This window comes from Amborella trichopoda, chromosome 9 (genome assembly GCF_054954075.1).
Source record: "Amborella trichopoda isolate Santa Cruz 75 chromosome 9, AtrichopodaSantaCruz75HAP2 v2.0, whole genome shotgun sequence".
NCBI lineage: Eukaryota > Viridiplantae > Streptophyta > Magnoliopsida > Amborellales > Amborellaceae > Amborella > Amborella trichopoda.
In genome coordinates this window covers 22017503-22161681 of record NC_142344.1, presented here as the reverse complement: position 1 = coordinate 22161681, position 144179 = coordinate 22017503, and the positions used below count along the sequence as shown (strand labels likewise).

Here is a 144179-nt window from a genome sequence, read left to right as displayed (position 1 = left end):
TTTTAGCCCCCGTCTCTGCAGGCATACCATCACACACAAGGGTCACACAGTCCCTCGGCTCACTCATCCAAGCATGAGCTCCGACCTCATCAAAGGCTAATCCAAAACCCTTCTCGGTTTATTCTTTATGCCCAAGTACCTTGGGTTTTCCAACCGACTAGCCTAATCGTCAAGCACAGTCTGGTATCAGCAAACATCATTTCTTAGTATGGTCCTCGAGGGACCATACTCCCACTGAGTTTATGTTCCACTATAATAAATGTTTTTCATTATACACTCTTAAGGCCTTTAAAGGCCACATAAACCCAACACTTCTGGCATATATTCTCCCCCTAAGTCTGTATGTAAAATTTTGACCTTTTTGTTAAATTGAGTGACCACCATTGCATGAAATTCCTTGAAGATATGTAGGACTTCAGGCTTTCGATGCAAAAAGTATATTCAAGAGTATCTAGACCAATCATCAATGAAGGAGATAAAATAATATTTTTCAGTTAATGAACCAATGGGCGGTGCCCCATACATCACTATGAATTAAATCAAAAGAACAATTGGCCCTAGTCATATTAGGACTAAATGGTAAATTCGCAGCTTTGGCAAGAATACAACCCTACATGATTTATCTACTACAGACTTAGAATCAATTTTATTCAATAAGGCTCTTGGAGAAAACAATGAAGTCAAATTCAAAGTATGAGGATGACTTAAACGATAGTGCCAGAGCCTCCAAAGTTCATTTGCAGAATTTATTTTACAGATGGAAGGAGCAAAAAAACATTGAGGAGATGCTTAATGACTTCCAAAGTCCGAGATAAAGAGTTCTCCTTTCTTATGGTTTATCCCAATAACCTTTCGGTCCGTAAGTCCTGTATCAAACATCCAGAAGTAAAAAATGAGACACTATAATTTCGTTGGACAAGTTGACCAACAAAAATTAAATTTGTTGATAGACTAGGCACATAGAAAACATTAGAAAGAGATAACGGTGGAGAGTTAGAAGGTATAATGAGCAATGAACCAACTTTTGCTACATGGAGGGATTGGCCATTTGCAATTTGAATACTTTGAGTGCCTTTATATGGAGTAACTTGTTTTAGGAATGTCAAGTTACCCTTCATATGATTGGAAGCACCAAAATCTAACATCCAAGAAGTTCGAAGATCAGCCTTACCAAAATCGAAAACATGGAGTGCTTGTGTGACTTGTTGAAGAAATTCTGGTGCGAGCGGAGGCGACTAACTTTGAAAGGGAACTTATGTTGGTGTAGGTACAGTAGAAGGCAGAGTGAGAGTGTTTGAAACTGTTTCTGAAGTGGTTGTAATAGGCTCTAGGAGGTGTTTTGAGGTCATTTTCTGCACTCAGTAATTAGATGTTCAGTCTCCTTGCAGTAGTTGTAAATATTCTTCTTCTTGCAATTATTAGGTAAATGACCCATCTCCCAACAGTTTTAACACTGAACTTTGCTCATATCCCGACATTTTCCTTTACTTGTATTAGCTAAAATAGCATAATCTTTGGAAGGATCGCCATGGACTGAAAGCGACTTCAATATCATGATTGCCTTTTCGATTGAGAACTGCAGGTCGCAAACGCTCAAACTTAGATTGTAGGTTCATTAAAAATTATCGAGAGCGCGATCGTTGCCTAAATTTGTGTACTATATCCATAGCTCCTACAGGAATATCGATATTAATTATATCCATTTCATTCCAAATTAACATCATTGCAGAATATTTTTTGATCTTTGATTCAAATAGTATAATTCTTGCTCAAGTTGATACATCCTTGTATCGTTGGATTGTTAATATGCACGCTTAAGATATTCCCACATAGCCTTTGTTGTGGGCAGGGCTAAAATTGACAGCATTGGAGTTCTCAATAGACACCATGATCCATATCTTCACTTTTACATTATTTGCTGTTCATTTAGAATCAACAAGTACATCGGTCGGTCCAACAATAAAACCGTCAATGTAGCCCCATAATTCTCGACCTTCTAAAACTTTCTATAGATAAGAAGCTCACAAAAAATAATTTTACCCATTCAGTTTAATAGCCAGAACCCATGTGTGCCCTGAAAAACTTCCTTAAGAGAGAAAATGGACAAGTAAACCAGACTTATCAAAGAGAATAAAACCCACAACAAGCGGATAAGCATGACGAGAGAAAAAGCCAATCCACCAAAAAAGACCCCTAGCAAACTAAGGGACCTGTGGCAAGCAAAAGATATCCGCATAAGAAAAGAGCATCCATCTGTTTTTTAAATTAAAAAAAAAAAATCATAAAACGCACTATATTTCCTGATGCAATCAATTGCAATGGGTTTTTCAAAAGGTGCATGTATAGCCAATCAAAGAGCACCTTTTTCAAATACAAGAGACAAATTACTTGCCACTGAGCACAAATTCGTAAAGCAGGAAAGAGACAAATTACTTGCCACTAAGAGAGAGAGAGAGAGTCACAGGATAAAAAACAAAACTCCCGATTGCGTTACGTTGATAACTTACCACAACGGAAAACAGCTTAACCCACGAGAGAGGAGAGAGGCTAATCAGACCGACGAGGCAAAGAACCTTAATTTTGTCAAGTCCACCAGGCTCTCATACCATGTTATATCATAAATTAAATCATAAAAAATATATGTTATATTGTTCGTTTGGGAGGAAATCCTATATATTTATATAATAGTTGAAAAGCTTATGTACGCGTTATTGCCTACAACAACAGAGGGATTTAATACAATTACAACGAAGAGATTTGTTACCCTACACCAAATAGAGAATCTTATCTTAACCAGTTCGAATTATCTTATCATTTTCAATCTGCATAAGACTTTAGATATCTTATCATCATATTTTTTTAAATTTCCTCTTGAAACGATCGGTTCTATCAGAAAATTTAGGAATCCCTCTAAAAACCAGCCAATTTTCTTTCAAAAAAAAAAAAAAAAAAAAAAGCCAATTTTTTTCAAAGGAAAAATTTAAAATCTAAAAGTCAGGAAGTCATAATTACTTGTAACCATCTTATGTGAAATCTAAAAGTGTTGTCATAAAATTCGAAGAATATTCTTTCAAACTTGTAACCATCTTATGTGAAATCTAAAAGTGCTGTCATAAAGTTCGAAGAATATTCTTTCAAACGTTGAACTTAATCAACATTCATATTCAATTGTCAATATTAATTTGAACATCTTATATTGGTATACTTTCTTTTTTTATTAGAGACTTTGAAATTCTTGCCTTTTTTTTCTTTCTTTTTTTTTTTTTTTTTTTTTCAAATAAGGTTTGGATGGCACCCCAATTAATGATTGGAGGTCTGTATGATTGGAGGTCACAGACCCCGGATGTGCTTTGGGGCTGATGGGTTCACCTCATTATAGTGCCTTTTTTTGTGCACTTTCGAAGTGCGTATTTACATGCGGCTGGAAACTACGAGCTACATAAGAAACAACCAACCCTAAGCATGAATGTTAATTTTTATCATAATTTTCTTTTGACAATATCCAAAATTTTATTAATGAAAGAAGGTTACATAAGAGAAATTACATATTCCGATATAGCAATTGAAAATAAAGCCGCACCCCTCTTAGCAAGGGAGTCTACTATATCATCAGCCTCTCTACAGAGATGATGAAAAGAAACTGTCAAGGATCCCATGAAATCCAAAATTTGAAGTTAGATTGATCTCAAATGCCAAGGCACACATTGCTCCTTACCATTTGATTACATTCAAATAATCCCCCTCCACGTAACAAAGGTTCGCAAGTATATCTTAATCTTGATACTAGGCCAATCACCAATGGCTTTCTCTCTCGTATCTGCTTAGCCTAAACTACAAATCTTTAGTACCTTCTCTCTTTAGGAGTTGTATTTAAGGGAAAAGTTTATATAGCGCCGAGGTTCTAAACAATTAAATTTGAGCTTACTTAAAAACTTTCACTAGAAGAGGTTGTTTTGATGCCCAAATACCCTCAAATTGATCATCTTGACATCAAGATGCACAGGCATCAGAAGAAAAAAAAATGTTTTTTAAGTTTTGGAAGTAATGTGTTTTATAATACATTTTTGGACCGTCAATTTTCAAGATTTTCAATTTTTCATAGATCTATTGATCTCAGTGTTCGCAAAACTGGCCAGCTAGAACCGGAACCGGCCGGTTAGATCGATGGCTTGGCGATTACGGTTAGGGCCGGTTTTGCGGTACACATGGTAAGACGGAACACTCTAAAAAAAAAATCGGGACCAAAATCGGCCGGTTCAATGTCGAACCGGCGATTTTTCTTCAAAACCGGCCGGTTTTCCTAACCGGTCCGGTTTACTGTTGTTTTCGTGCGTTATAATGCATAAAATAACGGTCGTTATTTGACACAGGCCCGTTATTTTCATAGATCAAGATTTTGCAGCTTTTTTTTTCTTCCATTTTTGTAGTTTTTCTTGTTTTTTCAATCAAATATTGATGTTATACACCATAAATTTTCTATAGATTATATATTATTGAATCAAAAGTCGAAAAACAAAGAGTTTTTATATATTTTTATAAAAATGGAGGGCTTTGATTGATTGTTGAAGGATTCAATATTTACATAATTTCAAATTTTCCAAAACGATGAATATTTGAGGTTTTTTTGGGCCCAAAGTACTGCTGCTCGAAGAACTGTTTTTATCCAAACAAATTGATTTCCGATCGATCAATTTATCGATTTTTATCGAATTAATCTCTGAAGTTTGATCATAAAGTCCTCATCTATCAAATGAACTAGTTATTTTGATTTACAATTGATTAAATTTTTTTATATCGATTTTTTTTTGCTGCGTTTTTTCTAAAAATTTTCGTGAAGTAAAAAATTCGCAATTTTTTGAATAAAGATCTCAATAGTGAATAAGTTTTCATGAAATTTGGAGCATTGAATCTTAATTGAAGTATCTATCATATTCCCATATCAATTTGTTCAAAAAATGAAAGATTTGAGGTTGATTTCGACTATAAAGGTTTTATATTATTTGGCTCGATTTTAGGGTTCTTAAAACACTTGTTTTTATAAAAATATGAAATTTGCGATGAATATGAGAAAAAAAGAATTTATTCTTTTTTCTAAATTTATATATTTTTGGTGACCTTGTTAAATTGTTTTTAATGTTATATTTTTTTTTACAAAAATATGTTTATTTGTGATGAATATGAGGAAAAAATTTGTTTCTTTTTAATGTTATACATTTTTGGTGAGCCTGTTGGATTGTTTTTAATGTTTTATATATTTTTTTATAAAAATATTATTTTGTGATGAAAAAATTTATTTCTTTTTAAGGTTATTTTTGGTGTATGTTACTGATGTTAGTGCTATCAACTTCTTGTTTAGTTGTGACATTTTCTTCTAATTTGTTTTTTTATTTGTTACAAGCTATCTATCATTTGTTGCAACTTCATACTCCTTAAATATGTTTATTAGCCTCTATGAAGAAAAGAGGTAGAAAGTAAAAAGTGTTTTACCCATCTCTCATGTTTCCGCATATTGAAATGGATAAAAACTTTACCTGCTATTTTTTTTTTTTAAAAAAAATATGCATCTTAATTCTACATTTTAAAGTTGGCATCTTATATATATATATATATATATATATTTTCATGTTAAAACCTAACTCAAAAGGTTACTTAGTAAATGAGGTTTCGCCATTTCAAAATCGATTTGGTCATTTCAAAATCGATTTGGCTATTTGAAAATCGATTTGGCCATATTTTTTTTAAATATGTGATTTGGCTATTTGAAGCAGCACTTAACACCTTGACCCACACCCAGCACTTGATAACCATTTGATAACCAAGTTACTAAGTAAATGAGGTGCTCTCTCTTACTACCTTAACTCACAACCCTTCAAAAAGCTGGGAACCTCATACTACAAAAAAATACGCTCTCAAACCCAATTCTAAACCGTATTAAATGGGTTTTCAACATTAAAACAACATTTTTCAACATCAACATTAAAATAATATAGAAGCATATATTGTTGCATCATCCATTGTTAGTTGGACTTTGTAACTTCACCCATTGAATTTATGTGAAATTATAAATTGTCTTGCATATTTTCATAATATTTAAATATTAAATTATATAAAAAGTTGTATCAAAATTTTTTATAAGATATATGTATGTAATATGATGGAGTATACTTAATCTAAGTTTTTCTTTTTGTTTTTAATTTGTTTTGGGGATTTTGACCTTTTTTTAAAAAAAAAAATCTACTTGAACGGTTAATCGCTCCGATTAGTCCGGTTCCGGTTCGAACCGCTCCCAGCCTCATGACCAGTTAACCGTTCTGGTTTGATTTTGCGAACATTGATTGATCTACACTATTTTTAAAGCTTTAAACTTTATAAATAAAGATGAAAATATATTTTAAGGCTATCACAAAGATTTCCAGTATTTAAACCACATTTCTCAACACTAGACTCTAATTTGATCGTTTAGAGCCTCGGCTCTTTACAAAGAGCACCCATAAATAAATGGGTAAGCTTTCTATGCCTCCCCTACAACATAAAATTTATATACTTCTCCTTATCCAACAATCCATTTTGAATGGAGGGTTAAAATTGCCCCAATCATAATGTCACATCTTTATACTACTTTTTTTTTCATGGTTTTTATATAAACTATTTTGATACCAAATCTTTTACGTTCCAATGCTCTATTAAACTCGCACCAGTGAAAATTATAAAATAAATATTTTCAATAACATAAAATGACCAAAATACTCCTAAAAGTTTTAAGGAGTATTTTGATCATTATATTTTATCGAAAAATTATTTTGTATCAAATTTAATATTCATATAATTTGTATAAAAAAAATTAAAAATAAAATAATTTGAGACATCAAATCAAATATCAAACGGTGAGAAACTCTTCTATGCTTTCGGGGAAGTATAGAAACCTTTCCTTAAATAAATTGGCGGTGGAAAATGCGTTGATGGTCACTAATTTCTTCCGATAAAAGGTCCAGAAATTAAAAATTCTGGAATGCATGGAAAGGAGGTTTTCTAAGTCGAAAAGTAGTTGAAATTTGAGAGGTCACCGCCCTCTTTTTTGACCAAAACCACGTGAAATGGGCCAAATCCGAATTTCAAACCACTCGTGCACCGTTCACACGTGCGAGAAGATCGTCATGAGGTCAAGCGACAATCCTACTGGAGAAAGGGCCTGAAAGATCATGGAAATTACAAAAACAGCCCCCTTTAAGTCACTTAATTGGGATATCTTAACTCAAATCGGGATTCAGTATTCAAACTTTCGAATCTAGAATTTGGAGCTTTTAAATTAGTGCAAACCTCATGTTTTTAAAAGAATTGAAATGAACCATCCCAAAAAAAAAGGTTATAAATTAGATCCTTTTTAAGGCTCAAAATTTGAATTCTTTTTAGATTTATGATCGATGTGCTTGTGACACAAAACAAACGACTTTAAGACTCGAAATCAATTTCTTGTTGGATTCATAATCTTGGCGGTTGCCACTAAATAGTCCATTTTAAGGCTTAAAATCCATTTCTTTTTAGATTCATGATCATAATGGCCGCTAGCTAAGATGATATATTTGTAAAGTTTCAGTTACCATATCCATCTTCAAAATAGGGTTTCAGTTATCCCATCCATCTCAAGAAATCGTATTTTGAAGAGTGGACACATGCAATCGAGGGCGTACCTCAACCTATCGATTAGAGTAAGTCACCCAAAGATTTGCTCATTTATTTCTAATCGGATTGGGTTTCAAAAAGTTTTACGCGATTTTGAATCAGGTCAGTAATATCTTAAGCTGCGAATAACATCAGGAGAGGAGCACCTCAATTTCAAACAAGAAACAAAAGAGGGAGAGAGCTCAATGGCTTCCAATTCAACATGATTGCTTATGACTTACTAACATTCTAACAAATAGAAGAAATGACAGGACTCCTTCTCATTAGCCGATCATGCAAAGTAGATATGATATAATCCAAAATTCCAAAGATAAAAGTATACAAAATAGTCAAAAATGATTTCTCACATTTGAATCAGTAACCCACAGATCAAAATCCACGTCTTATTTACAGGGTTCCAAAAGAATCATATCATTGAGAGAGAGAGAGAGAGAGAGAGGTGGATTCAAAACAAGACCTAAAACTGACCCATTATGCCAGAAACCCTGTAAAGCCCCTTGCAAAATCAAAAGAAAGCCCATGAAAGAGCTTAACAAAACTCAGACAACATAGGCAATGCAAATACCTGCTAATTTTGTGCAGCTTCTTCACCAGTCCAATAGGTTTTCACAGCAAGAAGTATTTTCTCAGGGTTGAAAGGCCCACTCTCATGGTCCATGATCTGGCTCTTCCATCTCATTCCCTCTGTTATCCCCTGAATCTTCACAAGAACTTCCACTGTATCCCTAAATATAACGGTACCCTCTGGCCTAAGAATCCTATCCATCTCCAAAAGAATGTTTGAAATGTCACACCTGCATATTTGAGAGAGAAAAAATAAACACTCCAAAGAATACTTCCAGGTAAATATAGCATTTCTCTGGATAGAATCTTCTATGGCTTAATCAATGTCACTCTATGCCATGGTTTAGAACAAAAATCATGACCTCAACTAAGGACCAGTAATCTTATTGTAATATTGCAATCGTGATAATGAACAGTTTTAAAAATGAATAACATATGGTAATTAGAATGTTTTACAAGTGATTTCAACCAAGAACCACTACAGCACTAGCAGTGCAAATAATGTTGTTTTGAAGCACACTGTGCTACACTTCTGCAGCTTAAAATTTCCTGGTGTGATTTTAGCCAGAAACCATCGACCTTTCTGATGTGAATTCTGTTTTCTAAAATCTAACTTCCCAATGCGAACTTCGTTCTTAAAGTTTCCTTATTTCTCCATATTATTGGTGCCAAAATTTGGTAAACTCTCTGACCATGAAAACATCCAGTGCAATTGTGCTAAAAACAGTTGATTTTCCAAAATAAACTCCATTATACATTTTCCGTTGTCATTGGTTTTTTTACTCATTTGAACATTTTTTTTTTAATAAGAATCACCATATAAAGGTTGACCATAGTTTTTCAACCATTTAACCAATTTTCACTGTTTCCTAGAAGATATCACTAGTACAAATTTTCCCTTGGTATTTCATTCATTTGAACAATTTTCACTCTTTGTAACAAGGAATCACTATATCAAGTTTTCTCCTGCAATTATATGTGAAGCATAATAATGGCAGTGAAATTCATGAATATAAACGAAAACAAAGAGAGAGAGGAGAGAGAATTTACCTGTCCTGATAGATACTGAAAACCCCCACGGCATGGATCATATCATAAGTTCTTGGATAAGTAGAGAAGGCCTCACACCAGTCCTGATAAGTTCCAATGAATCCACGTTCATATATCATGCCAAGAGTGTCAAGTTCAGAATTCGCAGGCACCACATTCATAACCCAGACAGGGTCTTCAGCCATAGCAGCTGCAAAGCCACCTAAATTAGCATTCATGTCCATTATGTTTCTGTAACGCCCATGTGCTAGAGTCTCGATAATTCTCTTGTAATGGCGCACTCGCTTCTTCCATAGATCATTATCCACTTGAAATTTCTCAGCTGTGATTCCAGGGATTGAGCCACTAGTTATTCTTGGAGGAACTGCCATGGCTCTTTCAGGCCATTTGTCCAGGGATCCACCAGCCACCTCGCTGGAATCGCTGACTTCTGGGAGTGGGGTTATGCATGTCTCCATCTTCTTGTACCTTTGGATGGAGAGAGAGAGAGAGAGAGAGAGACAGAGAGAGAGAGAGAGAGAGAGAGAGAGAGAGATCAGTAAATTTTGAGTTTCAAAACATCATCGAAGAGATTCTACATGAAATAGATATCAGTCATCTGTTCATCTCAACAGTCAGTTGTTGACATCAGATGGTTGAAGAAGCATTTAGCATAATTTCATATGCTAGATAACATTTAATTGTTCCTGCCTTTCCTAAATACTGTTTTATTCTTGATTGTTTTTTGCTTCAATCCCTCTCATGCAAACAAACAAATTCTCGCCAACAAATTGAGAAAAAGTAAAACCTCTTTCAATTATGAAATACAAAGATAATAAGATGCAGTTTGCTCAGTTTACCAGGCGGTGTCTGGGTTATCTCCTTTGCAGATATGGGGAGTTTTGTATAGCTTTCGGTTGTTCTGACATTCAATATGATTGATGGGTTTTTGCCAAACAGCTAGATCATCTTTCTCTATAAGTTTTTTCCAACAAACGCGCCTCGCTACATCCTCAATAGCATCCTGCTCTTGGTTTAGGTCTTTTTGGGTCCTCTCCCAACCTTTCCAGTATTTCTTCCATCGAATAGGAGGGCCCGAGAGGATCCAGTAGCCACCTGGCCTTAGAACTCTGTCCACTTCAATGAGAAATAGACCATCTGGAGAGAGAGAGAGAGAGAGAGAGAGAGAGCGAGAGAGAGAGAGAGAGAGAGAGATTGACATTCAGGATCCCCGGAAATATCTCCATGGTTGAGCAGAAAATAGGCAGACATTAAAAGACTAAAAAAAATATTAACCCAATAAGAACTCTCTATTAAATACATAATATGATTCTGTTCATGCAACAGATTTAACGGAATTTCTCAGTTGATTTTAACCTAAGAATGCAATTAATCACTGCATACTGAACAGAAACACATTCAAGATACTGAATCTAAGCATGGTATGAGATCTCTATCAAATGGCAATAACATTAAATTTGACATAATACTGGATCTAATTTCCAATTTCAAGAAAGGAGAAGATATAGATCTTTAACAAAAGAGTGAACTCCCTATAAATCTCTATTTTCAGGTCAAATATGATGAACAAAAAGAAAATTTTCTGTAAATAACAGTTAAATCTAGAGATGCATAGGTGGGTCAGATGATTCTTCTGTTACAAAGAAACATAGATAATTAGAAGTATTGCACAATCGATAAAAGGTGAAAAATAATTATGGCTCAACTCACCAAAATCATACCAAGGGATCAAGCAGCGGGAACAATGAGCCATATCAAAAGACCGGGCAGGGTAAGGCATTCTCTCTGATGCCAAAACTCCAATCATGGCAGGGACTCCACGCTCCAAAGCAAATTGGACTTGTGCTTCATGTGTGTCTCTAGGAGCAAATGACATAGCCAATATATTCCTGCTAAGCAGATAAGCACCCCAACTAGCAACCTGCATCAACCAGATAATGAGCCCATAACCTCAGATGTCTAAAAACACCTCTCTCTCTCTCTCTCTCTCTCTCTCTCTCACACACACACACACACACACACACACACAACACACAGGTCTGTAAGCTGGGATAAAACACTAGTGAGACCAATTCTCTGTACTTCACTTCCGCTGCAGTTATCTTTAAATATAAGTGTAATCATTCTTTTAAGTTTCTAGTTGCAGTAGTTTCATAGTTCATAGATTTTATGCAATGCTGTGCATGAGAGCTCAGTTGCAAATAAAATCAGTAAGATCTTGAGTTAAAAACAAAAATCTGCAATAGCAGCAAAGAACAGTGAATTCAGTAAACTAACACCAAACAAGCTGATAGAGAGTGTTGTAGTCGTTTCCCTTTTTCTCTTTTTTGGGGATGTAAGCTGGGAGCAAGCACAGCCTTGTGTGTGTGTCTTTTAGTGAGAGAGGAGAGAGAGAGAGAGAGAGATAAGATACTTACCCCACATCCTGTATCAAGTGCAGTTCTGATTTTTCCACTTGTTAATGGAATGAGCTCGTTTATGTCATCGATATAAGCATCAGCACCTCTGGGGAACATGGTGCCACCACCAGGGAACCTGAACTTCTCTCCTTCTACCTGGATCCAGTTCTGGACTGCCTTTTCGATCGTGAGTTCTTTGTGAGGGACATTAGCATACCAAGCCCAATCCCTGCTTCGGGGCCATGGAAATGGATTCTTATAACCAGGAGGAGCAGGGATAAGGCATCTAAGAAGCTCATCCTTAGCAGGACAATGTCTCTCTCTGTATATAAGCATTTTCTTCTCAAATTTTCTTGCTCTTTTTGGGTCTTGGCATGGCGTATACTCACTGAATTTCATCTCACAAGCTGGAAATTTTTGAAACCCAGCTGAGGTGTCATTGGATGAGACTTGATGGTGGGACTCAAAATCAAGGGATGATGATGGAGATGATGATGAAGTTCGTAATGATGACGATTGATAGGTGGTTGAAGAGATGCCATCACATCCCTCTTTGTTAGAGATAGAGGAGCGATCGGAAGCGGAAGGGGTTGTGTTTTGCCATGCCCCCAGTATGTAGAATATGATACAGAGACCACTAACTCCCAAGACCCAAGTTAGGCGCTTCCTTCGATTCTCTAATTGATAGGGTTTTGGGGATCCACTGTACTCTTTCGCCATTAGGCCTGTGAGAGTTGCACAGACAGAAGTTAGAGAGAGGAAAAGAAGGTAAGAAACAGATGGTTTTTCTTCACTCACAAAAGAAAGAGAGGTAAATGTGCTCTCAGATTTCTGAGAACATCAGGCGCACCTCATGATCAACACAAACCAGAATTAAAGCTCATAGGACAGATGGAAACCAATATAAAAGTCCTACAAAGAAAGGAAAGAGATAAAATGAAAAGCAAAGTAAAAGAGGTTTTCAAGTTAGTAGTGAATACCAAGCATAGACTTTATCAATGGATTGTGAGTCGAAGTGCAGAAAACTGACAGGTAACAGCAATGAGGCAGTAAAAATTAGATCTTTGTTACATGAGAACAATACAGATGGGACTTCAATAACAGAGGGCCATCTACATAGAAAGAAGGGAACCTCATGCTTTAAAAACGGATTGTGTAGACCAAGAAGAGCTTCATTAATGGAGTTTAAAGAGCATCAGATAAAAATCTGACAAGAAAAAAACAAGAAAGAAAATAACAGTATGAGAAAACGGGTGCAAATCCACAGTAAAAGTCAGGCAGAAGAACACAATGAGCTTTAAGAAGCAGGCACAAGAAACGTATCTGACCAAAGGAAGCAAACAGAGCAACTAAAGGGATAAGTTCTGTCAAAATCAAGAGAAAAGCCAGCAGTCGCTATTACTGGCTCTAGATAGCGAACACATGAAAGAGAAAAACAATAAAGAAAACAAAGGGCAAAAGAAAAAGGGATCTCAATACCATGGATTCCATTAATGGTTGTTAACCATTAAGACATATCTTAAGAACGCAAAATCATTAAACACACCAGAGAGAGAGAGAGTTCTATTAAGAAAGTGGCCAAAACTCCATTAACAAATCTCAAGCTACGATCTACTTACTTCAAAGAATCCAACTTGAAGAATCTGCTCAAGCTCAAACAAAAGTCAATGGAACTTGAAGAATCTGATGAAGCTCACCAGCAAAGAGATCCGAAACACAAAATCACCAAACCCAAAACCAGAAAGAAGCCAACCCCCTGTACCAAAGCCATGCACTGGTCCCAAGTCCCTCATAACAGTCCAAAACCCATCATCACATTTCAAAACCAGTACACAAAATACCCCAAAACAATAAAGAAGGAAAAAAAATCAACACCCACAACCAGTAAAAACACAACCCAAAAACAATAACTGAAAGATTTTTTTAAAAAAACCCACAACCTGTAAAAACCAATACAGTCCAAACAAATGCAATAAAAAATTTAAAAAGCAGAGAAACAAGGCATACCTCAGCTTTATCTAGTGTAGGAACCAACTGCAATAAATATCTCTCTCTAAACTTGAGGAGTTTTTCTTTCTTTTCTTTTAAAAGGAAAATCTTTGTTAATGTTATCATGAGCAAACCCAAAAGCTCTGGCAATACACAGGGACCTCTGCATCCTAGACAAAAAAAGTCACCGCCATGACAAAAACCAAGCCAAAGATTTGTCTTTTCATTTGTAATTTCTCTCTCTAAAACACGGGTTCGGATCTTGATACAAGAACAGATGCTAAGAATAGGATGTCAAAGGAGAAACAGAAGGCATAAGTGTAGGTAATGAGAGGAGAGAGACCAAGCTTAAAAAACTCAATAAAAATTTAAAAATTGAATGAATGCTACTTTATATAAAAGGAAGGGGTTTCCACAAGGTTGCAACCTCAAACAATCCATTTGAGGCGCACTTTCAAATTTTATAGTACCATATAATTTTAATGTAAAATATTTTTACGATGATCTCAAAAATCTATTTTTAAATCTAATATAAAATTTTAAACTTCAAAAATAATTAAAATCATGTAGATCTATAAACATATAAAAATCTTAAAAATAAACGATTTAGATAATGTGTTATAAAATACACTATTTTTTAGGCTTCAAATTATTTTTTTCTTTCATAATCATATATATATATATATAGATGTCGAGATTATCAATTAGAATATTTTTCAACATTTAAACAACATTTATCAATAGATTTTGTAACTTCATATAAACTTCTCCATTTTAAAGTTGCAAATTTATATAAACTTTTCCTGTGTATAAAAATACCAATGGTATGAAAATACAAGGGAAAGAAATTTCTTTCCTTTTAAATAGTTTGTTTTATTTTGATAAGTTAATATTAGGAGAGGGAGAAAGTCCCCATGAAAGTGTTTCCAGCAAGAGAGAGAGATATTCAACTTTTTAGAGTGAGAAAGTGGGGAGAGAGAGAGATTTCACTTTTTACAGAGGAAGAGAAGAGAGAGATTTTACTTTTTTTAAGAGAAAAAGAGGAGAGAGATAGAAAGATTCCAATTTCAAGAGAGAAAGAGGAGAGAGAAAAAGAGAAGAGGAGAGAGAGATTCCCTGAAAACATGGAATAGGATATGGACATTGCAATGGGCAAGGTTGATATGATAATGAGGAATAAAATATGTTTCGAGTTCAGGGGACAGATCCGAATAACCCTTGCCTTGTTCAGAAATATGCAGATCGGATACCTGATGTAGCCATAAAAATACCCTATTACTTTTAGGAAATAGCATGTATACCCTTCGCGCATTAAAAACGGATACGGGGCATTTGAATCTATATATATGGGTTGCCATTTTCTCGCTTCAGTTGTCATTTTTGCGGCTGCGGCTTTATGATATGTCACTTGAAACTTTGTTGATTATGAGACTATCGCCATAGTTACAATGATGTCATAATCAATTTTAGCCATTGGTTGACAAATTGGATTGTTTGGGTGATCCAAAGTTCAAAAAAAATTTATTTAAAATTTTAAACTTTGAATCTAGTCAATAATATCCTTGAAACTACTTAAAGAGTGTGGTTTGTATAAGGTTGCAACCTTAAACAATCCAATTAACATGCACCTCTAAATATTATCATAAATGTAAAATTTTGATATAAACAATTCTTACGATGGCTTGAGAAGCTATTTTTATCTCTAATTATAAAATTTGAACTTCTGAAAACGGTTCTAATCAAGTAAATCTATAAACACAAGAAAATTTTGAAAATAGACAGTCTAGGTAATATGTTGCAAAATACACTATTTTACAGACTCAAAATCTTTTTTCTTTTCATATTCATACATCTCGCTCGAGATGATCAATTAGAGGTTTTCCAATCTCCAAACATTTTTTATAATGGATTTTTGAGGTTCATCTTTAATTCTACAATTTAAGAATGCAACCTTATTTAAACTTTTTCCGTAGTTAAATAGTCGCTCTGAATACTTTTTTCCAACCTGTTTTGAGTGCCAACGATCTTTGGGATCGCCGGTAAATTTATTTCTCCTATTTAAAAGTTGAAGCTCTATAAATAATGGAGATCTAGCATATCTATTTATATATGAAATAGACAGTCTAGCAAATATATTGCAAGTTAATACTTATCGACCCCGGAATTTATTTTTCAAAACCGTGGTTTTTGAAGTCGAGACAATTAATTTATATAGTTTTTAGTGATGTCACTACATTTTCCGAGTGAGCTGTGAGGCACGGCTTTTCTATTCCCTCTTAAACATGGCTAGAAATAACTTTGGGACCCGTTTGGGTACATGAAACTTAAAGCATGGATTTTTAATATCTTGCATATTGTCAAAATCGACCATTTAGATTGCTTAATGACTAGGATACTTAAAATGAGGAAAATCAAACTCATGGAATAAGATTTACTTTTCTATGATTTCATTTCCACACCAAAACTTTTATTTTTTGCATTTTCAAAACCCATGGATTTCACTCATCAGCTCCCTCGACCTGAAAATAGAGCATTTGGTAAGTATGAAGATTTTAGAGAGAAAAAAAACCTAATTTTTTTAAAAAGAAAAACAATCTCAACATTTTTAGAGAGCAAAGTTATCTCAAATTTTAACTTTTAGAGAGAGAGAGTATATTACAATTTTAGAAAGAGAAAGTATGTTAAAATTTGAGAGAGAGAAAGTGCCAAATTTTTTTTAGGGAGATGAACTATCTCAAAATCTTAGAGAGAGAAAATATCTCAAGTTTTATCTTTTAGATAGAGAAAGTACCTTAAAATTTTAGAGAGAAAAGTACCAAATTTTTTAGAGAGATAAACTATCTCAAAAATTTAGAGAGAGAAACTATCTCAAATTTTAAGTTTTAGATAAAAACTATCATATTTTAGAGATACATGTAAATATTTAGATAGAGAAACTATCTCAATTTTTTTACAGAGAGAAAACATTTCAAAATTTCTAGAGAGAAACAATCTCATATTTTAATTTTTAGAGAGAGGAACTATATCAAATTTTAGAGAGAATACTTAAAAAGTTTTAGAAATAGAAACTATCTAAAAAAAAATTAGAGAGATAAACTATATCAAATCTTAAGTTTTAGAGAGAGAAAGTATTCTTAAAATTCTAGAGAGGGAAAGTATTCTTAAACTTTTAGAGAGAAACTATTATAAATTTTACAAAGATAAACTGCCAAAAAAAATTAGAGAGAGAAATATTTCGTTTTTTAGAGAGCGAAACTATCTCGAATTTTGAGTTTTAGAGAGAAACTATCTCGAATTTTGAATTTTAGAAAGAGAAAATATATTAAAATTTTAGAAATAGAAATTATATCAATTTTTAGAGAGAGAAACTACCTAAAACTTTTTAGAGAGAGAAACTATCTCAAAATTTTTGGAGAGAGAAACAATCGCAAAATTTATGTTTTAGAGAGAAAAAGTACATTAAAATTTTCGAGAGATAAACTATATCAAATTTTCAATAGAGAAAATATATGAAATTTTTAGAGAGAGAAACTATCTCAAAATTTAAGTTTTAGAGAGAAAAAGTATCTCAAATTTTAAACTTTAGAGAGAGAAAATATATCAAAGTTTAGAGACACATTATATCAAATTTTAAAGAGAGAAACTATTTCAAAATTTTTGATAGAGAAACTATCTCAAACTTGAAGTGTTAGAGAGAGAAAACATCTTAAAATTTTAAAAAGTAACTATATCAAATTTTAGAAAGAGAAAGTACATAAATTTTTTTAGAAAAAGAAACTATTGCAAAATTTTTAGAGAAAAATTATCTCAAATTTTTGCTTTTAGAAAGAGAAATTATCTTAAAATTTGAGAGGAAAACTTATATCATATTTTAGAGAGAAACTACTTAAAAATGTTTAGAGAGAGAAACTATCTCAATATTATTGTAGAGGGGATCTATCTCAAGTTTTAAGTTTGAGAGAGAGAGAGAGTATGTTAAAATTTTAGAAAGAAACTATATTAAATCTTAGAGAATAAAGCACTTAAAATTTTTAGAGAGAGAAATTATCTAAAAAATTTAGATATACAATTTCAAATTTTAAATTTTGGATCGAAAGTATATTAAATTTTAGAGAGATAAACCGTATCAAATTTTAGAAAGAGAAACTCCGGCAAAATTTTATAGATACACTATCGCAAAATTTGAGTTTTAGAGAGAGAAATTATATCAAGTTTTGTTACCAATCAATGAACATAGAAGTGATTGCAAGGAATCATGAATTTTACATAGGTTATCCAAACAAGAGATTTGAGAAATCCATGACAAAAATCCTTGATATTGAAAATCATAAATTTTCTTAGATTTCTAATATCAAAGATCCCTAATTTCCTTTTATCCAAATAGGCCCTTAAAAAATTTACATCCATTATATGATGGTCTCAATAATTTATGTCATTGGTACGAGTAGCAAATCTCTAAGGTAATAAGGGTTTATGCAGAGCCTAAGCAAAGGGTTTGTCATAGAACAACATCGAGTTATACAGCTTGACTTCTACATTTTAGCATTGGAGGTCTCCCCTTAACCCATGAGACTTGACTAAAATTGAGGTTTAGCTAGCTCCATATTGTGTTCTCCAATCCCACTGACAACTTCAAACACCTAACCATTTAAAAAACTGACTTTCAGCTATCATATATGAATTCTAGCAACTTGGAGTGTGTCACAATTTTTTTAAAAAAATTATCTGAGGCTTTGAGTTGTGATTTCCCCAGTAATTGTGATCTCCTTAAATGAAAGATAAAATTAACTGAAGAAAAGTGTTGTATGCGTTGGGGGATGCTTTTGTGATTGTGATCTCCTTAAATGAAAGATAAAATTATCTGAAGAAAAGTGTTGTATGCGTTGGGGGATGCTTTTGTACATTTGCGTCCCCCTAGGCTAGATATTTTTTTCATGAAATTACTATTTTGAATTTCTAATTTTTTTTATTTTTACATATTCATGATCTCCATATTAGAGATTATATATTCTATAAAATCTAAGTGATAAATCCATCTCCAAAATGGATTCTTAAGAGGGGACTCATTTCTCCATATGCGTCTTAAGATTCATAGAAACCTTTATCTAAATCCAAGTTTTTGCTATGGGTTTCTCAACTAAAATTGTTACTTGAACTGAGATAAAGGAAATTTGTTCATGCTCTTGTGATTTATTGTTTGCAAACGCTAATCAATAATCCACTAAAAGTTTAAGAAGTTTTAATTTAAGATTTAGTCAAAATATTTCCCTTCAAAAATAAAAAAAATTCCCATGACCAATGAGAAGGTTCATGATTTATCAAATAATGGATTTCAAAATTGCCTAATTCTTTTTTCTTAAATTCTTGAAAAAGAAGTACCAAGGGGTTTAGTATATGGAAAAAGTTTATACAAGGATGCTATCTGATAACGTAGAACTACGGATGCCCCTAAAAAATTCATCGGAAAAGGTCGTTTTAATGTTGAAAAACCTTTAGATTGATCATCTCGACATCGAGATGTATGACTATGAAAAATAAAAAGATTTTAAGTCTCAGAAATAGTGCATTTTACAACATATTATCCACACCATCCATTTTCAAGATTTTCATATGTTTATAGATCTACGTGATTTTAACAATTTTTTAAATTAAATATTTGATAATTAGATCTAAAAATAGAGTTTGAGATAATCCTAAGAACATTTTACATCAGAATTATATACTATGATAAAATTTTAAGGTGCACCTTACTCTACACCTACGGATGCATTTATGCGAACTGCACCCTTAATATATATAAATTTAAAAAATTATGCATGGGTAAAATGGGAGCACAACTTAATAGGAATTTGTGAATTTGTAGCAGAGAAATGGTTGAAAATAGTAATCAAAGAAAATAATGATCCTCATGTTTCCAGTCTCGTCACTTTAGGCATATATATCCCTTAGAATACAAGGAAATGGCGAATCACAAAGTATCTTTTCTGGTTCAAATGCACAATAATAGCAAGGATCATATTATTGTTGCCTTCTCTTCAAAAAGAAAAAGAGTGAAAGAAAACTGACGTGAAAAATTCCATCTTAAATAATAAAAAAATAGTTTTTTTGTATTAAAATTGGGTTTATCTTCCCCACTGAATTATCAAAAAAAACAAAACAAAAAATTAATGCTCTTTGGGCTAATTGGAGTGTCATTGTTCGTTGGAACTGTTTACCAAAAATGGTTGCAAACAGGTCTGGTTCATTTTTTAACTTTCGAGTTCAAATATTGAATTATTGCATCCAATTTTCTCCATGCTACTTGCAGCAGTGATTAAAAATTTGGCCGAGTAGTTTCTATTAGGCCAAGTTTCTTGGCTCGGGCCCTTGTTGAGCTTGAGTTGTCCAACTCAGGGATATTAAAAAAATTCACAAAAATAACACAAATTTTAAAAAATGAGAAATTTACTTTGGATATGCTTTTATTTTTATTTTTATTTTTTATTATTTTGGCAAAGATTGAAAAGACTTGTGGCCATAAATATTTTTACTTTTACCCATCTTTTTAGATTATTCGAAAACACCCCTATCCACAAATTGATTTTTTAAAAATCTATTTTGTTACTACTTTTTTAACACAAATTTGAAGTGTTTTGCTTAATGTTACATTAAACATATATTTCATTATTTTTTGGATTTTTTATATTTGTATAATTTTTTAAGGTTGTTTTTGTACAGTACTCGACACTAATCAAATGAGTTACTCAAACTCGGTTCGAGTAATCGGCTCGAGCAGTTCGGTATAAAGCATCCATCTTAAAGATGGATGCAAATAGGTGGTCCATCTAAAAACAAGTGTAACTAATAGTCCAAATGCTTTCGTAATATAATTATTATTTCTAGTTTTCAGGCCCTTATATGCTGTGCTTGATATGGCGTCCTAGGCTCAATTCCAACCAAGGGTAGGGGCCTTCTCCCCACTGACTCACCTAAAAAAAAACTGACCAACTACAATATAAATTAGGGAAAATTGTTTCACGCGGGCTGGATTGCATTTCTATGTATGCGATCTAGAATGCGTAAAGCATCAATCCTAAAGATGGAGGCAAGTAGGTGTTCTATCCAATTGAAATTAACTATACAAATGTTTTTTTACTAGAATTGTTATTTCTAATTTTTAAAATTTATTTATTTTTCATATTCATGATCTACACGTTAGGAATTACATGCCTTTAAAAAGTAAATCCTAGAATCTATCTCAAAAATAAATTTATTACGAGGCTATATATGCAGTATTGGCCGCATGGAAACCGGGTCCTTAAATTAATGAAAGACATGGACTAAAAGCACCTATGCACAGATATGAGCATGCAAGGTGTATGGACGTGTTGCATGTTTCCAGTAGCCTTCTGTCGTATTTCTTCATGAACATTGAATCTCTTGTTCAGTTTATACCCCACCTTATCTTTCCCTATAGAAGAGGACAAAAACAAATTCTACAAAACTAAACCTCCACTCTCTATTTTCTACACAAAGATACTGACATTTAACGACCCCTTTCATTTTTAAACACTTACACAACATGCCAAAAGTATCCATCGTTTTTCCTCTATTGCTATTTGTTGCTTGGCCGGGAAGAGGGCACTTCGGTCTAATCCCTCTAGAGTTTTGGGGGGATGGAGCAGTTTTCGCAAAATTGAACTGGAAAGTTCAACTGGATATGGGCCTAGATGTGGTTTAACCGGTCTAATTGGTAAATCGGTCGATTCAATCGGTCTAACCATATAAGTCTCGAGCAGTAAAAAATTGTTGAAAAAAATAAAAAGGATACTAAAAAAAATCTACTAAAATATAAAAAACATATAAAAAATGACTAAAACAAAACACATTCAAATGAAGTTGAAAATTAATGCAAAAAAAAATAGATTTTAAAGAATCGGTTTGTGTCTAGGGTTCTTTTTAAAAAATTTTGAGAAAGATAGAAAAATATAAAAGTGATTATTAATGACCAAAATTTTTTTTAATATTCACCATAATGTAAAGAATATTAAAAAATACATTACAAACCAAATTCCTTATTTTTAGGATTTTATATACATTTTTTCGATTTTTTTTAAATACTGGCCGATCACCAAAACAGGTTTGAAACCGAAACCGGCTTGTCCAATATAATTGGGTGTTTACCAGTTAGATCACCCGGTTTTTCCAACATGAGATGGAGATATCCTGTGGCAAAAGCTAAAATCATTCCTATGTAGTAGGAAAGCAATTGCGATGTTTTTTCTCATAGAAAGCCCTTATGTTAACTAGTAAAAAATTTAAATGTTGAGAGCTATTTTTATTTGAATAGTTTTATCTATCTATCTAATTTTATATTAATAAGCCACTGGTAATGGATGGACACATGTTACAAGAATAAAAAAAAGTCCTAGAGACAACGTAGGATAAATGACTTAAAAATATCAAGAATTTAGAGCATGCAAGGTAGGATAATACCTCTCTTAGTATAGAACGTATGTGGATAGATAATATCCTTGAAGTTGAGCGATTTTAAAAGAGATGAGATAAGCTTATACAAAATGGGTAAGGTTTATATACTTCCCATATAGCATAGAAGATCTATGCTTCCCTTACCATCTAACCGTTTAATTTTGATCAAGAGAGTTACTCATCGTTTGATCTTAGATCCGACGTCTCAAGATATTTTATTTTTAATTTTTTTATATAAATTGTATGAATATTAAATTTGGTATGTGTCAACTTTTCATTGAGGCGCACCTATAAAAAAATATTTAAAATATTTTTTCGATAAAATATAATGATCAAAATGCCCTTTTAAGCTTTCAGGGGTATTTTGATCATTTTATTTTATTGAAAATATTTTTTTTATATTTTTCGCTAGTACGAGTTTAATAGAGGATTGGACGTCCAAAATTTGGTATCAAAATAGTTTATCGAAAAAAATTAAAAATAAAATAGTGTAGAGACGTGACATTGTGATTGGGACAATCTTAGCCCTCCATTCAAAATGGACGGTTGGATAAGGGGAAATATCTAAGTTTTATGCTGTAGGGGAAGTATAGAAAGCTTGCCCATAGAAAATTTGAATAGAAACTATCGAATATTAATGTACATATAAATACTAATATTTATGACATGATATAGCCTTGAAGTGAGTTGTTTTAATTTGGGACACAATTTCTATGAGTCATAGGACTCATATTTACATATATGCCCGAGATGGATTTTGGAAATATTGTGTTGTCTTTCAACCAGTGTTTTAAAAAACGCCGACTCGAACCGGACTCGCCTGGTTCGATTCGGGAATCGGCACAGTCCGTGCCGGTTATGGTATTTTACACGGAATCACTCGATTCCAGAGAGAACCGGGAGATTCACTGTACAGAATCGGTGAGTCTCGTGAAGAACACGGGCTGTACAGTGTTCTTCACGGGTTTCTTCAACAAAAAAAAATTTGATCATTTTTCTTCTTTTTTCGGCCATGTGATCGAATATTCAGGCTTTATGCAGTTTTTTTCAGCCTTTTCATGCATTAAATGGTGGAAAAATTTTAATTTTTTGGATCATGAAAGTTGCGGGTTTTAGGGTTTCTACTTTTCGTTTTGTTTCATACCAAATAGGGTATAAATATGTGAAAAGTTTGAGGCATATTGATCGTAAATGTGCTTATTAGATATTTTTGTTACGAATTTGTGATTATCTTTGAGAAAAACTGATTAATTTGGAGATTGAAGCCATGGGTTCACGAAACCAGGTAAGCACTCTGCGTTTGTTTTTTTCCTCAATTTGATCAATTTCAGTTCATATTTTGAAAATAATCAGTTAAATTTTTAAGGTTTTAAATCTTTATCGTGTCTTTTATCATTTACCATATTCAATTTTATTTAATTTACTCAATTACAGCCTGAGTTTTAAAAGAATACAGTGATGTCTGTCAAAAACAAAATTCTGCGGTTTTTTTTTTTTTTTTCCGCCTTTCGATCTATTGTTCACTATATATTACAAATAATGTGTTAGATTTCTAGGGTTTTGAATCGTTATAGTCTTGTTTATAATCAGATGTATTCAATTTGATCTGATTTATTCAATTTGAGCGTGATTTTTTAGATTCAATGACTGTTGTCTGTGAAGAACTGCGTTTTTTTTTTTTTGCTCAATTTAATCGATTTGATTTGATTTACTGATGCTAATGTATTCATAATTTAGGGTTTTGATTCCTTATAGTGTTGTTTATCAAAACATGTACTCAATTGGATGTAATTTATTTGTTTGGAGGTGGATTGTTGAAATGGCTGATGTAAGGTGGCTTTGTGAAGAACAACTTTTCTTTTTTTTTTTGGTAATCCATGATCGAATATTTTGAAAAATTTGTGATTTTTCGAAAAGATGTGAAAATCGTGACAAGGTTTTGATTATCATGAGGTATTAAACTATATTTTTAATTTTTATTGTTTGAGTTTGCTGTACTTTTTTTTTATTTATCCATCATCAAATTTTTTGAAAAATGATGATTTTCGTAAAAGATGTGAAAATCGTGACCAGGTTTTGATTATCATGAGGTATTAAACCATATTTTTAATTTTTATTGTTAAAGTTTTTGTTAAAAAAAGTGTATGTTGATGGGTTATTTATGCAAAAAAATGCATGTTATTATATTTTTAATGTAAAACTGTATTTTTTAAATTTGTTGTTAATGCATTTTTGAGTTGGAATGATTGATGTTAGGTAGCTCTGTGAAGAATTATTTTTATTTGTTTTTTTTAATACATGATCGATTTTTTTGAAAAATCGTGATTTTTCAAAAAGATGTGAAAATAGTGACCAGGTTTTGATTAACATGAGGTATTAAACCATATTTTTAATTTTTATTTTTAAAGTTTTTGTTGAAAAAATTTTATGTTGATAGATTATTTATGCAAAAAATGCATGTTATTATATTTTTAATGCAAAACTGTATTTTTAAAATTTGTTGTTAATGCATTTTTGAGTTGGAATGACTGATGTTAGGTGGCTTTGTGAAGAATTGTTTTTTTTTTTTAGCACATGATCGATTTTTTTTGAAAAATCGTGATTTTCCGAAAAGATGTGAAAATAGTGACCAGGTTTTGATTATCATGAGGTATTAAACCATATTTTTAATTTTTATTGTTAAAGTTTTTGTTGAAAAAATTGCATATTGATAGAATATTTATGTTTCGGGGATTTTGGATTGGGAACACAACATAACACTAACACTCAGGGATTTGGGTATAGTCAGACGCCTACTAATATCGATGATTCATTTTTAGATCGAATCAATGAATTGTCTAACGAATTCAATCAATGGCACTAGCATGACCAAGAAGAAGAACGACGTCGTCTATCATTTTATTTTTAGATCGTATGTTACTAATTGTATGCTTTATTGTAGTCCATGTATGTTGATATACTTATTCCATGATAATTCTATGTTTATCCTTTTGTGTGATGTAAATTAAATGGTAAATAGTAGTTCATGCAAGGATAGAACATATCAATATTCGCATATTCATACAAAGAAATGAAAATTCTTAATGGAGTACCCTCATTTCTTATTGAATTCCTAAAAAATAATATTTGTAATAAATTTTAATAATATTTTAGGATTTTTTTGAAGCTTTAATCTGACCGATTCAGTCGATTTTCGATCCGGATCGCCGATTCACCGATCCAAATCGGTTTTTGAGGTGCCCGATCTGGGTCACCGATCCGCTTTTTAAACCATTGTTTTAAACAAAGTTTTGAGATCAAGTGAGAGAATCCCAATAGAAGAGGAGAATCAAGAGGTGGTTCATATTTATGGTTAATATTCGGCACATGACCAAAAAGATTATGTAAACAATGAGGTGGATTTTCTTCTTCCTAAAAATTTCATGTGTTAAATTTTTTTGATAAGTCAATGGAGGAGCAGGCTCTACCCGAATTTTCATTAATAAATAAGGGATAACATGTTATTATACAGCCTTATAATAATGCAGTTGTGCCAAATCATGTAATAAAAGAAGAGAGAAAGTGAGGTCGACGACACGCGAAATTGTGGCTTCTGTATAAACCGATCCTCTTTTCATGTATGAATCATATCTTTGGTAAGATACAATTTTATTTATTTATTTTAATATCTATGTATTCATATGAACATTCCGTTCTATTTCATGTTAGTTTTAGTTGCAAGATCCTATTTTGGGACAAGTCCCATCATATAATAAGAGGTATGCCACTTTTCTTTTTTCCTTTTTTTTTTTTTTTTTTTTTGAAATTCATATATTTTCCTTAATATTAGGATTATAACTATTATTCTTGCTTCTTTTTTTTTTTTTGAAAAAAAACATTTAGGCTAAGTTGATAATCTAAATTATTATTTCTTTTAAATTCTTGCTTTCTGGATTAGGTTAGGTTTGAAAATGACAATGTGTATTTAAAAGCACGTGCTAATGTTTTAATATTTCATTGCTGACTTATTTCCTTATTATTTAAGAAATATTAAAAAATAGAAAATAATATTTTGAGCAAAACTCAAATATTTAAAAATATTCTGTCATCAATTTTCAAAATTTTCCTTTTCCTTTTCCTATTACTTAAATAAATCTAATATTTTCTATTATTTTTATGCTTTTAAAATTCTTTATATATAATTTTCAGAACTAAAAATATTAGAATTTTTTATTTTAAATTTTAAAAGTTTTAAATTATATTATATTCTCTTTAGCATTGAAATAATAAAGTTATGTTTCAAAGTAAATAATCCTTTTTTTTTTTTTTTTTTGTAAATAGCTACCATTGTTCTATCTTTTCATAACTAAAAAAAACATTAATGTGTTTACATGTTTCTTAATGTATTTTATTATATTTACTACATTTTATTAATAAAATATAAATATTTAATTCAAGTTTAGCTTTTTTATTTTAATTTGAAAGAAATTGTTGTGCTCTCTGAAGTACCTATGACTTAGTTGAATTTTTTTATTATGATATCTTATTTTTCAAATAATTTATAACTTAAAGTTATTTTACGCTTAAGTAACGATTTATGATATTTTTAGTTTTTCATTATAAAATTTGAAATATTTTAAAATTATGTGCTCTTTTTCTTATGAATAGTTTTATGTTTTCCTTTCTAATGACAATAATAGTAAATAAAACCAATTTTAAAAACTTTGTTATTTTAAAATATTAAATTTTTAATATTTGAAATTTATTCATCATTTTTAATTTTATTATTTTTCAAATTGCTTATGAGATTATAAAAATTAAAAGAAACTACTATCATGCTCTAAACTTGTTCATGATCGATTTTCAAAGTCCTTATAATGAATAAGCAATTTTCTGGACTATATTTATTAATTATACTACACGTCCCTTTTATTCATGCCTTTTTTTTCTAATTAATTGGGTTGGGTATATGATCTTCTTATTATATTTAAAGTTTCTTATTCTTATTTGGTATTTTTATATCTCTTATTGAACAATGCATATCAACGTGCATCACACGTAAATGCACTTGTTTATCATTGAGGCATCTTCCTAGCAATTTACCTGAACTGTGTAAAGTAAGATTTAAGTACTTACAGCTTGGGCATTGTTGATATTATTTGTAATAAAACTAAGAAATGAACAAAAAGGAGGGAGATAAGTATTTGTACAGGGAGCCATGACCAACATGCAACTGATGTCAAGAGGGAGGGCCAAAGAGGGTAGTAAACACATTCTCACCCTCCCTTTGCACATGTAGAGAGAGAGAGAGAGAGAGAGAGCCCTCTCCCATGTGAGGGAAAGAGAGAGACCACCTAACTTTTCTATTAAGAAGCCCACAAATAGAATCCCCCAAAAGAGAGAGAGAGTTGAAACCAAACAAAAGTCATGATTCAGCCGTTTAATAATATTTGGTTTTTTCTTTTTGGGTAATTCAATTGAGACTCCAGCCCAGCCCTGTTTTTAGAATGGTCATTGGTTTTTGAAGGTGTCGAATGGAAGCCATAACGTGCAACTGAGGCATGGGCTTGCTACAACAACGACCCCAAGCCCCTTTCCCACCCTAAAAACGAGAATTGAATGTTTATTGGGAAACTTAGATGGTAGATAAAGGCTTTCTACTCCCATGGGACTATCCCAATGGTTTAAAAAGCGGATCGGTGATCCGGATCGAGCATCTAAAAAATCGATTCGGATAGACGAATCGGCGATCCGGATCGGGAATCAGGTAAATCAGTCAGAATAAAGCTTTAAAAAATTTGAAAAAATTATTAAAATTCATTACAAATATTGTTTTTTAGGAATTCAATAAAAAATGAGGGTACTCCATTAAGAATTTTTCATTTCTTTACATGAATATGCGAAGATTGATATGTTCTTTTCCTGCATGAACTACTATTTATCATTTAATTTACATCACACAAAAGGATAAACATAGAATTATCATGGAATAAGTATATCAACATACGTGGACTACAATAAAGCGTACAATTAGTAACATACGATCTAAAAATAAAATGACAGACGACGTCGTTCTTCTTCTTGGTCACGCTGGTGCCATTGATTGAATTCGTTTGACAATTCATTGATTCGATTTAAAAACGAATCATCGATATTAGCGGCGTCCGACTATACCCAAATCCCTGAGTGTTAATGTTCTGTTGTGTTTCCAATCCAAAATCCCCGAAGCTTGTCCATCCTTCATGCTCACCTACACTGTCGTGCTCATCCCTACACTGTTGCTGTTGGGACTCGATATGTGAATAATATGGCTGGGATAGGGTGGCCACAGAATCATCATCTCTCTCATTTTCCCTTAGACCCCCTTCCCACTCAACCTCATTAGGTGCAATATCACTGACATCTCCGACGAATTGTGGATACGTTGGCTGGCTGCTTCCTCTTTCATGCTACTCATCACCTTCTTCAAGATCTTCCTCATCGATAGCCTCAAGGAACGCTCTCTTGTGCAATACTGGCTCCTCCTCTTTTACTACCCATTGGTCTGCTGTGTCTGTGACAAATATTTTGTCTAAGTCTATCGGCCCATAGTCTTCAAGCTTCCTTCTTATTTGTAGCTCTCGGAGGTTTAAGTTATAATGAACGTAGACTAGTTTATGAAGCTTCTCCTAAGTGAGTCGATTCCTCCTAGTAGTGTGCAACTATTGGAATGTACTCTAGTTGCGCTCACAGCCAGTAGCAGAACATGTCTAGGATAGCACCTTGATTGCTATCCTCTTTAGGTGAGGTGCATCAATACCATATATCTCCCACCATTCAGTTGGATTAAAATGCAAAAAGCATTGTAAGGGTAAGAACAATTCATAAGATTAAATATATGAATGAACAAAATATTAGCGAGGGGATAACCTGGATCCATCTTAGTTTGAGAATTAATGGCAAGTCTAGTTCCGAAGGATCCTATAGCATCCCTATACATAGCAACCTAAAACAAATATATTTCGTTTTAGTGCATTATTCCTCACAAATATAACAACTCAATGAAGTTCTTACCCAAACATTAAATAATACCTATTGTATTGCTGCAACTTGGTTTCGATGGCTTCTCTCCAACCTTGCAATAATGTATCTGACCCCTTCCATAATCTTGTAGGGATGTTCAGGTGTCAAATAGAAAAATTTTGGGTTGAAGTAGTAACTTAAAAAATATATAGATAGAAAAATGTCATTTACAATTTCATAAAAAAATGATTTAAAATGAAACATTCTAATGATAGAAATATATATTTACCAGCATAATGAATTGGACGTCCAAATTTGGTGTTCCACCTCCTTTTTATAATCTTGATCACTTTGCTAGCAAAACTACACTTCTCCCCAATAACTGATTTCGCCCTCTTGATACCTTCATAAAGGATGCCAATGGTAGCTTTCTTGTCAGTATTCACCATTCTTAACATCGTGACCAAAGGGGCAGTGGCCTCTACAACACTGGAACATTGAGACCAGAACCTCTTATTTGAGACTATGCCGTCCACTTTTATACCGGTACTGGACTTCGAGAGGCGGTCATTTAACCATTCTTCACAGGTAAAAAATATCTTTAATGCACCTTCAGATTCTCGAATGGAGTCCACAGCTAAGTAATCGGTCGCAAAGCGAGTTATGACAGGCCTGATTATCTCTTTTTTCTTAGAGTGTTCTCTAAACATAAATAAAATTTTAGAGTGGTTGTATATAAATCTCGACACCAACCTTGCTTCCTCTAGAGTCTCCTTCACAATTTTGATCTCACCGATCTCTTCTAACATAAGATCGATGCTGTGTGCAGCACACGGGGTCCATACTACATGCTTCCTCTTATCCATCAACTTGCTGCCCTAAGAAACACATGCACATGCATTGTCCGTAATAAACTGGACTACATGCTTATCTCCCACCTCCTCCACTATCTGATCATATAGTCGTACGTAGAAATTTGCATCCTTTTTCGTCCTTGATACGTCTTTGCTAGACAAAAAAGCAGTACCTTTTGGAGAATACGTCAAGAAGTTTAAAAACTCATTTTTGCTAACTTTATTCAACCAAGCATCACTCATGAGAGTAATGTCTGTTTTTGGGCAACTCTGTTTATATTCTTCAATCCACTTTGTAACTTCATCCTCCTCTTCATCTAATATTAGTCCATTGAGCTCATATGCTGTCGGGGGTTTTACCCCGGGCCCGGCTCTCTGGATTGCACTGACTATAGGTGGAAAATATGGGCTATTGACTGCATCAAAGGGAATCCCTTTATCGTAGAACCATTTACCAACATAACTCCCCAACATGTTTCATGTACCTTTAACCTTGCCTTTTAGGGTCATCTGTTGTGACTTAGGCTTTGAGAGAAATAGGTCTATACGACCATGACCTGCAATACTGGCACTCCTAGGTAACCTAAAAACCATTTCTTCAACGTCTGATTCTTCTTGATACATATTGCTACCAACCCCTCCATACAGATTGAGCTGGGCCCACCATACATGCTCGAGCTGGGCCCGCCATGCATGTCTGAGCTAGGCCCACCATGCATGTCTGAGCTAGGCCCACCATGCATGCCCATGTCATAACCACCAGGCATTCTAAACCCGCGTTCCCTCTGGTATGTTTCATGTAAACTCATTCTTGTGGCCATCTCCAAGTCATTATTATATTGCTCTTCTAGATCATTCTCACTTGATGGCGTATATAAACTAGCTATCTCCTCATCCATCCTCTGCCTTTCAATTTTTTTTCCTTTGGTAGCCTTGAGAAATGCCGCCATCTGCTTTCTTACATTATTATGGATACTATTGCACGCAGAAACTTCTCCCTTAACCCCTGCCAAGTGTTGCTTGAACCTATGTACCCCACTACTTATCATTTTTTTACAGTAATTACAAATAATTTTGTCTTTTTTGTTGGGATCAAGTCTGACCCCATGTTGCCATGTAGGGTCTTCTGCAGATCTTGCCATGGTTCAACTTTAAAATGTAAAATGTTAAAAATTAACCTGACAGTTGAACATGAAAAATAATCACCATGTGTAGTGATAATATGTAGGGGTAGTTCATGAAGTTATATTTGTTAGTTAATGCAAAATACTTCTATTGACAAAAATATTTTAATTCCTACTGGAAAAAATAATTTATTTATGCAACATTATAGATAAAAATAACCTATATCAGCCACTACATAAAGAACAATAAATTTACATTGATATCGTATCAATAAAAAATATATTTACAATGGTATAGTAATTCACAATGCCAATACATATGGACTTGTCACAAATCTTCATTTCGACAAATATGAATTAGTTCCTACTGAGCAAAAAAAAGTATTTATGCAAGCTAATATAATTATCATACATGATATTTTACAATGATATTTACTTTAATTCCTCATGATAATACAGTTTAACAACATGTATTTTTTGTATTAAAAATTTCAAAAATTAAAAATACTTTTTTAATGCAAAACTGCATTAAAAATATAATACAGTTTAACAATATGTATTTTTTAATGTATTTTTTTGCATTAACAACAAATTAAAAAATACAGTTTTGCATTAAAAATAAAACAACATGCCACGATTATTTTACAATGATATTCACTTTAATTTCTCATGATAATACAGTTTAACAACATGTATTTTTTGTATTAAAAATTTAAAAAATTTAAAATACTTTTCTAATGCAAAATTGCATTAAAAATATAATACAGTTTAACAGCATGCATTTGTTAATGTATTTTTTGGCATTAACAACAAATTAAAAAATACAGTTTTGCATTAAAAATATAATACAGTTTAACAACATGTAATTGTTAATGTATTTTTTTGCATTAACAACAAATTAAAAAATACAGTTTTGCATTAAAAATATAATAGCATGTAATTTTTTACATAAATAATCTATCTACATGCAATTTTTTGAACTAGAAATTTAACAATAAAAAATAAAAATATTGCTTAATTCCTCATAATAATGAAAAACAAATTTTCAAAAAATCACGATTTCTCAAAAAAATTGATCATGAATAATAAAAAACAAAAACCCAGTTCTTCACAGACCAACCTAATGTCAGTCATTCCAACTCAATAATCCACCTCAAATCGAATAAATTACATCAAATTTAATATATGTTTTGATAAACAATGCTATAAGGAATCAAAGCCCTATAATAGTAACACATTATTATCAAAATATTCAATAAAATCGATTGAACTGAGGAAAAAAAAAAAAAACGCAGTTCTTCACAGACATCAGTCTTTCTATTTCAAAAATCAATATCAAATTGAATAAATCGGATAAAATTGAATACATGAGATGATAAACAACACTACAAAAAATAAAAACGTTATAAATTTAATACATGATTTGTAAAATATTGACCGGATTTGATCGCATGGGAAAAAAAAAAAAAAAAACTGAGTTTTTAGCTGTTCTTCGTGCATTTGTGCCTTCAAACTCAAAATTGATATGTATTCCTCCAAGATAATCACAAATTATGAACAAAAAATTCTGACCAATACTCTTACAATCACTCAGCCTGAAATTTTACAAAAAATGAAGCTTTATTTGTATTGAAATCGTGAAAATGGCGGAAAAACAAAAAACAAAAAACAGTCCACTGTTTTGTTAACAGACATCACGCTTATTTTATATAAAATCCAACTCAAATTGAATAAATATAATCAAATTGAATATATCTAATGATAAACAACACTACAAAAAATCAAAACCCCTATAAATTTAATACATGATTTGTAAAATATTGACTGGATTTGATCGTATGGGGAAAAAAATAAAAAAACCTGAGTTTTTACCTGTTCTTTGTGCATCAGTGTCTTTAAACTCAAAATTGATATGTATTCCTCCAAGATAATCACAAATTATGAGCACAAAATTTTGACCAACACTCTTACAATCACTCAGCCTGAAATTTTACAAAAAATGAAGCTTTATTTCGATTGAAATCGTGAAAATGGCAGGAAAAAAAAACAAAAAACAATCCACTGTTTTGTTAACAGACATCACTCTTATTTTCTATAAAATCCAATTCAAATTGAATATATCTAATGATAAACAACACTACAAAGAATCAAAACCCTATAAATTTAATACATGATTTGTAAAATATTGACTGGATTTGATCGCATGAGAAAAAAAAAACACCCGAGTTTTTACCTGTTCTTCGTGTATTTGTGCCTTCAAACTCAAAATTGATATGTATTCCTCCAAGATAATCACAAGTTATGAACACAAAATTCTGATCAACACTCTTACAATCACTCAGCTTGAAATTTTACAAAAAATAAAGCTTTATTTCAATTGAAATCACTGAAATGGCGAAAACTCTAAAACTCACTCTACGAACCAAATTTGTTGAAAAAAAACGGTGGTTTTTAATTTCTTTCATTGAGTGAAAATAATTCGAAATTTGAATTAAAATCTGTAATATTCGTTCATAAGGTTGAAAACGTTGAAAAGCGATTAAAAAAAAATAAAAAAAATCGAAATCCCGTGAAGAACACTGTTCAGCCCGTGTTCTTTCGAGAGACTCGCGATTCTACTAGTGGGACTCAAACAGAACCGCGAGTCTACTATTGGGAATAGCCCGGTTCTTTCTGGACACGGGCAATTCCCATTTTTTGTGCCGATTCAGCGTGTTTTGTAGCGATTCCTGAATCGAACCAGGCGAGTCCGGTTCGACTTGGCGATTTTTTAAATACTGGACTATACTATTCATTTACTCCCTTGGGCAAATACATGCTAGGTATACTTTTTGGATCTCAAGTTTTGGGGATCTAATCTCTACAACCCATAGACTAATCTCAATTCAAAAAAAATTCCCGAATAAACTCTTTATGTACTAGAAAAAGCTAGTAACTCAAGATTGAATAGAGACCGTCAAATATTTGAAAAGCTAGAAGTAAGTATCATGACACTGAAAATTCGAACTTTTTCTTTTGAAAATAATCACCTAATGATTCTTACATAGTTCCCAAAATTTTAAATTAAAAACATTTCCTAAATAAATGTTTTGGGTGAGGGAGTAGATGCACAAAGTACTCCAGCGGGGGCATAGTATACTTGCTCCTAGATTGTAAGGAGCAAAGTAAAAGGTTTTGAAGCCCCCCATCTTATACAATCACAAAAATTACAACCATGAAAGCCACTTGACCAGAGTTCATGGGGTGGGGGGGGGGGGGGGGGGGGGGGGGCATGGATGTCAATGCATCATAAATTACAACCATGAAAGCCACCTGATCAAAGTTCATGGGGGAGTCGTATATTTTGAATGCTTGTGTGCATTATATAGAGAGAGATTTGTCAAAGAGAGAGAGACTGGTATTAGATAGTCAAAGTGTTTATAATGGGGCAAGCAATAAGAGATCTAACGTAGTCACAACATTCCTATTTTGATTGAATCAATCACTTTTTTTCGGAATACTATTATTAATAATTATAATGAGACTTCAAAGAGAAAAATTCCTATTTTGATTGAATCAATCACCTTCTTCCGAAATATTATTATTAATAATGGTAATGAGACTTGAAACAGAAAACTTGCATTGCTTGTAAAGAAAGAGGAGTTAGTAGTTTACAAATGGGACATCGAGATCCATCTAAATCACTGAATGAGGGCGACGCGAGAGGGATAACTTTCACTTCCATTTTCATCTCCACTGAAAAAAATCTGTTTAGTCGTTCTTTGGAACTTGCCTAGACATTTATTTCAGAAAATGCTACAAAAACTCATAAAATTAAAAAATAAATGGTTTGGAGTATTAGAAAAAGGATTGTATGCTATATCCACCTTTTAAAGGAGAGTGGATATAACAATATCCATTTTATGGCACGTTTAGTTCGCGTGAAAATGTTATTCTAGAAAATATTTTCACATGAAACTAATTTTTTATGCAGTCAAGTGTGAGAATACTTTCATACCAGTCGGTCTTAGTGTATTTTTTCTTACCAATTGGTAATTGATTCATGTAAAAATATATCCACACTTGACTACACTAGAGAAGTTTTTCATGTAAAAATATTTTCTAGAAACCTTTTTTACACGAACCGAATGTGCCTTTAGTGTAGCACACCCCCATTATCAAACGAGGAAGTGTTATAGTACTAGTCTGCTAGAAACGTGGTCTCCAAAAACTACATCTTCCAATAACCAAACACACCCTTGTTGTCTCTTGCTCTCTCTAAAACAATCACTATTCCCATCATTGTTGGCCCCTCATTGTTCAGGACTCGGAGAAACTTAGTCTTCCGAAAACCAAACACACCCTTATTCTCTATTGCTCTCTTCAAAACAATCATTCTCCGCATCATTGTTTCGGGACTTAGCATGAGTTACTTTTGAGTCTAGCTAAGTTACTCAAGCTCGTCCCATAGGTGAGGCAAGTTAGTCCGGAGTTCAGTGTATACATAGAGGTGTACACTACTGGTGTTGTCTATAAAAAAATTGATAAAAATTGATCGAATCTTTTATTACTAGGCCTATATCATTCCCTTTTTGATGCAATATAAAATTTACCAGCAAACATCACAAGCAAAAATAACCGTGTTTAAGAGAGAAAAATCAAAATCCAGAAGAGAATCACAAAAAGAAAGAACAAAACGTAGATACGAGTATTCTGATGCAGGCCATAAGCAAGAGAAGAAACAACATCCACAAAGAGCTTTCTCTTTACTATTTCAAAGATCAATTTTTTTTATTCATAAACTTGAATCCCTTTTTTACAATAACGTGCTTCCTTTTTATAAAAAGATTCCATACTACACCAAAGGCTTATCCTTCTTAAAAAAAGATCGAGGTTTATCTCTTGTAAAAGTAAAAACCGATAACCCATTTATCCCTCCTAAAAGGAAATGACCTCACGCCACTTTTATTTTCATCTTAACGTCAAGCCCAATATTTAGGAGGCGAATCTATCTAAAACCACCCTTTCCCAAAGAGAGAATTATTACCAAGCCCTCTTAATAGAAATGTATCTTAGATAACTAAAAATAAATAGAAATAACACTCACTTGTATCCACCTGAATCCGAATCCAAATCCAAGCTCCAACTTTTTGCACCAACATAACTTCAACACAAAACCTAATAACCCTTTCTCACATTATCAAAACCTAATTTATTCAACGGACTATGATAATTAAAAACAAGGACCAACTCTTGCGAAAAAAAAAAAGGGTCTCATAAAAATTAGATTTATCAAAACTAACTCAAAAAATCCTATTTTTAATAATTAATTTTAGTAAATAAAAATAAAAATTCTACCCAAACTCTAAAAAAAAAATTGATATAAATAAAAATAAAATTTGTAGCCAGCAGATTTTTATGTCGGTCAATTTTCTTCATCCAAGTCAATCTATCTTCAATTGATTTAGATCAAAACTTGTGGTTTAGGGATTTATTTATTGATTTTTTGGTTGAAAGTAACTGTATTTTGAACCAATCTGCCCAAACATGGATTTTCTTTCTCTCTTTTCATTCAATTCCATACAAACCTAATACGATTTGTTCTTGATTCAGCCCTCTAGGATATTCCTATACTTATTTGTTGGATGAAAGGCTAGATATCGAGAGATCTAGTTCCAAAAATATCAACACTAGCGAGAGAACCATTTTTCAGAGCCCCTAATCTACCTACCATTCCATCGATTTCTCCCCCATTTGTTGCCCAAATCTGTTAAACTTGGTTCCATTTGATCATGATTGATTTGTTTGACTAATAGATCGAAAATGAGATTTTTGGCTTGAAATTTCACTATTTTATGAGAGAAAAAGGGTATTTCCATATCTTATAATTTTTTGAGGCCATTAAACACACTTTACAAGAAAATTTTCTTATGTAGTATTAGTGTCGATTTGTTTGGTTTTTCATTTTTTACCCATTTTTTCAGGTTTTTGTCTAGCCTAGATTAGACTTGCCTGAGTAACTTCTTTTGGGCCAGTGGAGTACCTTGTCCGAGTAAAATTTCGAGACATTGCTCCAATCATTGCAAAACACATAAGAAATATACAATGTTTCTCCAAACAAATGTCGTCAAATTGCTTCGGAGCCTTCTTTAGTTTGTCCAGGAAAATGAATCCATTCAATGCTTCAGAGCAAGATTTCAGAATTTAAAAATTCTCAATAAAGTATATATTTATATATAAAATAATAAAAAATTTAAAAAAAAAAAAAAAAAAAAAAAAACAAATTCTCTTCATCCGAATAGGTCAAAGCAGGCCAAAACGAATGCACAGGAGCTTCACTTCACTTCGGTCTAAGCCGAAAATCCAAAGACTTTGGCCTTCACTTCGTTCTAAGCCGAAAATCCAAAGACTTTGGTCGTTCGAGTGAATGTGATACATTCTCCAAACCCCGCACTGCAAAACTTTGCCTCAATGCGCCGTTCCCTTCACCTTCACAAGATTCCCTTCTCCACTAGAGCAACAATGAGAGATCTTCTTTGAGAGAGTGTGATTTAGCCGGAGAATATAACTCCCCAATAAAATCCCTGCCCCAAAACAACAAGTCACCAACCAAGTGCAGTGGTACATAAAATTCCCCACCCCCAAACTGTGAGAATAGTAGGTTCCCATCGAAACACCCAAAAACATTGAGAATAGTAGGCTTCCATCCAAACCAGAGAGAAAAGGGAGTCAATTCATTTGCATCCTATGTAAATTTTGACAAAGGTGATTTATCATGGTGTATATGATTTTTAATTTTTTTCCCCACATATTAGAACCCTTACAATGGTCTAATTACAATAGATTCAATTCAAAAGAAGAAAATAAATAAATAAATTGGTTCTCACTTGCTGCGTCTATTTACAACTTCTTTTATTGAATAAAACAACACAATGCTTTATGGGAATAAGAATTAAAATACTAAACCAACACAATGTTTTGTGGGAAAAAGAATTAAAATACTAAGCAAGATATTTGAAAATTACCTCAACCGCATTTAGTACAACCCACACTGGGTCTCTGCTTCCAATGGGGAAACACTGGCTAAACCTCTTTACAAAAAAATGATAACAAGAACTATATGGCTAAACCCCGTCACGAAAATATGATAGCGAGAATTATTTGATTGAGCCAAGGCCTCAATGCCTTAGACTATTTTATGAGTGGGATGTGCCCACCTCTATAGTCTCTTATTGGGTGTGTCCCCTTATCTGTGTCTTTCGAGAGATGAGAGTCTCTTATGGGATGTGTTCTCCTATCTCTCTTTAGAGAGATGAGACCTCCAAGAGAGAGAGAAGAATGTTCCAGAAGGTAACATGCTATCCTAGAGAGTTGAGAGAGAGAGAGAGAGAGAGAGAGAGAGAGAGAGAGAGAGAGATTTTTGGTGTGTAGAGAATGAGAAGTGAGTAGGCCTCTATTTATAGACTTTTCAAGGGGATAGAGTTCTATAGAGATAGCCATTCTTGTAGAATAATCATAACCAATTGATCATAGGAGACATGTGGGGTGAGAGATCCGAGTCATTCATTCTTTATATCAGAGACATATGGGGTGAAAAATTTGAATCATTTATTTCTTAAATTAACTATCATGGTTCAAAGAATGATGCAGAATTTTATCTTTCAGTTTCCTGAACCTTTATCTCATAAAAAACAAGATAAGCAAAATATTAGATAGTATCTTTTTATGTAAATATTTGTTTTACATAATTCTAATCTTTTTAAAAGTTAACTCCTTAAAGCATATCTCTTTTAGAAATTATAACCTCTTATGACTCATAGAGCATATCAATTTTTAATTAACTTACTCAACAAGACATGATCCAAATCAATAGATTCTAAATAAGTGGATCTCAAAATTGTAGAGAATTCCCCACTTTAAGTAGGCATGCCAACTAGGACTCCCATAGTGGGTTCCACACGTCCCAATGGTGCTTGATGGGCCCCCATGGGCACTTATCTATTATATTACTTTTTAAAATAAAAAAATTGATTTTTAGTATTTGGAAAATAAGTTTTATTTTTTTTATTATTTACATACTAAAAATTGAATAAGAATATAAATTCATTTTGTAAAAATAAAATATCTAGATACTCACAAAAATTTAAATAATCATTATAAAAATCAATTAACATCAAAATAAATAAAATCAAATAAATTTGATGGGAATAGGGCCCTTCTAAGTTTGTGAATTAATAATTCTAAAGCATTATATCTTCTACTGTGGACTATAATCCACACTTGCTTTTTCAAACTGATACAACAGTTCTCATGACCCACATACTACTGTAGGGGTTCATGATCGGGCTACCAAAATTTGTTAATAGGAAATGAGATATGATCTCTGTCTATAGATTACAAGTTCTCCCCTAGATATGAATCCATGATCACCTAGACCGGATGCAACCACACCTCTATGGTGCATGACGATAATCTCTCCCACATGTGCACGCTACACTTTCAATGTTATCTTGCTTTATGCACATGTCATGTGATGGTTTATTGATGAGGCTTTGACCCTCATCTCTAGAGGCCAACCATTACGTATAAGAATCATATAGTCCATTGGCTCACTCACCTAGGCAACTACGATTTTATTAAGGGATAACCCATAAACCATCATCGGTTGTGTTCTATTCCCAGGTATTTCAGGGTTTTTTTGACTCGACTGACTTAGTTCGTCCGGCCAAGTTTGAGCATTGGCAAATAGAATTTGCCTATCTCGGCCCCTCTGGACCATAATCTCTTGGTCCCTATGACTACAATTTCTTGGTCCCTCTGGACCATACTCTCACTGGAGTTCCTTACAGAGCAATTTTTGAGCTTTTCAAAATAAATAGAATTAGTGGAGTTGTTTGGAACGACAATTGGTATCTTTTGTCCCTTCCAGGCGATCGGAAAATAAAGAAATGGTTGATATATTCAAGATAATTACATATGTACAAAATACCGTCTCAATTCATCATATTTCATCAGATCCGGAATGTGATATGGTTTCGAAGGATGAACTGGATATGGATAGTTCCACTAAGATTTCATTTTTTAACAAAAATCCATTTTGTGATTTATTCCACCTATTCCATGACAGAAACAAAGGTGGATAAACGTAACACCATGATTTTGAATTAGAAGAGAGATTTCAAGAAAGGGCAGATCTATTCACTCTATCAATAATTGAGCCTGATCTGATGTATCATAAGGGATTTGCCTTTTCTATTGATTCCTACGGATTGGATCAAACTATATTGGATATTGATTACATGCTCTCATAAGGTCTTTAATAGCCACAAAAACCCTACAAAACCCAAAAAAAAAGAAAGACAAATCATAAAAAATCCCAAATTTGAGAGAGATGACAATCTTTCGCATATGCCACTGAGAGAGAAAGAAGAGAGGAGGGGAGGATGGGATGATGTCAATCCTTTGCAATCTTGCTCCATGGAATTGAAGCCAATCATCAAAATGACCCATTTAGAGAGAGATAGATGGAGGAAGGTCAATTACTCCCCATTCAGAGAGAGAGAGAGAGAGAGAGAGAGAGAGAGGTACATTCCTATGCATGGACGGATGACTAAGATTGAAGATGAGGTCCAGGATGTTGTGTGGGCTCCTGCGCTATGCAAGAGCTAGTTTCTATAGAAGAGAGGGAAAAAGAAGGGGAATTCTTTCACAATACTAGGGTTAGTGTGGAGAGAGAAATAGAAGTAGCTCTTATGGAAAACTTTCTATACTTTCCCGCCATATGCATCTTATGTGCTTCCACATCTCTAAGACGTTTGATTTGAATGGACGACTGAGATGGCCCCAATCATAATATCATACCTTTATATTTTTCAAATTTTTCCACAAAATATGTTGACACCATAATTGGGATCTATTTCTCTCTTAAATTCACACCTGTTAAAAATATCAAATAATATTTTTGATAAAATAAAATGACCCAAATACCCCTAAAAGTTTTAAAGGTATTTTAGTTATTTTATTTTTTAAAAATATTGTTTGATAATTTAGTTAGGTGAATCTCATTAAGATGATGACATATACTAAATTTCATATTCCTGTGATTTGTGAAAAAAGTTAAAAATAAGTAACATCAACTGTTTATTTGAATTAGATGGCTGGATAGGAGTGAAAGTATATAAGTCAGACATAGTGGGGAAGTATGAAGAAGTTTCCCCGCTCTTATTAGGGTTAAAGACTAGAGAGATAAATAGCTAGATTTTTTAACCAAAAAATATTATAAAATTCATTTTTTAAGATTTTGGATATTCTAAATTTGATTTTGACCTTTTCCGGTCCACGTGGAGCTTTTCAGAAGAACAAATGACCAATTTGCCCCTCTCTGTAAAGGTAGTTCTCCTATTTTTATGCTTTTTCGTACATCTTACCATTAATCACTTCTTTGGTGCAAGCAATCTAGCCTAATGGAAGTGATTTGTCCCATGCAAGTAATTAGCAGCTCCCATGATTGTTGCCTTCTAGAGGTTATTTATACCACTACTAGAAGCTCCTATGGTTGTCAAAGAGTGCGGGGGCACAATAGCCGAAGGATTGACATCCATTGGTGTGTTGAAAGAAGAGGAATGGTCGTATGGTTGTCAAAGAGTGCGGGGGCACAATAGCCGAAGGATTGACATCCATTGGTGTGTTGAAAGAAGAGGAATGGTCCAAAGTTTTAGCCTTTACATGTTTCTTTGTTTGAGGGGCCACGAGAAAGAGAACCAATGGGGGAAAGACTATGTCTTAGATGAGATCTTCTCTTTCTGCATCAAGACTAATAAAGCCTTAACAAGAGTCTCTTTATTCAAAGACTTGATTCCTCCAAGTTTGCAACACTTTAAAATCAAAAGAGAGCTTTTTGTCTTTTTAGCAATTTGGGTCTTTTTGATTCTTTGAAAATATGAATATGAAGTCCTCATTGTCTCTGTAAACCTAAATTAGAGAAGCTGCCTTGTATGCAAAGAACCCAAACATTGCTGGGACCACCTGAAAGAGAAACATGGCAAGTCGTAGTTCATTAAATAATAGTTCGGTGCAATAAAGATAAAAAATGTATTCTACTTTTGAATCAAAGTAATATTACAACAAATATGAGAATATTTTTTCCTACGATATAACTGTCATTGGAAAGGCCAGCCATGTTATCACTCGTGGCAGAGCAAAACATGGAGGAGAAGAGAGAGAGGCATTTGGGGTTTTAGAGAGAGAAGATTCAAATTGTGTTGTTTCTTAGAAGGAGAAAAAGAAGAAAGAAATATGAGGTTTGAGAATGTCCAGAGACATTAGAGAGAGAAGAAGAATTAGGAGATTTTAGTTTGGGTCAAAAAGGAAAAGAGTTTTGGTCTTAAGTATGGGGGATTCCATGTGTTTAATAAAAGGTTGATGTGGTAGCTGCTCTTGGGTGGTTGTTATGGATAAAAGGCAAGTAAAAAGTCACCAATTGTTTGAGAGTTCTCCTATGAGAAAACTCATTTCCATCGAAGTTTGAGTGAATTTTCAACACCTATGGCGCATAGAGGAGCGGTGGAGGAGGAAGAACTTAAGGATTGAGTAAAGCGTCATTCGTATGCTCAAATTCTTCTCTCTTCTACTAGGTTTGATCATCGTGTTAATCCAGTGATTGTGGTAGGTGATAATGTTGTCAAAGATAAACTCCAACGTATCCAATCTAGTCTTGTTGTATCTTTTCTCTCTAAAGGTACATACATGGAGGTTTTTTAGAGATGTGTGGACAAATCCTGGATTTCGACCCCCAGCCTATGTAGAAGCATCCCATGAAATAAATCTATATGTTTTCTTGAATTGAGCAATGAAGCAACCAAAGCGATAAAACAAAAAATTTGGAGATTTCAAGGTGTAGAGTTGATAGCCGAAAAATGGGTCCCAGCCATGGAAAAATATCTCATTAAACCTAGATCTGCATATTTTTCAGTGAGCGGTATACTAGTTATAGCATAGTCGATAGAAGTTTTTAAAGATATTACTCTAATTAAGATTGATTGGACAAATACATCGTATCACTCGATGATATTTCAAGTAGAGAGAAAAGAAGTCAAGAGTCCTACCTCTTATATTATGAAAGTTGGTCTATTCGATTTTCTCGACCTTTAAGGAAATCCGCTCCACACAAGACGATATCAACAAAAACAATGATGCAAGTAGTTCTGCCTATTCGAATGTCCCTAAGTCCAATGAAGCACAAAGCAAGGGGATCTTTGTGAGAATTAATGGCCGACCTAGTATGACGACACGCATACCACAAGAATTGAATGCATCTTGGAGCAATTCTAGCCATTCATCGCAATCAAGAACTGCTTTCATTGGGAAGCGCATTGTTCAACAATGGATAGTAAAATATGATACCAACAAAACCTTGAATGTTGTATATCAAAATTCAAATGAAAAGTCAGCTCCCACCTTTATCCAAAATAGATTTGTTGTATTCAAAGATCTACATAGTTGTGTTGGGGATATGTGTGTGGAAGGGCACCACCCAGTATTGGAAACAACGGTGCATATAGTGAAATCTCGGGTCCGCCATCATGAAGCAGAGTCTCCCAATGGGCCTATCTCTAGTGTGTTTTCTAGTGCCCTCCTTTACCACATCCCTTTTATCGGCAAAAGGCAAAGAAAAAATCTATGTGGCGATAGCGCATGAGAAGAAAACTCTAATGAAAAGAGTGGCTTCAAAACCTTAGAAATCTCCAAAGAAAACTAATACCCCAGAGCATAGTTAGTACCCCTTGATTGATTACAACCTGGAAGAGGAAGAAAATGCTGAACCCCTGATGTTTAATAGAGTGAGAACTTTTGTTGGGATGGAAGTGTCTTTCAGCAACATTTGGAAGTACTAGAGCCTATAGAAATGACAGATGGAAACAATGAGGAACATGAACAACTGGTCATGGAAATCCCCTAACCTATCACTTACCAGAGCGCCCAAATGATGAAGAAGACGATAAGCCTGAAATGTTACCAGTAGTCCTACACTCATCAAAAGACGACAAGGTTGTTGATGCGCTGAATCTCCATTATGGAGACTATCTGAACTCTATCACCGAAATGTTGCACAAAGATCGTGCCAAGGGTGTTGATGCACAACCTGGAGGCTCAAAAATTCAAAAATCAAAGCACAAAGGGTGAATGCAAATGGAGCTTGACAATTTGGTATTCTCTATAAACTATGATAGGGCCTTCTTAATGGATGCACTCACATAGTTTCGAAACCATGTGGGATTGTGTCAGCTAGTCCATCTAATATCACTAAGCACAATATGGGTTATGTCTCAAAATGAAAATACTATGCTGGAACGTTTGGGGCCTCAATAGTAGTAGAAGGAAAAAAGATGTCTTGTTTTTGGTTAGGCAGAAAAAGCCTGACATTTTGATTATACAAGAATCATAGATGGAGGCCCCAAAATTTTAGTCTGCTAAGTTAGTTTGGGTTAGGAGACCAATGGTCTTTGTGGGTTTTGATTCTAATGGCTTATCAGGTGATTTGTGGGCCATATGGAACCCGAGTATGGTTCAAAAAGATAATTGTATTTTAAATGAAAGGCATATCTCCATTTTTTTTTTTCTAGCCTTGTAGATGGTTTTAAATGGTGTTTAACAAATGTATATCGTCCCAACCGTCCCGATGAAAGAGCACAATTTTTTGATGAATTGAATGCCTTAACCAATTTCGCCAATGTGCCATGGTGTATTGGAGGTGATTTCAATGTGATTCGATGACCTAGTGAATCCTCAGTTAATCTTAGGATCTTACCTTGTATGTACATGTTTAATTATTTTATTTAGAATAATGAGCTTCTAGACATTCATTCGATTGGGGCTGCCTACACCTGGTCAAACCATACTCTTTCCGACCCTACTTTTACCCACTTGGATAAGTTATTGGTGACCCACTCATTTCTTAATAAGTTTTCAAATTTTTATATTAAAGCCTTAGTGAAAATTACCTTCGATCATGTCCCTCTCATGTCGAATTCGGTGGGTATGAAGTTTGGCCCATCAACTTGTAGAATGGAGCTAAATTGGTTATCAGATAGAAGCTTTATTAAGTTGGTGGAAGAGTTTTGGTAAAATACCATGATAGAAGGTTGGGTGGGTCATCAATTAACTGCTAAATTGAAAATGCTGAAGAAGGAAATCTGTAAATGGAAAAAAGAATTTTGGGGTAACCTTGAGACAAAAATTGCAGTGACAAAAGAAAATATTGAAGAGATTGATGAGATCCAATTTATAGGAGGATCAGTGCCACCAGAAAAAATAAGGGAAAGAAACAACACTCTTGCTTCCTTGCATGACCTTTTGAAATTGGAAGAAGTATATTGGAAGCAAAGATCTAGAGTAAAATGGTTAAAGGAAAGAGATAGAAGCACTAAATTTTTGAATGCTAATGCTACAGAAAGGGGTAACTCCATTAGTAAAATTAAAATAGGACATGTGGAGCTTACTGAACTAGGTAGTATTGAAATAACTTTTATTAACCATTTCAAGAAAGCTTTATAGGAAAAGAAGAAATCATTTTAGTCTTGAGAATGTTATATTCGATGGATTGCCTTCAGAAATGGCTTTATGGCTAGAAGACATTTCGAAATGGATGAGATAAAAGGTGATGTCTTCTCCTTGGGGATGGATAAGGCACCAGGCCTGACGGTTTTCCTTTAGCCTTTTTTCAAATATTTTGGGAGCTTCTAAAGGAAGATCTCTTTTTACTCATGGATAAATTTTATCATAGAGGTAAAATCTTGACAACAGTAAATTCTACCTTTATTGCTTTAATTCTTAAAAAAATTGTTATAGAGAGTGTAAAAGACATAAGGCCTATTAGCCTACTGGGGAGTGTTTATAAAATTGTTGCAAAGATTTTGGGAAATAGATTGAGAGAAGTATTACATCTGGTTTTGAAAGGTCCTCAATTTGCTTTCTTCAAAGACAGACACATTATGGACAATATCTTAATGGCATAAGAATGCATATACTTAAGGCTGAAAGAGAAAAAACCAGGTCTTTTATGTAACATAGATTTGACATGTTCTACATGAAATCTTAGGGAAGATGGGTTTTAGATCACGTTGGAGAGTGTGGATCCAATGATGTTTGAAGTCAACTCATTTCTCCATCATTTTCAATGAAAAATCTTGTGGTTATTTTAAAGCATCAAAAGACATTCAACACGGAGATCCTCTGTCCCCACACTTATATACTATTATGGTAAAACGTTTTAGTACTATACTGAGCTCTGTGGTGAGTAGAGGCCTTATTGCTGGATTTAATGTTGATACACTAACAATCTCTCACTTACAATATGTAGATGATATATTATCTTTTGTAGCCCAGAAGAACAAGAAGTAAGGAATTTGTGGGTGTTCTTAAAGTGTATAGAAATAGCAACATGTCTAAAAGTGAATTTAGAAAAGACAAATTTGATTGGGATTGAAGTTTCAGAGAATGTGGTGGCATCTTTGGTAGAAATTCTTAGATGTGGGGTTGGCAAGTTTCCTTGCAAATATTTGGGTATTCCTTTATTTGGAGGAAACCAATGGACAATTATTTGGGATTCTATTATTGAAAGATTAATAAGAAACTGGATGTATGGAAATCTAAAGTGTTGTAGTTTAGAGGAAGATCTACTCTTATCAACTCTACATATCTATTTTATGTCTATTTTCAAAATTCCAAAGCAAGTGGTGAAGACTTTGGAAAACATTATGAGATCTTTTTTATGGGGCAATATAGGAATGAGAAAAAAGATGAAACTTGTAAATTGAGAAAATGTATGCACTTCCAAGAGAGAAGGGGGTCTAGGAGTTAAAAATCTCAAATTGATGAACACTAGCCTATTGACTAAGTAGTGGTGACGCTTCCAAAACTAGCAGGATAGCTTATGGGGAGAGGTATTAAAAGAAAATACAGAGTACATGTTTTGACTGGCCTTTAAATTTGGTTTTTCAAGTATTTGGAAGGAATTGATGCGTTCCGATCATTATATCTTAGTTATTGTCGCAAAGTGGTTGGAAAGGGAGATCACACCTTGTTCTGGTTTGATAAGTGGTTGGGGGACCTTGCTCTTCGAGATTATTTCATGTGGTCTTCTCCAAAGTCGACAATCCATTCACCTCAGTGAAAAATCTCAGAGGAGCTGATTTTATTAACTCTTATTGGAATATTGTTTGCAAGTACATGAGGGTCTCGGATTCTTTCTTTCATGAATTCCAATTGCTTATGAATCTGTTGTATAACATTTTCTATGTTCCCCATAAAGATGATCTATTGGTGTGGAACTCACAGCTTCAGGGGATTTTTTAGTTAAGTCTGTCTATCAACTGTTGCATGAGGAGAATGATAGAGCAATTGATCGTAGTTTAGCAAGAATTTGGAATTTACAGGTGCCGCTGAGGGTTCAGTTATTTTTGTGGGTAGCTCGTAAAAAAAAGCTGCTTACTATGGATAACCTTCGTAAGAGAGGTTTCATAATTGTCAATAGTTGTAGGTTATGTTTGAGGGATAACGAAAGTGTGGACCATATTTTTTTATATTGTCCTTTCACTCTAAGCATGTGGGATTGGTGTAGAAAGTTGTTGAATCTAAATATCCTGATCCCACAAAGCCTAGAGTTGGTCCTCTCTCAATGGATGAACCCTAGTTTGTCGAAAGTTGGAACTGTGCTATGGAGAGCTTCATGGATGATCACTATTTGCAATATTTGGAAAGAAAAAAATAGAAGAACATTTGAAGGGACAAAAAGTGAGATTGAAGTTTTGAAGTCCAACACGTTAGCAACAACAGCTGAATGGTTTTCAACAAACAATGATTGTAAGTTCATACCAAAATCACAGATTTTTGAGAACCCATATGAAGTTGCTAAGCTTAATAATATCAGACAGACAGAAAATGCTATTTGGATGCCTCCTCATGAAAATTGCTTAAAACTCAACTTTGATAGAAGCTCGACTAGAAACCAGGCCCAGCAGGTTATGATGGTACCATTAGATATCATATGGGTAATTACAAATTCACCTACTTAGGACCATGTAGTTACAATAGTGAATGAAGCTGAGGCAATAACTCTTTTAGAGGGTCTAAAGATAATAAGGAACCTCAAGGGCCAAAAGATGATTGAAGGTGATTGAAGCAATGTTATTGCTTAGGCAAAAGGATAAATGAAGCCACCTTGGAGATTATGCGGCATTTTCGATGAAATCTTTTTCATTTTAGGTAGTAGTTCTATTGAGTTGTCTCATTGTTTTAGGGAGGCTAATATAGAAGCTGATGCTTTAGTAAAAGGTAGTGTGCACCAACATTCATTGTGGTTACATCCTGTTCTTCTTGAACCTCATTGTAATTGTTCATGGGTGAACGAAATTCATAGTAACTGATTTAGAAAAGGGTAAAGTTTATGTAGAGCCGAGGCTTTAAACAATCAAATTCGAGTCTACCTCAAAAATTTCACTAGAAGAGTTTTTTTATGCCCAAATATGCTCAAATTTATAATCTCAACATACAGATGCATGGACATGAGAAAAAAATGGATTTCAAGTTTTGAGAACAGTATATTTGATAACGCACTTTTGGACCGTCAATTTTCAAGATTTTCAAGTTTTTATAGATCTCTTGATGTACACTTTAAACTTTATAAATAAAGACGAAAATATATTTTAAAGCTAACAAAAAGATTTCCAGTATTGAAACTACATTTCTCGACATTATTTGAAGGTAGGCTCTAATTTGATTGTTTAGAGCCTAGGCTCTATACAAACCGCACCCTTTCAAAAAAGAGAAGAAGCTCCCATGGCTGTCCATCTTCTCATGCAATTTTTTGGCCTGAACTGTAGGCAGAATTCCAAATCAACGTGATTCATAGTTGCTATATCAAGCTCAGATTCTTCAACAGGGAGCACTTCTCAAAGTTCATGCTCCCAAGCCCTAATGTCATGGTCCCAGACTTTAATTTAAGGTTCAGAAAACCTAATGTCAGGGTCCTAAGCTCTAGTTCATATTCAGAAATCCTAAATTTGATGACCTTAACATTGGGGTTTTGAATCCCCATCGCTCTCTTTTAACTTCTTAAGCAGACCACCTTCTCTCTCTCTCTCTCATGTACTTTTCATTTCTCCAGCTCTCTCTCTCTCTCTCTCTCTCTCGTGCAATCTTGTTTTCATCTCTCCAACTTTCCTTTCTAGAAACGTCTCTTTGTTCAGCTCTGCCCTCTCTTAAAACAAACCGCTTAACTTAAACAAAGAGGGAAAAACTATGGGTTTTGGAGCTTTGATTTCCAGCTCCTAAAAAAACCCTAATTTCAGGCTTATCACAATCCTTAGGCTTATCGAGAACCCTAATCACAGGTTCACAACCCCTTATTTAAAGCACCGCTGCCATCGATTTCCTCCCCAATCTCGACCTCTTTTATTGGTTTGACAGACTTGCAACTCAAACGACAAAACTGCAGCAATGGCGATGGAGGGGAAAAACACTAATTCTTTTGTCCATGGAAAGAGGGGTAAATAGGTCATTTTCCCCTTTGAAGAAAACCTACGTGAAGGTGAACGCCAAACTCAAAAAACAAAGAAAAATGCTTATATAGAGCCGACGCTCCAAACAATCAAATTAAAACCCACCTAAAAAATTTCACGAAAAGATGTTTTGATGCTCAAATATCCTCAAATTGATAATCCCGACATCAAGATGTATAGGCATGAAAAAAAATGGACTTCAAGTTTTAAAAATAGTGCATCTTGTAAAGCAATTTTGGACCATCAATTTTCAAGATTTTCATAGCTTTACTCTATGCTATTTTCGAATCTTTAAATTTTATAATTAAAAACGAAAATATATTTTAAAGCCATCACAAAGATTTCCAGTATTAAAACTACATTTCTCAATAATATTTGAAAATGCGCTCTACTTTGATTATTTAGAGCCTCGACTCTATACAAAGTACAAACCACACCCTTAAAACATATACGCTAATAATACTTATCTTTAATACAAGCTGGTCTCAATTACCATTACCCAGATGTGAAGCGCGTGAAATGTTCGGCTAGAGTTTCATCGTTGATAGGCGCAAATCAAAGAGATAGTTTCATCCTCCAAACAGTCAAATTTCATATCTAACGACCATAGATAATTGTGACATCAAATAATCTTTATAGCATAGAATCCCTAAAAGAGGCTGGCAATATTTTAGAGATATGTGGCTATAACAATCTAGGGCAAGGTTCATCATGGCAAATCTGGCAAACGATTCTTCTAATTCCAAGGTAACAATTATGACTGAAAGTTAATGGTTTAACCGAGAGAATCCTAAACAAAACGCACATAAAATGGAAAAAGGACGCTATAAATAATGTTTGAGAGAATTCCAACCCATGCTTAGAAATGGCATTTCATTTACAATGGTAGGAGCCTCCAAGGAAAATGGTGGTAAATGTAACATCTAAAGATCTGGGTTTAATAGATTCTAATGATCTCTTTCTCAGTTAGAAGAGTCGATTTTTTCATCAACCCTTCGAGGTGGAGGTCATTTATCTCAAGAAATCATTTGAACCACCAAAATACTCCCTCTTTCTCTCCTCTCTCTCTATCTCAGCGTTCCGTTTACAATGATAGGAATCTCACAATAAATACTCTCTCTCAAATCCATATTTAGATATGGCATTTTATTTACCTCACAATAAATACTCACTCTCTTCTATGATAAATGACCCTCCAATTTCTCAAACTTCCTAGCTATGTTATGGTGGTTGTTGCTCTTATAGAGTTCAATTAAAGATTTTATGGCATCAGATATCAAAGCCTTCCTCTGCTTATATAACTCATCCACAGAGGAAACAGATTCATCTCTCTCAAAATTGGTTGCAGTATCTTCTGAGGGAGGATCAGCCTGAGTTTGTTCTATTGAAGAGCATGTTGACTTGAGCCAGACTTCAAAAAATGAAGTTTTCTGAACAAAACAAAGCCTGTATCAGTTTGGCCTCACTACAATATCACCGCAGTGCAGATTAGGAGAAACTAGTGAAATGCCTGTAGTCCTGAAAGAGACCATCAGAACAACCAAGTTTTTGAATGTTCTCAGATAACTCACACTTTCCTTCCAGCAATGACACAAAAAAAAGTAAACCCTGCTCACCTCTTTTGCAGCAGAGCCAACTCTCTCTCTCTCTCTCTCTCTCTCTCTCTCTCTTCCTTACACACACACACACCCAATGTTGCCCACAGGCACTAAAGCAAAATAGAGATTTGGTTTGCATGAATAGGGACAACCTCATAATTTCTTGGTTAGCATGGGTTAAAGCCTGATGCCTATGGGATATGATAATGCTGTGAACTCTTTATTGCCTTGGATGAATTCCATAAAATCTTAGAAGGCAGTAGCATTTCTGTAGCTTTTCCAATACACTAACAATAGCTGTACTTACTTTGATGAGGAAGTCTTTTAAAGACCGGTAATCTTCAGAAGAAGCAAGGCTGAGAACGTGCAAGGTCGTTGAACTCAACTGTAATCCAGCCACACATGTAAGCTTAAAAGTGTATAAAACAAAAACTGATACCTAGTTCATGGGGAAGCAATGTATAACTTGTTGGCTCTCATACAACACTTACCTGTTCTTCAAGAGTCTTCTTATACTGGAAACTAGAAGGCATAACACCTTGATCTGACCCAAGTGATTCCAATACATGCTCCAAGCCTTGAAGAACATCGGAAAATGAATTCCCATAGTCTGCATGACAAAATAATAATGAGGAGATGAAGTTGGGATGTGTTCATTGATGGCCTTCCTGCCTGACATTTTTTATCCTACAATTTTCCATTGCAAAGATGTAACATACATGTTGATAAATATTATCCAAAGATCTAGGTACCAAGGTCCCTATACACATTTGGTCTATCGGCTATCTTGAGATCCATTGCAGCTTTCTAAATTGTAGCAACTTTCTTAACAGTTTATTTTCCAAACTATGCAGACATATGGCACCGTTAAACCCATTCTGCCAATGAAACACCAGAACCTAACTTATCTGTTTCAGGCAAACTGTTGGATGCCTATGGAATATGCTTGATATGCATGAAAAGAAAACCCCACTTGATAATGAATTATATACTTAGCGTGGGAACATTCTGATTGAATGACAAGTACACAACCGGGTGCAATGTATACGGTTGGCTAGCCATTTTTTTTGGATATTATGGTGGCTGGCCATTAAATTGCACATATGCAATACGATAAACTGCCCATTGATAATAAAAATTATGCAAATAATGAATTTTTCTCATGATAGTTTAATGATCAAGAACTTACAAATGCGTGAAAACACTTGGTTCTTGTGGAGAATAAATTGTTTTTATAGTATGGCACCCTCTAGAGAGGAATGAGTTAAGGAGATGTCATTCAAGCCTCCCAAAGTATAGAAGCACTGTAAGCCCTAGACCCAACTATTAATGTTCACAGGAATATAAATGATATAAAAATTCAAATCCAAAAAAGAAAAAAAAGAAAACTGATACGAAAATTCATGTTGCAGTAAATAGTTCCCCAAAAACATCTGTATGAATTTATACATGGGTAGCAAAATTATTTCTCCAAACTTAAAAGAAATCGCCTTACCATGCCTGTTTCCTGGAACTGCTAATGCTGCAGCAGCATGTATACGGATCTTGAAATTGGTCGAATCACGTAGAAGCAGCAGAAGAATACTATAAACTGAAGAACTCCTGCGAGTTAAAAACCATGATTTCCAAAGTTTTAAAAGTTCAACGGCCACAGATTCAATCAATGTAAAGCAGTATGTTTCATCTTCTAAATCATTCCATATTAGAATGAATTACTTCTGGACATATGTTTTTATAATGAACCCTCAGATATGATTTTTAGCAGAGCTAGATTAATTTGATCCCCCAAATCAGCATGCTTTTGTACTAGCCATAAAAAACTTGCTCAAGGATTTAAACAACATTTCAAGGAAAAGCAGCTCCCACAACCACCAATACATTTGATAGAAATCACCTCAAAACTCCTAGAGCCAGGGAGAAGACCACCAATCCTGCATGTACATTAAAACCCTAACATGCTAAATGCATACACATGCATAAAGATAACCAGATGTGCACACATCATAAAAACCCACTAGAAAGAAAAGAAGGAAATGCTTGTGCGGATTTATGTATTCTCACTGAGACCAGAACTAGAACATACATTTAGGGTGACAAGGACAGAAAGACAAAAAAAAGATTTTACGATTGGGACAAAACAAACCTAACTTTGAGGCTGGAAATAAAAGGTATTTTAAAATATGCACATCTATTATGTTATTCACTATAGGGGCTGAAGGGCTTTTCTTACCCTACAATCCCACCCTGAATGGGTAGGCATGAAAGATACAACTCTTCCAAGTGCTCCATGGTGAATTCTGCATTTTGGGGATTGTTTGCTATGGGCACTTAGCTATGAGTCAAGAATAACCCACCACCTACGCTAGAGGCAACTGTATAGCAAACATTTGGTAATGGAAATGCAGTCGTTTAAGCTATATAAGCTTCTAAAGAAAAGGGAATTGTGTCAAACTCACTCAAATGGCCATCATTTCCCAAGAAGAAAACTTCTCTTCACTTTTCATTTGCGATTTGTCTGCGTTGAAACCTTCCAAAACTCTATATCAACGAGGTGGACAAACAAGAGGGAGCACATGCGCTGGATGTGGTCTATATGATTAAAGTTTGGATGAGGTAAAAGTTATAGAGATGCTATTCTTAACTTTTCTGGTAACTGGGTCGAGCTATCTATTAAGTTTACAACAGATAGCAAATGGTAATTAAGCTATTTCTTAATATCTATTGTTTTTGCAAGTACAAAGGAAGCAATACAGTAATGTAAAAATTTGAAAGGAGAGGTCACCACCTCCCAAAAATCTTTAAGCATTTGAGTGTGGCTTCTTATTCTTCAAATGATAGCTGAATATTTTATTCATTTTTCAGCTCAACAATACAACTTCACAATCAAAGTAGATCCAAATCACCTAAAAAATGTAGTTCTTTCCTTAATGATTGAACAAAAGGTGGTTAAAAAAAAAAAATCGAAAAAGATCAATCTTTTACCCTGAGAAAAAACAAAATACCTGCCATATTCACCAAAAAATGCCCTTTTCTTATGAAATTTTAAATTTTAAAGGGTCTTGACGTTTAGGAAAAATTGGATTTTGAAAACTATGTTATATGGCCTCTTTTAATTCTAAAAGTGTAAAATTTATGATATCCATCTGTTTTTGTCCATTTCTATTAATACATAAAAACTTAATTAGAAATAAATTTAAATTAACAGTAATGCCCAATTTTTAAATGAAAGCTCTAATTATGAACTTTATTATTTTCTAATTTCAGTTATCATTATATAGTGGATCACAAAAAATAAAAAAATATATAAAGTATATTTTATTACAAATGTCAATTAATATTCAAAGATAAAATTTTATTGATAAAGAGTGATTTTGGCCACTCACTTTTCTTAATTATTGCTTTTGATTCAAGGACCATGAGAGGCAATACTGACCCGAATACTAATTTGACCAACTAGAGTGCCAGGTTGATAATTGAAACATAAGTGACCTATGCATTGTGTTTATCATTAAAAATAGCTATAATGTAACTATAAATTTGTCTATTTATTAATTACATTGCCTATTTACAATCTGAATTTAAACTCAGTTAGATTTATTGATAATCTTTTAAAAATTTGACATTTTTAAATTATGTTCGTAAAAAATCTTATTCTGCTTATGATTTTATAATTTTCAAGGATTTAACTTGTTATATAAAATTTACATCTTTTAAAACAAATATTGGAAAATAATATATATTTTTAATAAATGACAAGATTACTAAGAGCTTTGTTAAATTGACAGAAAGTTGTAATGCATATTAGAACAAAGATTTGGTCTTCTTTTAAAATATAAACGTTAGCTTTATTTTTTTATACCACCCATCAACACAAAGGGTCAATTTAGCCAATTATCTCTAAACTTTTGAGTTTTGGTGCAAAGGGAATTAAAAAGTGAGGGAGGAGATTGTGGATTTCCTTCCCTAAGTGCATACCTCACTTACTCCTTTGGGCAACTAATCTACTTAAGATAATAAAATTGATAAAAAAAAATTTGAGACCAACTTAAAAATCACAATACGAGTATTTTCAGGATAAAATAGAAGTTTATTATTCAAAAAGTGTTCTTAACTCTTTTGCTAAGGGAAAGCAACTACCATAATCTCCTATTGTATCGTCCAAAACTTAGTAAGTTACCTATCTAAATATTTTTGCTTCATTAGCCATTTTGTTCAAATAGAGGTGTGTACCATACGCTTTGTGTAGTAGAAGTAGATAAGATTAGATATACTACCCAAAAATGTAGATATATAGATATCAAATATTTTATGACAAAAATTGAAAACATTTATTTACTCATACGTAACGGTTTTAATAATGCCATTTTAATAAAAAAGTTTGCAACAGCCAAAAATGGTTTAGAAAAATACAATTTTAATTTTGTACTTTACTGAAATTTATAAATTCAAGAACTATAATTACTCTCGGTGAAATTATTAATACCAAACTATAAGTAAATTTTATAATCTTCAAGTGATCTTGATCATTTTTAATTAATGTATAAAAATTAATTATAAATTAATTTGATATGACAATAATGCCAATTCTTCAACAAAAATACTAATTGTGAATGTTGTCAAATTTAAATTTTAACTATCATTATATTGTGTATCACAAGCAAACATAGAAATTCAAAAGCTAACATTTTATAACTCTATTAGTAAGTTGAAATTATAATTACAGGTGATTAATTAATATTGCAAGTTATTTTATCAATAAGAGAGGTTTTGGTCACTCACGTTTTTGGTTATTGTTTTTCATTCCGACAAATTTAGTAATTTCATCACCTAAAGTGTTGGGTAGATAAATAAAAAATGTGACACTTTATACCCCTTTAATAATTAAAATGAGGTTATAAATTAATTCATGATATTTCTAAGTACTTTAATTTATTAATTAGAGTTTTAAAATTATGATTTCTCAAAATATGCTCATATAATGAACTAATCTGATTATGATTTATATTTTAAAATCTAACATTGTACATAAAGTTTACCGCTGCTAAAAAAAATATTTGGAGATAATAAAATATACTTTAAGCACTACAAATTTGTTATAGATAAGGTGCTCCTTTTTGTAGAAAACTACAAAATCTGTGCATATTTATATTAAATTAATAAAAAGCCCAAAAATATTTGTATTGGTGTAGATATCAACATGATTGTTTAGCATCTTAGTCAGCACCACATTTTGCAAAGGGGCCGAAAGGTATGAAAGTTTGGGGTGGAAAAAAACACCACTATGTAACATGATCCTCTAGGAGCATATTATATACTTAATCCATCAAGGAAGAAGCCTGCCAAGAGGTATTGTGCCTACTGTCTAGATCTAAAATTTAAGGGTTCACTTTAGCCAAATGAGTGTTTCCAAAAAGAAAATGAGCATTTTTAAAACTCTTATTTATCATCACATATGTTTTTTTTGGAGCATATACCTCGAGGAAGCATACATGTTTGTACACTGACATTACTTATATTACATAACACATGAGATAATTTCAAACTCTCATTTATCACCACACCATGGTCCGCATGAAGGGGCTGAAAGTATAAACTTCAGTGAAAGCTCTCCAATATAAAAATTGTATAACATGCTTCAGTGGGAACATAGTGTACTTAATCCATCAAGAAAAAAACCCGCTGATATGTATTTCCTAGAATTAATTCTATTGGTCCACTTTGAATACCAAATGAGCATTTTTAAAAGAGAATTTTGATTTGGAACTTCAATATGATTTTTAGCTAAGAGAGCATATATCCCAGGGAACATGCAATCCTTTGGTGTTTATAAATTGATATTTGTATATTATTTTAATTCAACATCATTTATTGTCACACAACGTGTCCACATAAAGGGCTGAAAAAGTGTAAAATTTCAACGAAACAATCTGCCGAGTCTCCAGGATAAAAGTTGTAAATCCATTTGAGGAAAAAAAACCTGTAGAAATCTCATATCTGGGGATCTACTTTTTAATCAACAAATGAGTACTTTTGAAAGAAAATTCAAATTATGAGTTTTGGATATGATTTTTTAATACAGGCATTTACCTAAGCTATGTGATTGAACCACTGAATTCATTGTGATGTGACACATAGTTACAGAAGGGACCTACCCTTTTTTTTATATATAATCCTATATAGGTGATTGTTCACTGAATTCATGTCTTCATTTTTATGGTGGTGTGAATTCATTTGTATAGAACAATCTTAGAGTCAACATATAATAAAACTAGAAGGAACTTACCAAGCCATATGTTGTAGCCTAATGGTATCATTCAAGAAAAGGTTGCCCAAAGCATGACAAACATTCCACTGGACCTGCCCAAAAAGTCCAGCTTTCAGATGTGAAAGTGGGACTCCCAAGTATTTCAAGGACAAACAAAGTAAAAATCTCGGCTCTTAGACAATAGTAAATGAGAAAAAGCATACCTTGGCATTTCCTGTTGTAACGCAAGATACAAATGCTTGCACCATTCTTTCCAACCAATGGGAACAGCCTGAGTAAGTTGAATAATTATTCAACAAAGAACAATCTTTGCAAGCTTTAAAAGGAGCAAAACCACCACTTCCTTTTACTGTATATAAATTAGTACAGTGCAATGAGCAGCTTTGAGCATCAGTATGAGTCGTACTTGAGAAGCAAACGAATCTCGAGAGATTGCCAAGAGCCCTTACGGCATTTGCCCTCATCTAAAGACAATGAAGCACACACTTAGAAGTTCTGGAAAGCTGCCAGAAGAATGACTTAGAAAATGGGACAAAAAGCTCGTGGTGGATAGACTTAAAAACTAGAATTCGAAAGCGTATAATGATATTGCTACCTGTGTTCGAAAAGTTGGCCACCTGGTTGCCTAGGCATCCAGCAGGCCTCACCAAAGCACATAGGCCTAGGTGGGCTGCCTAGGCATTGATGCACATAAGTGCTCGCCTAGGCGCTCGAGGGCCTGACTCCACTCCTAGGCCGCGCCTCGAGCCCTTTGGCTTGAGGGTGAGAAAATGCCCTCTGCCACGAGCAGTTTACATAATTTGGTTCCCTTTTAAGAGGGAAGGGGGTTTGGGGAGAGTTTTAGGAAGCATTCCACCAACTGTAAAAGCTATTTTGCATTCACTCAGAGTGAGACAAATTCAACATTTCAAGATTTTTGAAGAACAAATTTTTTCTGAAGTTCTAGATTTCTTGCACAACCGAAAAGCATTCAACCCTATACTTCTAGTGGTATGAAGTGCTTTTGAAAAAAGACTCTTTGCAACCCATGGATACCGATTCGAGCCAAGATCTATTGCATTTTGAAAGGTTAGTATTGTTTAAGGTTTGTTGATCTATATAAATATTGGGTTTATTTATTTTATTTATTTTTTGCTTGCATGGTTTTTGTTCTTGTATTTCTTGCATGGTTTCTGTTCTTGAATTTCTTTTTGAAGTTTTTGTTTGGAGCTCTGGATTTGTGGCCTATATTCAAGAGTGGGTTTTGGTTTTTGTTTAGCAGCATGTTACTAAGATTGGGTAACGCAATCTAGGTACAATGTCAATAAAGTTAATCCAAATGGATTTTTCTAGTTTAGTGGTCTTAAATTGATCTCTTAATTGAAAAGAGAATCATTCAATATCTCTTAATTGAAAAGCGAATCTTTCAATTTTGTGTTTTATTAATTATTTCTCAAGGTTGGGTAACTTCAGTGTTCCAAATTTCAAGGACTTAGACAATGGTTTCTATTTGTATTTTGGGAAAAAAATGGTTTCTCACATAGTACGATCAATTTGGGGGGGGTTTGGTTTCCAAACCTCTCAAACACAATTTATGGGGCCTAGAACCCCACCTTCCTGGATGGGCCACCTAGGGAACTAGGCTCTCGCCCAGGCACCTAAGCAGCCTGGACCTTTTAATCTACATTTTACAACATTGATTGCTACCAAAAAGGTTCATGAAATGTGAAATACTCAGCATGCACATATACTAATTATAAAAAAGTGGGAAAGAAAAAGCAAATCAATACACAAGAAGCGGCAAGTGATATGTTTCACTATCTCATCCCTAATAAGAAGGTGATCAACAGACCGAGAATAGGAACCAAGAGCATAGGTGACTCAATAGGGATAAAATTCCGTTATATACATCGGAAATGGTATTAATATTGCACTGCTTTAATACAAAAAAGAACGGTCACGGATGGCTGCACACAACTTGAGGTCTAAAAATAGGGCAGAAGGTAACCCTTAGTAACTGTATATCCCACTAGGAACACAAAAAAGATCAGTCAGTAATAATTATTTTTAGTTCTGGTTGCTACATAAGATCAAATGAATCTAATTCACATGGAAAACAGGCTTAAAGGGAAAGGAAGTGTTAGGGTGGTGGACATGAGTCCTAAGGAGATTTTGTAGTTCAACAGTGTTGGCATGTAGCTACACTGAAGCAGTATGGATTCTGCCAGCATTATCAGAGACGTGATCTTATATTTCATGCTCAAAGGGAAGTGTAATGCAGTGGATTCAAGTCAAGCCAAGCCACACTTGATCTCAGAGTGATTTAAAGCAAAAAATGGCAAAACCATCACCCAAGTGGTCAAAAGGCAGCAGGTTATGCATTTACTGCTTATGATGAGGACAAAATTTCACGGTACCTGCTTTTAGGTTTGATAGGGCACTGCATGCGCACTTGCAGTTCACAGCTAACACACTGCAGCTGTACTTTTTTTGTTGTAGATAGAATGCCTATTTCTTGTTTTTTTCTGATCAACAATTGAAATTTACTAAGAAGTAGGACAAGTAGAAGACCGCATAAGAGCCAATAATTGAGGAAGGAAAGGAAAGGTGGCATCTCCTCTTAGAGCCAAGAGAAGGAAAAAAGAACTTCTTACAACACTATTACAACCTCAATGGCCACTCAATTTGATAAACCACCGACCAAAGAGTTCGATGACAATACAACAATGGATAGAATTCGAAATAAACACATTCAGAGTTGTGCCCAGGGTGGTTGGCAAAAGGACTGGATGTGACCCTTGTGTGTGATGGTTGTCCGGAGAGGACAAGGGCTAAAATCCTCATCATTACCATCACACGGCATGTACACTAAATAGCCGTCTGAGAAGTAGCCCTCTGGATGAGGGTGTGCATTGTGTACACATGCCAAAAAGATGACTCCTGCAATACTGGACTGTGTTGGAAGGACCCATGTACTACCATACTAAAATGGGGCCTGGACTTGTCCTCAGGGAAGGACCTATAATCCATGGACTAGGATTGTGTCTCCTTTATTTATTGGTTGACTTTGATAATCAGTTCGTGAACCCCTACAAAGGGCAATGCGTCATGGGAACTATTGGGTCAGTTTGAGACGGTATAGTGAGATGTAGTTTCTAGAAAGGATGAAGGCCTCAATATATTTGTTATAATCCTAGCTCTTTAGATCCAATTCCCATCAAATCTTCTTAAAAATGTTTAATTATATTTTAGATAATTAAAATGAATTTTTAGACCTCTCTAGATATTTTATTTGATTGAAAAAGGAGTTTTCAATAAGGAAAAAATAATTTTATGATTTTATTTAATTCAGAGAGGAAAATAAAATATGTAATAGATTTATAAAATTCTTTTTAGTATTCTAAAGTATAATATAAGGTGTGGGGGACTATTGGGACTTTGGGCCTTCCACATATAAGCCAACTAGTGGGGGGCATGGGGCCCACATGGCGCTCCATGTGCGGCATGCCCTACTCCCTCTTCTTTCCTATCTTGTGTGGCATGTGTGTTAAGCCACCTCCTTGACTTAAAAATAAAAGGAAAGTGAAGTGGAAGATATTTGATTGATTTCAAATAACCAAGTGTAGAGATTGATTGAAAATTGATTTGTAAAACTATAGTATTTTCTTTACACCTCATTCCTTAAATCATGGTCCACCTCATTCCTTAAATCATGATGGTCCACCTCATTCCTTAAATCATGCTGGCTGATCTAAAGAATGAACAGTTGAGATCTCTTCACCCCACAAGTCTCCATAATCAAAGGTCAAGATTGAATCTCATAATATGGCAAAACCCTAGACCCCAAAGCCCTATAAATGTTCTTTATGAAAGTGTCTTCTCTACGATTGTGAAATTGTCTTCTCTAGGGTAAACCCTCAGGGGCACGCCTAAGGTGGCACGTCCTAGACTAGATGGTACTTGTATTATTGTATTGTGTTATGAGATGGCTTCCATCCCATGTCATGCTCTCAAGAGGTGTTGCCTAGGCTTCTCTAATTATAAGACAAGGTTGGGACCAAGATACAGTGTGCCTTTGGTATGCAGGCTCACCATTCACTTTACAAGCTTTTCGCACTAAAAGGTCACTGCAGGACTAATTTAAAGTGTTTTGGGTCCTTCTTCATCGCTTCTTCCCCAATGTGGGATTAACGCAATATGATGCCCATTTAAAGTGTGCTGACCTCCCCTTTCCTTCCCCCATTTTTGATGTGGGAAGAAATGTTTGCCCCTTTCCTCAAAGTTCTTTCTCTCTCTCCCTCATTTCCATAAATAAACCATGCGATGTTTAAAAAATTGTGCCCTCTACCTATCCAACATGACAATAAGAAAATTATAGAGAAATCAAAGTAGAATAAGTTGGGAAATAGATTAACATTTTCCAAATATTTTTTATTTACATAAAAGAAAATAAATGAAGACTCGACCAAAATGAAAGCTATGAGAGAAAGACTGGTCCAATATGTTTGTGAGAGAGAGAGGTGTCCAATGTATTTTTCTTTTGTGACAGAGAGATGCCAATTGTCTTTGTATGTGTGCATTAGAGAGAGGTCCAATATGTTTGAATATTTGTATGTGTGTATGTACGTGTGAGAGAGATTTCCAATGTGCTTTTTATGCATGTATGTGAGAAGGAAAGGTCCAATGCGTGTGAGAGTAAAATCATACACAAAGATGACAATTAGTATCATGAAATTAGTATAAAAAATCAGAAAAATCATTTTCTCCTTCATTTCTTCACTGTAAATTACAAAATGAGTATACTTTTTTTTGTAAAAGTACTGGATCAAACTTAGTTTAAAAAATAGTATCAAAATTAGTAGACACTCAGAAAAGAAACGACGTCTCAATTTTATGTGTTTTTGCAAAATACTAGAAATACATAATGCACTACCCCCTTTTTTTGGGAAACTCAAAATAAAATTTTTAGGGGTTTTTAGTATTTTTTGAAAATTTTTAAGGATAGATCTAGCCAATCCGACCCGGTTTTTCAGATGGAAAATCTGGGTCACCGTTTCGTTTTTTAAAAACTCGGAAGACTAAACTTTTAGAGAGATAAGAGGCATAAAAGATTTATTTTTTGTGGAGGACGTGGAATAGATAGTAGGAAATAGAGAAGTAGATGATACGAAGTTTTATAGTTTATCTTTTAGAGAGAAAAAGACTCTCAAAAGGGGAGGTGGCCGTGTATTGTAAGGAAGTTTTTTAGTAAATGAAGAAACAAGTTAACATATAGAGAGAGAGATCCTCTGCTCTTTATTTTCTCTTGGTAGTAATGCATGGCGGAGGTCTCGGCTCCCTTCTTTTGTGCCTTTTTTTGCTGATTTCTTCTCAGTTTATTCTCTCTCCAGAAATGTGGTTGTATTGCCAATTGTTGGCTGCTAGTGAGTTTTCAATGGCATTAATTAGTATCAGAGCATCACTTCTTGTCGGATCGTGGTGTTGTTCGAAAAGTCATCATGGTTGGTGGAGGTGGTCAATGGCTGGGTAACATGAACGAGCCCAACTAGTGAGAACGAGTCCTCTGAGACATCAAGAATAAAGGCTTGAGAAGGCAAGTTGAGGAGTTAACGCAATGGTTGGTGCAAAACCCAGCTCCGACACGATGGTGATGGTAGTGAGTCAGAAGCAGCTTTTGAGAACCCGATCTTTGGACACGCTCTGCATCGAGAGCCTCATGTTCAAGAGAGCAGATCATATGATTTTAACATTAAAGTGGATCTATCTGAGTTTGAAGGAGAACAACAAGGATCCAATCTTCAATTGGATTGTCCTATCTTTGATAGTGGTCCTATTGTTGATGAAGAACCAAGAGATCCTATCTTTGATGGTGAACATGAAGAATTTAGAGATCCTATATTTGATGGCGAAGACAAAGAATTTGGAGATCCTATCTACGATAAAGAACAAGTTACAGGTGATTGTGATGATGGCAATGATGGTAATGAAGTGGATAGTGATGGTGAAGAGGTAAAAGAAGCAGCTGGAGGCATCGACCCTAAAGAGTTCTTTTCTCTCGCCAATGGTGTCGTTGACATTTCTTGTTTCTAATTTGAAGATTCCACGCCATAGTTGCACACAACTAGAGTTAGTTGTGTCAAAACCTTCAGTAATTGGATCGAGGATATTTTAATCAGGCCCATAACCCACGGGTCCTAGGATCAAGCCCTAATGTCAATGCGCAATATTCGGGTTAAGAAAGACCTTGTATTTGGAGGCGAATTTATATTAACCCATTTCAAAACTCGAGGGCAAGTTTTCTCCAATGATGCAGATCAAGAGATGGATGATTTGTATTTTTATCTTAATTTTCATAGGTTTGAGATGATCGCGCTAAGATTATTTGGAGTGAACAGATAGGGACCAGAAGAAGAAGGCATTATGAGGAATTATCCTATTTTTTTCATCTTTTTTTTTCCAGCAAAGTCTTTATTGTAAGCAAGGCTTTTTGCTTTTGGATAATAGAGTCTTTTTTGTTTTTGGTTGTAAGAAGGATAAGAGCGTTTTTTTTGTATGAGTTGTTTTGTAGGAAGAGTCATCTTTTAGAAAGATAAGCGGCACAAAAAAGTTTATCTTTTGTGGGGGACATGAAATAGATAGTAAGAAATAGAGGATTAGATAATAGGTATAGTTTATCTTTTAGAGAGAAAAGGACTCTTAAAAAGGGGAGGTGGACATCTATCGTAAGGAGGTTTATTTAGTGATTGGAAAAACACAGTTAACATACAAAGATGTGGTGTGGTGGAGGTCTTAGCTCCCTTCATTTGTGCCTTATCTTGCCAATTTCTTCTCAGTTTAATCTTCCCCTCTCTAGAAAAGCAGCTGTACTGCCGGTTGTTAGCAGCTGGTGATTTTTCAGCTGCGTCACAATTGCAACCTCATCAACAGAGATCTCATCTCCACATAAGTGGGGTCACAATGACACAATGGCCCTGAATATGCTTTGACTCTAAAGTTCATCTCACCCCAAGAAATGCCTCCGCTCCACATTTCCCTTAGAGACCCCATCAACTTCAATTTTGGCATCTCACACCTAGGGAATAATCATACCTTCAGTGATAGAGGTAAGAAAGGTCTCGAAGACAAATCCGACTTCCATTCCCTGAAAAAATTCACCTTAGGATGAGTAAGATGCTCAGGTTATGGCTGTGTCCTAAATCCCCTCTCTAAGAAAGCCACATTGACCACTCCACTTGGGAAAACTCTTTTAATCCTCTCCATCCATGTATCCCAAAGAACAGTAAGGCCACAAAGCTTCTGCATCATATTAGCTTTAGTTGGCAATGGCATCGAAAACCATCCCTTAAAGAATTCTTCCACTGGAGCTGGGATAACCTACATCATTTTAAAGTCCACAGGACCAAATGGCCATTGCCACATTGCAACAAATAAACAAATGCCCTACCAATTCAGCTTCTTCCCTACATTACACAATGCACATATGGGGCAGCTGCATCACTCTTTTCTACAGATGTTCAACATTAAGATACTTTCCTGACAAGTCAGCCAGCTGAAAACTGCTGTCTTGAATGGGGCACTCACCCCCCACACCATAGTCACCATCAGTGACTTAACCCTGTCCTCCACCCGCACTTAGACCTTAGAGGATGATTTGGATGTAAACGACCCCTTACTTCAACTTTCTATACCCAAAGGTCTCCCCTTTCTTGCAGAATATATATCCTCTCAAATCCACCCATCCATCTTAAAAAGTAAACCATATTCTCCTCCTCAAGAGCTCTCTAAAACTGAGTTCTCCAGACCTCTGCATCCAGCCATCAAAAAATATTCACTCACTTGAGCTTTCAGCGATAACTGCAACCCTCAATAGCCTTGGGACCTTTCTCCCAATGGCCTCTCCCCACAAGTAGGTCTTGCCAAAATCCAACATGAATTTCTTGATGGAGGAATTGCTTCCTGTGAAGAGTATGGCTGCAAAATATCAACCCTGTCAGCAAATTTTGTACATTTATATGGGCTGCTGCAGATTAGATTGTTGCAGATTGTTGCACAGTGAACAGTGCCTCTCATATTTGAATCTAGAATATGTATTTCTAGCTAGTGGATTTTTTCAAGAATATTATCACACAGCTGCACTCTTGGCTTTCAAACTAATCACTCTAGGAAGGCATTGTAGACTAATCACTAGGAAGACATTGTATGATCTCATAGGTATTGTCTGATCTCAAATAAATCCATTGGGGTGGTTGTGAGAAATTTAATGATCCAGTTTACAAGAATAGGGCTCCAGTTAGCACCTCCGGAAAGCCCCGTGTTGGCTCTATCTCCCATAGCAGGTGCTGTAAACTCGTTTTGAGTGATGACACTTCCATCACCAGGTATAATTCTGCTGGAATCATTTGATGATTTTGTAGTAGTATAAAAGAAAGATTCGGGTCAAATGAGGCTCGGTTTTCTGACATAAAGATCCATTCCAAACTAGGACCAAACTATTACATTAGTACAACCTCTTTATGTTCCTTTTTTTTTTTGTGGAGGCAAAGGTGGGTTGATTAGAACTGTATCAACAACAAGTTGGTTTGCTATATCAAGCCTCTTACTTTTATATCCAAAATAGAGAGAATTTGAGATATGTTAATTATCATAAAAAAAAAAAAGCCTTTGCATTTTAGCAAAATGGCATCACAAAAATAAAATTTCCCATGGTTTATCTAAACACAGCTAATGCCCATTCTATGCAGGGAACCAACATTGACAACACCAATATTAAGTAAAGAATGGCAGGTGCAATGAAAAGGGACACAAACATCAAGAAAATTCAGACATGACCACTGACAAGGCATGCATTACGAAGTCAACATTGAATAAGCTTTTGCCCCATTTAAACAACTCATTAGATAAAATCCCAGCTAATTCCTATTCTGAATCTAGTACAACATTGACAGCAATATTAAGAATAAAAGCTGCTTGAAAAAGGACAGACCCATGAAAATGCATATGAGACAACTCACAAGGGGTATGTTTGGAAGTCATATCATATGTGAACTTTTAAGTGCAGGGAGAACCACAAGCTGGACGTTCACTTTCCCAAAAAGGACAGACCCATGAAAATGCATATGAGACAACTCACAAGGGGTATGTTTGGAAGTCATATCATATGTGAACTTTTAAGTGCAGGGAGAACCACAAACTGGAAGTTCACTTTCCCGAAATGATAGCTGTGGTTGAGCAACCGCTTAAAAAGGAGACAGACGTTACAACAAATAGTTGAACGCCTTCGATCACTAAAGGGAACTTACATCAGAAAGGAAGGTTGATAAGATCAGATAATTTAGGAAGCCAAATCTTGCTAGTTCTTAGTAAAGTCTCTGCAAGGAACTTGAGCAGCAAGAAGAAAGAGTTGCTCTATGTGAGCAAGTTGGGGGCGAAACATGACCTTTTAGGTTGGCTCCCCGCTCTTGATTCACCTGCTAAGATACATTCTTGTGCAATAGGCACTTCAAATATCTATTTAACATGCTGTTCTAGTATAACTAATGGACAGGGGAAGTGATGGATCATCAACTGCTTCATTTGAAAGGTATTTATACCTGGAAATTGAGGAAGGCAATCCAAGACTATTCAAAGTTAATTGGCTTTTTTTTCAATCTATTTTAGATCTTATGCACAATACTTCCTTTATGAGATGGAAAAGGAGGGCCTGTCACTGTGCTGGATGAGTAAACCAGCAGTCATTTGAAAGGTGTGGATATTAACGGCCACATTCTTAAAGGGATGCATAAGGACAATCCCTGGCAACTAGACAGGATGTCAATGAGAAATAATTCCTCAGAAGAACTGAAAGCCTGCTTTGGAAGACACCACCAGAGTGGGGATCCATGGCTCCTGGTAGAGAATGAGCAGGGGATTGTATCCCAAGTCAACACCAAACTAGTCATCTCTCCACCTCCTGAAATTTGAATATAAATATTAGTAGTAGCACAATAAAAAATCTAGATTTGCCAGGGTCCCACTACATCTTTGATATAGCTCTTTGGGGTAAACAAATAACAGCCTTAGATCAATGCTATATTTCAGGGACCATGGATTTTTTATGGAATCTTTCTTAACCGTATGATAATTGAAGGCATTTCTCGTAGTTATCCGGTGGCTTTTAGGAGCGTATCTTTTGGGATCTCCATACATTATTAGACATGGTCTTAGATAACTTTCATGTACTAATATGAGTGTAACTAGAAACACCCTGAGTTCGTAGGGTCTCTAAACTGCTTTGTTTCTCCTCCTGTGTTTCCCGATGCCTAATGGAATTTATTGCTTCACGAAAAGAAGTAGCAAATTTAGATGCAAATAAACATAACATAACAAAAATATCACCGTCATCATCAGAGACTTATCTCAACTATTTGGGGTCGGCTACACAAATTCTATTATGCCATTCTGCTCTATCAAGAGCCATACCCTCAGTAAGGCCATTAATTCGCATATCTTTTCTCACTACTTCCCTTCACCTCTTTTTGGGCCTTCCCCTTATCCTTTTAGAGCCTTCCACTTGAACAAAATCGTACCGCCTAACTGATGCTACATTGGGTCTGCGTAGTACATGGCCCGCCCTCTTAAATCTACTTTCCCTCATCATATCACCTATTGAAGCCACATCTAAGTTCTCTCGAATTCTATCATTTCTTGTCTTGCCACTCGTCCATCTCAGCATTCTCATCTCAGCTACATTCATCCTACAGTTATGTTGTTTCTTGACTCAACATTTTGTCCCATAAAGCAAAGCTGGTCTCACAGTTGTTCTATAGAACTTCCCCTTTAGCTTCATTAGTATGCAGCGATCACGTAAAACTCTGTTGCGCATCTCCACTTTGTCCACCCAACTTTAATTCTATGTGCGACATCCTCCTCAATCTCTCCACTTTCCTTGTTTATCGACTCAAGATATTGGAAATAGCCTCTTTTAGATATTTCTTGTCCATCAATTTTAACTACTTCCTTGTTTCTGCTCCTATTATTACTAAACTTGTATTCCATATATTCTGTCATAATTCGGCTAATTTTAAAACCTTTAGATTCTAGAACATCCCTCCAAAGTTCTAACTTTGCGCTGAAGCAGCTTCTAGTGTCCTCAACCAAAACTATATCATCCGCAAACAACATACTCTATGGTACCTCATCTTGTAGGTGCCCAATTAACTCGTTCATAACTAAAACAAAGAGATATGAGCTCAACGCTGACGCTTAACATAAGCCTATTGTTACTAAAAAATCACTAGTCTCTCCATTAGCTGTGGCACACTAGTTAGTGCTCCCTTGTACATATCTCTCACTATGTCAATATAGGATCTGAAGATTCCTTTCTTTTCCAACACCTACCAAATTAAAACTCTAGGAACTCTATATTAAGCTTCTCTAAATTAATAAAGACCATGTGGAGGTCTTTTCCCTTTTCCCTTTTCCCTAAACTCTTTAATCAGTTGTCTAAGTTGAAATATGGACACAATTGACCTCCCTGGAATAAAACCATATTGATTTTTTGATACACTCATTTCATGCTTTACTCGTTGCTCAATCACTCACTCCCACAGCTTCATAGTACGACTCATAAGTTTGATCCTCCGATAATTCCTATAATTCTATGTGTCTTCTTTGTTTATATAAATAGGTACCACAATACTTTTCCTCCATTCACTGGCATTTTCTTTGTTCTCAACAACTTGTCAATCAACTTGGTCAACCAGCATATGCTAATCTCCCTAATGTACTTCCAAACTTCTATCAACATACCACTTGGTCCTAAAGCCTTTCCTATATTCATCCTCCTCAAAGCTTATTTCACTTCATATATACTAATCCTGTAAATGTGTCTATCACCAGCACCCTCATTTATGCCAAAGGTTTCTCCTTGCGCTGTGTTCCTATTGTACTCGTCATTGAACAATTTTTTAAAGTAAACTCTCCACTTTTCTTTGACCTTGTCATCCTCCACCAACATCCTATAGTCCTCGCTCTTAATGCATTTAATATAGTTTAGATCCCTATACTTCCTCTCTCTCATTTTTACTAGTTTAAAGACATCTTTTTCAGCATCTCTTGTTCCAATATTATCATACAGATTGTCATATGCCTTAGTTTTAGCATTACTTACTAGTTTCTTAGCATTATCCTCTAACATTTTTATATTCTTCTAAGTTTTGATTATATCTATTACATTGACAAGTTTTAACATGATCGTTTTTTGTTATGGCCTTCAAAACCTCATTACTCTACCACCAAATTTCCTAATCAGAATTTCTTTTCCCTCTAGTTTCTCCTAAAACTACTTTTGTCACTTTCTTAATAGCGTTAGCCATCTCATTCAACATAATATTAACTTCACGTTCAGAGTTCCATTTTCATTCTTTTACTCATTAAACATAACATTAACTTCGTGTTCAGAGTTCTATTTTCATTCTTTTACAAATTTATCCCTAAATAAGTCTATTTTCTCATTTTTAAAATTTCACTACCTAATTATTGGACACCAATTAATTTCGCCCCTTCTCTTCCATCTTTTTCCGTAAACATCCATAACCACAAGTGTAACATAATGAAAAATATATTGGAACGTTTATATAATGTTAAGCACGATTATTAGGTTATCAAGGCCACGAGTATTTAAAACTTTTTGCTTTAAAAAAGAGTATGTATAACCTCCCATTCTAATATCGCTTTTATGTTGACAGGTCATTTGCAATGTTTTATTACCTTGTCCCCATCCTTTGTCAACCGCAAAGCACATTCAGCTAAAACAGATGCACGGTGATGGTTCGTATTTGGACCTGACATCATAAACAAAATAGCCGTTAAACTGAGTAAAAATAGACCCACAGATAAAGACTTCATGTGTACCATCAAACTATTTATTTACCTGATGAACACTTCCCTGACTGCAGATTGCTAGCACTATAGCGAAGAGAATCACAAATGTTTGCCAAAGCCCAAGAGGCAGCGATCCGCACCTAAACAAGGGAACATTTACACAAGATGATATTAATCAAAAGATCTGCACAAATATTCCAATAAAAGAATACATAAGAAATTGGAAGATCAAAACTTTGAACTTAGTTTAGTACATACCGAAACTAATGCATTGTGAGTGTTAACCTCAATAGCATGGATAAGCTGATCCATAATCTCCGCACTACAAGGCAAGGATTTCGTAAGTTGAACACAACCAAATCAGTTTCCACAAGTAAAACAAATAAATGGGCCTATCGATGTGACTGCTAGACATGAAAATGTATCACAACCTGTGTGGTATTTCAGGAAAACATGATATAACACCTATTGCTCGACATGATGCTGCATTAACCGCTGCAATCTCATCAAACAAGGCTGCCTTAACCTACATATATTTTTCAGCAAAAAAACTAATGGTCAGATCAGAATCAGTAGCATGCAATATGGCATGAAACACTAGGAAAATAAGAAAAAGGTTATTAACTGAGACTCACAACAGAAGAAAGCACAAAATCCTGTTTGTCCTTGGAGAGGGAGAAAAATACAGAGGATGTTAAGCCAGCAAAACAAATTATTGCAGCAGATCGTATCTGCAAGCAAACAACCACGGAGAACCATCAGCAGACATAGCTATCTTTCAATAATAGAATCACAACCATGAAGATACCATGTTTAAATGCTACTCAAGGGTGGAATTCAATGTTGTGGGTACGTGTAGCAAATGAAATCTTTGCCGAAGCTTAGTGTGAACAACAACACCTCTTGATTAACAGTTTTATTAGTATCCGCACTGAAGAGGGGCGAAGGTTTTCTGGAACCTTGGTTAATAAAATATTTGATTCGATAAAGAGAACTCAACTACATGCATCATGCCCTAAAAGCTCCAAAACCGTCAAACATCAATGATTCCACATGTCCATCTCAGCTTTACTACCAGACTACAAAGGCAGAAAGGTCACTGAAGTGCCTGTTGAATCCAGCGAAGCAATTGACAGAATGCATTACATGCTACAATCCCCTAATAACAAAACAAATTTGACCAAACACTTAAATGGCGCCTAGTTATATCAGCAGGAACTAAATATTAAGAACACAACCCAATCCACGTCTCAGGGTGGGAGACTGGAAGCTCCAACTCCAACACCACAAGGATGTAGGATCTGTGTACAGATGGATGATGTGCATACAAGACAAACAAACAGTCCAAATGATAAGCAAAAGCAGATAAAAAATTGAACAGATATTGTACACTGATAAAAAATCATAGCTAACCAAAATAATTATCATCATTTTTTCTTGTATGGACATAAGTACGAAGTTAACATTAAAATACCAACCATTGGAGCAACATTTAACAGACACATGGGGAGATGCTTCTCAATCACTTCATTCCACTCTTTGCTTCCTGGTGTATCAGAAATTGAACTTGCTTTAAAGACTTCCTTGCCATCTATTACACCTAACAAAGGAGCTGAATATACTGTGCTTTTTCTTGGAATCTTGGAAACAAAGAGAGAATCCATTGGTCTGTCATCGATGATATCATCCAAGCCTTTGAATCCAGATACCGCTCTAAGCAATTCATCCAATGCCTGAAAAATACAAGTCGGCTACAATTAACTAGAGAACATCATGCAAGAACATAATAAAGTACTGCAAGGAACTGCGTGTTAAAACATAGATAACATATATCAATAAACACAAATGCGGTTGATCAAGAGGAAAATCTCTCAATAAAGGATCATCCATAATAAAAGCAATGCAAAAACATGGATCTGCTGACAGTGAACAATCAAGAAGCCCAAATACAAACACTGGGACTTTTAATTGAAACTGCATTCAGTCCATTCCAATGAAGTGCTACTGTTTGTGGAGAAACTAATGTATTAAACTGAAGTACTCTATCACTATTCAGATATATCTAAGATGCATTCTAACCAATATCTAACGTCAGAATTAAGCTTGGGACCAAGAGGGCAATCAGGCTATTAGATAATAGAGCAAGTATTAAGGGAAAAAAATGTAAGAACATATGATATATAAGAACATATGATATATATTATATATGGGAATAGAATACATAACCCAACAGGCTTATACTGTAATATAAGACACTTTGTTTGAGAAGTAGGGGTCAGTTGGACCCCAAACTTTGCACGTGTAGATCTCATCTAGAAAATCAACACACACGCACAAACACATGCACACACATACACACACACTCACTCTTACTTCACCCACACCCACACCCAAACCAGTGTGCATCTGCACAAGCAAGCATGCAATCATGAATGAACCATAATTACCAGGAATGGGAGCATTGAAGCAAGGTTAGCTTCGGCGTAGGAAACATGAACGCAGGAGCTAGGGAGGTTTGAAGATCTCGGTAGTTCAGGGAACGAGTTCCATACATTGTAAAGGCATTGAGATCCCAACATTAAGGGAGCATGTCCCATAGTTGCCCATAAGCAAATGCTAAACTGAATGGGATCGCGGACCGTCAAGCTTAGGATCGAGGTCCCCAAGATCATTTATCCATAGTATTCTAGTTCAGGATCGAATTCCATTGAACAATTATTTATGCAAGCCAGAAAAATTACTCATGTGCGTCTATTACAAAAATTTCACACCTACCAATATTGGTCTGGCTAAGTACGCACACAACCTCATTTTTGGTACAATTGGTTGGATTGGGCGATTCCCCCTCAACTATATATCGCTAATTATATTTAAGAATGCTATGATAGATGTTTTCAAAAAAGAAGTGTTGCAATAGATGATTAAGAAAAAGAGGAAAGCATTGTTATGTATAATCTCATAGCTCTCCTTCATCAACGATTGCTAGGGGCTCAACGACATAAAAACAATAGAGACCTTACATTTGCAAGCATATATGTTATTCCATCACCTATAAGACAAGCCTATGAGCAAGTCAATTTGGGCGACCAACACTCAAGAGATAAAAGTCCTTCTCTCTCCTTGCCCTCTCTTGTTACCTTTCTTTGGAACTAGTCACAAGTCACAATTCACAAGTTGTGTATAGTTGTAAACTGTAAAATATATAGGAAATCAAATCCTTTAGAAGGTTTGTAGGTCATAAAAAATTCGAGATCCACACTCCATTGTATATGAACTTGAAAATGTGTTGTGAAACTCGCTCCCAAATAGAAGTTCTTTGATTCCAAGTTGGTGAAATCATTGTTCTAGTCACTTATGGAACCATGATTTCGGGCGATCTGGATCCCATTAACTTGGGATCCAATTCCTTGATTTCCCAGATCGAGATCCTTAATGAGGGAAATGACCAGAATTGAGATCCCATGTCTCGGGGCACATGATTGAGCTTCCAGAGCGAGAGCAACCTTCTTTTCAAAAGATCCTGGTAACTATAGCATGCACCCATGCACGAACACACATACACACACAGTGTAAAACCTTATCATACTCAACAAAAAGTTAACCACAAATATCCAAAGGATGCAATGCAACTATTTATGGAAGGGAATTTTAGTACTCTAACGATTTAAGGATCCTCTGTTGATTTCATGAGGATGTACTTTGCAGTTCATTGATTGGAGAACTTCGTAGGTTTTTTAATCTGTAATTCATTAGTTTAAGTTGCAATTAAGTTACATTGCTTTTTGTCAATTTCGGGTTTGAGTTCCTTGACATTTCTCAGGCTCAGTGTTTGATTGAAGAAATTCCTAGGATCTACTTTTAGTGATTCTAGAGTTTTCTGAACTAGAAATATGCAATGGAAACAGTTCAAGCCAACTATGGCCACTCAAAGTTTGAAATCATGGAATGAATGTGTTTTGGAGTTTTTAAAGCATCTGCATTTTTCTCATTCAAGACTCTCTCTCTCTCTCTCTCTCTCTCTCTCTCTCTCTCTCTCTCTTCATCTTCTTAAAACTTTTAAATCGTTACAAAGGACTAATAGGCCCTTATAAACAACACAGTGCATTGCGCCTTTTTGGATGTTCAGGTCAACTTTTTGTTGAAAACGATAAGGCCTCACACCAAATGGGGTGTAGCTATATGTGTGTAATATATATACAACACCGATTTGGAGGTTCGAGTTGTTTCAAGTGAAAGGCTCTAAAAGGGCAAGGGGCAGGTCCTAAAGGACATGGATGGAAGTAGTACAAAACAATATGGTGACTTAGGGTATGGTCCTTAATAGAGCAAAATAGCATAACAGGATTTATATAGCCGACCCAAAATAGTTGGGATAAAGCTATATATATAGCGAGAGAGAGACACACCCACACACACACCTTAGGTTGGACCACAAACATTATTTTTGACAGCCTTAGAGACAATTGTTCAGCCTGAATTTTGCACACACTCTCTTGGATACAACAACCAAGATCATGAAAAGAAATTTCAAAAAGAACCCCGAGAAAATATAGTAAATCGGAGCCATCTATTTGAAGCATACTATAATGGTATTGGATTGAGAACTTAGGTTCTGTTTGACCCCAAATTAGTAGATTATCTCATCATCCCTTAATCAACATTCCAAAAAAAAAAAATTAAGTTTGGGTCCTCTCTGAACTAGGTCTGAACATCCATAAAATGGATGGATCAGCATCCCAGTTGGGTTGGTTTCATTTTATGCACCCCCAGTGTGCTTATTAAAATAACTTTATTTTGGGCTTGGAGGATGGAATGAGTATGGATTATCCCAAAAGACTTGGTTCCAAAGGGTCTCCCTGGCTATGGTTTGAGCTAGGGTGGATACCATAGCAGTCCGCCAAAAGTGGACCAAATCCCTAACCACCATTCAGGATTATTATTATTATTTTCATCTTAGTGTGCAGGTTTAGTACCAGAAGGCATATACATGAGATGCTTTGGAACCCAGCTTGTGTAAAATCATTGTGGACACCGGCTATTTGATAATAGCTAGATAAAAAGTACATCTATGTATATATTTTTCCTTATGTATAATGGTATATATGGATGAATATCCCTAAGGAGTGAACACCCAAACATGCTCTATAGTCCATCCCTTAGTTACTAGGATGTTGATATATAGGTTGTGATACCGCTTCAACAACCTCCTGCTATTATGGAGTGGGATCGTAGTCTAGCCATGATACCATATTCGGGAAGGATGATCCCTTGCAATACAAGTCAGTCAATAGAATCACACACCCATATTTTTGATATTATTATAGAAAAGGAAGCAATAAAAGCATATCAACTAAAAAAAGAAAGCAATAATGTGTATCCATAGAGAAGTAATAAATGCACATCAAGAAAAATATTAATTATTCAAATCCATGTTTTGTATATTTTTCAAAGGAAAAGACATTCTCAAATCCACGTCAATCACAAAATCGCATTTTATGTATGGAATGATGCGGGTCCAACATTAGAATAGTTATGGGATTTTGACCTTTTAGCTTTCTGAAATGTGCATAAGCAAGAGGTGATCTCTCTGTCTATCTCTATATCTTTATATTTATTTACTCAATACATATCATGTTTGAGGTTTTTCTCAATAGATAAAATAAAGGGGAATATGTGAAGAAATAGACATGATACGTATATGATTTGACCAAAATAATATCTTCATCATCATCACCCAAGCCTTATCCCAACTATTTGAGGTTGGCTACACGAATCTTGCTCTATCATTCCACTCTATCAAGGGCCAAAATTATTTAACCGAAATAATATCCTTGACTATCATTTAAATTAGGGTGTGGTTTCTACAAGGTTGCAACGTTAAACAATCCAATTAAGGCGCACCTCCAAATTTCATCATAACATGCAATTTTGATGTAAAAGCTTCTAGCATTATCTGAAAATCTATTTTTCTATCTAATTATAAAATTTTAAACTCCAAAAGTAGTTAAAATTAAGTAGATCTATAAATATCTAAAAATCTTGAAAATGGACAATCTAGATAATGTGTTGAAGATGCACTAATTCTGGGACTCAATTTTTATTTTATTTTTATATTCATACATCTCGATGTCGAGATGATCAATTAGAGGGTTTTTCAACACTAAAACAACCTTTCCGATGGATTTTTTAGGTGAAGCCATGGCCCTGTTGTTAGGTCTCAAAAGCTTCGGCCATTCCTAGGGACCACAGCTGTTAGTGGAAGGACATGCACACAATATTATCTCCTAGGCAACCGGGACGACACCACCTCTATGATACCGAGCTTCGATTTTTTATGAAATTGTTTACAGTTACAGGGATATGGTCATCTCATGAAAGCATATCTAGAGGACGTCCAACGAGTTCGCCAATCTTCTAGTGAAAGACGGGGTAGGACCCAAGAAGAAGACCACGCCCGGTCCATCTCCTTTTTTAGTCTGGACCATAGAGGGCAAACAACGTAGAACATCTCATTGTAATCGAGCAATTCTATAAGCCCAATTTTTTGTGAACCTACTGTAAATCCTTTGTAATCGGGCAAGTATATAAGCCCATTTTTTGCAAAGGGTCTGCTGACCTTTGATTTACCGAGAGACCCGCCTAGAGGGTTCTCTCGGACTACCACACATATGTAATCTAACTTCTCCTAGCAATACAAAAGTTAACTTTACTCAAAACAAAAAGGTTGCAACCTTATATAAACTTTTTCCTTTAAATTAAGATCAGACAACTACTTTTAGAATGTCATTGTGAAGGACTTATACGCGAGAATACTCGAGTAAATAAATATGAGTTATTACTCTCAAATTTTATTTGAATAAATTTAATGTAAATATAAGTAAATATATTTCTAATATATTAATTTTGCATCTACATATATTTTGATAAAATTACTTGTAAAATTTCCCTTGTTCCATATATTTATTCTATGCCCTCGTAGCACAACCAAACTAAGGAACTCCTAGCAAGCAACAATCCTCCACTCCCATTTCAGTTCTAGCCTCCAACAACTATGGCTCACACCAGTGTTTGAAAAATCGGTCGGTTCAAACCGGAACCGGTTGGTTAGATCGGAACTGGTACCCTCCCAATTCCGGTTAGCACCGGTTTTAGAGTATTAGCTATAGGACAAACCTCCCCAGGAAATCTCTGGGCCAAAACCGGCCGGAACCTGTTCGAACCGCTCGATTTTCATTCTAACCAGCCGGTTTTTTACCTAACCGAACCGATTTGTTCATAAAACCATTTTTAACATTATAACAGTATATATAACGGTGTTACATAAAAGCTCCGTTATTTGATACAGGGCCCGTTATTTTTGACAGAACCCTCAGGTTTTCTTTGGGTTCAAGATTGATTTGAATTTACGAACTTTATCAGCCTTTTAAGGATTTTAAAGAAAATAATTTGAACGAAATTATTAATGTTACTCTATAAAATAGTCGATTTGAGATAAAAAACCACCGAATTTCAAGTTTTCTTGGGCATTATTTATTTGTTCTTCATTAGTTTGATGAAAATCCGCCAATCTAAAGTTCTTGGCGTTGTTGATTTTTTCTCGATCCCAAGGGAGAGCTTTTGTAGACAAAAGAGATGGTCAGACTAATACATTCCTGATTTCAACAAAATCCATAGATTTCGGGCTCGAAATTGCAATTTCTTGGGCATTATTTCGGTGTTCTTCAAATTTCCATGAAAAATTCACAAATCTATGGATTTTAGACTGGTTTTTTATTTGTTTTCGATAAAAATAGGGGGCTTTTAATGATCACAGATATATCCAGATTTCTATACTCCTGATTTCATTGAAATCGAGAGATTTCGAGCTTGATTTTGAGATTGAAGCTTCATTTGAGTAGGAAGAAAATAAGGTAAGCTCCAACCCGATTTTTTAAAAAAATTTGTTTCCTAATTTTTCAGCCTTTTTAGGATTTTTCAGACAATATTTGACTGAAATTATTCATTGCATTCAATAAAAGAATGAATTTGGTTAACAAAAACAAACATTTGCAGCTCGATTTTAGGGTTTTTTGGGATATCAATTTTTCTAAAAAAAAATATTTCGCGTAATAAAATTATGTTTTATGATGAATAAGTGAAATGTTTTTCTAATTTTCTTAATAAAATTATGTTTTTTGATAAAATTACATTTGATGAATATGACAAAAAAATTAATTCTTCTATTTTTAATGTTACATTTTTTTAACAAAAAATAAAGAAGTGCATGATAATGTTGCTCGATCTTTTGCTTTGATTATTTTTTGCTCAATATTTTTAATATTATAGTAGTAGGTTTTCAGTCTTAGAAATAGTGCATAGTGTAATGTATTTTAGAAATAGTGCATTTTGTAATACATTTTCTAGATAGTCAATTTTCAAGACTTTTTAGTGTTTATAGATAAGCCAGATATATACCAATTTTGAAGCTCTAAATTTTAAAATTATTTAATTAGAGATAAAAATGGATTTTGAGAATGTCATCAAGATTTTCAGTACTGAAACAACACCATTTGAATTTTAATACTATTTCAAGGTGCATTTTACTTTGATTGTTTAAGCCCTCAATTATGTACCTTAAAACATCAAAATAAGGCGCACCACCAAATTTTATAATAAGATTAAAATCTATTTTCATGTCTAATTATAAAATTTTAGGCTTAAAAAATGGTTCAAATCAAGTTGATTTATAATCACATACTATTCTCATTACTACTAGCGATTGTTAGTTGGACTTTGTAACTTTATCAATTGAATTTATGTCAAATTTATAAATTGTCTTCCATATCTCCATAGTATTCAAATATTAATTTATATAAAAATTTGTTTCAACTTTTTTTTTGTACAATAAATATATGTAATATGATAGTATACACTTAATCTATGTTTTTCTATTTTAAAAAAAAAAAATTCATTTTTTTGGGGGGGGTTTTGACCCATTTTTTTAAAAAAAATCTACTTGACCAGTTAGTTCAGTTAACCACCCCGGTTAGTCCGGTTCCGATTCGAACTGCTCCTAGCCCCATGTCCAGTTAACCGTTCCGGTCGATTTTGCAAACACTGGCTCACACACAACAAAAATAGCATCTCATTCGAGAAAGCAACTAGCATAACGAAAGATAACTCCACTATAGGACGCAGACCTTGTGATAATGGTTCTCACCATAGTTGTGGGAACCTTGGGGAAAAGGATGCGGTCCCACCTTAGGAACTCGATCCTGCAGTTCCTCAAACAGATCTTAACGGGAGCTAGGTTTAGAGAAATAGGGATATCGGTTCCTATAAAATGCAATTTCAGTCAACATGCTTGTAGAATCCATCCAAGGAGAGAAGCTACGCAATTAATTGAACTACTGCTCCTCTCCTTAGAATTATAAATTTATTTCTCTAGAATATGTTAAACCGTGGTACATATCATACCGTCTTGACTAGATTTATGGTATTAGAAAACTACAATTTATTATCATAGTAAGTCAATTTACGATATTATTAAATTGTATTATAATAGTAAATTGGAGTACTATTACTATGACATTGGTAATAAGCTAAGGTGTATGATAATGGATTGAGTGGGCATTGGCTCGATCATATTTTTATCATATACTACTAAATGATCTCTTTCATGTATAGTTGAGCTTACATCCCTCCCAAATGACATGGGATCCCTCTCCCAAGTTTCCTAGGATTTGCTTCCTTAACTTGTTGAATGTACGGATATTAGTCTTAAGTTCTGACCCCAAGGAGCTTCCACCATGGTCTTTCGGTGTTCCCCCAACCAATCCCACTCCCGCCTCCAACAACTATGGTTCTCACATGTTCTTTGGAATCTGTATATAACCTAGTAGCACATAGTGCTCAAAAGTAATCATAGGGCAGTTTGCTAATCAAGCTCATTCATCAGATATGTAAGGTGAAATAAAATTACAAAAAGGAAAGCTCTATCGGCAATGCCCTAGAACCAACTTGACATGGCAATATAGCCCACACTCTTTCAATGTTTTTTATATTTGAGTATACATATATTACTGAGCATTGAACAACATATCCCAAAAGAAAGTGGTGGTTCACGCCATGCTCATATTCACAATCATACTGACTTTTAGGATGCCTGAAAGAGGCAAGCGGTAGGCCCAAAAGGACGTGTTTGGAAGTAGTCCGAAAGGATATGAAGACTTATGGCCTCATTGAGGATATGACCTTTTGATAGAGCAAAATGGAAAACCAGGATTCATGTGGCCGACCCCAATTAATTGGGAAAGGCTAAAATGATGATGATGACTGACTTTTAGAATGCATTGACTCTTATTGGCCAAGTTGAACCTAATGATGCCAATGGCATAAATTTGTTTGCACAATTTCTCTTAGTAGTTGAAATGTTTACACAATTTCTCTCCTATTATTTCCTGACATAGTTCAATATGTGACAGTGTGACAGTGACATAGACAAGTAGAGAGACAACCATGCAGTCCATTTCAGCCCTATACTCAGGATAAAATAATTTCCCTGCACTATTCTCAACTAACCAATTGCTTGCTAACTACTAATACTAACTCCTCCCCATGATTTTAATGATACCTTTCCCCTTCAAAAAAGGGTATGCTACATAGTCGTCGGGGTTGAAAGTGGGATCTGGAGCGAGAATGGGATCGGGAATAGGCGATCGTGAAAGACTAGAAGATCCATATGGTCGGTAAAACCATTTGTACAATGCACATATTGGAGATTGAGATCCCTAAATGTTGGATCTTGATCCCACCCTTTTGGAGCTCTCAATCAAGACCTTGGTCTTGCTCCCAACCTTGAAGATTATATAGAACTATATATACTCTTTAAATCGGATCTTTTTGCCAGCAAGGATGCTACTATATTAAAAATATAATTGCATTGTTAGCCAGCTATATAAAAAAAAAATCATCAGTTCGGTCGTTATCTCGGTCTTTAAGGTGGGGATCGAGATCTCAAAATTTAAAAAATGAGATCCCTTGAAGATCCCTTTTGTGGAGCACAAGAGCAAGATTCCGGAGTGTGATGGCCACTAAGTTCGTAGAATCCCAGAAACTATGGTATGAGATACTCTAAACTCAATTAAAGCATGTGCTAGAACTCCAAACAAATATGGATCGATAGATTGTTTAACTATCGGCATTTCTATCTAGATGGTCCATTTACTTAGACTGTTTGTGTCAATATGTCCAGCATTTTAAAGATTAGTAGCATCTAAATATGACAAAAACTATATATGTGCTCATGCACAGTCTCTTTCCACATGGAGGAACCGAATGAAGCGTTTTATATCATTGATGACCCCAATCCAGACTAAAGAGTTTCTGCTGAAATGCATCCAGATGGCAACTTATATGCAAATATGAGCATAGAAACATCATCTTAGCCTGCAATGCACAAATAGCGGAGCGCATAAACCACATGAAGTTCACCGTTTCAAAGCAACACAATGTATGATTTTACTAGCAAGATCACACATCTTTACCTTTATGGCTGCCACAACAAATCTTTCTGTACCAGAATCCCCTTTACATGGCTTCAGCAGAATTTCATAGCTTGTACCACCTGAGCTTGATAATTTTAGCAATTCATAAACAATACAAGACACTCGCTCCCAACAAGCAGACATTACTTCGGGATAGTTGTGTATTACAGCTCTAAGAACCTGCATGTATAAAAACCAAAAGTACACAAAAATCTAGGAACTAAGCATAACGCAAAAACCAATATAAACTGAAACTTGCAAACAATCAGAAAGTAATGGCCAGGGCTCGCTCATTTTATGATGGAAACAACTGCCTTTCGTTGAAAACAAGGCAAATAACAAACAAAATAATGTGCTATAGTGAAATACAGGGATAATGACCAACTGCCGCTGCTGTTATAGTGGTGAAGAAATCCTCTTCCTTATATAAGAGTTTGTGTCCATTTATTAATGCAGCTCATCTTGAATTAAAAATAGTAATTTTGTCCCTAAGAGCTCTTTAATCATAATACGGCCTTTAATTTGAGGTTTTTCTTTTTTTTCTTTTTCATTTTAATCATCAGCATTGAATTTCTGGTAATTGTTCTTTACATATAAAATAGAACATCTACAATATTACATGCTTCTATGCATTTCAACAGCCTCCAACACTCCAACCACGGAACTGGACAATTTATCAATTCGACCACACACTAATCTTTTTTTGATGAAAGTTAACATTACCACACACTAATCTTCGTAACAATGAATGAACAAAAGATGCTGAACAGGTCAAAGCAACTTCTCATGCATGCAAATTTACCTTAATCCAGATTTTTAGTGAAAATAAGTCAAGGCTTGAGCTATTTGACATGTGGGGGGAAAAAAATCACTTTGCTCAAATGAAAAAGATACTCAAGACCCTATGTATGTGATGTGTGTGCATGGGTGCATCCATGTGAGTCTACAGGAACTACCATTATTTTATTCTAACATGTAACTTCCACCAAAGAAAATATTTGTTGCCCAAAGGTCGTTGAAAAATATTACAAATAGCAAGTTTCCCGTATGTCATAGAAATAATATATCAACTAAATATTTATAAATCAAACACTAATTGAACCAACAGGCAAACACGTGAGAAAACAAGTATATTCCTTCACAACTATGACTCTCCTACAGGCGAAATCTCTGGTGTTAATCCCCCTCCCCAACCCCCAATCAACCGCCCAAAAAAAAAAAAAAGAAAGAAAAAAAAAAATCCACCAACCTAAAGAAAAAAAACCCTGTCCATCTAAGGAAAAAACTTGTCTTCCACAATTGCCCCAAACAGCATATTTTTTAAGTCCCTAAACACATGCAGTCTCTATTTCAGGCACATAAAATGACAAATGCACATTAACCACTATAAGAATTATGTGATGATGCAGTCAAGGATGTAGGTTGCATGAAGTTACATTTTGAAACAAATATATACATTATGCATAAATACCTGGAGAGCCTCAGAGCATAAGCTAGGATGTTGTGTTCCTCGTGAATATAAAAGCAAGGTTGCAATTAGACCTAATTTCACATGATTCCTACCAATACCTGGAAAAAAGCTGTATTAGGCGGACGGTATGGAATTATAATTATCACAAGTTTGTGTGTGAACTGAACTATGTTGTATACAACAAATTTTTCAACAACCAAGCACAATTTGAAAATAACACTTTCAAATGTCAGCAACACATTTAGTGACACTATAACAGCATCAGATTACCAATAAACCATATGTGTAATAGTTTTTGTAGAGTAATAACTGATTTCAATTTTAGGTCTTTATTTATAAAAAAACTCAAGTCCCAAGCAATATCTTGAATTTGTAATAAGAATTGAGCTTTCAATAGAGTTATTGCAAAGTACTGGAAAATGCTTATAAAAACTCGAAGTGATGGTCTACATGTGTCTCCCAGGCTCCAAGACCATCAAAGTACTTGGGAGATATCAGTAATCTACTTTGTCAGCCTTTGCCAACAAGGTCATGGCGCCTTAGCAAGGTGCAATGTGGCCTGGATAGGACAAGCAATTCGTTTTTAATAATGAAACACCAGAGTACGAGATGCAAAGAAAATATCATTCGGACATGCAATAAGAACCTGATAACCACCCATACTGAGGCATCGGTTAGGGTTCAACAGCATGATGATTGCCTTATACTTGTGCAACTCTGATGGCAAATCGAGCACATCACACTTCACTAAATCCTTGTCCAACACTATATGCAGCACATAGAGGACACTTAAAGGCTATTAACTAGTTAATCATACAAAACCAACGGTGCCAAATCAGTAAGTTTTAATTCCTTTAAAAAAAAAAAAAGAAAAAAAATAAGTTCTTCCACTTCCAAAATGCTGCCTTGTCTTCCAAAGGGGCTTATCCATTTTCCCGAAAGACAGACCATTGAAGTCCACAATGCTTAGTTTTTCTCGGGAATCACATATGCTACAAAATAAGAAATAAAGTCATACAGGAAAATTAGCAACCTCATATATTAGAATCACACATTTTCATTTCACTTGTTAAAACACAGTCACAAGTTTTCATAATTAGCAACCTCATATATTACAATCACACATTTTCATTTCACTCATTAAAACACAGTCACAAGTTTTCATCCAATTTAATAAATCTTTTCATTACATTATACAGCCTCATATTTACATATAAAAATCAGTATTTCAAGACTCTGCCAACTCCAAATGGACTCAATTAAGTAACTCATCCTAGGCCTATAGCCGAGGCGAGTTCCTGGGGCCAACTTGCCCCTATTTAAAATTATTAAAATTTTCCAATTTTTGTTAAAAAAATCTTAAATGTATGATTGAGAAATGATTTGTATATGATTTATAAGGTTTTTTAAGATGTTCTGGAAATTTTTCTTTTTACATGCTCAATCTTTGTTTTAGCTTTTTGAATATTTCAAGTTATAATTCGAAATTTTCAATAATCCATCTTTTATATACTTTTTTGGACTTTTATAAACTTTTGATGATTTCTATTGCTTATTTTACTTTTTTTCTTTTTTTCAGTAATTTTTTTTAAAAAAATTACATTTCTAAGTTGTTTTTGTCCTGTCCAAACTTGGCCAAATTACCTGGCTCAAGCCAGGGCCGAGTCCGAGACCGGAGCAGAGTTTGAAAACTTTGAAAAAAAGGTTAGTGACTCGCTTATTCTTAGGCCCTTCTATGGTTTTCATGTCACCTATTGAAAGAAGTGGCTCTGTCGAACTCCAAGAAGTAAAACAAAAAATTTTCTCCTTTCTTTTATTAATGCATCTGAATTCCACTTACAAGAGCCACAAAATACTACTGTAAACAAGAAATAAAAACCCTACATAAAACCTAGTATCTTTTTTTTTATTGCCAAATAAATTTGACACAATCCAGGGACTGAATACAATCTTAAACCAAGAATTCTGGTACATAATGTTCCTGGAAATCACAATCAAATTGAAGAATAATTACTGAAAAATAAACTTGGAGAGCCGGGAAGACTTACTTGACTTTATCTAGGTTCACCCCCTAAAGACTTGGTACACCCCATACCCGATTACCTGACTAATGGCTCACTCTGATCCCATTGGTCCTGCTGAATTTTCTATGTCAGAAAGCTTTCTTAGGAAATACGTTTTAGGTCTAGGGTTTGAGAGCATATACAACAACTAGGGTTTCTTTAGACCCCTTTTGGACCTTTCTAGGGCATGTCACAAGTAGCACTTCCCTTGGTCATCCAAGGGCTGGGCTTGCCCCTCTTATTAACTAGCAGGTAGTGTGCCCCCCCCAGCTTCCTTTGGTGGTACTTGCTACCCCTCTGGGTCCATAGAGAGAAAGAGAGAAGAATGGCGTGCATGGAGCAGAGAGAGAGGCTAGAAACTTATGTAGAGAATGGGAAAGCACCCCCCCGCTAGGTAGTCCTTATCTAATTATGACTCATCATGACCAATAGGATATCAAGTAATCTCTAAGCTGAGAGAGGAACAAAAATCTGAGTCATCCATCCCAACAATCAGTCATTATAATTTAGGGAGGAATCTAGGAACCTTATCCCTTGAATCTTTGACACATATCCACTTCTAGTCAACCTAGGATAAGACCAATCAAAAACAAATCTTCTAGAATTCCCCTATCTGTTACAAGATTGTCGGAGTTCAAAGTTGGAAGATTTGGTAAAGGATTTGAAGAATATTTTGAAAAAACAAAATGGTCTGTTGCTCACACAAAATAATGACACAAATCTTTTTCAAAGACTTCCTCAAGCTTTCCAACTAAAACCAACTCTTTTATTTTTATTTTAAAATGATTTCAAGGAGAGAGAGAAGGGGGGCATCCCACTTTATGAGTGACGTGTAGGCCCCTATGGGCTCCACATGCCACACATGTGGGTGTGACTAACATGGGGCTGGATCCAATGGCCCAACACGAGTTCCTACCAACCCCACCATAATCTTAGAAATTACCTAAAATGTCCTTTAAGGGGTTTTACTGCTGAAAATAATCTCTAAAAATTTCAGAAAAATTTTCTTAAATTGTAAAAAAAAAAAAATTGGAGTGGAGTCGTACTAAGGGTCAAGAAAAGTGATTGTAAAGGCACTTCACTTGATCCAGTAACCTTGAACCTCGACTATCTTCACAAACGAACCCAACGAGACCCATGACCCACAGTCTCATGCTTATAATTGGCCCATCAAAGCTGGCCAATAAATAGCAAAATTATGTTTCTAGAATGCAAATTACATGTTGCCCCCTTAAGAGCAAGTCACACATAAATATCATTATAGTGCAAGGAGGGCTCTCCACACACATGTGCATGTATCCCTTTTAGGGTTGCTTCCCAGTATATGCGACTGACATGTATACACTCCATGCAGAAATTTCTTGACGATTTAGCCCTCGCTCTCACAGGTCTACATCCACACACGAGTGACCACAGAGTTCTCCAGCCTACAAACCATCCCTAGGCATCACTCTAATCTCAACAAGAGATGACCAATTAAAAACCCTCAATGGTAGTGCCCTATGCCCAGTGAAAATGGTTTTTGACCGCTTAACCCTAAGTTAGTCAATCACACTCTTCGACTGAATCACACTATAATCCTTAGTTACATGCTCTCACGGGCTTTAAACGCAACAAACCCCAACGTCGTCTCCCACTCGGCCTTTGAATGCTATACAATCACTCCCTCCCTCCCTCCCCTCTCTCTCTCTCTCTCTCTCTCTCTCTCTCTCTCTCTCTCTCTCTAGCCCATACCATGTACATGCAAAAACATTTGCCAGCAATACTTTTTCGAAGGGATCTGCTAATGTAGCATCTATGGGGAGATAAACAACCTTGATCTCTCATGCTCTGATCTCATTGCAAATGCAATAATAGTCTGCCTTAATGTGCCTGAATTTCTTGCGAAATCGTGACTCTTCCGCCACACAAATCGATGCCTGGTTGTCGAAGAAGATCCTTACGCATGGGCACGTTGCTGGATCAAATCTAAGCTAATTCAAGAACTTCTTCAACCAAACCTCTTCTTTTGCTCCGAGACAACAAGCCACGTACTTTTGACTCCATAGTCAAATAGTGTAACGACGTCCCGTTGCCTTGAGCACCAGGAAATAGCTCCACTGGCAGGTGTGAAGTTATATACCGAAATGTGGACTTCATTTCATTTGGATCACCCAAATAGTCTGCATCTAAATATCCCTATATTTGTATGTCCAAGCCTCCTCCATAGGTGAGTGTGAGACTAATGACTCCCTTCAAATATCGTAGAACTCTTTTAACCACCTTCCAGTGCTCCCTACCTGAAGTACTCCGGTACCTACTACTCATACTCATAGCAAATGATAAGTCCGGTCTTGCCCCCAACATGACATATATCAATGACCCAACTGCACTTTTATACGAAATCCTCCACATGGCCCTTTTTCTGAACTTGTCGGACAAAGTTTTTTTTGAGGGAAGGTTAACTCGTATTAAAAGAGAAAGAAACTACAAAAACACATTTCCGCAGTCACCCACAGGCAAGGACTTGGTAAAAAAATAAGAGGTCAAATATGAACAAAGATGATACAACAATATACGGAAGCTTAGAAAAGTTGAGATGTCAAGTAAAGCCAAAAAATAAGGGCCTATAGATTCGCCCTTTTACATTGATTGACAATAAGCTTTCAAAAAATAAGTTCCTGTGCACGGTAAGGACAACTGGCTAGGCTAGCTGTCAAACTACCCCCAATCCTGCATCAAAAGGGGGCCCCTGTCTTCTAGCTCCTTCTTTCACTAGTCGATCTGCGTACGTGTTGGACGTCCTCCAAGTATGCGTTCAAAAGATGTCCATACCTCTGCAAATGAACTGAATCTCATCAAAGATGGGAATAACGTGCCAAGGTGGAGGGGTTGAGCCGCTAGCCCAACTTGTGGGACCAATTAACTAGGTCTTCTTATCAATAGGGGCTAATATGGGCCGACAATTTTCCATTTCAATCTTTTCAGTATTTTCTTGCAATATATCACTTGGGATAACTGAATGGTTGCTTCTCTTCTACTTCTCATGATCTTGATTCCCAAAACATATGAAGCCTCTCCAATGTCTTTCATATCGAAGTGACGTGACAAGTAAGCTTTTGTTTCCAATACAAGAGTCATTGTACTACTGGCAATCAACATGTCATCCATGTATAGGGAGATGAACACAGCATCACTCCAACCAACTTTGATATATATACAATAGTCCTCTTGGTTAAGCACAAAAATAGCTTTTGACAAGGTCTCTTGAAAGTTAATGTAGAATTACTTTGATGCTTGCTTAAGACCATAAAGGGATTTCTTAAGTTTACACATTAGGTTTTCCTTTCCCTTCTCTGTGAAGCCCTCTGGTTGTTACATGTAAATTTCTTCTTCTAACTCTCTATTTAAAAACTCAGCTTTAACATTCATTTGATAGAGTTCAAAGTCGAAATGGGCAGATATAGCTATAAAGATCCAGATTGATTGGAACTTAGCTACAAGGGAGAAGGTCTCGTTATAATCTATTCCTTCTTTTCGGGTAAAACCTGTAGCTACTAATATAGCTTCGTACTTTTCTAGTTTCCCTCTTTTGCGTTCAATTTCTTCTTAAAGATTCACTTCCAGCCTAAGAGTTTTTTATCGGGAGGTATGTTTACTAGGTCCCAAACTTGATTATGTTCCATTGAGTTAAGTTTATAAATCATGACGTCTCTCCTTTGTGCCTTTTCTGGACAGGTAATAGCTTCTTGGTAGGAACAAGGTTCATACAAGGATTCTTCTTCAATTCTCTTATAATATTCTCTTAAGAAGGTGAAGAAATTAGGTCTACCCTGAATTTGGTTACGTCCTTGAACAAGGTGGTTTGGGATCCTTGGCTTGACTCATGTCACTATTATCTCGTAGAAATCAGCTTGCTTATGAGTGGCATATCCCTCAAGCAGTGTTTGAAAAAACGCTAGGCGGCCGGGGGGGTCCAGGCTGCCCAACGCTTAGGCGGGCGCCCAAAACCTGGACGGCCCAGTAGAAAGAAAAATGTCTCTATAGTCTAACAGTATAAGTATAACTGTATAACACATAAAACTTGGGGATTTGGGGAACATCAAATGCATAGTACACAAGTCTACATAAGACACGCTCCTCCATACTCCATAAATCCATAGCCTGATAGTCCACTAAATCTAATATCAATGGGTGATGCTTAGATCAATTTCTCATAACTTTGAGAAACCCTTTGATTCTATAGAAATCACCAAAAACTAGTTTTTTGGGGTTTTTCTCTCTCTCTAAAATAGGCTCTAATGGAGCTTTTTTTTTTGGGTAGATTAGTGGGGAATACAAGCCCCCATTTTTAGAAATAATTAGCAGTTTTTTAATGCGTCAGTGGGAATGGAAACCTAGACCGATAACAAAGGCTCAAGTGGTACTACTACCACGACCTCAACCCCATTCCCAAAAAAAACGAAGTGGTAAGTCAGTGGGAATTTGGGCCCCTACCCTTTGGTGAGAATGGAGTCAAAGACCTCATCATTGGGCTCAGCAATACTACCGCAAAAGCCCCATGTATTTAGGTTTCAAATAAACTTAAAACCCACGATTTTGCCCCTTTAGTATTAAAAAAGAGACCAAAAAATGCCCTCAACGAGGGGCAATTCCGCCCCTGGTCGCTGGGCACCCGCCTAAGCGGGTTCTTTGGTACCTCGGCGAGCACCTATGGACAGCCTGCTTAATTTGGCCACCTGAGCGAGGCACCCAGGCCTTTTGGACTGCCTAGGCGTTGGGAGGTTTGCTTTTTAAAATACTGCCCTCAAGGAACTCATCCTCAAGGAAATGGGCATCCTTACTTTTCTTGGACAGCCCCTATGACAGGGTTTTAGAACCAATATCCCGTGTGGTGGGTATCCTATGAATATCCAATTAACAGTATTAGGTTGTAATTTTGTTTTTGTTTGATGAAGTATTAGGAGATGGGTAGAGTATTCCCACACTCTAAGGTGGTCAAAGGACGAAGTACAACTTGTGAAAATCTCATGAACTAGTGGGACAGCCTTTGTGGCAATCCCCCCCCAGAAATCTAGGGCGAGCATGTTCTATCATGCTTCTCAGCATTTCCACCAAGGTCCTATTCCCTCTCTCGACTACCCTATTTTGTTGAGGAATGTATGACATAGTATAGTGGTGGATAATACCATGCACAATACAAACCTTTGTAAACAATTCTGAAGAATACTCTCTACCCCTATCGGTTTTAAGCACTTTAATTTTCAGGTTGGTTAGGGTCTCTACCTTAGCTTTGTATTCTTTGAAATGGTTAGGGGCTTTTGATCGTCCCATAACCGGTATACAAGGCCGAAATGGGGGTGATCATTAATAAAATTGATAAAGTACATCTTGCAGCCCTTAGTGGCCTTGTAGGTCCACAAATATCACTATGGAGAAGTTCCAAAATGTCAGTAGCTCACTGAGCTTTTGTAAGGGATTTCTTCATTAGCTTTCCCTAAACACATGATTCACAAGCTCTGATTAAGTCTCCATTCAGTTTTTTCCACAGTCCATCTCTATTTAATCTATCCTTTCTCTTATAATTTATGAGCCCCAATCTCATATGCCAAGAATGCATCATCATCATCATCGTTATAACACGAGATATAGAAATAGAGTTCTTTATTGCTACCGAAAAGAAATCATCTACAAGAAGACCATTCATGACTAATTCTTTCCCTAATTTCACTTTTACCTTATTACCAATAAAACGGTGGAGTATCTTGCCTTAGCCAATCTACAAAACAAAACCACACTCTTTCTCATGTCTGAAGCATAAAGAGTTTACTTTAGGACCATGCTCTTTCCATTCTCGAGATAAAGAACACAATCTCTAATACCCAAAATCTCTGTTTTATGATTTCCACCCATGTAAATATGTTATAGTTATCTGGGGCAACAGGCTTTAAATTTCTAAAGCCATTCTTGGTGTTAGATACATGGGCAGTGGACCCTGAGTCAAAATACCATGGGTTGGGTTTGAGGTTTACCAGGTTCACAGAGTTAGTTGAGGCTAGAGTATCACGAGTCGTCCTTCTTTCTTCTTTTGCCTTAAGCTCGGTGATGATCTTGTCCAGCTTTGGCATGCTCTCTTGCGCAGTGAAGGCTGAGTCGAAGGCTTCCCAGGAGCTTGGCAAGGTATTCAGCACATGGCAGACATGCATGTTTCCATATGGCTTTATTTAGGCAGCCTCAAAGTGCTCTAAAAGTTTGAATGTGTTCGGTCAATTTTCTGCCTCCTTTCATCTTTAGGTCTGAGTATTGTTTCATTGTCACAGCTCTTCTTGTGAGGTAAGGGGTGGCATAATCAGCTTGGAGCTTCTTATGAATTTCTTATGCACTATTTAGGGGCTCATACTCAAGGGCGTGAGTACCATCCATGGCCATAAGGTGGAGATGGTTAGCTAGGATATTTCTGCGCTACCACTAAGCATAAGCTTCCCTTAAAGGCTGTCTTTCATAAACATTCCCTCTCGACGCAGATGGGGGGTTCTCAGTAAGCATCTGACTGAGTCCTTCAAAGAGGACAACCAACGGTTCTTTTCCAGCTTGCATAATTCATCCCATCCAATTTTTCAAGAATAAAAGAGAATTCCTAGACTATGGCTCTAATACCAATGAAATAAGTGGCGTTGTGGAATTCCAAGAAGAAAAATAAATTTTTTTCTTTTATTTTTATTAACGCATTTGAATTCGACTTACAAGTGCCACAAAATACTGTTGTAAGAAAGAAAAATAAAAACCCATAATACAACCTTGGATTTTTTTCTTTTACTACCAAATAAAATCGACAAAATCTAGGGACTGAATACAAGTTTAAACGAAGAATTCTAATATAAATAATGTTCCTGAAAATTGCAATAAAATTGAAGAATAATGACTGAAAAAAAACTTGGTGAGCTGGAACACTCGACTTTGCTCAAGGTCACCCCATTAAGTGTTGGTAAACTCCACACCCTATCACCTGACCAATGGCGCACTTTAATCCTATTGGCCAGCTGAATTTTCTGAGTTAGGAAGTTTTCTTAGGCAATACCCTTCAAAACTAGGGTTTCAGAGCATATACAAGAACTTGGGTTTCTTTAGACCCTTTTTGGACCTGTTTAGGGCATACCACAAGTAGCACCTCCCTTGGTCATCAAAGGGCTGGGTTTGCCCCTCTTACTAACCTATGGGTGAAGTGCCACCCCTAGCTTCCTAGGGTGTACATGTCACCCCTTAGGGTTTAGAGAGAGAGACAGAGAAAGAGAGAGAGACAGGCTAGAAACTTGTGTAGAGATTGAGAAAGCCCTCCACCCACTCTAATTATGAATCATCATAACGAATAGGATATTACGAAACCTATGACGTGAGAGAGAAAAAAATCTGAGCCATAAAGATTTAGAGAGGAATATAGAAACCATATCCCTTGATGCATTGACTCGTGCTTATGGACGTCTGCATAAAGACATGAAAAGAAGGGGTGAAATTAATAGGTGTCCAAGAACTAGGAGGTGGAATTTAAAAAATGAGAAAATAGACTTATTTGGGGATAAATTATTTAAAGAAGGAAAATAGAACTCTAAACATGAGGTCGATGTTAGGTGGAATGAGATGGATGGCAGAAGAAGTTTTAAGAGAATCTAGACGGAAAAGAAATTTCAATAAGGAAACTTGGTGGTGGAGTGATGAGGTTCAAAATGCCATTAGCGAGAAATGATCATGTTATAAAACTTGGCAATGTAATAAAAATAATCAAAATTTGGAAGAATATAAAAAGTCTAAGAAAAACACTAAATCATTAGTAAGTAAAGCTAAACTTAAGGCATTCGATAATCAATATACAGTAAACTGAGAACAAAAAAAGGTGTAAAACATGTCTTTCAATTAGCAAAAATGAAAGAGGAAAAGTGCAGAGATTTAAACCATATTAAATGCTTTAAGAGTGAGGATCAAAGAGTCTTGGTGAAAGATGAAGAGGTCAACAAAAAGTGGACTATTTATTTTAAAAAATTATTGAATGATGAACACAATAAGAACATAGCAATAGAAGGAACCGTTGGCATAAATGGGGGCAGAGGTCATAGATACATTCATAGGATTAGTATATCGAAAGTGAAAGAACCTTTGAAGAAGATGAAGATAGAAAAGAAATTAGGACCAAATGGTATTCCAATAGAGGTTTGGAAGTGCATGGGGGATATTGGCATTGACTGGCTGACCAAGTTGTTCGACAAGGTCTTGAGAACAAAGAAAATGCTAGATGAATGGAGGAAAATAATTGTGGTACCTATTTACAAAAATAAAGGAGCCATAGAATTGTGCGAACTATCGAAAGATCAACCTTATAAACCACCCTATGAAGCTATAGGAGAGTGATTGAGCAACGACTAATGGCATGAAACGAGTGTATTAGAAAACCAATTCAATTTTATGCCAAAGAGGTCAACAACCGATGCTATTTTCCTACTTAAGCAATTGATTGACAAATTTAGGGTGAAGGGAAAAGGCCTCTACATGGTCTTTATTAATCTAAAAAAATCTTATGATAGAGTACCTAGATATTTGATTTGTTGTGTGCTGGAAAATAAAGGAATCTCTAGACACTACATCGACTTGGTGAGAGATATGTACAAGGGAGCACAAACTGCGAACAACTAGTGAAGAGACGATTGAGTTTTTAGTGACAAGAGGTCTACATCAGGGTCAACATTATGCCCATACCTCTGTATCTTAGTTATGGACAATATAACTAAGCACTTACAAGATGAGGTACCGTGGTGCATATTTTAAGCGGATGACAGTTTTGATCGATGAGACACAAAATGACATCAACATAAAATTAAAACTTTAGAGGGATGCTCTAGATCTAAAAGTTTTAAAATTAGCTGGACTAAGACAAAGTTTATAGAATTTAAGTTTATTAATAAAAGGAGTAGAGACAAGGAAGTAGTTAAGATTGACGGCCAAAAAGTACAAAAAAGAGTGCACTTTCAATATCTTGGGTCGATAATCCAAAAAAAAGGAGAGATTGAGTAAAATATCGCACATAAAAATAGAGTTGAGTAGCCGAAGTGGAGATCTGTAACCAGAGGTTTATGTGATCGCCGCATACTAATGAAGCATAAGGCAAGTTCAATTGGACAGCTGTGAGGCTAGCTTTGCCTTATATGGCAGAATGTTGGGCTTGCAAGAAACAACGTACCCATACAATGAGTGTAGCTGAGATGAAGAAATTGAGATGGATGAGTGGCAAGACAAGAAGGGATAGAATTCGAAATGAAAACATTCAGGAAAATTTAGGTGTGGCACTAATTGAAAATAAGATGAGATAAAGCAGACTTAGGTAGGCTAAGTGTTGCGTAGGCCCAATACAGCACCTGTTAGGAAGTACGAATTGGTTCAAGTGGAAGGCTCACAAAGGGTAAGGGGTAGGCCCAAAAGGGCACGGTTGGGAGTAGTGACAAAAAATATGGGGACTTATGGCCTCACTGAACGCACGGCCCTTGATAGAGCAGAATGGCAGACCATGATTAGTGTAGCCGACTCCAATTAGTTGGGAAAGGGCTTCGATGATGATGATTCAACCTAGGATAAGGCCAATCAAAATCAAATCTTCTAGAACACCCTTATCTCTCACAAGATTATAGTAATTCAAAGTTAGAAGCTGGTCAAAGATTTCGAGAATATTTAAAAAAAACAAAATATTTTTTTGCTTGCACAATATAACAACACAATCACAATATTTTTCAAATATTTCCTTAAGCTTTCCAACTAAAACCAAACTCTTTCGGTTTTTATTTTAAAATAATTTCAAGGAGAGGGAGGAGGGGCATGTCCCCCTTTAGCCTCCACGTGCCACACATGTGGGTGTGATGCACATGTGGAGATGGATCCAAGTGCCCCACATGTGGTCCTACCAACCTTCCACAATCCAAGGAATTATCTAAAATTCCCTTCAAGAGGGTTTACTGTTGAAAATAATTTAAAAAAAAACTACAAAAACTTTGGTATCAATGGGTCAAGAAAAGTGACTGTCAGGGCACTCCACTCGACCCAGTAACCCTGATTATCATCTATCTTGTCAAACCGACCCAACGAGATCCATGACCTATACTCTCATGCACAGGCTCATGAGGCTAGTCAATTAGCCAATAAATAGCGAAACCAAGGTCCTGCAATGTAAATTACATACCCCTGCCCCCCAAGAGCAAGTCACATGTACATATCTAGAGTGCAAGGGGGCTCTCTATATGCACATGTACACATACCTCTTTTCAAAGTTGCTTCCCGGCAATATTCAATAAGTCGGAGGCAGCCGCCGAGGCAGGCGCCCATACGCAAAAAACAACCAGTGATGTTTTCTTCTTATAGTTGGATCCCCCACACCTCCCTCCATTTATTGTATATGCTATATAATAACAATTACGTATTAATATTATTTATTTGGTTTACCAATAAATTAATAATTAATGTTACATGCAAAAAGCATTTTCATAGTTATTATTTTTCAGTTCCCAAAAAATAAATTACTATCACATGAAAGGCATTTTCAATAAATTAGTAATTACGAATTAATGTTATTTTTTTGGTTTCTCAATAAATTAATAATTAATCTTACATGTAAAAAGCATTTTCGTGGTTATTATTTTAGAGTTCCCAAAAAATAAATTACTATCACATGCCAAAGGCATTTTTGAAAAATTAGAAATTACGAATTAATATTGTTTTTTTGGTTTCACAATAAATTAATAATTAATGCTGCATACAAAAAGCATTTTTGCAATAACTATTTTTGTTTTCCCAATAAATTAATGACTATTACATGCAAAAGGCATTTTCGATAACATAGTAATTACAACTTATTACTATTCTTTTGGTTTCCTAATAAATTAATAATTAATGTTACATGTAAAAAGCATTTTTTCCCAATAAATTAATTACTATCACATGCAAAAGGCATTTTGGATAAATTAGTAATTACGTATTAATACTATTTTTTGGATTTTTCAATAAATTAATAATTAATATTACATGCAAAAGCATTTTGGTAGCTATTATTTTTAGGTTCCCAATAAATTAATTACAATCATATGAAAAAGTATTTTCCATAAATTAGTAATTACGAATTAAAACAATTTTTTTATTTCCCAATACATTAATGATTAATATTACATGCAAAAAGCATTTTTGTAGTTATTATTTTTGGGTTCCCAATAAATTAATTAATATCAGATGCAAAAGGAGTTTTCGATAAATTAGTAATTATAAATTAATATTATTTTTTTGGTTTTTCAATAAATTAATAATTAATAATACATGCAAAAAGCATATTCGTAATTATTAAGTTTGGGTTCCCAATAAACTAATTACTATCCCATGCAAAAGGCAGTTTCCAAAAATTACGAATTAATACTATTTTTTTGATTTCCCAATAAATTAATAATTAATATTACATACAAAAAACATTTTCATAGCTATTCTTTTTTAGTTCACAATAAATTAATTATTATCGCATGCAAAATAATTTTCGATAAATTAGTAATTCAAAACTTATAAAAAAAATTTTGCTTCCTATAACTTAATAGTTAATGTTACATGCAAAAAGTATTTTCGTAGTTATTATATTTGGGTTCCCAATAAATTACTTACTATCACATGCAAAAGGAATTTTCAAGAATTAGTAATTAGAAATTAATACTATTTTTTTAGTTTTTCAATAAATTAATAATTAATGATACATGCAAAAAGCATATTCGTAATTATTATTTTTGGGTTCCCAATAAATTAACTACTATCACATGCAAAAGGCATTTTCAAGAAATTACGAATTAATAGTATTTTTTTTATTTCTCAATAAATTAATAATTAATATTACATTCAAAAAGCATTTTCGTAGCTATTATTTTTGGATTCACAATAAATTAATTACTATCACATACAAAAGGAATTTTCGATAAATTAGAAACTAATACAATTTTTTTGTTTCCTATAAATTAATACTTAATGTTACATGCAAAAAGCATATTCGTAATTATTATTTTTGTGTTCCCAAAAAATTAATTACAATCACATGCAAAAGGCAATTCGAGAAATTAGTAAATACAAATTAATATTATTTTTTGAGAGGGTGAAATGACTTTTTTTGCCCCCACCCGTAATTTTTTTCCGCCAAACCCCTGCAGGCCGCTTAGGCGAGCGCCCTGTTCTGGCACCTTACAGTAATCGCCTTAAGAATGCCTAGGCGTTTTTTCTACAAAGCCTAGGCAGTCGGGCAGCCAACTTTTTGAACATTGCTTCCCGGTAATGGGCTTGTCATGTGAACCAGCCACACAGAAATTTGTTAAGGATTTAGTCCTTGCTCTCACAGGCCTACACACACAAAGGAGACCATGAAGCTATCCTAACCTACAAATCATCTTGGACGTCTCTCTGACTTCAACAAGGGATGATCATTTGAAAACCCTCTAGGATAGTGTCATATGCTCGGGAGAAAGGGTTTTGTACATAACCAGGACCATAGACCACCTAACATTAGGTTAGTCAACCAAGACACACTCTCCCACTAGAATGCATAGTCAACTATAATTCTTATTTACATTCTCTCACAAGCTTTAAAGGCCACAAAGCCCAACACCTACAGCACTGAACAGCAGAAGGGGTCCAAAGCAAATGGCTGCTTTTCATCAATAACTTTCTAGATGTTACAACATCTAAAGGAACGTAATAAAAGCTAGCAACTTTCTGCTACTTTGCACAAAACCTTTACCCTGAAGCACAATGTAGGGTTTAACATATAGACTATTTTTTTCTTCTCAAAAACATATAGACTATTTTTACAGGATTGTTGTTGTAAATTTTTTCGATAAATTTGCTGGTTGTAATTTTCTGGTTTGAGAAACAGATACACATTTATAAAAATGAACTCTAGATAATGTTGTAATTTTCTGGTTTGAGAAACAGATACAAATATATAAAAATGAACTATAGATAAGAGAACCCAATTCAAATGCGACTACTGATTCAAGAATCGTTTTCCACAAAAATAATTTGCAAATTCAACTTTAAAATGACTCACATTAGCTACACAGTTGCAGAAGGAAAAAGAAGGGAAATAATATTTCTCTGGACATCATTAAATCTACGGACGAGGCAGCACATCTAATGCACCAGACAAGTCCAAGAATATTTGTATTTTTCTAACAGGCTTTGAACTAAAGTCTAAAGACATAACAGGGTATGTTCTTATCAATAAATAAAACGAAAGAATATGAAATTAGAAAATGCTAAAATAGCTAACAAATTACGATAATTACGATAACAATAAATGCCTCAGCAAAACTGGCAATAAGAAATTATTGTAAAAGAATAGTGTATATGACTAGAAAGAAATGAAGACCTGTTGATATCTCTTCTTTGAGCATTTCTGCAACTTGTGAGGATGGAGGAGAGCTAGAAAGAGCTGCCCCCAAGCAACTGACAGCGGAGGCCTGCCAATAATTTTTAGGCTTTATAACCGCCTGAAAATATTTTTCTATCATCAAAGTTGAACAGAACTAACCGCCAAACAACTCTGATCAGTTACAGCATCAAAGAACTCCGTTGATCTTGTTTGCAAGGACAAAATAACAGCAGGAAGTAGCTTTTCAGGCATGCGAGAATATCTGATGGCAGTATACAGAAAATGAAGAATATAGAATATGTTACTCAAATTCGTGCATAAGACTTCAGGAAAATAGATACTTTCCAGTCACAGAAAAAGCAGGGCAAAGCACAACATGTACGAGATTGTCTACAGTGGTAGATAGAGAAAATACAGAAGAATATCTTGCAAGATAAAATTTACATACGGAGTAGCAGAAATCAAAAGAGTGAGAGCTTTAAACAAGGATGTCAGCAACCCGCTATGACTTTCACGTTGAATTAAGTATAGAAGACCTGCATCAGTCAGGTAAAGAAATTGAGACACACGAAGAATAACATACACAATCATATAATACAAAACCAATGAAGGCAAGCATGAATTAATAGAAGGGATGGAAGTCCTCATATATTTAGCACTGACAATATTTGATGCCTTCGGTTTTAGAGAAAAGACAATATCCCCCATCAACTCCACTAAATACCTGAATGAAGTTGCATCAGTGTTTGACCAAGAGCGCTGGAAAGTGAGGTAAATGAACCACATTTAGTGGACTCCTTGTATTCAGCTACTTGCAGGTAGACAGGAGAAGGCCCACCCAATATTGCAGCCAATGTGGCAGCTGCTGCCAACCTTGTCTGTAAACAGCGTATGCTAGAGTCAATTATATCAAAATATATTTTTTTTTTTGACAAATGAATCATACCAAAATTTTGATGCTTCGAATTAATGCTATTAAACATACCCATGAAAATACTGTTTTTTAACAAGTAAAAGCAGGAAGCAAAAAAAGGAAAAATTTTTAATTCCGTGGTTCGTAACAACATTTTTTGGAGTAAAAAAGAGCACAATGGGATTGTTTATTAACCAAGGTACATGTGTCACTGTGTATGCATGCAGGCGAATGCATCGCTCAAGTCCGATGCATGCACAGCTGCAAAGTCCACCTTGTGATCCTTAGAGGCATTCCCAAATTAGTAACCCCATTCTACCTACAAACTTATGGTTACGGAGGGCAGAAGAACAGGAGGAAGCATGGAGAGAATATTCTATTCAGGTATACAACAACAGTGTGTGGCATGGACAATGAGTGACTCAGCAAATTGTGGCTGGTATAATGCAGCGATCAGAGGGTAGTAAGATCCTTTCTGTAGGCTTTTTTTAAGATCCTTTCCGTAGGCTTTTTTTGAATCTCTCTTAAACAAGAGGTGCTCATGCAAGATCTCATCCACAAAAAGGCTGCCAGAGCAGTATGGGTGTCTCTACTGGGGATCCCAGAGGTTCTCATGCAAAATCATACCTATGAAAAGGCAGCCAGAGCGGTTTGGAAGTCGCTACTGGGAATGAATCACAGATGGATATGACAAACTCAATCCAGTGTTATACCTAGTTTGTAGGGTAGTGGGAGATCTCAAAAGCACCCAGGCCAATTGCTAGTGCAGGCATGCCAGAATTACCTGGAACCTGCAGGGCCCTCCATCAGTGGACATGCTTTAGGAGTGACCACTCAAATGAATCATTGTCTATGTTATGGCTATATTAATGATTCAATTTCTAGTGCTCGCGATATAACAAACAAACAGAAAAACGAAAAAGATGGTGAGGGGCACAAAAAAAGGATCCCATTGTCATAGACAGAAAAGGTAAGATTCTTAAGGAGACAAACAAAAAACAAACTGAAACCAATAAGGTATCTAGAGCCATGCGAGAGAAGTCAATTTCAATTGAACAAAAGGACATCATACCTTCAACACAGGATCATATAGCAAGCAAGTCATTAAATTTCCCTGATAATTCCTGTAAAAGTGGACAATACAAAGGGATGATGGAACAGCTAATAAAAAAAGTTTCTACAAATCTATCCAAAACAAAATAAAAAGTAAAAAATAAAAAACTGCTGGTATACCGAGGTTGAAGGACATCAGTGGTGGGCAAAATCAATGTCAACTGCGAATGAAATGTTTTAGGATCCACCAGATAGAGATCCTTAAAATGGAAGCAATAAAAAAGTCAAAACCAAAATAACGCATTATGCAAAGATCTCTTGTTCACATTGCGTAAAACACCATAACAAACTACAATTGGCAAATTAACTCACCAACCTTTCCAAAATCTAATCCCGCATGTATCATACACAAAATCAAGGGCAATTAAAATGGAAACTAATCTACCAATGAACAACATCATTTCATTACATAAAGATATTGTTAGTTGGAAAGGGAAAAAGAAACATATACCATGAAAATGCAAGAGAACAAGAGCAAAATTCCTATTAGATACTTTAACTATGCAGGAGAAATCTTGTCAATGCAAACCTGTAAACTGGAAATATGTTTAAACAAGGTATTCCTTTTAGTTCATACTTCATAATAGACTATCAATAGGACAAAAGAGCTTTTCCAAGTCACATAGAAATAACAAGCCTCTATCTTGCCTGATGCTGATCTCTAAAAACAGACCCAGGGTCCAAATATCATACAACCTGTTACACTCCATCCAACAAACTTTGCATACAAGCACCAAATCAAGCAAGAGACACTCTTAACACAACCCATTGCAGAAAGCATAATCTGTTGCTCAACTTTTGGGTGTAACAATTACTTGGCTATGAGAAGACAAGTGGTGCATGGATAATGTCAAGGAAAATCTAGCTTCTGCCTACAAGAAACACATGTGACAAGACGTATCCTGCTGTTGGCTGCATGAAGAAAAAGTAAAGCCTCCAGATTCAAAATCTCATTTGTGGTCCAGTCAAATGTAAGCTTGAGGACAAACAAGAGCAGAAAAACCCAACCTACATCCTGAACAAACTGAAAGGAAAAAGCTAGTTAACAGCAGACACAAACCTTCCTGCCAGTTTACATCCAGAAGAATCCGAACAAAGAACTGCTTATGTGTCCGCCATAACCAGCACAAGAAGAACCATCCATTTTTGGAGGGAAAGAAGTAGTTCAATGACGTAAAATCCATTTTTTTCTCTTTACAGTAATAATCTAGTGATACTTAGATCCCAAAAATTTGGATAAAAAAAATCCTCCAAGGTATCTATTTTGCCTAAGGGAGTTGTAGTACGGTATGCTCCTGCAGGTGCATGCTACAGGGCTTAGATTTTGTTAGCCAAAGAGTTAGCATAAGCCCAACAACCCAATTTGAAAGAGAAGAGGCAATTTGGCTGGCCCAGAATGACGAAAACATTTTGCCAAACATTTTTCGACCATAACCATTCTTATATTTTTAATTGAACTGCCTAGATGAGGTGTGCACAAGTGAACAAAATTTGGCAATAGGACAACTACAATTTTCAAAAAATTTTGGACACACAATGTTGGCCATTCTTTTCTAGATCCTTCAATCTAGGTTATTGGGCTTATACTATTTGATAGGCTCATAGGCTTACAAAATCATTTTCTGATACACATGCAAGAGCACGTGCACATGCACATACATATACACATACATTGCACTCGCACACACACAAACACACATGGGACCCATTAACAATCCTTCAAAATACAAAGGTTGGGCCTAGAATGGGTTGAAAAGGGTGAGATTACCAAATACTCAATATTTCTCTAAAAGTTGCTTTTTATTAGTAGTTTCGCCATTAAGTAAAGGCATATGTGAAATTATTACTAAAACAATGAGGTACCTTTTATAGGACTTAATTAAAATTCCAGCTAAAGAACAATAATATTTATATTAATAATGTTCCAAGGCACTTAATTTGGAAGTAACAATATTTCAAAATCCGTCGATTTGAATCATGAATCGTAAAAATCCAGATCAAGAATCAATTGCGACACCGACACCAACCTAGACCCTAGTCGGTACCCGCAGTCAATCCAATTCACATAGACTCGCCCAATACCGTCAAATAACCAGGCGAGTCTGTCAAGGCACCGGCAATCCAAATCGCCAGAATTTGCCCTGTTCTCACCATTTTTTTTTTTACTGATTCTCTGGTGGCTGATTCTCACACCAGAGAATCGATCTAGTTCACCATAGTTCACCAATCTAAATTGCTAATTCATAGATCCATATCAGATTTCTGGAAGGCTGGTTAGCCCTGCTGATCAGGTTTTTGAAACACTGGGAAATACCATTGTACTTTTAGGAAATTTTCAAATGTACCATTAATGATTAAGCTACCTATGAAAAGCAACTTTTTATCAGAAAGAAATGATGTTTTAATAAATACACCAACCATCACAACCCAATCTAATCTTAAACTTTGTACTTCTAGGGGTTATTAAGCACAAACAAACCCCTTAAGCTGAAATTTTACGCACAAACCAAAATGAGCACAAAATTTTGCACAGCTTTTGAAAGATGAACAATTTAAAAACAAAAAAAAAGTAAAAAACCGACTGCTTTATTGAAGGACTTCATCCACTGTCCAGCAAATGGATGGCCTGTGATCACCGAAATGGACTCATTTTCCCCTTTTTGTTCTTTTTTTATTTTGATTGCCTAGATGAGATATGCCTGTATTCAAAACTTGGGGTCCAACAAACCCCTCAAGCATAAAGCAGTTTATGCCACAAAACAAGTATATATGCATATACTAAGGAATACTCACTCCCATAAGCTAATTTCTATAAAATTAACCCAAGCCCAGTAAATCCTTGAAAAAACTATCCAAGGGGAATTGTTTGACTGGATGTTTTGCACATTCTTAACCTGGAGAACAATCTCAAGAAAAGGGAGAAAATTCAGAGAACATTGGGTGTCCAATTTAGATCAAGGCCTTTAAGATCTCAATCATTTTTTTTCTTTCAAATTGTTTATCTGGTGATAATCAGCACATCAAAAAACGTTGGAGTAAAATAAATCCACTTAATACCTTAAATCTAAAACCACTTTTTGTCTTTCCAGAAATAGATGATCTGTAGTCACTCACTGCATTTTCTCTTCCCTTAAAAAAACCATTTTCTGGATTTTTTTTTTGCTTTTATTATTTATTTTTCATGAGCTTGTTTACTGGGATATGGGTTGTCTATTGAACTTAGGGTCAAACAAATCCTCCTAGATAGGTTCTTTACTCTTCAATATGATAAAGATGTACAGATATATCAATATACTTTATAGCATGCACTTTGCATCACAAGTTTTGGAACAATATATGTGTGAATATCCACTAGAATTTTTGGTGGTTTTTTTATTTTGAAAACCCTCGTCCATGTTTGCCGCATGCATACCAAAACATCCTACCCAACAAAGGCCATGCATAAAATTTCTGCTTGGACCCACTGCTCGAAGCCACTCTGTGTGTGAGAACAATATGTATCTTCTGTAATAAGAGGCGAAACAATAAATATTATCCTAGAACAAAAATTTCCAAATAATTTTAGGAAGAATTATGCAATGCAAATTTAAAAGAATCCAAAATCTCAGTCATTACATATAGTATTCGTGTGCAGGCATAGAATAATAAAAGAATCTAATACCGAAGGCCGTGTTCGGGAAAGCCCATGCTCGGGAAAGCTTCCAAAATAAATCCTAAGGGTTAATGCATTAGATAGTTTTGGCTGTCAATGATGTGTGGTTTGGGATGTATTCCCATTATGGAAAAACAACACTAAAAAGCGGCATGTTGCATGACATTTGAAAAGAGATTGGGACCATTTTTCACTCAACTATGTGGCTGGCCAAGATGCAATCGAGCGCTAGGCCTAAGCCATTAAGCGCATAAGCCATAACTATCCCACATGAAGTATAAATCTTTCAGAGTGTGTCATCACCATCAGAGCTTTTTCCCAACTAATTGGGGTTGGCTACACGAATCCTAGTCCGTCATTCTGCTCTTTCAAGGGCCATACCCTCAATTAGGCCATAAGCCCCATATTTTTACTAAGTACTTCCAACCATGTCCAAGTTGTGACAGAGTTTTACGTTGGCTGCCTACCTAACACAATCTATCTCCTTTACTCGGGCTTGGGACAGGTTAAGAGAAAGCTTAAAGTCCTCATTTTTTTTAGACCAATCTTTCAGAATGCATCTATGAAAAAAATTATACAGGGGCTACCAAGTGATGAAATCAACAATTATCACTGTGCAGCCTCAAATTGAATCTCAACTTACCTGTATACATATTATAGCAGCTACTCGAGCCTTGGAACACCGAAAGTGGTCCACATCCTTTAGTGACCCATCACTATCACTATGCTCTGATTCAGATGATGTCATACCAATACCAGGCGGCTCTTCTGATACTGACTGCAATCCTAACCTCTCTCTCTTACGGAGGTGAGGAGGACGATATGTAGATCTTTGGGACTTTTCTGATTCTGCTGTTGAGCCTTCAGTAATGCAATCCTTGATTTTATGACTAGCATTGTCAGATGTCGATTTATCCGTAAGCCCATAAAAGAAAAACATTTTCAGTGATGCCATCAAACCAGCCACCTACAGTGCATGAAACATCCAGAAATTGTTTCAGTGGACTAACAAGAACCATAAGAGATAAGGCTTGGGCAGCAACATTTGAAAGATTACCATGAATGCTTTTTTAGTTTGGTTGGACTCCTACATCTGCGAAAGGGTGTTATGGACTTACATGCTCTGTTAAAGAACCTCTTGAATCTGAAAGCACCAAATGCAAGCATTGGAGAAGAGAGGTATAGTACCTGCCAAAAATACATGTTCATCAAATGTCTCTAAATATTTCAAGGTCAGTAGGCCAGTGATATGGAAGACAATTACCTGGACAAGACACTATCAACTACAAGCACCGACTTTGATGCCAGCACATCCATAATTTTCCTCAAGACCTAAATAAACATGTAAAAGTTGCTCATCTGTTCTCAGTTTGTTTCATTATTTCAGAAAATAGTTAGCAAATTTTCTCAGTTCAATCAAGCTATAAATTGATATGCATACCTCCAATGTGGATTGCCATATATCTGCTGAAATTGTAGCTCCAATCCTAGAAAATGCATCTCCCATCATAACTAAAGCCAAGGACCGAACATCCCATAAAGTTTCAGATCGACGTACTTTGTATCCAAAATCTCTAGCACAACCCCAGTCATTACTTGAACGAGATATAAGAAAGAGCTCAGCATGAGACATCGAAATTATGTGGAGAAGAAGCTTGACCATCTGTGCATTCTCAAGCTCTGAAAACTTCCCACCGTTCTCACTGGCAATATGACTGAAAAATAGCAAGTTTAGATACATGTTCCCAGAACAACAAGCTGAAACTAGTTTAATCATCACTGGTCACACATGCATAGTCATAAAAAATGTACATCATTTTTAGAACTAAACAGTGCCTACTCAATTCCCATCTTTGATGAAGAAAATAAAAGAGAAAACCCCAGGAAAAAAGTTGCAAGTAGTATGCTGAATCTTTTATTGAGATGGTTTCCCTACAAATAAGGACCCATCACAATTTCTTGTTAGTTTCATGATGTGGAACATAGCTATCAAGACCAGACTGGACTGGTTGGTCCGACCGCCAACCAATGCCTTCATGAGTCTGGTCCAAAGTAAAAACCTGATTTGATTTAAAACTGGTTAAAACCAATGTTTGCCCCTTTTTGGGCTGACCTGACCAGCCGGGTTTAACCATTAGACCAGCCAAACAAAATTGGGAAACTTTTTTATAACATAGTGAAGAGTTTTTTTTTTAATATAATAATATATAGTTTAACACTATTAAGTATATTTTTCTTTATATTTAAACTGCTGCACCTGGTTCGACTAAGGCCAAACCCCTCATCAGTTCAGTGGCCGGTCCAATCCTGATAACCTAATATGGAGTTTTTTGAGGAACTAAGAAACTCCGAAATTCCAAGCATTGTATAATATCGAGTGATGAGAAGCTCCATTCTACCTTTTACATGCAGTTCATTCTGAATGTGTCTCATAAAGTTCCATTATGTCACTGTTGTAATATGGTTGATGGATATTATATCATCCATATTATCATCCTATCGTAAGATGTTAAGAGTGTCCACAGTCAATAACAGAGGTTAAGGAGCTTCAACAAGATAACAGAATCAAAAGCTTCACAGAGATTGTGTATATTCATGTTTGGGAAATAATCAGATATGCTAGCACAGCATTTTACAAGAGCCAGGTGCATGCCGCAGTCAATCCCCACTGATGATGGATGAGGTGCACTGGTAGTAAACCATGTTTTCTCAACAGGCCCTATCTATAATTCAAGTTTTCCATCATAATTGGGAAAGGAAGGTGAAGAGATCCAGGTGCATGTTTATCATACCACAGATTGCAAGATAAGACTAGACAGGTTTACTAAACTAATCCTAAAATCAAGTCCCCTAAGTTAATGACATGAATAAAACCACTGCTAGCGTGCCACACAAGCGATGAGGCATTCAGTTATGCTCCATATAACTCACCCAAGAATCTGCAAAGTCTCCATCATTGTTTTTTTCTTGATACCAGAATCGCCAATGCAGTCTCTCTTCACTTCATCTTCGCAGCAAAAATGCTCCAGAACGCTTCCAAGAAAGTTCATCATAGCAATTTGAGAAGTTGAGTGCAAGTCAAGACGAACTCGACAGCTAATATCATAGATCTCCATTATGTAATAAGAAAACACAAATGATAAAATAGTAAGCATATAAATACAGGAAGGTAAACAATATGGAACAACAAGTGAAGCTCTTAAGAAGCCCAGCTATTCCAAGGAATAAGAAAAAAGAAAGTTATGCGAGGACATTCTGTAGTCCCGATAAACAAATAATGGTACAGAAATTTGATCTCAAAATCTGGATACAAAACCTAACAAGCAGGTGAGAGAAAAGAAGAGAAGGGTAGTAGAAAAGAGTGAATAAAATGCCAATATCCATCGTGTCCTTCCACAGTCACATGCAGACCATAGATTGGATAGACACTGCACAAATAATTGCCTGAATCAGCAGTCAAATTTAAATTGGATTCTCTTATCTAGTGTCCATTTTCATAAATTTTCTCTGTTACACAAAACAGAAAATTACAACCAACAATTTTATTGAAAAAATTCACATCATCTTGAATGAAATCCCCCAAAAATTGAATGGTGCTTTTGGTAAGGGTTTTGCGTTAAGGAGCAGAAGAGAGAGAATCAATTGATAACAATAACCCATGAAATGAAGTTGATCTAGCAAAAGTCACTGCTCTTGATTTATTTTCATTAAAATATATGTATGTACAATCATATAAGAACATGTTCCCTGACAATAAAAACATGAGCAAACATATGAAACACCAAATACATAAATACCTATATGCACATGCATACTCGCCCTCAAGTTGGTGCATGAATGTCAAAGGTTCGGAGCCGACCACAACTGATAAACTTGGTAAATAAACTGTAAGAGAAACTGTTGATGGAACCCGGATCTCAAATACCCAAATTCATTTCTATAATGGGAATCCCATGTGGTAAGACCCAACTGCCAACAAATGCATAAAACAGAGACTCCTTTCCTGGCCTACAACTTCTGTCCCTTGAGAAAGCTTTCACCACATGCAGCGTTGTCTTTCTTACGAAGGACACTTTCTAAGATCAAGGTTGTCTATGACGAGAGTCCCATCGGGTAAGAGCTAACTACCAGCATTTGTTAAGGCGTAAAAAAGAAAGGCATCTTTCCTGGCCTGCAATCTCGTTCCTTGGGAAAGCTTTGACCACATTCAAAGGTGTCTTTCTTAAGACAGGAAATTTCTGAGATCAAGGTCATATAGAAAACCACAAAGATGAATCCCTATAAGGTGATAACCATTATCATTTTTGACAGATTCCCTCATCAGGTCATTTCTTATTAATCAATTTCTCATAACAATGATTCTTCTTACACATAATATTCCCAAGAGACCAACTTAAAAAGCCTTCAAAGGCTATAGCAACAAGAACCGCAGCGAGAGACTTAAGAAAGCACTTAAGAAATCAAAATATACACAATTATTCCAAGGCTGAAGAGTCCTAACAGCAGAGTGGGATCACCATTTTAGAAGGAATCCCAGATAGTCAAGGATGCCATCCATAATAGTATCCATTTAATATAAAAGCAACAATTGTGTTAAGAAATATGTGAATATAGCTTAATAACATGGAGAAGCATAGCAGCTTCCACCCAAGTTGCAACAAAATATACACAAAATACCCCCCACAAGGTATCAGCAGAGCACCACATTCCCATTTAGAGATGCCTGGAACCCATACACCCTCCTGTAATTGAGCATGTCAGAAGCTAAAATTAAAGTTTCTCATTGTATGAACTAGCAGTAAACTCAAATCAAGCTACTTTAGGAATACTAGAGTACTTAAAACGTGGCAATCAAGCTACTACAGTTAATTAAAGCTAAAACATTTGCGAAGGGTTTGAGGGAATTCCGAAAGGTGTGGATCAGAAGTTTGCCAGCAAGTTATGGTACGCATAGTGGGCAAGAGAAATTGCTGGGATGAGGGATGGGAGATTTTCATGATCAAGAAAAAATAAGTATGCAGTTTCACTGTTTGATACAAGGACCCCCCTTGTTTCATTAGATAAATCCTGCTTCTACGATTCATGTCACATGCTGATCTCCTTGTTTTCTTTTCCATTAACTTACTCTAGGTCTGTTCTTAATACTGAATCTGTGCAAATGAACAAGAAAAGGAGATCTCAAGACATTTTCCTCAGAGGACAAAAATAAATAAAAATAAAAAATAAGGAAAGCTAGTTCCGTGGAAATACCTATATTTGAAGAAAAATTAGTGTTGGAATATGAAGAACTGAGGATTCCACAACCCAAGAAGAACCAACTCATTAATTTTCGAGAAAAATAACCAACTAAATCAGTTATCTAATTTGCTTTCCAATGCCCATGAACCATCAAAATAAGCCTGTTATATACTGGACCATAGTTACCGTGATTTCCTCCCTTGCTAGGCAATCCCTTGCAGAACCTCGATTCTCTCGATCCCGAAGCGAATCTCATCTGAAACTCAATTTAGTGTTTTCGGGATCTCGCTCCATCTTATAAGGGAACTAGTTCCTTTCAATTTAATTTCGCGTTCCCGAACATTACAGGATATAGTTCCCTAGTCTTATGGTTCGCGCTCCAGAGTGCATTGGGATCTAGATTCCAAAATAACGGAACACAAGCATCACCATATATAGCATCTAGATCCCACCAATATGGGACCGCTTTAAAGTTCCTTAGTTATTTCATAGAAGACTAAGCTTACATGTTATTGTTTAACAATGCCGGGGAGCTACATTTTAAAACCACAGATCCTGATTACCTACATGAGGAACTTGTGTTCTACGAAAGTGGGGCTCGCTCCTATAAAAGTTATTCCTCGCTCCATAATATTTTGGATCATTTTTAGTAATGCGCTCCCTGAGTTAAGAAACTCAAAACTATGTCTTTGGGAACTGCGCTTCTTACGTATAGGATATCGCACCTTTATACAATAATTCTCAATCCTATGTAATAAAGAAGCTCGATCCCCAACACACATGGACCTCGATCCCGACCTTTGAGGCTGTATGGGCATCAATCCCTAGCACAGAGATCTTCAGTATAGATTTGATCCGCCGATCCTGCCCCCGTTCGCGGAACCATTCACGTTCCCATTCCCAACAATTATGTACTTGACCTCTGGAATGTAGTTCGAATGGAGAATCAATCAATAATATTCTACTGCACACAAACTGGAATATGAAATTAAATGTACTTGGAAATCCATTTAGCTGACAATCCAGCTATGGCTTATTAAATGCATGTTTTCGATTAACGAAGGCCTCTTCCATCTAAACATGCGAACCATCTATCTAGAAACCATTAACTTTGTAGTACAAAATATAGATCCCAGCCCCAAATCTCAAAACAACATTGCAATGTCGAATGCTGAGAATGAAAATAAAACTTGACATGCATAGTAGCATATGACTATTGAGTAACATAATAGTATATCATACATCAAAGCAAGGCCCCCGCCATTAAAATAAGTTTAATTAGGAAGAGAAACTTGAACCATCAATTCGCGGTGAAGCACCATAGCTTAACTACCATAAGCATGAAAGGTGGACAATTTGATCTAGCCAAGAATACACAGCTAAAAAATTTTCTCATCTTATTGTATTTATACCAGCTAGAACACTAACAGATGTCCAAAATTACAACTTTAATTCAAAATAAAACCCAACTACAATCTAGGATTATCACTAGCGTGCTATAAAACTCTTTTTTACAACTAAAATCAAAATACAATACATAAGAATGAATGAACCCACAAAATACCGGATTACCTTGCCAAGGGTTACCCCCAAGCACTTATTACATCCCAATCCAGGTCTCCACCACCAATGGCACACTGGATCCAGGTCATCAACTTTGCCTCACAATTTGGCAAGCATACCCAAACCCTAATCTAATTTATGAAAGCATAAGACAAAACTTTGTTATGGAATAGAGCCACCTTTTACACCTTGGTTTACTAGGGCGTCCCACCCCTTCTTTATGTCTTAGGCATGGCCACCTCTTTTCACCCTAACCTAGAGAGAGAGAGAGAGAGAGAGAGGTGAGATGAGGGAAAGAGAGGAGCACAGATAGAGGCTTGCCACTTAAGGAGAGGAGAGAGAGGTATAGGGAGAGATCTATGTAAGCCCATCCCTCATAGAAGGTATTTATAGTGCAAAACTGGGGTTTCTGGGGTCCAGGGTTTGTCATCTTCTTGAGACTAAATCTTAACTGTCGATCTAAGGAGGCATATGGGGTGAAGAGATATCAGTCAGTCATTCCCTGAATCAGCCATCATGATTAAAGGGACCGTTTTGGAACCATTATCCCTCAGTTTCCTTTGACCCATTCCCATCAAACATTAGATTTTAGGAAAATATAATATAATTTCCAAAAATTCTCAAGTTGTGGAACAACTTACCATTTTTTATTCAATCAATCCTTTCTCACTTGATCAAATATTCTCTAAACCTTTTTCAGATCTTGGTCTTCTTTCTAGAGGACTTGGTCAACAACCAACCAAAGAGAGAGAGAACAAGGTGGAGCGCGAAGGTCCTATGGGACCCAAGTGGGCCCCACACCTCCACGTGTTCGGCCTGATTCGAAATAGGCCCTCACATACCCCAAAACCTTTTAACATAAATATAGCTTTGCATTGGCAGAACCCTGAAAATTCAATTTTTAGCTATCTAAAATTCTTTCTAATAAAATAAAATATACATAGAATTTAAAAATTCATTTTAATGATCCATAATTCAAGACAAACATATCTAAATATAATTCAATGGGAATTGGATCCATCAGGTCAAGGAACATGCGAACTTACCGAGGCACTCCATTTATTAAAGCAATCATGAACTACAATTATCTTTTCAAACTGATCCAATTGAACCCATGACCCACAGCCTATTGCAGGGGTTCATGATTGGTCCATCAAAGTCAGCCAATAAATGAGGAGAACATGATTCTAGTCCATAGATTCCATGTTCCCCCTGAGGACTAGTCCAAATCCCATACAACTTTTGCACACTATCATAATGGGGCAAGGGGTCATCTCTTCCACACATGTACATAATATGCCCCAATAGGCTGCTGCTGCTTCCAGACGGCTATCTAGTGTACATGCTATGCAATGTCTTTGTCGCTCTCGCACCGGTAAACACCCCATACCCAGCTGAGGGAGTCCCAGGAAACCGAAGACCTAAAACCATAAGAACCTAAAACCATCCCAAAACTATCGACCTTAGGATCATCAAATACCTCATAAATCAACTTGTACACAATCTCAACATCCATAACCATGGAAATTAACACCCTGAAGCTCGAACATTATGGACCCTTCAAAAAACAGTCTTTCAGGCCCAAATTTGGTTCCAAATGAAAGTAGAGATCACAAGCTTTCCAACGGCTCAAGAATCGCTCTGATACGATGTACAGTTTGAGGGTTATGGCCTTTCGGAATTTGTTCAAAAAAATGATCATTTAGTCCACAGCGAGACCACAGGCAACGCTGGCACAGGTAGCGCCAACGCCACAGAACAGGGGGGTCCTAACGCCAGCATGACCACCAGCAATGCTTAAAGCCATATCGTTGGGACCCCCAGTGCTTGAGATGGGGGCGGCAACGTTGGCAGCAACAGTGTCCGAAATGATTATCTGAGCCACTGGCCTGAAGACCCGCCTAAAAACAAAGAACGAGAAGTCACGAAAGCGCAGCGTTGGTGGCGGCAACGCTAAAGTTGGGGGTGCCAATGCCAGCCCCAGTCAAACTCATATGTATTGAAGAGTGATTCTACAGCACAAATAATTGAATTGGAATGATTAAAACCTAGATCTGGTGTTGCCAACGCCAGCACTACGGGTTGCAACGCTAAACAAAGTAACCTTCATACACCTCTGGAACAATGTTTTCATTAAATGAAAAGGACCGATAATTGAATTTTAATGATTACAACCCAGAGTTGGTGGTGTCAACACCAGCACTGCAAGTAGCAACGCTGACTAAAGTCTTCTCCATACACTTCATGAACAGTATTTTTATTAATTTAGAAGGACAATCATTAAAAATGAAATCATTGCATTGAGATTTGATAGTGTAAACGCCAAAGTTGAAGTTCGATCTGCTGGAGACATAACAGGAAGCCAGCTCTGTCAACGCCAGCGCTAACGCCCACGTTGGAGGCAGCAGTGTTGAAGAGGGTGTGACGCCGCTGCCAGTGCCAATGCCAACATTGCTGACAGTGGTGCTGGAAATCGGTGAACCCAACTAACACATGACCACCGGAATAGTGTTTTCATTAATGAAAGAAGACGTTTTGGACACGCCTAAGTGACTCATCAACAGCGTTGCCACTGTAGACGTGACTTTCAAATGATTGATGGTACAATAGTGCTAGCGTTAGTAGCACCAACTCTAACATTGCCATCGGTGGCGCTGGGAATCAACGGTCGATGACTGAATCCTCGACCGACTTACAATTCAACAGGACCCTTATCCTCTACCTTTCTTATTGACGAGTTTGCACGCGAAAATGAGGTGGAGGTTGTATTTTCTCAACTGGAATTTTCACACTCTGACGCCCACCATTTATACGTGAAAATTTCAGTAGAGGAAATCCACCCTCCGCCTCATTTTCGCATGCAAACTCGTCTATAGAAAAAGTAGAGGATAAGGGTCCCGTCGAATTATAACCCAAGTGAGGGTTAGTTTGTCGGACCGCTCTTGTACTGACTGTTGGAAAAACCGGCTTGAGGGGAGAAAAATCTAAGAATCCACTAGAATATTTTAAAAAGAGAGTTTTCGATAAGAGATGAGGATATTTGAGAAAAAAGGTTTGAAATAGACAAAAAATAACCAAGTAAAGGAACAAAAAGCCAACCTTAAGCCCTGCTCCCAGGCCCTGCACCCGGAGTTGGTGGCCAGTTCAGAATCGTGCTTGGTGCGCTGACTTTTTCCAGTCTTTTGAAGTACGTCGGGTAGAAGATATTTATATCAGATGGATTGGTATGTGATAGTGTCGAGATTTGGGTTTTAGGATGTCAAGATTAAGACTCGGGCTTAGCTCATTCAGGGGATTGAGTCTTGGATGTGACAGAGTTTTGGCTAAGGTTTGAAGTCTCTAAATGTTGCTCAAATTCGGAGCCCATGGCCCCTATTTATAGAAAAACATTCATTAAATAGTGTCATAAAATTGCAGGTCAATCTGGGCCGTTGATTCCCAAAGCCACCGGTGGCAACGCTAGAGTTGGCACCACCAATGTTGCCACTAATGCACCATCATCATTTCAAAGTCATGTCTACAGTGCCAACGTTGTTGATGATTCATTTAGGCATGTCCAAAACGTCTTTTTTCATTAATGGAAACACTATTTTTGTGGTCATGTGTCGATTGGGTTCACTGATTTTTAGCGTCACTGTCAGCAATGTTGGTGTTGGCACTGACAGTAACGCCATACCCTCTTCAACACTGCTGCCTCTAACGTGGGCGTTGGCACTGGTGAAGCAGTCGTCCTTTCATGTCTCCAGCGTTGCTAGCTCCAACTCTAGCATTGGAATCACCAAATCTCACTTTTATGATTTCATTTCCAATGATTGTCCATCCAAATTAATTAAAATATTGTTCATGAGGTGTATGGAGAAAAGTTTAGTCAGCGTTGCTACCCGCAGTGCTGACATTGGCACCACCAACTCTGGGTTGTAGTCATTCAAATTCAATTATTGGTCCTTTTCATTTAATGAAAACATTGTTTCAGAAGTATATGGAGGAGACGTTTATCAATATTGCTACCTGTAGTGCTGGCATTGACAACACCAGATCTGAGTTTTAATCATTCCAATTCAATCATATGTGCTGCAGAGTCAATGTTCATGACGTTGAGTTTGACTAGGGGTGGCGTTAGCATCGCCAACACTAACGTTAGCACGCCACCAACGTTGTGCTCTCATGACTCTTCGGGCCTTATTTTCCGACGGGTCCTCAAGCCAGTTGTTCAGACAATCATTTTATACACTATTATTGACAGTGTTGCCACCTCCATCTTTGGTTTGGTGGGACCTAACGCTGTGTCCCTGGGTGTTGTGGTTGGTCACACTGGCGTTGGGGTCCTCAGATCTGTGGCGTTGGTGGTCCCCTCTCCAGAGTTGGCAGTAGCCTCGATGGGGACCAAATGGTCATTTTCTCAAACGAATTCTCAAGGGCCATAGCTCTCAAGCATACATCATATCAGAGCGATTCTTGAGCCATTGGAAAGCTTGTGACCTCTACTTTCATTTGGAATCAAATTTAGGCCCGAAAGACTGTTTTCTGAAGGGTGCAAAAAGCTAGAGCTTCAGGGTGCTAGTTTATATGGACTGTGTACAGGTTGATTCTGAGGTACTTAGTAATCCTAAGGTATGTGTTTCTGGGATGTCTTAGGTTATCTATGGTTCCAAGTTTTCAGTTTCCTGAGACTCCTTCAGCCGGGGACCGAGTGTCTACACAATGGCAATGATGAGGATTTGAGCCCTTGTCCTCTCAAGCCAGTCAATCAACACAGGGATCACACAGTCCCCTGGCCGACCACCCTGAGCATCTCTCTGACCTCATCAAGGGATGCCCCTACAAACCCTCCACATTGTGCCATATGTCCAAGGCTAAGGTTTTTTCTATTTTTAGATGTCAACCCAAACCAAGCTCGTCGAAACCTATGTCCTATATGCAAGTTAGAAATGCCATTAGAAATGCCTCCTTTGGTCCCTCTGAACAATAAAATTTTTATCCTGTCGGACCCTACTCCCACTAGAGTTATCACATCACTATAGTCAAAGTTTTACATGCTCTCACAAGGCCTTTAAATAGCCGCAGAACCCCAACAAAGCATGTGAATCCCTTTAAAACATCTCAATCAACAAACGTTACTATGATAAAAAATTCAAGCAATGTCGTGGATGATATGAATGTCACTATCCAATCCTTATACCAATGATTTGGGCTGGCTACATGAATCATGTTCTTCCATTCTTCTCTATGGTCATACACTCAGTAAGAACAAAAGACCATATCTTTTTTTACTACTTCTATCTACATCCTTTTGGGTCTTCCCCTTGCCCTTTTAGAGCCCTCCACTTGAACTAAATCACACCTCCTAACCAATGTTGTATTAGGCCTATGTTGCACATGGCCAACCCACTAAAAGTCTACTTTCCCTCATCTTATCACCTATTGAAGACACACCTAAGTTTCCCCCGCATATATTCATTCCAAATTCTACCCTTTCTTGTCTTGCCAATGATCAATCTCAACATTTTCATCTCAATTATACTCATCCTATAAATATGTTGCTTCTTGACCACCCAACATTCTGTCATATAAAGCATGGCTGGTCTTACAACCGTCCCATAGAATTTCCCCTTCAGTCTCAATGCCATGTGGCGATTACGTAAAACTCCAAATGTACAACTCCACTTCGCCCACTTTGCTCTAATTCTATGTGCGACATCTTCATCAATCTCTCCATTCTCCAGGATTATTGACCCTAGATATCAGAAACAATCTCTTTTAGGTAGTTCTTGACCATCAATCTTAACTACTTCCTCATTTCTACTCTTATTATTACCAAACTTGTATTCCATCTATTTTGTCATAGTCCAGGGATGATATGAATATGTTCTTAAAATAATTGTATCATGATACTTGTAAGCTGCAAAACTTGATAGAAACATTGGAGTATCATTAACAGCAAGAACTTTTTTAAATAAACAAAATCAACATCAAGAATGGATTCCTATTCCACCGTAAACCCATTAATGGAAACCAATGCAAGTTATAGGACATGGTTAAACAATGAGATTTACCAAATGGCAGATATCAATAAACACATCAGATGCTTCCACACTCTTTGGTAGGCTACCCAACAATTGCACGAGTAGCATCACATCTGATGCCACCTGAAAGCATGAATATAACAAAATTATAAAGTCTGCAACAACTGTCACAAGGCACATAAAACAAAACCAGCTTAACAGATAAACAATTTGACAGACTAAAAGTGCAGCAATATCAAGAAAAAAAACCATATATTATTAGGCTAATCCATACATAAATCAACTAAGAATATAACATATTCTTCAAGTAAAAAATTTGAAAGTGTGTTCATTACTATATAATGTTGTGACCATGTTATCAGAAAAGACCTAAGTTTCCTGCTTATAGAAGTATTAACACTTTTTAATTTGGTAGTACAAATCCTCTAACCAAATCGAACAACTCGCAACTTCTTACTCTTCTACATATTTTCAGTGAAAAATCACCAAATTTCTGAAAAAATCTTGGAATTTCAGAGGACAAGTAAACTCTAGGGGGTCGTTCCAAGTATCCATTACAAGGAAACATATTACAAGAAAATCTAGCATTTTCGGTGTTTGGGTACATCTAAAGAGTAAGGAAATGAAAATAGATTACACATCATTTCCCCATATATCGTAAAAACTATTACACGTGGGTAAGGTAAGAAATTAATTACAGGATGTGACAGGTAATTGTTTACGCGCCATTTCTCCAAATCCCTTCGCTGCTAACTCAACCTCTCTTCTCTATCCCTCTTCGAGCCTCCATTCTCTGTGTTCTCTCTCTGTACAAGCAAATCGTGCAAGTAACCTCTGCGAGCAAATTTGCTACCTCTCTCTCTCGAAGCAACAAATATGGAGCAACCTCAAGCAAAATTGTTGTCTCTCTCTCTCTCTTGGAGCAACCTCTCTCACCCTATTCGAAGTCAGTATCTGTCTCTCTTACCGTGTCCAAGTAAGAGCAATTCCTCTCTCTCTATGTTAAAATTAGGTTTTTACTTATTTTTCTATAACATAAATCTGCCCTAAAAAATTTAGGGCTTTCATTTTTTCTAATGCCCTATAAAAGTAGGATTTGGTGGGTAAATGATTCTTCCAACAGTAAACATCTTACAGGCCAAAGGGGTTGATTTGAAGAGGTAAGATTAGGTTGATTTGGTTCGTTCTTTGTTACTCTAGTTTCCATAAAATCAATAAAGTTATAGGTTGATTTGGCTCGTTCTTGTTATTTTAGTTTACATAAATCAGTAATTATGAAAGGTTTCAAAAATCTTGATCATGGGGTTATCACACAGTAGTTACCAATATTTATTTCATAAGGTCAATCATTTTTCTTTTTGGGTTTTGGTTATATGATAATTGCTTTTTGTATGTGGGTATCTCTCTATGGAATTTCTTTTGAGATTTTTGTATGATTCATCATTTGGGAATCTCTCTCTTGAGTTTTTCGAGCTCTTTTTCTGAATCCTGATATGGGCTCTCTCTTTACAATTTAGGAAATTTCTTTGGAGTTTAGGTTATATCTGATATGAACAACAATAATTATTTTCATACTCTCTTATATGAATTTTGGCGCATTCTTTTTATAATCAAGGTGAGCTACATACTGCTGAAATTAAACAGAGTATGATAACATTAGTAAATCTTATTGGAACAATGACAATTTTATTTCACGTTCTCATTCTCTCTTTAAAATGATGATGATTAATATCAATATTTTGCGTTCTCTCTATCTTTGGAATGGTGATTATTAATACTTTTATTTTTCTCTCTCTCTCTAGAACGGTGATGATGTTATTATTAGAAAATCTTTTGGAATTGTGTAATTATGACTTTAATTCCGCATTTCGGTGGAATTTTGTAACAAAAGAAAGAAATGATAGTTTATAAGTGAGTGCTTGTAACATGTTGGTAATGGATTCCTATATTTCTTCCACACATAGCCCAACAATAGCAATATATTTCCCAAATTTCATCTAAATACTACCCAAACAGTAACAAGCCCTGGTAATGTATTACGCCATTAATATATTCCCAAGTTGCATCTAAATACTACCCAAAACAGTAACAATCTATGGTAATGTATATGCAGTAATGTATTACGCCAGTAATATATTTTACAGACAATATATTTCCAGATATCCAAACGATCTCTAGAGGTATGAGTGATTTCCTAACATTTTCTACTTTTACAAAATTCCTCTTTTCCAATTTCCTGAAGATAAATCAACAAACAGTGATGTGAATACAAACGAGAGCCAATGCATCCGAGCAGCCTTAATCTATTCCCTGCATCAATCCTTATAATTGCTGCAGAAAACTGATGAGAACGTGCAATGTAGAGAAAGAATTAGGGTAGGGTATTCATACTTCATGGGAAGGAAGATGTGGAGCTGCAGGCGATATGGATTTGGCTTGAGAGAGAAGGTCTCGAAGGAGCAATAAAACAGTTGCAGGAGCAGGAGACGTAAGCATCTCGTCCCTCAGAGTAAGAAACGCAGTCCTCCATGACCTAGCCCTGGTCGCCATCTTCTCTTCTCTTAAAAACCTAAATTCGCAATTACAAAGCACCAGAAAACCAGTCTACCATGACCTCGCCCATATCCATCGATTTCCTATGTTCACAAAAGCCCTAATTTACCTGGAGAAATACAGTTTCTCCATTACCATCCATGAAATTATCCATCTTCCCTGTTCACGAAAACCTTGATTTGCAGTGTAAGACGCAGGCCCCGCCATGCCCCTTGATTTAGAGTTACCATCTCAACTGTTTCTATATGAACCTGAAAGTGTAAACCAGGGTACTTGGCCACGGCCGTCCGTGAATAGAACGAAAGCACCAATCACGGTTACCGCGCTAATGTTTCTCTGGCACGTGCAAGTTAAAGAAAGAGTGCTCGTTTCTACGGCACTTGCGAGAAGGAAAGAGTGCTTGTGGGTAATTTCCTATGGAGCTCTAATTTTTCATTTTATTTTATGGTAGAATCTCTTTTTATTTTATTTTTTTAAGTAGAATCAAAAAATCTTTAATTTTTCATTTTATTTCATGGTAGGCTCTTTTTCTATTTTTCTTTTAAGCGACATCAAAAAATCCCTAAGGATTTCAGCCTACCCATAATCTCTTATCTTCCTCATTTATTCGCTTTTGATCATAAAAATTAGTCTCAACAAAAAATTTTATACCATTTCAACTTAATATGAGAGAGATAAGAAGCCCTCATCGTGGCATTGAGCTGAAAAGAAAAAAATTATAATAAAAAATATTTTTGAAACGTTTTGGATTAAAGATATAATGGGATGGGTTAAAAAAGTTTTTGGGTTAAAAAAGTTCTTGAAACATTTTTTGGTTGAAATGATATAAAACAGTTTGTTGAGGCTGATTTTTATGGTAAAAAATGAATAAATTTAGGGAGATAAGAGATGAAGGGTACGGTGAAATTCATAAAGATTTCTTTATGATGCTTGAAAAAAAATGGAAGGAGGGTCGACCATGAAATAAGATAGATAATTAGGGTTCTGTAAAAAATTTATCCTTAAGGAAAATTTATCCGATTACAAAAAAAGAAACTATAAGATACTTTTGATATAAGGAGGTAACAAAAACTTTTGTTGATAGATTTTAAATTGGGTGGTATTAAGATTGTGACTGATTAGATTAAAAGTTTAAAAAAAAATTCTACTTCGTGACACAACTCAAGTCGTCTAATTTGATATTTAATGATTAAAAGTAATGGTAACCTCTTTATAACAAAGATAAATAGTCTCGTAACGTGAGGATCAAGGTCTTTCACTCCTTAACACACCTTTGGTTCACTTCTCCTCTCTATTCTCTCACACTCACCCTCTTGACCTGTATCATCCTCACTCCGACTTGCCAACCTCTAAGCTTTAACGCCGGTTTTGGGTGTTTCGAGCTCAATGGACCCCAAGGTGGGTGCCTAACTGTTCATACCTGAAAATGGAAGGCGAGATGACTTGTAGTCTACTTTGTCTTGATTTGCATTAAACAAATAAAATAAAGAGATCGAAAGTGAGAATGGGTTCCATCAAATAACAAATTGTAAGAAGTTGGTTTCATAGCTTTCATTTCATAATTTGTCCGTTGCGCATGCTTGATATTCGCTCAAACAACACTGGAATGCTTGAAAAGAGTTTTAGTTGGTGTGAGCTAGACACATATGCCCAACATCCATAGTTGGGGCACAGATCAGACAAGGTGAGCTCATGTTGGCTTTTCTCCATAGTCACTTGAAGCTACTTGAACGAGAGAAACATTTAAACTTGAATTTGAGGAGTTTATGCATTGAGGTCTAAAGAAGCCTAGGGTTTGAACTCGACACCAGGTTTGGTTTACTTGAGGCTTAGTCTAGGTTCTCTAGATTTTTAGAGGTCTCTTAAGTTTCGTGGGGTTACAGGGTGTTTACAACAAAATCTAAGAGAAATGCCTAAGAACTTCCTCTCCTATAAATGCTCTAAATGTTATAAAAAATTAAATAAAATGATAGAGAATCGGCGTCTATGTTGAATTGCAATCTGAAGACAAATCAATCTCAAAGGACCAATGGTTCCTTGAATTGTCAGCAGCGCAGGGTAATCTATGCACGAAAACAACAACTCAAAAAGAAAAATAAATAACTGAAATTAAAGAGACAAAGGAAAGGAAATTGCTTCTTATTTGGAGTCAGGTCCATTGGCTCAGCGCTTAGATTAGAAGCCCGGATCAGACCACACTTTTATGTTTATTAGCCTTATCCATCCTAAGACAATTAACTAAAATAATTTATCTACAAATTAGATTAGAATGGAAAAGGCCTTTAGGTTTATGCTTTCAAGACTTTTGGATTTAATCTTCTTCAAGGTTTCTTGGTTCCTTCATGGCTGGAAAAGGAACGTGGTTGCAGAAACGGTGTTTTAAAACTAGGCTTTGCAGGCTTAGATCGAAAGTTTGGGATTAGGGTCTCTAAGGCTCGAGATTCTATCTCTCATTTCATTATTTATAGAACATTCTAAAAAAAATTTAGGCCGTCCATCTATCAATAATGCGAGTCTGCGTTGCATAACACTACACTGGCAAGTTCAAGCCACTTTTGCGGCATAGTCGGTTCCTTTTTTATTTTTCAATGTTGTAGTCCTAGTTTTCTTACTATTATGATCTGGTAGAGTCCACCCTAGTTCCCTTCCCTTCTAAGAGTTGGAAGTCGTAATGTTTTAAGAGATTTAGATATGATATTTTAGTATATTATCTAACGTGTATGGATTGTAATTAATAGTGCACTAGGAAATATCAAACTAGTATCCGCAATGGTTTATTAAGCATAATATGTTTATTTCCCTATAGTTTTAGGGAGTAATTTAAAAATCGGAGACTCGCCCGAGTCAGCACGGGAATCACCAATATGGCGTCATACACCGGGTGAGAACTGGTCATGTCACATTTCACCGATTCGCTGGGTTCTAAACCGCCCGAGTCAGCACAGGAATCGCCAATATGGCATCATACACCGGGTGAGCACTGGTCATGTCACATCATGTCACCACGGGAATCGCCACTATGACATCATACACCGGTGAGAACCGATCATTCCTGCAACTATGACATCATACACCGGTGAGAACTGGTCATTCCCTCCAATATGACATCATACACCGATGAAAACCACCTGCCATTCCGATCAATATGACATCATACACCGGTGAAAACCAATCACATGACATCACATTTCTCCAATTCTAAGTCACATGTGGCAAGCCTTCCACCCTGAGAATCGATCATTCCCGCCAGTATGACATCATACACCGGTGAGAACCAGTCACATGACGTCACATTTTTCCGGTTCTCAGTCACATGTAGCAAGCCTTCAACCCCAAGAACCGGTCATTCCGGTCAATATGACAGCATACACGGTTAGAACCAGTCATTCCGATCAATATGACATCAAACATCAGTGAGAACCAATCACATGACGTCACATTTCTCCCAGTCAGAAATAATCACATGACGTCACATTTCTCCGATTCTCAGTCACATGTAGAACCAATCTCATGACATCACATTTCTCCGGTTCTCAGTCACATGTGGCAAGCCTTCAACCCCAAGAACCGGTCATTCCCGCCAATATGACATCATACACCTGTGAGAACAGGTCACATGACGCCACATTTCTCCGATTCTCAATCACAAGTGGCAAGCCTTCAACCTCGAGAACCAATCATTCCGGTCAATATGACATTATACAGTCATATGTGGCAGGCCTTCAACCCCGAGAAACAGTCATTCCGGTCATTATGGCACCATACACCGGTGAGAATCAGTCATTCCGATCAATATGACATCATACACTGGTGAGAACCAATCATATGACGTCACATTTCATTTGTCTAGTTCTCAGTCACATGTAGAACCAATCACATGACGTCACATTTCTCCAGTTCTCAGTCACATGTGGCAAGCCTTCAACCCCCACATGACGTCACATTTCTCCGGCTCTCAGTCACATGTGGCAAGCCTTCAACCCCCACATGACGTCACATTTCTCTGGTTCTCAATCACATGTGGCAAGCCTTCAACCCCGAGAACCGGCCATTCCTGCCAATATGACATCCTACACCGGCGACAATCGGTCACATGACATCACATTTCTCCGGTTCTCAATTACATGTGGCAAGCCTTCAACCCCGAGAACCGGTCATTCCAGTCAATATGATATCATACAGTCACATGTGACAAGCCTTCAACCCTGAGAACCGGTCATTCCGGTCAATATGACATCATACACCGGTGAGAACCAGTCATTCCAGTCAATATGACATCATACACCGGTGAGAACAAATCACATGACATCACATTTCATTTCTCCGGTTCTCAGTCACATGTAGAACCAATCACATGACGTCACATATCTCTGGTTCTCAGTCACATGTGGCAAGCCTTCAACCCCCACATGACGTCACATTTCTCCGGTTCTCAGTCACATGTGGCAAGCCTTCAACCCCGAGAACCGGTCATTCCAGCCAATATGACATCATACACTGGTGAGAACCGATCACATGACATCACATTTCTCCAGTTCTTAGTCACATGTGGCAAGCTTTCAACCCCGAGAACCGATCATTCCGGTCAATATGACATTATACAGTCACATGTGGCAAGTCTTCAACCCCGAGAACCAGTCATTCCGGTCAATATGACATCATATACCGGTGAGGACCAGTCATTCCGGTCAATATGACATCATACACCGGTGAGGACCAATCATTCCGGTCTACTATGACATCATACACCGGTGAAAACCAATCACATGACGTCACATTTCATTTGTCCGGTTCTCAGTCACATGTAGAACCAATCACATGACGTCACATTCTCCAGTTCTCAGTCACATGTGGCAAGCCTTCAAGCCCCATATGACGTCACATTTCTCCGGTTCTCAGTCACATGTGGCAAGCCTTCAACCCCGAGAACCGATCATTCCTGCCAATATGACATCATACACTGGTGAGAACTGATCACATGACGTCACATTTTTCCGATTCTTAGTCACATGTGGCAAGCCAAGAACTGGTCATTTCGATCAATATGACATCATAAACTGGTGAGAACCAGTTTTATTTCGGTCAATATGACATCATACACCAGTGAGAACTAATCACATGACATCACATTTCTCTCGGTGAGAACTAATCACATGACGTCACATTTCTTCGATTCTCAGTCACATGCAAAACCAATCACATGACATCACATTTCTCTAGTTCTCAGTCACATGTAGAACCAATCACATGACGCCACATTTCTTCTGGTGAGAACCAATCACATGACGTCACATTTCTCCAGTTCTCAGTCACATATAGAACCAATCACATGACGTCACATTTCTCCGGTTCTCAGTCACATATAGAACCTATCACATGACGTCACATTTCTCTGGTTCTCAGTCACATGTGGCTAGCCTTCAACCCCGAGAACCCCAAGAACCGACCCCGAGAATCGATTATTTTGGCCAATATGACATCATACACCGGTGAGAACCGGCCACATGACATCACATTTCTCCGGTTCTCAGTCACATGTGACAGGCCTTCAACCTCGAGAACTGGTCATTCCGGTCAATATGACATCATCCAACGATGAGAACCAATCACATGATGTTCTAAATCACATGTGGCAAGCTTTCAACCCCAAGAACTGGTCATTCCGGTCAATATGACATCATACACTCGTGAGAACCAATCATTCCAGTCAATATGACATCATACACCGGTGAGAACCAGTCATTCCGGTCAATATGGCCTTCAACCCCGAGAATTGGTCATTCCTGTCAATATGATATCATACACTGGTTCTCAATCACATGTGGCAAAACCCAACGGCATCGCAGGGCCTTCAACCCTGAGAACTGGTCATTCCGGTCAATATGACGTCATACACTAGTGAGAACCAGTCATTTCGATCAATATGACATCATACACCGGTGAGAACCAGTCATTCTGGTCAATATGACATCATACACCGGTGAGAACCAGTCATTTCGGGCAATATGACATCATACACAGGTGAGAACTAGTCATTCCGGTCAATATGATTGGTCATTCCAGTCAATATGACATCATACACCGGTGAGAACCAATCATTTCGGTTAATATGACATCATACACAGGTGAGAACCAATCATTCCGGTCAATATGACATTATACACCGGTGAGAACCAATCACATGACGTCCCATTTCTCCGATTCTTAGTCACATGTAGAACCAGTCATTTCGGTCAATATGACATCATACACCGGTGAGAACCAGTCATTTTCGATCAATATGACATCATACACTGGTGACAACCATTCACATGACGTCCCATTTCTTCGGTTCTTAGTCACATGTAGAACCCATCACATGATCACATGACGTCACATTTCTCTGGTTTCCACAAATTGATGAAAAAAATGAAAGTTAACAATGTAGTACCCTCGTTTCTTATTGGATTCCTAAAAGACAACATATATAATGAATTTTAATAATTTTTTTGGATTTTTTTAAAGCTTAATCCGACCTAGTCGTAAGATTCCTGATTCGGATAGCCGATTCACCGATCCATATGGGTTTTTTGAGTACCCGATCTGGGGCACCGATCTGTTTTTTAAACCACTGGTTCTAGGTGATTAATGGCTTAGATTTTAATTTCAAGTTGTTAAAAATATAGCCAATTCTAGAGTGGATGTCTACAATTGTCGCTCTTTGATACTCATTTGATACAAAACAAGAAGGATGTGTGTCAAAGAAATAGACATTTGAAACTGATAAAATGGAAACTGGAATTCCTAATATAAGATGCTGAGAGGGTGATGACCTATTAGAGCTCATCAAAACATAACGCCATCTTGAATAATCATCCAGGACCATTATCTTGAATATTTTAGTTGAATCTGAGCATTTCTCTAGATATTTTTATGTGTTAACCATATCGGGCTCTAAAAAATGAGCTCCGTCTCCGTCATGCCATTTGATTCCAAGCTTTAATATTCTTTTAAGATGGAATTTGAATTTGATTGTATTTCTAATTGCCTTTATCCCTTGGGTTTTAGGGTCCTATGATTCTAAGAATCTTAAGAGTTTTTGTTAGGACCACTTATTTAAAAAGTTTCTCTAAAGGCTTTTATTAAGTTCCAACTTATTTCCCTCCAGATTGGATTAGGCGATGAATGGGATAGAGGTCGTCATTTGTGGGCTTTGATCCAACAAATTCATTTTAAAAAACATTTAAAAAGATTTTAAAAAGTGGGGGAGAACTTGAAAACAGATATTGATGCGGTTCTTACGATTTAAACAAATAAATAAGATTCTTAAAATCATAAGATATAGAGTTTCGAAAACATCCAAATGGGGACTGTTCCTTAGATGGAATTTGAAAATTTAAAACAAAAAACTATAAAATTTTAAAGAATGGGAGATTTTAGAAAAACGGGTAACAATTGGCCCCCTAACAATCATGGAAGTTTCACCTGAGCAGTTTAAAGTTGTATAACGATGGATGTATTTATCCGATTAGTTTACCATCTTATGGATGTGGATATATCTATTTAATTGTCAGTTGATTAGTTTAACCTTATATGGAGATGGACATATCAAAACAATTTAATTTCATGCCCAGGACATATTTACGTAGTTTAAGGTCATGTGGGGGATGTATTCAAATAAGGGTGTGGTTTGTATAGAGCCTAACTTCAAATAGTGTCGAAAAATGTGGTTTCAATACTAGAAATCTTTTTGATAGCCTTAAAATATGTTTTTAGCTTAAAGCTTAAAAAATAGTGTAGATCGAGAGATCTATAAAAACTTGAAAATCTTTAAACTTGACGATCCAAAAATGCGTTACAAAATACGTTATTTCTAAAACTTGAAATCCATTACAAAATACATTATTTTCAAAACTTGAAATCCATTACAAAATACACTATTTTCAAAACTTGAAATCTATTTTTATCTCATGTCCATGCATCTTGATGTCGAGAAGATCAATTTGAGGATATTTAGGCATCAAAACAACCTCTTCTAGTGAAATTTTTTAGGTAGGCTTGAATTTGATTGTTTAGAGCCTCGATGGAAACTCACCGAGTCGGCATGGAATCGGACGCGATTCAACCTGATAATCGGTGACGCGATTCAACCCGATAATCGGTGTGGGTGGGAATCGACCTGAGAATCGGTGGGAAATCGGGCGTGTCTAGAAGCGACGGGCATCCGGGGCATACAACATTTGGAATCGGACGCGATTCGACCTGATAATCGGTGTCGATGGGAATCGACCTGAGAATCGGTGGGCATCGGGGGTGTCTAGAAGCGACGGGCGTCCGGGGCGTACAACATTAAGTGTGTGCCACATGACCATATAACAACATCACTCACATAATTAGTTGTGCACATCACCCACCTACCAGCACAATGTCGTTAATGAGCAGCCATCAAAGACAATTTATATCATATGAATCTTCTTCAAACCTTCGATGTGGGATAATTCCCAAAACAATGGGTATGAGAATTTTATAATGGGAAAATATCGCATTATCCCCTATTTTTAACTTTCATATCTCACGAGACCCAAGAATTGAAAATATTACTTGTAAGCAAAGGGTCTCCATCTTTTCTATCTTACAACCTCCTGGATCCCTTTGACCATAAATTTTTGACCCAAACAAACACTAAAATGACACCCTATTCATACTCCATCTCTCTCTCTTCGCTTCTTGGTGAGTTTACCAGCCAAGGGGTTTAGCTTGAGCTCGAACACGAGCACACCTTTTTATGTGTGAGAAAGAGATGGAGTTTGGGTTTTAGAGAGAGAGATGGACTTTGGGTTTTAGAGAGAGATGGAGTTTTAGAGAGAGAAATAGATGGAGTTTGAGTTTTAGGGAGAGAGATGGAGTTTTGAGAGAGAGAGACAATGATGTGAGAGAGAAATGGAGTTTGGAATTTAGAGAGAGATGAAGTTTTAGATAGATAGAGATATATAGTCATTTCATAAGTTGTTGATGTCAATAATACATGTTCAAAAGGGTTTAAGGGGTTGGAAGATAGAAAAGATGAAGTCATTTTGCTTACAAGTAACATTTTCAATTTTTGGGTCTGATGAGATATAAAAGTTTAAAATAGAGGATAATAGGATATTTTTCCTTTTATAAATAGCCATCTCTCTCTCATATGTGTATTATTATTTAAAGGTACGGCTTGTATAGAGCCTAGGCTCTAAACAATCAAATTAGAGCCTACCTTCAAAAAATGTTGAGAAATGTGGTTTCAATATTGAAAATCTTTGTGATAGCCTTAAAATATATTTTCAATTTTATTTATAAAGTTTAAAGCTTCAAAAATATTGTAGATCGACAGATCTATGAAAACTTGAAAATCTTGAAAATTAATGGTCCAAAATTGCGTTATAAAATAGACTATTTCCACAACTTGAAATCCATTTTTTTTCTCATGTCCATGCATCTTGATGTTGAGATGATCAATTTGAGGATATTTGGGAGTCAAAACAGCCTTTTCTAGTGAAATTTTTGAGGTAGGCTCTTATTTGATTGTTTAGAGCCTCGGCTTTATCTAAACTTTCCCATTATATAATAGTGTATATGTATAAAGTAAACTACATAATTTATAAATAGCTCTCTCTCTCTTATGTATATTGTATAAAGTGAATTACATACTTTATATGTATAAAATAAATTACATACTATAAAGTAAATTGCATACTTTATAAATACCTCTCTCTCTCTCATATGTATAATGGTGTACAAATTAAATATTTTATAAATAGATCTCTCTCTTATATAATGACATCTATCAAATGAAATAGTCCATAATTCTTTTCATTTGTTTTGAAGATTTAATTATATGATTAATAATTAATTAAGTAGTTAATTGAGATTAAAAATTAGTACTAGCTCATAGGATATTAAAAAACTACAAATAATACTAATTCTCGTTTATTGAATATTAAAAAATATTAGTTTATAAGAGAAAAAAATAACGCATACCACTTTGGAATTTATTTCTACATTGATAACCAAATTTTTTATTTTATTTATTTTAATTTATTTGCATTATGAATAATGTGATGTATTAATTTTTCTTCCAGTTGTCAATAATACATTTTAAATTAGATGACATTATAAGATATTTTAAATTTGTTATTATTTGTATAATAAATAAACTATAAAATATAAACCAACAATTTTCAATTTCAGTATATAATTTAGTTAGTTAGGTTGTAATAATTTCGGATTATAATTAGTTAGGTTTTAATAATTTGGGTTTGTTTTTAGCGGATTAGGGTTTTCGAGATTTTAGTGGCCATTTTTTCATTGATTTAATCTATTTTTTATTGTAGTCTAGTATGATTATATACTTCATCCATGATAATTCTATTGATTTTTCTTTTGTGTGATGTAAATTTAATAGTTAACATATGTTCATACAGGGAAAGAACATCTCAATATTCACATGTTGATGAAAAAAATGAAAGTTAATAATGTAGTACCCCCATTTTTATTAGATTCATAAAAAACAACATTTAGAATGAATTTTAATAATTTGTTTGGATTTTTTAATGCTTAATTCCCAATAACCTATAACCTAAGCCATAAGGAATTATACGAGTGTAGTGATCCCCAAAACACCCTAACTATGGTTAGATTCTTATACAGTTTTCACCATCTCACTATTCCCAAAAACAACACCTCCCTATATCCAGGTTATTGCCCGAATAATAATATCATAACACTCCTAGAGTCAGTTGGACTCCCGTAGGAATAAGAGTAAAATTCAGAGATTATATCTGATAATAGAAACACTCCTAGTACTAGTCAGATTCCCAAGGAATCAAAGCAGGATTCAGAGGTTATACAATGTGACATTGTATCTTTGGGATCTGGAGGCATGAGAGGAGCTCGCTTTCTTCAAAGTTTTGATCACTCCTACCCGATACAAGTCTGAGATGCAATAAGGTCTTTGGTGAAAATCCCCAAGGATATATCTAGATCAAAGTCTTCTTGAGCTACTGAGTTGCATGCTCAGAAACTCATAAAAAATCACAGCAAAATATATTGATTACACTGTCAAATTGGTCATGAACACAAGAGCTCAATTTGATAGTAAATAAAAAGAAATATCTAGAAAATACTTATCCTATTTCAAATGCTACAGACTCCATGGATTATTTTAGCAAGTTCAAAACCTCATACCCATTTGGTCTCTTTCTCTCTCTGGTCCTAACTTGTACCTAACTATTTTCATGAAAAGCTAAAAGCCTCACCCATACTTTCATACATTTAATTCAGTCTCTCTTTCATCCAAAGCCCTTTATATGGGGTAAACATTAGTTTTAATAACACACTTAAAAAGTGGCAAGATGAGAGAGAGAAAGAGAAGCACGTGATGCAAGAGAGATGTCATGTTTCTAGGTACGCAGCAACCACAAGGAGAGGGAAGGGGTGGGTTATACAAGCAAGATGTAAGTAACATATATATATATATATATATATATATATATATATATATATGGTTCATTAATGTTGTGTGAGTTAAAGTGTAAAAGATAGGAGGTTAAAAGGTAGTAGTCCAAAGATTCCACAAAAGCAAAGTGAACCATCAAAAGTAAGGAACAAGAAAATAGTTTTTGAAACTCATAATTTAAGAATCAATTAACAATCCCCCACTAGTTTAAAAAACTATCAGATGGAAAGATAAAAGGAACGAGATCAAGAACAAAAAATACATAAATGAAGGTGTCCTATAGACTTGAACCTCAACATAGTGTTATACATAATGCTTACTAGGACAATGAGTGGACGAACCAGAACCTCCCATATACTACATATTTCCTTTCAAAAGCTGTGAAATTCTAAAATGCTTGCACATTTAAGACCCTGGGCCCTACCTGATTTTCAAGAGCTCTATAAGGAATGCCCAGATCCCATAGGAAGCGGCCTCCACTGCCACACTCATATAGGTGAGTCCATGGAAGATATTTTGCAATACAACTTCCCAACCTAGGCCTTACATTATCTAGACAAATCGAATAATTAAGAGCAGTGCTCAACCTCGCTACTCATTGTAATAATTGGACCAACAGTAGGGATGATACATGAATTTATAAATTCCCATTAAATAAATTTTGGTACAAACATATATCTGACATCACATGAGTGACTTGTTTAGACTTGGGACCACCTTGTCCTTAGGTAGGGTTCCCATCACTCTGTGGCATAATATAAATAGGCTTCAATCCCATCCCTCTAGCTGCCTTCTAAACTTGGTCCTTGCAAAGTCTTTTGTTAGTGGATCCACCAAGTTATGATTTGAGCGAACATAGAGCATTGATATAATTCGATCTTCCAAAAGAAGTCTCAATGGACTGTGCGTCAAACGAATACATTTGGATTTTTCAGAATAAATTTTACTTTTCGCTTAGTATACTAGAACTTCACAATCACACCGAATTGAGATTGCAGGCATGGGCTCAGAGACAAGTGGTCTCTACCAACAAGTTCCTTAGCCATTCAAGATCTTCCAAGGCTATCACCTCCAATTCCATCATGGATTTAAACATACAAGTTTGCTTCTTAGAACCCCAAGTGACGGCAACCCCACCATAGGTGAAAATCCATCCGCTTGTAGACACGGATTCTTCAGAATCCGTAACTCAGTTTTTATCACTGCATCCTTCTAATACAACAGGCTCACTGCATAATGTAGGCCTTAGTTTATAGTTATTTTGAGATACCTCATTACCCTATAGATTGCATTCCAATGCTCTTGACCTGGGTTTATAGTGTATCTACTCAGTTTGCCCACAATAAAGATTATAGTAGGTCTAGTGCATGAGATTGCATACATTATACATCCAATGACTCTTGCATAGTATAATTGGGAAACATGACCTTCACGGTTTTTTTATTGTTTAACTTGAGCATCATAAGGGGTTAAAATTAGCTTAGAATCAAAGTGATCAAATCTTTTAAGCACTTTCTCTATATAGTAGCTCTGATTTAAAACATACCCAGTTACATATCTCATTATTTTAATTCCAGGTATCACTTCAGCTTGTCCCATGTCTTTCTTATTAAATTCAAATGACAAGTTTTTTATGTCCTTAATGCATGCAATATGGCTGCCTAGTATAAGCATGTCATCTACATATATGCAAATTATAATTGTCGCATTATCACAAACTCGGACATATACACACGTATTAGTATCACTTATCTGAAATCCGCATGATAAAATAATTTTATTATATTTTCATGCCATTGTTTGGGTGCTTGCTTCAAACCATATAGGGATTTCACAAGTTTACAAACTTTTTTCCCTTAAGGACAAATCCCTCATAAATTTCTTCATCTATTTTTTTTTTTTTTAGGTAATTCAGTGGGGAAGACATGCTCCTTCATGTGTTTCAAGTAGATTAGGAGTTAGCTTTTTGAAGGTATTAGTGGGGTGGTGTTGGCGGTGGGAATGGAAACCACAATGTGGTGACTAGAGTGTGGGGTGCCACCACGAGCCCAACCCTTTCTTCATTTAGTTCACCATGGAAAAAAAGTAATTTTGACATATATTTAATGAATATCTACATGGTATATAGAAGCCAAGACTATGAGTACTCGAATGGTAGAAATTTGAGCAACAGGTGCATATGTATCAAAGAAATCACCTTCTGTCTGTTTAAATTTTTTTGCAACCAATCTTGCTTTATATTTTTCAATCATACCATCCGTTTTTATTTTTCTTTTGAAAATCCATTTACATCCTAAGGGCTTAGCACTAGGAGGTAAATCCACCAATATCAATTGTCATTCTCCAATATTGATTTCACCGCATCGTTGACTTTCTCCCTCCAAAAAGGAGCATCGCATAATGTCATAACATCTTGGAAATTTTTAGGATCTTCTTCTAAAAGAAACATTTGGAAATCAGGATCAAAATCACTTCGCTTCTTGATTCTCTTACTTCTCATGGGTTCTAAGTGCTTGAGGCTTTCATGCCCATCAATTTTACGTTTACTGTGTCATGTTTCATCTTCATTATCCAGCTCATCAATAAATATGTGTTCTAAAATTCTGCACCCATAAACTCTACTACCACGTTGGATTCTAAGTCCATAAATCTATATGCCTCACAATGTTTAGCATAGCCCACATAAACACACTTAACAAATCTAAGTCCTAGTTTGGGATTTTTAAGGTCAGGAAGTCTTACTAAGGCTGCACATCCCCAACCTTGAGAAATTCTAAATGAGGTTTCTTGCCTTTCCAAAGTTCGAATGTCATAGCATTGGATTTTGAATATGGTATACAATTTAAAATAAAAGAAGCAGATATAAGGGCCTCTCCCTAAAGATTAACATGAAGGTTTGGACTGATGAGCATGGCATTCACTTCATTCATAAGAGTGGGATTTGTTGTTTCAACTAGACCATTCTGTTGTGATGTATATGGGGGGCAGTAACTGGGTGAATTATTCTAGTTTTCTCACAATAGTGAGTGTAATCAGCAGAACAGTATTCACCAGCTCGATCACTTATAAAAACCTTAATTTTAGAATTCCATTGGTTTTAAACTTCTGTTTTGTAAATCTTGAATTTCTCAAATACTTCATCTTTGTTCCCAATCAAATAGATATTACGCATATCTTGAAAAATCATCTATAAAAGTGAAAGTATTTCTTCCCACCACGAGCATATATGCCTCTCAGATCACATACAACACTATGTATTAATTCCAGTAACCTAGAACTTCTTTTCACTTTAGGAAAGGGTTTTCTTGTGATATTTGACCGTACACATATATCACACAAAGTATTTTCTATATTAAAGCACTTAGGAATTAGGTCTAAAGTACTCATTTTTCTCAATGCATAATAGTTAACATGACATAATCTAACATGTCATAAGGAAATAGAATCAAGTATACACACAAAAGAAGATGTACCTATTTCATTATGAATATTGAGTTTGAGCATGCCTTCCTATGTGTAACCCATTCCTACAAAGACATCTTTCTTTGGCATGATAAACTTGTCGGCCTCAAAGACAAGTTTGAAACCTCTCTTATTCAAAAGGTAAGCAGAAACTGGATTTATCCAGAAGGGTGAGGATTATACCAAACATGAATTTTAATTCAACCATCCCTTTACCATTGACCTTTGAGGATGAAGAATTGCCCATGTATAAGACAATGTCATCCCCCACTATTTCATATGTCCTAACATGTTCCTGTTATTACAAACATGTCTGGTGGCAACTGAGTCCACCCACCACTCTGTAGTACACCCTATTGCATTGACTTTGGTGATCATGACAACAAATCTTTCTTCGATCACATTGGCTTGAGCAAGCTGGTTCTTTCTAATTCTGCAAAGAGTTTACATGTGGCCAGTTTTGTCGCCTAAAAAGCACACCATTTTTTACCCTTGTCTTGAGTTGTCTTCGGGTTAATATCTTTGGTGTTTTTTTTTTTTTTTTTTCTTTCTTTCAATCTTGATTCCTTTTTCACTAGTTTCTTCTTTCTCGGACCTTCAACTGTGTGGGCTTTGACGACCATATGAGATTTGTATTCTTTGACATCTCAAAGTCTTGTCTTTCTTCAATTATCAAATGGGTCATCAATTGTTCGAAGCTGAAGTTTTCTAACGTATGCATCAATGTATTTTTGTAGTCTTTCCAGGAAGGTGGCAATTTATTGATTATTACCCCAACATGGAATGATTCATCAAGTTTAATACCATTTTATGCTAGTTCATAAGCTATGATATGAAAATCAAGAATTTGAGCCAATATCGGTTTTTCCTCTGTAATTTTAAAATTTAAATATATGCTAAAGATATACTTCTTTCTACTAGCATATTCTATATTTAATTTTCAAAGGCTTCTCATAATTCTTTTCTAGTTGGCATTCATGAGTACAGATCAAACAATTGATCACTTAGAGTATTCATGATATGTCATTTACATACATAATCATTTTCGTCTCATTCTTGGATTTCTTCATTAATCTAATCAACAATATATTCCATGGGAGTATTTGTCATGACCCCGCCCTCTGACCCCTGCCGTCCCAAACCGGAGGGTTACAGAGTGCGGGATCACGATCACAGAGGTCGCGTATGTCACTCGGGTCGGAGTGGCTCAACGCTTTATAAAACGGTAATCAATACAAACCATGAAAGAAAGCAAACACACCCACAAGAATCACAACAAAAGCTCGATAAATTAAAACTATTAATTATCCATATATAGTCTCCAAGGTCATCAACAATATCCAAAATATTACAATTCATCTAAGGCACCAAAACCTAATAATAAAGTTTCACAAATAACACTGTACGACCGAAGGCCAAACAAGGAGATCTTCTAGTTGAGCACGGGCCTTTAATCCATCAATCACGATCACCGCTCGCCCGTCTTCGACCTGAAACAGTCAATCTACAGAGGTGGAAGCAAAGGAATGAGCTAAAAAGCCCAGTAAGTAGATCACAATATCATGCATCCATGCCTATGAATATTATCTCACAACACAGATCAAGGTTCTAAGCTATGCTCATAAAACAGGAGTCATGCATTACAATTATGTCACAATTATAAGATGATGCTTTTCAAGGTAGAGCGGGCACAATACAAGATATCAGATATTACATACACTAGCAATCTATCAATCTCAACAGATCAACACAAACAAGAGAGCATAACAAAATCTACAGGCGCTAAGTCATTCTCTAGCCCTATGCATAAGGCCAAACACATCTCTCAGATCAGTCACATAACTCAGGTAATCATATTTCTCAAGTTAATTTCACATCTCAAGTTGATTCAACAGTCTTATATCAATATATCAATTACAGGTGATGTAACCCATATCATAACTATCATTCAGTCAGCATAACTATTAAAACTCACATACGTACAACAAGTATCAATCACGCACTCCTTAAATCACCTACTCTCGAAGTAGAAGCCCCATTCATTAGGCAAAGCCAATCACATCGTTTATGACTTCTACCATTACTCAGGAGGAAGGGCAATGATAATGAGTGACTCATTCAGTAATGCCCTCATACTCACGCACACAGTCCCCAGCGCGCTTTGAGGCTTTTGATAGGCACTTGCCTTTCAAGGCACTATTTACTATTTACTTCTTATAATACGTTGAATTTCAGGGGGCGCGACCCATCCATTACACTTTTCACTTAACTCCCCTCCTATCGTATAGGGAGTTAGGGAACATTGCCGGCCTCACTATCATACTACCACTGGTGACCCATATGTACCTTCACTTAAAGCACTTTACCATTATCGAAGCACAATATGGTCATGCTTAAAGCATGCCGATAGGTCACATATCAATTGGCACTTATCACTTGTCACTTAAATGACTTGACACTTATCAAACACAGAAGGGTCATACTTGAAGCATAACATCAGGTCACACTTCACTTGACATCCATCACTCGGCATTTACGCCTATTTCATGATTAACACATCAAATTCACCATTTGGCATTCACATTCATCACATGAACATCACATGACACTCACTAATTGGCATGATACTTGCTACATAGTATGCACATTCACTATTTGGATATCACATAACATTTACTAAGTAGCATTCACATCACTTTCATAGTATTCACTGTATGGCATTCACATCCCTTTCATGGTATTCATTGCATAACATTCATATTCACTAATTGAATAGCACATAACATTCACTAAATAACATTCACATCCCTTTTATAGTATTCACTGCATAACATTCACATTCACTAATTGAATATCACATAACACTCACTAAATAGCATTCACATCCCTTTCATGATATTCACTGCATGACATTCACATTCACTAATTGAATATCACATAACATTTGCTAAATAACATTCACATCTCTTTCATGGTATTCACTACATAACATTCACATTTACTAATTGAATATCACATAACATTCACTAGATAGCATTCACATCCCTTTCATGGTATTCACTGCATAACATTGACATTCACTAATTGAATATCACATAACATTCACTAAATAGCATTCACACTTGAGCATGCACAATTTCTAGGAAGTTTTTGCAATAGTGACCTAATCCCCGTAAAATGGGCGTAGCTTTCAATCTAGGGGGCTTTCCACGAAAGCCCATACATGTAATTTTAAGTGTTCCCATAAACCTTTCAAATGATGGTGATTTGGAAGAAAAACGATCTCAAAATTGGTGGCAACAGTGACATCAGTTCCAAGTTTCCATAATAGCTACCCACAGTGACATGTCTTCGTATTTAATTGTGTAACTCTTAAATTAGGAAGAATTTCGAAAAGTTCTTAACATGTAATTTTGAGCTTACTCATAAATCTTAAAAATGACTATGGTTTGGAAGAAAACAGGCATCATTTGGTTGTTTAAAATGGATGACAACATAAACATCAATTCAGCAATTTATTAAAACTGTACACAATGACCTATTTACATAATTGAGAATATAGCTTCTTATTCGTGAAGAATTTAAATATGGTTTGAACATGAACATTGTGGCGGACACACACACGGTTCAAATGGTGGTAGTTTGGAAGTATTTTGACACTTATTGGTAGTTCAAAAGTTCAATATAAGGTGGATGACAGTGGCTGGAATTTCTGCTGTTCGTTAACAATGATATACGTACACAAGCCGAAACATAGCTTCCAAACGATCAAGACTCTCAGCTAGTCATAAACACCAAACTCGAGATAGACTCACCGAACTTTCAAATGGTGGTAATTTGAGGCCGATTGGATATCATTTTCTTGATCAAAATCTCATCACAAAAGCATGTAAATTCCCTGGAAAATCACAGTACCACCATGGCACATTCCAAAGACTATCCCATAACTTCAAATCCATACAAGATAACAACATGAAACTTTTTCTTCTTAAACTAGACTCACACAAGCATCATTTCATAGAATTTCAGGATCCACAAGAGTGATAGTAGTGCCCAACTTATCATGTAAAGAAGACCTAATCTCCTGAAAAACAGAGCACAATACATACATACAACCTAGTCCTTCACACAAATTCTACACATGCTCATTGCTTAACTTTATGCTTAATCCATGCGTCATTTATACTCACAACATACATACATATTCATTCTTTACATTAGAAACAAATGATAGCACAATCTACTTACCTTGAGCTCCCATGGTGATCCCAAAACTTTCACACAGCTCACTCTCCAAGCTTCTCCCTCAAAGCTCAAAGGGCTGGAAATGCTAAATGTTCAAGAGGGAGAAGGAACATGGCATGTGAGAGAAAGGTTTGATGCTCCAAAGGTGAGAGGTGGCCTCTTTGGTGCACCAACTGGCAGTCTCAAAGCCATGCAGCTCGCCAAGTGGTTGACAATTGCTCACAAGTGACAATCATGGACAGCATAAAAAGGTCCCCCCGCTTGGCATTCATGCATGACATTACCCCAATTCATGCGTGGCGTTACACTCGCGACATTGCTCAACCACGTGCATGGCGATAGCCTATATGTATGCGGTGTTAGCCTTTCCCCTTACATGCACGACGTTGGTCCCTTTGCCCGCGACGTTCATCCTCCACGTGCGTTGCGTTACCTCTCGACGTGCATGACATTACTCCACGCTCATGGCATTACTCCTCCACACGCACGACGTTACTCCCTCACTTCACAGCCGACGATGCCTCTCACTCCTTGCCGAGCGTGTCCGTTCCTTTTCTCTGACTCAAAAAAGTCTTGGGTTGTTACAGTATTAGATGCAAGGGGATGTGGCTTCCTTAGCATAGAACTTTCGACTGCCATCTTCCAAAAAGTAACATCAAAATGGTCCAGCCTTATAAAATCTTAGGCCATTACTTTCAATGAGCTTTAAGCAACCATCTCGTGACTCAATACTTCAAAATTGTTAGATTCTTATACAGTTTTCACTGTCTCCCTATTTCAAAAAATTCGGTAGCACCTCCCCTTATCCGGGATAGTGTCAAACTAATAATATCATAGCATTCCTAGTGTCAGTCGAACTCCCATAGCAATCGGAGATAGATTCGAAGATTATCTATGGGAATATAAACTTTCCTAGTACCAGTTGGATTCTCATAGGAATCGTAGCAAGTTTCGAAGGTTATATAGAGTGACAATGTATGTCTAGGATCTAGAAGCACGAGAGGAGCTCATTTTCTTCAAAATGTTGATCACCCCTACCCGGTTCAAATCCGAGAAGCAATAAGGTCTTTGGTAAATACACCTCTAGGATATAGCTAGATCAAAGTCTTATTAAGTTACTGAGTTGTATGCTTAAAAACTCACAAAAAATCACTGCAACATATATTGATTATACTGTCAAATTGATCATAAACACAAGAGCTCATTTTGACAATAAATAGGAAAGAAATATCTAAAAAGCACTTATCCTATTTCAAAATGCTACAGATTCCATGGATTACTTCAGCAACTTCACTTACAATCCATGGTTTCTTGAGTTCCAAACTTCACACCCATTTTGACTCTCTTTCTCTCTCTTGTTCTACCTTGTACCTTACTATTTTTATGGAAAGCATATTCTCACCCATACTTTTGTACATATAACTCATCTCTCTCTTTCTCATCTAAAGCCTTTTTATATGGGGTAAACATTATTATAATAAGACACTTGAAAAGTGGCAAGATGAGCGATGGTGAGATAGAGATGCCATGTTGTTAGGTACGTGGCAACTGCATGGAGAGGGAAGATGTGGGTGATGTAAGTATGAGGTAAACGACATTTAATGGTTTATTAATGGCATGGGAGTTCAAGTGTAAAAGGGAGGAGGTTAAAAGGTGGTGGACCATCAAATGTAAAAAAAAAAAAAGTTTTTGAAACTCATAATTTGATAATAAATTAACAACTATAGTCTAAAATAACTTAGAATATTAGAATAATTCCCAATAAACCCAATGCGTAAAGGCTTGAAGCCTGAAAGGATGTCTGAACGAACCTCAAAATAAGCAAAATCCAACACAATATCACCAGAAAAAGGGAAACTGTATAAATTTATGCATCATGCATATTAGAAACTGCCCAAATATTGATCACATCACTAGATATACAACAGTCCAGATTGACCATGGAATGTCGGCTCTTTGATTTAAGGATCTCTATTATATAAATACATCCTTCTGGTGTGTTTTCTAGGAATGAAACCCTAAAACCCCAAGCCTCTTTGAAATCCCTAGAAACCATAAGTGCTCTAGATTTTTGATCCTTAATTGTTCAATAGCCATCAAACCCTCTACAAAACAAAAAAAAGTCTAAAACCCTAATCATGAAAAGCTCTTGTCTCTCCTATTCTAGACACCTAGATTGAGGTTCACTTTGTTCCTAAATTCTTGAATCATAAAGTATAGAAAATGAGCCTCAAACATAGGTAACAATGCCTTAGAACCACCCATTTAACTCATGGAGACCACACGAGTTCAGTACACCCAAGTCCACACTAGTCCATACTCATCCTGAGCATGACCCAAGCCAGAATATTCCTTCAATATTATTATAAATCTTGAAATCCGTAGCTTAGAAAACTAAATCACCCAAAATAGGTAGGTTTTCCAGTGAACTGGAGAGAAAATATCATAATATCAGTCAAATCATGGATTTTTATAAAAAAAGGCAAGGAAATATCATCAAAATCAAAATCCCAAAAAAATCATGTCAACCAGATATTATTAGCCATTAGTGACGCAAGTTGTGTAACTAGAACAAGAACATTCAATGCCACACTGTGTCATTGCCACATGTCAGCCCAAGATCGGTCGCAGACAATTGCCTTATTGATTTAGAGTGAATTTTGCCAATAAATAGACATCTTCCTCAACATTTGTAAGGGTTAAGGTATCTGAGACATTATTTAAATATTAGAATTAGAGATTTTGGTTCAAAAACCCTAATTTCCCTTGGGATCCAGATAAAACCTAACCTTAATTTAGGATTAACCCTAATTTTCCCTACAACTCATGATCATACGTAACTATTAGAGCGTAAATATCTCATTTAATTTTCATGGCTTAAACCTTAGTTCATAAGAACCTTCCCTCCATAACACATTCAATAATTGAAGAAACATTCTTTTAGGTATCATTCATCGTGATCTGGTCAAGCCTCTACTCTAGGCACTAGGCTGGCCGACCTGGTGGTTGGTAAGTCACACTATTTTATTTAAGTTTATTGCATATTTTTTGCCATTTTTGGGTTTTATTTAGTTTGGTTATTTTATAGTTTTCTTTCTAGATTTACAGCCTGCGCTGTCGAAGGTCCATATCAGATTTGATCTATCTGTGAGGTTGGATTGTCTTTGGACTAGAATTCGACAAGACCCCATCCTTTGTTTAATTAGCTAAGTTTAGAGCGACTCGAGTTAGATTTGTGAACATATGGGTTCTGAATTCAGTTGTAAATAGCATAATGCCTACCGTGGGACATGTTGGGTTGTTAAACACATTGAAATCATCTTTGGGAAGTCCCTGGAGTAGCATTCAGATGTTTTGGTCAAATTTTGACACCTGTTGAAACTTCACTAGAAAGCCAATCTAGAGAAAGACTAAAGACCCCTTCTTTTTCAATCCAAGTTAAGTCAGGGAACATTCACATGCGACAAGGGTAATACCTTGAGCAATAAAAAAATACAGTTCTATGTATTGCCTAAAAGCTTTTTAGTGGTCACACATCTTTTTAAAACGTCTGGTAGCCTTCCGTCACACTAATGATGCCCATTCTCTTATATTCGAAACAATCTGATGTATCCTTGCAAAACCCCCTTTATCTTAACTTTATGCTTCAGCAAACATATATGGGATCCTATTCTGTCAAATACGCTTTGAAAAATGGGACAGGTCCTCCCTCTTTAGTTAAAACCTCAAAAGTGAGTTGTTCATATATAAAACTCCCTTTTGGTAATACCTATCCTCTATAGACTCGCTAGGAGCGAAGCTATCACTTTTTTAGCAAACGAGCAGAGCGTGGATGCATAAAGCGAGAGCTAAAGCGATGACTTTTTGAAGCCGTTGTATTGTGCCCCTATCACGTAAGGCATGACCTCTCGAAGGACAAGTCATAGGGCCTAAAACATTACCAAAATTATGATTTGGAAAAAAAGAACGAAGATTCCAAACCTTAAAAAAAGCTCTGGTGTAATACAAACATTTTCCACCAAAAGTCTTCTATTTGACATATAAGCTAAAAAAACCTTATATAGTAGAAGTTAAAGTGGAAAGCCTACCTGAAGAACTTATTAGGATAATACATGGCCCCACAAGGAGCAATATCTATTGATAGACAATACATGATCTCCATTTAAGTTAGTGGGTTCAGGTACCATGATGAGCACTACAACACGACTTTTGGGTACAATGGAATGACGGCTTGGTATGAGTCTATAAAGGATGATAACTCCAAGTCTTACAAAGAAAAAGGAGAGAAAAAAAGAGAAGGAGCCAATCCATGTAGAAGCAGAGGCAAAAAATAGGAGGAACACAGTAGAAAGGCCTTCATATGTGAAGGAGGTATATTGTAACCTAGATTGTATTTTCTCCCTTCGAGTTGTTTTCATTTATAACTACTTAAATATGAGGTATTTGTTTTTTTCTTATTTATGCTCTGATCTGCACCGATCTCTGGGATGAGATCTGTTCAAATCATAGTAAAAACTGAGTTACTTTTGAAAAGGTAGAGAGAGTGGGGTCGCTTGAATTATGGGCTTAGAAAAATCCCACATCTATACAGATCTGGTCTTTTTCTGAGTCCACTAGCAGCGCCAGCTCCAAATCCGTATTTTGACCTAAAAACGCTTTTAAATTTAATCAAATCTAATAATAATTTAATCAAACCTTAGGATTGGAGGAGAAATTTCTTAGTTTTATTAGGATTTGAGGAGAAATTTTTTAGTTTTCTAAGGGTTTTGGGATATCCAGAAGTTGAATATAAATTCTGGGATTTTCTTTGATTTTTTGGGATTTTTCCTAATTTTTTGGGAATCTTCTAGGGGTTTTTCGGGAATTTCTAAGGGATTTATTTCTTTTTTTGGTCTCTTTTTTTCTAGCTCCTTTTGCATTAGGGAGAAGGGGTATTTATAAGATTCAATTGGTGATTTTTTTTGGTATTTTTTTTGGAATTTTTGGATTTATCTGTAAGTTTTAGCCTTATCTAATAGTTTGGATTTATCTTGAAGTTTTAGCCTTATCTTGAAGTTTTCCGGGCCGTGTTACAGCCCAGGCCGAGGGCCGACCTTAGGTCTCACAGGGATTAAATTGTCGTTTTTTATATCTTTTT

The 144179-nt window shown here is 35.7% G+C and overlaps 2 protein-coding genes across 20 annotated transcripts; both read right to left on the bottom strand.

Annotated features, from left to right (window-relative positions):
• Positions 1-8006: 8006 nt before the first annotated feature.
• LOC18436454 (putative methyltransferase PMT17) lies at positions 8007-13917 on the bottom strand. Of its 12 annotated transcripts, none has more exons than XM_088845813.1 (8): positions 13701-13917; positions 13313-13481; positions 12544-12605; positions 11712-12418; positions 11005-11215; positions 10134-10431; positions 9295-9762; positions 8007-8474 (listed from the first exon to the last, which is right to left on the bottom strand). In XM_088845813.1, the coding sequence occupies exons 4-8, from the start codon at positions 12411-12413 to the stop codon at positions 8249-8251; spliced, it is 1905 nt and encodes a 634-aa protein (XP_088701939.1). In that variant the 5' UTR covers positions 12414-12418; positions 12544-12605; positions 13313-13481; positions 13701-13917; the 3' UTR covers positions 8007-8248. The 12 variants fall into 12 exon arrangements, with proteins under 12 accessions (XP_088701939.1, XP_088701941.1, XP_088701940.1 ...); XM_088845815.1 differs by having other exon boundaries at positions 13391-13481; XM_088845814.1 differs by having other exon boundaries at positions 13313-13449.
• A 36565-nt stretch (positions 13918-50482) lies between these two features.
• Positions 50483-120281, bottom strand: LOC18436451 (ARM repeat superfamily protein). Of its 8 annotated transcripts, none has more exons than XM_088845807.1 (28): positions 119704-120281; positions 117343-117435; positions 107420-107598; positions 105930-106203; positions 105753-105820; positions 105607-105676; positions 105132-105455; positions 100957-101036; positions 100796-100847; positions 99535-99688; positions 99259-99346; positions 98970-99072; positions 98808-98898; positions 83346-83443; positions 81875-82054; positions 71828-72082; positions 70985-71080; positions 70781-70875; positions 70608-70671; positions 70399-70489; positions 70236-70309; positions 57916-57973; positions 57713-57780; positions 57528-57601; positions 52740-52846; positions 51736-51854; positions 51552-51629; positions 50483-51164 (listed from the first exon to the last, which is right to left on the bottom strand). In XM_088845807.1, exons 1-28 carry the CDS (start codon positions 119860-119862, stop codon positions 51135-51137), a joined length of 3222 nt encoding a protein of 1073 aa, XP_088701933.1. In that variant the 5' UTR covers positions 119863-120281; the 3' UTR covers positions 50483-51134. The 8 variants fall into 8 exon arrangements, 5 of the variants coding, with proteins under 5 accessions (XP_088701933.1, XP_088701931.1, XP_088701932.1 ...); XM_088845805.1 differs by having other exon boundaries at positions 50483-51076; XR_016040035.1 differs by lacking the exon at positions 57916-57973.
• Between the last annotated feature and the right edge of the window lie 23898 nt (positions 120282-144179).

Excerpts from the sequence above, each read along its gene's own strand:
- LOC18436454 (XM_088845809.1), bottom strand. Across the intron at positions 10,432-11,004 it reads GATCCCTTGGTATGATTTTG|ATGGTCTATTTCTCATTGAA; the intron begins GTGAGTTGAGCC and ends CTCTCTCTCCAG. Across the intron at positions 9,763-10,133 it reads GATAACCCAGACACCGCCTG|GTACAAGAAGATGGAGACAT; the intron begins GTAAACTGAGCA and ends CTCCATCCAAAG.
- LOC18436451 (XM_088845804.1), bottom strand. The coding sequence starts at position 119,862 with ATGGCGACCAGGGCTAGGTCATGGAGGACTGCGTTTCTTACTCTGAGG. Across the intron at positions 106,204-107,419 it reads GAGACTTTGCAGATTCTTGG|TCATATTGCCAGTGAGAACG; the intron begins GTGAGTTATATG and ends GCTATTTTTCAG. Across the intron at positions 70,490-70,607 it reads CTCACAATGCATTAGTTTCG|GTGCGGATCGCTGCCTCTTG; the intron begins GTATGTACTAAA and ends TCCCTTGTTTAG.